This window comes from Muntiacus reevesi, chromosome 2 (genome assembly GCF_963930625.1).
Source record: "Muntiacus reevesi chromosome 2, mMunRee1.1, whole genome shotgun sequence".
NCBI classification, from domain to species: domain Eukaryota; kingdom Metazoa; phylum Chordata; class Mammalia; order Artiodactyla; family Cervidae; genus Muntiacus; species Muntiacus reevesi.
The window spans coordinates 30189462-30331453 of NC_089250.1; the positions used below are offsets into that span (position 1 = coordinate 30189462).

General features: G+C 40.1%; 2 protein-coding genes across 3 annotated transcripts; one reads left to right on the plus strand and one right to left on the minus strand.

Moving 5' to 3' along the window:
• Nucleotides 1-40280: 40280 nt before the first annotated feature.
• Nucleotides 40281-112257, plus strand: PTER (phosphotriesterase related). 2 transcript variants are annotated; one of them, XM_065921171.1, is made up of 5 exons: nucleotides 40281-40410; nucleotides 77839-78308; nucleotides 81003-81268; nucleotides 104117-104257; nucleotides 111421-112257. In XM_065921171.1, the coding sequence occupies exons 2-5, from the start codon at nucleotides 77877-77879 to the stop codon at nucleotides 111629-111631; spliced, it is 1050 nt and encodes a 349-aa protein (XP_065777243.1). In that variant the 5' UTR covers nucleotides 40281-40410; nucleotides 77839-77876; the 3' UTR covers nucleotides 111632-112257. The 2 variants fall into 2 exon arrangements, with proteins under 2 accessions (XP_065777243.1, XP_065777244.1); XM_065921172.1 differs by lacking the exon at nucleotides 40281-40410 and adding an exon at nucleotides 74257-74279.
• Nucleotides 112258-113786: 1529 nt separating this feature from the next.
• Nucleotides 113787-121473, minus strand: C1QL3 (complement C1q like 3). Its single transcript, XM_065921173.1, has 2 exons — nucleotides 120873-121473; nucleotides 113787-115049 (listed from the first exon to the last, which is right to left on the minus strand). The coding sequence occupies exons 1-2, from the start codon at nucleotides 121458-121460 to the stop codon at nucleotides 114870-114872; spliced, it is 768 nt and encodes a 255-aa protein (XP_065777245.1). The 5' UTR covers nucleotides 121461-121473; the 3' UTR covers nucleotides 113787-114869.
• Between the last annotated feature and the right edge of the window lie 20519 nt (nucleotides 121474-141992).

Genomic DNA, 141992 nt, shown 5'->3' on the forward strand with positions numbered 1-141992 from the left:
TACAGACATTCAGTAAGTATGTATAGAGCACATACTAAGTGCCATACCTTAGACCAGGCAATGGGGATACAGCAGGAGAAACAGTCCAACCTCAATTCCTGCCCTCATAGAGCTTATATTCTATTAAGAATAGAATATATGTATGAGATGTGTTCAGTAAATTCCTCCTGCTATGAGAACACAGAATACAGTAAAAAGGACTGGGAAGCATAACTGTGCTAAGAGGGACTTACCTGAATGAATGTTTTTCAGTCTAAATAAATCCCAACATTGCTTATCAATGAAATCTATCCCATATTAAGATTTTATTGACTTCTCTGAAGCACTGTAGCCTGTTCATTTAGAGAGGGCACACTGGCTGCCCGCACTCGCCTTTTAAACATCCCCAAATGACCATCTGACTCCATCAATATTGATTTCTTTACAGAAGGTCACCACCTACCAGATGTTACATCCATCACTACAAACAAGCTCCCTTTGACACATTGACTATTTCATTTTTCTTGTCTTTTGGTCAGAACCTCCCTAATTAATTAATGTATTCTTGGTTCCATCAGTGTGTACACATTTGATGTCCCCACGACCCTACTGGCTACCTGCATCACCAGCTGCTTCACTCTTGTAACTGCCATTTCTCTGTCTCTGGCTTAGTGATCTTCTTGAACCCCGGCTCTGTTTGCCTTGCATCTTATCTAATTCCAAATCCAGGACTGCTTCAGTGTACCTGCCTATCTTCTAGGGTAAAGTCTGTCTTCACGACCCACAGCCATCACTGGCAGTGAATACCTTGAATTCTCGGAGTCTTCCATGATCAGATTAAGCCCCTATTTGCTCTCTGCTTTGATCTCTGGTGTCTGCTCAGGTCTGTTCACCTTCAGGAACAGTGTTAGTTATTGGGCTATGGAGGTCAACGGTGAGGGTGTTTGAGTTAATAACCTCAGCAAGCCACGATGCATTGATCTGCAGCCTCCGAGTGCACTCATATTTCTCTCCCTGGAATTAGACACTCAGCTGTCTGCCAGGGTGCCTCTTGCCAGACGGTCTCAGATTTGAACTATCCGAAGACTCCTCATCAAGCTGTTCAGGGAGAGTAACAACCCACATAGCTCATGCTAGTGCTCCACTCCTAGGGAACTGCTGCAACCTGACCAACCAATCCACCCAATACCTCCATCATGGAAGATGAATGTGTCTTTGCTTCTATCCTTGAAGGGGGGGAAAGTAGCTAATGAGATTCTCTCCTTCCCGAAGGCTTCTATGCAATAAGTGGCCAGGATTAAATTATATAATCACGTCATCTATCTGTTCAAAAGCCTGTCACTCTTCTGCTGCATGTACCAGCTTGTCCCTTTAGCAGAGAGGCTCGATACTGTCAGCAGTGGAAAAGGGAGCATTATGATGCCGAGTAATATAATTCTAAATACCATCAAGGCCATAAAATGGGAAGTGATAAATAATTTATATTTATCAGAATGACTGAATCTTATTACAAGTTCAGCAATATGATATCCTCCCAGACAGCACAGACATGGATAAAGAGAGCAGAATTTCAATAGTGTGGGCCAGGGTCAGATGGAATTCTTGTTTAAAGCCCTATGAACCTGGTGTGAACCTGATTCATCTTGTTTTCACTGGTCCCTAGAAATGAGGGTGCTAGTCTTAAAACAAGGAAAAAAAGAAATCCAACTCAACAAGATAACCTGGAATAGATAAGAAAATATGGCACTAAGTATTAAGGCTAAGATGCCATAGTGGCTTCCATTCTTAATTCTGAGTTTACCTTTATTAATTCATTTCTTCACACATTCATTCACTTTCTTAAACACTTAAGCATGTGCAAGATACTGTAATATTAATAAGAATCATGGAAGAGGTAACAGTAAAGAATCGATACGATTCTCACCTTCAAGTACTTTAGACTCAAATACAACATTCTGGAACAACCCTTGTGGGAAGCAGAACCCCACCTTTATAAAGAAATGAGTGTATTTCTGAACTAAATGCTAATATATTATCTTTAGTCATCCTTCTATTTTGATGGTAACTGTCTAAACCAGGGACTCACCAGGTGGATGAATGGTAAAGAACCTGTCTGACCATGCAGGAGGTGTGGGTTCAATCCCTGGTTTGGGAAGATCCCCTGGAGAAGAAAATGACAACGCACTGCAGTATTCTTGCCTGGAAAATCCCGTGGACAGAGGAGCCTGGCGGGCTACAGTCCATAAGGTTGCAGAGTTGGACACACCTAAGTGACTGAGCACATGTGCCTAAATCAGAGCTGCTCACTCTTGAAAAGTTTTCTCCTGGAATCAGGTCCCTGGTTTGAAAAGCAAAAGTTCAAAGGCACTTGTATTTCCTAAATAGGATAATCAGAACAAAGCCATTTCTCAAATAATCAATCAGACTTTAGAACTTTTTTTTTTTTTTGGTGGGCTCTATCTCACCAATGAGCACAGTGTAAGGTACAGAGTGATTTCTGATCATGTGTTTGATTTAAAACACCTGTCCCTCTCACCTTTTCTGCTTGGAATGAGACTGGCAGTTCACCTGTGTGAATCCTCCTCCCCTGATATCTGGCTCTTCTCTCAAAGTTAGCTCCCAGGCTTCATTTTCTGGTCCAAAAGAGTTTATTAAATAAACTAACACTAATGTCAGAATACATTTCAGGGGCACTTCCCTGGCAGTCCAGGACTTAAGACTTCACCTTCCAATGAAGGGGGTGTGTGTTTGATCTCTGTTAGGAAGCTAAGATATCACATGCCTCCTGACCAAAAAAAAAAAAAAAAAGCAAAATATAAAATAGAAGCAACATTATAACAAATTCAATAAAGACTTTAAAGATGTGCTCAGTTGCTCAGTCACATTTGACTCTTTGCACCCTTTGGACTGTAGTCCTCCAGGCTCCTCTGTCCATGGGATTCTCCAGGCAAGCATACTGGAGTGGGTTGCCATTTCCTCCTCCAGGGGATCTTCCCAACCCTGGGATTGAGCCCGAGTCTCCTGCCTTGCAGGTAGAGTCTTTCACCACTGAGCCATGGTGAAAGTCATGGGGACCTTAATGGTCCATGTTAAAAAAAGATACATTTTTTGGCAACCTTTGTCTGAATCCCCGCTTTTCTGCAAGCCACACGTGAGAGACAACCAAGGTGGGAAAACCAAGGGACCCAGTGCTGCCATGAGCTACCAGATTTTGGCAACAGTGAGCAGAGGTGCTGGGCTAGTCTCCTCTTCTAGTGACAGTGAAAGAAAATGAAGTCGCTCAGTCGTGTCCGACTCTTTGCAACCCCATGAACTGTAGTCTACCAGGCTCCTCTGTCCATGGAATTTTCCAGGGAAGAGTACTGGAGTGGGTTGCCATTTCCTTCTCCAGGGGATCTTCCTGATCCAGGAATCGAACCAGGGTCTCCCACATTGCAGTCAGATGTTTTTACCGTCTGAACCATCAGGGAAGCCTTCTAGTGATGGTAGTGGATTACAAACATATCCTCTTCTCCTCCACACACATTCCACCCCATTTTCTCCATTACCCTACTTCAACAGAACCTCCACATTGGATTAACAAGTGAATCAGCAAATTCTCAACATTGCCCAAAACGCATCAAGCACTTCTGCGCCTCTGAGTCGGTTCCTGCACTCCTTTCTGCCTGGCCTGGGCCTTTCCTTCCCCAACCCTCTCCTGCCTTCAGAATACCAACTTCTCCTTCAACACCCAGTTCAGGGACTTTCCTGGTGGCACAGTGGATAAGACTCCAGCTGCCCATGCAGGAGATATGGGTTCAATCCCTGGTCCGGGAAGATCCCACGTGCCATGGAGCAACAAAGTCCGTTTGCCACAACTACTGAGTCCGTGCTCCACCACAAGACAAGCCACCGCAATGAGAAGCCCACACTCCACAACCAGTGATCCCTGCTCGCTACAGCTACAGAAAGCCCGCAGAGTGACGAGGACCCAGCACAACCAAAAGTAAGTAGACGAAACTGAAAAACCCAGTTCAGGAGCCCCTTCCTCAAGCTCCACTGTACCATCTTTCTAACCACAGAGGAATGAACAGTTGGTTACCAACTGTTGCTGAAACCAGTTACCATCAATGGAGGGACTTAATCCAAACTGGTGATCTTACCGTTCAGCAGGTCAGAAGTCCTAAACATCAAGGTGTCAGCCAGACTATCTTCCTTCTGCAGGCCGGAGGGGAGAATTCGTTTCTTCGCTTTCTCCATCTTCTAGAGTTGCTTGCACTTTCTGGCTCGTGGCCCCTCCCCCAAGCACTCTGCTCTCTGCTTCCCTCCTATCCCCCTCTCTCTCAGGAGAACTCTTAAGGCACCTGATTCTCATTAGGATCTAATTACATGCAACCCACCTAGATAAGCTAGTCTACCCTCCTCAGCTCAGGATCCTTAATAAAAAAAAAAAAAAATTTTTTTTTTAATTGTAGTTGATTTACAATGTTGTTCCTGGGTGTGTGGCATTAGCAGATGCAAACCAGTGTGGTATAGGCTGGATTAACAACAAGGTCCTTCTGTGTAGCACAAGTAGCTATATTCAATATCCTGAAATAAACCATAATGAAAAAGATCCTTAATGTAATCATGACTGCAAAGACCCTTTTGCGTATAAGGTAATGTACTCCCTTACATGCAAACAGAAGCTGAGATGGTTAGATGGCTTCACTGATTCAATGGACACAAGTTTGAGCAAGCTCCAGGAGTTGGTGATGGGCAGGGAAGCCTGGCATGCTGCAGTCCATGGGGTTGCAAAGAGTCGGACATGACTGAGAGAGTGAACAAAAACAACGTACTCCCAGGTTCTGGGAATCAGGACTTAGACGTCTTTGGGGGTGCAGTTATTCTGCTTACGGCACCTCCTTTCAAAGCCTCACTCTCCTGTTCAAAATGTCCACATTAGCTGCATTATATTCCAGCGTATCTTGTTGATAAAAGTCATCCTAACAGTCTCCTGGGAGTGCTTTGGGTCTTTTAAGTTGCTTCTCCAATGCCTAGAATTTTGCTTATTACTGAGCAGTTGTTCAATAAGTCGAATTGAATACTTGTAGAGAAGAAAACTCGGTGGAAAAAATAGTAAGGACAATTTAACTGTAAGGTTATTATTTGACAAGAAAATATAATAAGCAAATTTTTGCATTGACAGGATGCCAAAATAAATGGTTGGGAAAACAATCAATTCAGCATTTTGGCATAGCGTCTCATAGGTAATCACAGAACAAAACCCAAAAGGTCTCAATCAGGTGTAGGCAAACAGCAACTCATGGCTACCTTTTATTTGTAAATAAAGTTTTACTGGGACACAGCTGTGTCCACTTCTTTATATATGGGTTGAGGCTGATTTTGTGAGTCGGTGGCAGGGGTGAGCAGTTGCTGACACTATATGCCTGCAAGCTGAAAAGATTTAATATTTGGCCCTTTATTGAAAACGTTTGCTGATTTCTAAGCTAGATAATGAGAAAGGTTAAATCAGAATTTTGTTCCAGGCAGGCTGGAATTATGAAAGCCAGATTCACCCATTCAACTACCATGGCAGTTGAACATCCCACTATTTAGCTGGACTCCATCTTATTGCTTAGATTAGTAGGCTGACATTCTAATCCAGTCATGACATTATAAAGCTGGTCAGTTGATATATTTTGAATATCTTAATGATAGCCAAGTTAAGATAGTGTTATATCCAATTCTTTATCCAATGATCAAACTTCCATCCTTATATAAATGTGGATCAAACTGTCTTACCCATGCTTAACAGAGGCACCCTTAGAAAATTAAATATTTAATATACATCATTTCTGCTTACTACTTGCCTGTTTTGAATGCATTCACAGGCAATAAGGAAAAATAGCCACTCAGTTCTCTTTGATAAAAATTAACCTGTTTTAAAAGAAAAAGAATGAGGATGAGAAGAAAACTCAGGAAGCTAAAAAAATGTTTTTCTAAAATATTACCTTTTAACAAAGATGGCTTTGTAGTTTTAAACAAACAAATAAACAAGCCACTATTTGTGGTATTTGTATGAAATTAGAATTTTTCATATATCTAATCTGAGAAAATATATTTATTGGCCATTTTTGCTGTATCATTTTAAATGATAACCCTTTAATTAAAAAAAAAATTAAGATTGAACATCAGCAAGCACTATTATAAAACTACTAATATTTAACCTACTTTCTCATTCTCAGGAACTGAAATTGGGAGTCTTAGGTCATGATTTCAGTTTTGCCATTAACTTGCCATGCAAACTACAAGTCACATACATTTCCATGGCCTCAGCTTTCCTGTATGCAAAATCATTATAATATCTTCCTCACTTAATTCATAGCACTGCTGTTATGATAAAATGAGGTAATGTTGGTGAATTTGCACAAACTCTATACAAATGAAAGATATTATCATTATCTGATTATCACCTTAACATCTTCCCAAATTGTCTCTGATAGTAAAAATGTTGTGGTCATAAACATCTATAATGGTGCTCCACAGTTGACTATGAAATAATTCTCCTTGTGAATTTCATAGTTTAGATTTTATTTTGATGTAATAAACGAGCATAATTAACTTTTATTGTGCACATTATTTGTGGGAATGTTTTAACACGTTAAGTATAGCCATCTATCTCAGCATTACCCAAGGATTACCAAGCTGAGAAGTGCTATCTTTAAAAATGGGGTGATTTCATTTGGAGATTTGAGTTTGGTTTTATTGTTGAGATTAATAAAACGTTGTTATTTAAAATGAAACTGTTTTCTTTCCAGCACTTCATATTTTTGCTCGGTTAAAGAAACAGCAGTAACATGATTAGATGTCAGTAATTAAATATCTTTGCTGAACAGTATCTTAATAGCATATATTTAGAACGCAGCCATACCAAAAACATTCAATTACATAGATACAGCTTTAATATTTAACAGCTTGTTTCTTAACTACCAACCTTCTGGTAAGCTGATGTTGACTATGGATAAAGGCAAGGAAGCAGCTTAGTGTCAAATTATGGGAAGTGGAATATATTATAATGGTGCTTTTTATGTTTTGCTATTCTCACATTCAGCCAAGTATAATGTTTTTACTTAATACGTTTAACTATCAATTCATCTCTCTTATTTTTAGCAACAGAGGCCTTCAATTTTCTTTAAACACAATGAGGGCTTATCCAGGGACCAAAGAAGACAAAAAAGTCATTTAATTTAAGCACCATGGGGAAACTAACATGTAAAAAAAACAATAGGCGTTTCCAATAAAAGTCCTGGAAAATAACATGTTGAAACCACTGGAAGGCATCTTAGGGAGTAGGGAAGAAAGCTCTCTTGTATTCTTTCTTAGAGATGGGAATAGCAAAGGAGTTGGGTTTCTGTTAACTGCCTCTGTGTTCCTCTTTTACACCTAACATTAAATGTGAATTTGTAAATAAACGGAATCATCCCTAATTTATTAATGGTGGACTCTATTTTAGAAAAGAACCTCATGGGACCTCCTTGATTGTCCAGTGGCTTAGACTCCCACTCCCAATGCAGAGGACCTGGGTTCCACTCTTGGTCGGGGAACTAGATCCTGCATGCCGCAACTAAGATTTTGCATGCTACAGCTAAAGATCCCGTGTGCCACAACCACGATTGATGATCCCATGTGCTGCAACTAATACCTGGTGCAGTCAAAAAAATAAACTAAATAAAAGTAAATATTTAAAAAGAAGGAAGCTAGTGTTTTTCCTAACTTTTGACTCTGATTCAAGTTTCATGACTTCTTACTCTAAATCAGGGCTCAGTTCTTTTTTACTAAAAACCAAAGAACTAGCCATTGACTCTAATAGGTACGGTAATAGGTAGGGTAATAGGTCAACAATCCATGAAGGTAGGGATGTGGCTTACACTAAATTCTAGGTCCCCATAGCAAAAATGACCAGGATGGTTGGGGGAGCAAGATGTCCATCAAAGACTGACTCACGTCTCTGGTTGGGTAGCACATAAGCCAGGCTGCCAGTAGACACAACTGAGTCTGAAGTTAAACTACAGGGATTCAAAGTGGAGTACCACCTACCACCACTTATTCCCTGTGTGACCCTGTGCAAGTGGCTAACTGTCCAAATCACAGTCTCTTATCTGTGTGCATGTGTGGGTGCTAAGTAGCTTCAGTCCTGTCCGACTCTTGGTGACCCCATGGACTATAGCCTCCAAGGTTTCTCTGTCCATGGGATTCTCCACGCAAGAATAGTGGGGTGAGTTGCCATGCCTACTTCCAAAGGATCTACCTGACCCAGGGATCAAACCCGCATCTCTTACGTCTCCTGCATTGGCAGGTAGGTTCTTTACCATTAGCGCCATCTGATGAGAGCTGATCACAGTATCTACTCTCTGGAAATGTCAGAATGTTTAAGCCAGGTGTGCAATTAGTGTTCAATAAATAGAATAACAAAGGAGAAAAATAAACAAAGGGGAGACATTATATAGGAAGAGAGTGCCTGGGACTTCCTTGGTGTTCTAGTGGTTAAGACTTCACACTTCCACTGCCAGGGGCACGAGATTCAACCTGGGCCAGCAAAACTAAGATACCGCATGCTGCAAAGCATGCCTGCCCTGCCCCCCACCCCACAAAAAAAGCAAGAGGGGTTTGTTTGGATTAGAGCAAGTCTTTAGTCTTTGATGGAGGAGAGTGTAGAGAGAGGTGACTTTTCAGTATTTGAAAGGAAAAGCACACTTCATCAGTGAATTCTGGCTCCTTTTGTAAATTACCGTTCCTGGGGTTTGGTCTTGACTTAAATGCCTTGCACTTCCTCTTTGACCTTTGATCCTTAAAATATTGTTCACTGCTTCTGGCCTTTTGAACTTAATTACAATAACAATAACGATGGCTATATACCCAGAGCAGACCACACCCTTTGCATGTGAACCATCGGACACAATCCTTCAGTTCAGTTGCTCAGTCGTGTCCGACTCTTGGCCACCCTCTTACCACTCTCCTTACTCTGGTTATTAGTGAGCACTTGACATGTGTTTGTTGAGTAGGTGATTTTCCTGACAACCTTGTCACTGTTCTGCACTGTTACTACAGAGTATCAAGTACCTTATACGGAGATGGTGGGGGTCAGAGGGCGCCAAATGCTCTTTCTGGCAAATGAGGGCACTGAGCCCCCCGCCCCACTGTCCCGTGAGACGTGTGCCTTGTGAAGGCAGCTCCCCTCCATCCTTCTGCTCTATTTTCCATCCAAGATCATAATCAATATCCTTTAGCAGTGAATAGCCTACCCATGGCTGAAATGAAGAGGAAAAAAAAAAAAAAACTTTATTCCTGATTCATCTCTCAAGAACTGCAGCGGAGGGGATTTGGATAAAGAAGAGCGGTAAACATTCTCAACAAACACTGCTCTCCTTCAGTCTGTTAGGAAGGGAACTAAGACGCTGCCATAGAAGCAATATTTCTGTGAAATCCTCCCTGATTATTTCCACCAGGGTCTGCCCAGCTTCAAAGCCGCACTATTTAAAAAGAAAGAAGAGTGGGCATTGCTATGAATAATGGGGACACGTAAAGGGAAAAGCATGGGAGAATAGTCAGAGAGATAGCATTAAATGCCTTTTTATATTCGGCACAGAAGAAATCTTATCTTCCCCCCCAAAAAAGCCTGATGAATATGTAAGCTGCTAATACTTCACTATATCTGAGTTTCTATCTTGGAGGGAAGAAGAATGATTTCATTCTGGTGCTTTGAAAAGAAACATACAGAGAATGAAGAGGATGTGTCTCCACTCAAAGACTGAATGGTGCGTATCAGATTGTGAGATCTTGTCTCCTGTCACTAGCTAGAATAGAATCCCAGATTTCTATAGGGTTTGACGCAAATGGGAGGGGGTTTGCAGAGAAAGTACCCCCTCTTTTACCTCTGGTTTAAAAACAATGGAAAGTGTTTCCTCCATCACAAAGATGGAAAGAGTGTTTCCACCATCACATAGCCAAGGGCTATTTTTAAGTTACAGTTAGTTCAAAGTCATTAGAGTCGAAGGACATCCAGGGAAGAGAGATCACTAAAGACTTTGCACCTATAGCATAACAGTGAATCAGCTACCAACCCATCAGAAATGAACAAGCTGAAAATCGTTTCATTCAGTTTGAAATAATTGAAATCAAACTCACTGGAAGTAATTCAGGGAAAACTGTTGGCTTCACAAAGAAAAACCAGTGTAAGTGAAATGAGCTAGTAAAGCTGTATACTCTCACTCTGTTACCTTCAAAGTACCCCAGCCCAAGGTTCTCACTATTGAGATTTGGGACCAGATAATTCTTTGTTTTGGGGGGCTGCCCTGTGCACCATGGGATGCTCAGCTGCATGCCTGGCCTCTAATCAGTAAGTGCAAATAGGAAGCCCCTCCGCCACTCCATGTCTCTAAGACATTTGCCAAATGATCCCAGGGCAGGGGGAATAGAGCAAGGCAAATCATCCTAGCAGAAAACCACTGCCCTAAACCCAGCCTGTTTTTTAATTGATCCATAGTTTGCTCTCCACTCAGATATCCACATAAGACTCATCTGACATCATCACTAATTTCTCAAACATCACAGGTGAGAAGTGGAATATTCCCTGCCATATCAGTTAAAAAAAAAAAGAAAAGGATGTCACAGTCATCACCAATTGAGCCACCATGAATGCCTGGCAAGCTGGTAAGCCTGAGGGAATTCAGGAAGAAAGGAATACCTGCCATCTAGCTGCCTTCAGACTGCAGCCACTCCCTACAGTGAGCCCTGAGGAAACTCTGGATGTGAAAACACAGGATACTGGCCTCAGACAGCTGAAGTGCACATCAAAGGAATGATTTCAGTGAGTCCAGACTCTCGCATCTTCCTATACATAGAAAAGTGCTAAATTCCTAACTTGAGATATCTGATTTTCCTTTAATGAACAATAATCTTTTGATGTTCGGACTATCTGCTCTTTGTTGCAAAACTTCTATATAACCTGGCTCCCCACCCCAACCTCTCACCTCCTTGGAGCAGCTTTCTCAGGGTTACCTGAGATGTTGTCTTCCCGGCTTGAAGTCCTAAAAATTCTTGCTGAATAAACTCTCAACTTTAAGGCTGTGAATATTTTTCAAGTACACACAGGCCTCATTTCAAAATGTGCTAGCCCATTCTATTCTTAGCTCTCTACCCTTTATTTTCTGTTTAGAGGGCCCTTGTGCAGACCACATTGCTTTCTTAGGCACTGGGCTAAATTGTGTTAAGGCCTTTAAAGGCACTTGTTGCAAAGCTGGTGAGCACTGGGTTCAAAGTCTGCCTCTACCACTTAGAAGCTGTGAGACCTTCAGACAAGTCATTTTGTCTTCTGAATCTTGGCACTCTCTCTCTCTCTCTCTCTCTCTCTCTCTATCTACACACACACACACACACACACACACACACACACACACACACACACACATATACTCAGAACAAAATTATATCTACCTGATAGCAATGCTGCTGATTAAATGATATTATATCTGAAGCCCCCTTCAGCTTCTGGATGTACTTATCTTATGATAGCTTACAAAACTGAAATACATTGCTCAGACATAAAGAAATAATTTGAGGGTAACAATAGGAGGCCAGCTGGAGCCGACACAGTATTTGAACTTCCCAGGTGACGCAGTGGTAAAGAATCTGCCTACCAATGCAGGAGATTCCGAGTTGATCTTTGGGCCAGGAAGATGCCCTGGAGAAGGAAATGGCAACCCACTCCAGTGTTCTTGCCTGGGAAATCCCATAACAGGAGCCTGGCGGGCTACAGTCCATGGGGGCTACAATCCATGGGATAACAAAGTGTTGGACACAACTGAGCACACACACACAGCACAAGAATGAACACCAGTGTCTTGGGAATGAAGGCGTGGTCAGAATGATAGGCGGGAACACGGATAGGTACAGATCACCTGGGCGTCTGCAAGCAACTTAATGATTATGAAGGTCAGGGCCAGGAAATACAAAATCATGGGGTACAAACATGGAAATGAAAATAGCTGTTGTGGAGAGAAAACACTACATGTGCCTAAAATTGGTACAAACAAATCAAGGCATACATTGGTGGTTGGTCCCTTTTTTTTTGTTTCCTTGTGTTTCATTAGCCAACTATTTTCATCTCACTGACTTTCCAGCTCATTTGGAAGTTGTTACCTGTTTGTAAAAGAAATCCCTATTTCCCTCAGATTAATTTTTACCTGCTCAGTGGTTCTCTGATTGATTCATCACATCAATATCAAAACATGTTGTTCATGAAATATGACATTTCTATAGAACCTACTTTTCTAGTACATGCCAAAGAAGTGCCTGAAAATGTCTTACTTGCATATAAATTAATTCTAGTCTATATTTTTTTATTTAAAAAATATTTATTTATCTGGCTGCACCAGGTCTTAGTTGTGGCATGTGGGATCTTTCAGTTGTGCCTTGTGGGGTCTAGTTCCCCAATAGGGATTGAACCAGGGTCCTTAGCATTGGGAGTCTTAATTTTAAAAGGAAAGTAAGTTTCAAAAACCCAACTAGGCAAAAACCACTACAATATTGTAAAGTAATTAGCCTCCAACTAATAAAAATAAATGAAAAAAAAAAACCCCAACTATCTAAAAGAATTTCAGAAAAAAAACACAAAATGAATTGCACTGTAAACCTCATTTGTGGTTTCTTTATGTACCGAATAGTACACTAGCAATAATTAGGAAGGTTTGAAGATAAATGCATTCACAATCTTCCCTTTAAATCTACTTATATGTAGAAAATTTCACTGTTGTTCAATTAGAGGCTGAGCTGGTAGGCCAATATTTCCTTTTATGTAACAATAGTCATGAGAGAGATTATTTTATAGGATCAAAAAAAAAATACAGCAGTAGCTGACAATTGCATTTTTCTATCAGATACATTCCCAATAGCTCTGTATACAACCACTATTAGACCAAGCCCTAGCTAGCAGTGTCAGGAAAATTAAAACAGACAGGCACCTCTTTAAGGCACTTGGTACAATTTAGTGTGACTTAATAGGGTCTGTTGCAGGGAGTCTGAATAGAAACATAAACAGTTCCACCAAACTATTCAGATCTTATTTGTGCTAGAATCATCAGTTGCTTTTGACCATGTTGATCATGGGGTCCTTTAATTTGACTTGCACAGAGGTTGGGTTCCTACCAGGTATTATCTTGGAGCTCTACATACTTCAATGATTCTCCGCTTTTACTTCAGTCTAAACAAATACACATCTGACAAGAAACCAATGAAATAACAGGGTTCCTCAAGCTGGTATTCTGTGCACATCTTTTCAGGCATGTCTTTTCAGTTACTATGTATGTCTCTCTGGATCCATTTTTAGGTGTCATGTATGTTCTTGCTGTTGTTCTTGTTCAGTCACTCAGTCATGTCCAACTCTTTGCAACCCCATGGACTGCAGCATGCCAGGGTTCCCTGTCCTTCACCATCTCCTGGAGCTTGCTCAGACTCATGTCCATTGAGTCAATGATAACATCCAACAATTCTGTCCTCTCTTGTCCCCTTCTCCTCCTGCCTTCAACCTTTCACAGACTCAGGGTCTTTTCTAATGAGTTGGCTCTTTGCATCAGGTAGCCAAAGCATTGGAGTTTCAGCTTCAGCGTCAGTCCTTCCAGTGAATATTCAGGACTAATTTCCTTTAGGATTGACTGGTTGGATCTCCTTTCAGTCCAAGGGATTCTCAAGAGTCATCTCCAACTCCAAAGTTCAAAAGCATCAATTCTTCTGCACTCAGCTTTCTTTACAGTCCAACTCTCACATCCATACATGGCTACTGGAAAAACCATAGCTTTGGCTAGACAGACCTTTTCAAACAGCCCTGAAAGAAATTCTGCCTTTATAAAAATTACAAATGGAGACAACATATTTTCCATCTGAATAGAAGAAAAATCCTTTAACTTTTCCTATCATATGTTACCTCTGTTTTAAATGTTTAGAACAAAGATGAATTTCACTTTTATTGCACTGTCTCTTCAGCTGTTGAAAACAATTTAGGGTACATGTCCCAACTGGGAAGCTTTCCATAGCAACAAGATATAAGATAGGGCACAGCTTTCTTCTGCATTTTCCAGGCTAAATGGGTATGAGCTACTTGGATTCTGGCCTTTTAAATGCACCCCAACAACATTCACAGATGAGATAACACCCCAAATTTATTGTGTGCTTCTAAATCAACTGAGTCAATTATTTTTATTTTCAAACTATATTTTAATTATGACTGGTGTTAGACTGCAAGGAGATCTAACCAGTCAATCCTAAAGGAAATCAACCCTGAATATTCATTGGAAGGACTGATGCTGAAGCTGAAGCTCCAATACTTAGAGAAATGCAATGTGATTAAGGAAGCTAATCTCTCTCTCTCTCCCTGTCTCAGTTTCTCTGTCTCTCTCTCACATGAACACCTATATGACCACCAGGATTTGAATCATTCTATAATTTGGTGAGGTAGAGTGTATGTCAGGTAGAGTGTATGTCAGGGAAAACAGAGGCCACTGTTGATGAGCCAAGTTGATTTCCCACGCTGGGATAAAGGTCACAAGTTCTAAAATTTCAGACCTCACTGCTGTTGGGTTATTTTCCCTCCCTCATTAGACACTTTATCTCCTATGAACTGAGAAGCCTCACCAACTATAGAAAGAGGATAATGACTAATTAAGCATTTTCTAAAGGCTGAAAGGGCTTCTCTGGTGGCTCAGTGGTAAAGAATCCACCTGTGAATGCAGGAGACATGGGTTTGATCCATGGGTTGAGAAGATCCCCTGGAGAAGAAAATGGCAACCCACTCCAGTACTTTGGCCTGGGAAATCCCATGGACAGAGGAGCCTGGCAGGCTGTAGTGCATAAGGTAGCAAAAGAGTCAGACACAATTTAGCTACTAAACAACAACAACAAAAGTCTGAAAAGTTACCTATCAACTAGTTGTAGACTCCTGGGTTCAACAGTGTGGCCAAGAAATCCAGATTCAACGCTCATACAACCTGGGGTTCTTTGGAAGAGTAATTCTCAACAGGCAGGGCCTGGATAACGATATTTTTAAAATGAGTAATTGTACTTATTATCAAGGAGATGGGAAAGAATAAGCCCTAATTTTCAGTATTTGTGAGTCAAAGGAATGTGTTACTCCAAGGTAAAAAGCTAATAATATCTCTAGAGAGTGATGCTTTAGAAACCTGGCACCAAATTTCTGTGTTTGCAGAAATGCATACCTTCCACAATCCACGTTCATACAGTTCTGGTTTGGCCAAGGTGCCTATTACATATTTGTTGATGGTTTCTTACCTTGTGTTGTTGATGCTGTTTTGTTTTTATATGAAGGACTCCCAAAGTACAAGGTTCTGTTTCATGTTTCTCATGAAATATCTGTTTACTTAAACATGAAAGTCTGTTAAGAAATAGAGAAAGAACATGGAAACACCATACAATAGGGGAGAAAATTTTACTCTACACAGATATGCATGTTCTCAACTTAGTTTTAGCTGTTTTTATTAAATTCTGAATGGATATAGAAATTTAATTATAATATGTGCATTAGGTAGAGTGAATTACAACAAAACTGATCACCATGTGCCCACCGTTCAAAATAAGGAATATGGAGTGTTTGGGGCACTTTTAAGGGCATCTATGCGTCACCCCATGATGTCATACCACTCTTAGAGGGAACCACCTCCCTGAATTTTGGATTATCCTTACCGTGGTTTGACACACATGTTGATATTCTCACACAGTGGGTGATTTAGTCTCAAATGTTCTGAGTTGATATAAACGGAATCACTGTCTGAATTCTTCTGCAACTTGATTTTTTCACTCAATAATATCTTCTCAGATACATCCAACTTGATGTGTGCAGTGATATTTTATTCTTTCCACTGATGTATAGTACTGTTACATTACTAATATTTTTAAAAAAACATATAAGATGGAAAATCGGCTGTTAAAAAATATATCTTCAGTATCTGATGTTTGAGAGAACTGCTAGCTTTATTTCCATATAGCCATTGACTCAACTTTATACTTGCCCTAGAGAAAAAGGAAGGATACATTATTTATTACTGCTCACAGAGAATTAGAAATTATTTTGCTCAGCTATCTCACTCTTTATATGAGGTACCTGAACTCTAGGTAGATGAAGGGACCTGTGCAAGATTACAGAATACTTGGGGATTTGGGCATCTAACCTCAACCTCCATTTCATACCTCCTCAAAAGAAAAAAGGACTTACCCTCTGCCATTCTCTTTTACCTTCTCTTTTCTTCAGGAATAATTCTTCAAGATACTAAAAGGAAGATTGTATCGCAGTGACCACAAATCCTGATTTTCAGAAAAAAAACAATGGTTTTTCTATACTTGGCTAATCTTCACCGTGTGGAAATTAGTAGGACACAAAGCCCACTTGATACCATAGGCGCCCAAATATCAAATATTCACTTTCACCACTTCCCTTGCAGCCAAGCCTTGGTATTCAGGCATCTTTAACCTGTCAATACCTAAACTCTTAACTTTGAATTGGGAGAAAATGCCTTAAATCCTTTATCGTTGGTGGCAACAACATCTAATTTTCAGAAGTAGTAAGGGCAGATTTTTGTTGTTGTTGAGAATTTGCTGTTTTGTCTGACTCTTTGCAACCCCAAGGACTGTAGCCCACCAGGCTGCACTGTCCATGGGATTTCCCAGGCAAGAATACTGGAGTGGGTTGCCATTTCCTTCTCTGGGGATCTTCCCTACCCAGGGATGGAACCCACTTCTCCTACACTGGCAGGCAGGTTCTTTACTACTGAGCCACCTGGGAAGCCCAATGGGCAGATTAGCCCTACATATACACAAATAAAAGAGAAACATGAGTTAACATGGCAAAAATTTCCATATTAGCTGTCAGCTGTCATGTACAACTACTGCACGTTCCACATGAATTCATGAGTATCTTTAGGGCCACAGATTAGAACATGAAGAGCTGCAAGGAAAAGGATGCTCAGCATTACTGAGAAATGTTATTTCCTGATGTAACGCTATATTTCCCTGATAGTATCTGAGAACTCTTGGACATGTTAGTTTCTCTATTCTTACACCTAAGTTCTTTGACTTCCCCAACTGTCCTTGGGCTCTGAAGCAATGTCTCTCCTGTTGGCAGGGACGCAACACACAAACATTCACAGCCTTGGGAACCGGCACCTTTCGTTTCAAAGATGGGGAGCAAGAGACGTGAACAAGTGCTTTCCCAGGACCTAAAGAATGTCAGATTCAAGAATGGATGTTTATGACTCCTACACTGCCAACCCTGAGCACCAGATCCCATATATCAGGGATGCCTGGACATTCTTTAACGTGTGTGTGGGGGGTGGGGGGGAAGAAGCGGAGCCCTCTAAAGGGCAGGACCCGGGGCAGGGATTGCTCTGCTGCTCTGGCTTGGATGTGAAGGCAGCACTGTTCACGACACCACTGAGAGTGTGGCAGCAGTTATATGAAAGGCCGCTTGCCTGGGGCTTCCCTGGTGACTCAGTGGTAACGAACCTACCTGCCACGGCAGGGGACAAGGGTTCGACCCCTGGTGCAGGAAGACCCCACACGCCATGGAGCACCTAAGCCTGTGCACCACAACTATTAAGCCTGTGCTCTAGAGCCCGAGCTCCTCAACAAGAGAAGCCGCTGCAATGAGAGGCCTGGACACTGCAACTAGAGAGTAGCCTTCACGCCCTGCAACTAAGGCCTAGAAGCAGCCGTGACTGTGATGCCCTTCCCAGACGGGCTGTGTGGTCCTGCTCACAGCTTGGTCTCCCTTTGCCCTTTATTTATGGTCTTACACCCACCTTTCTTGTGGTTGGATATCCATTTCATAAACATGGAAACTTTTCTATGGGGTCGGCCAAAGTTCATTCGGGTTTTTCGGCACAGCTTATAGAAAACCCAAACAAACTTTCTGGCCAACCCAATACCGAAATCCACCAGGGTTTTGCACAGGTTCGATAAAATACGAATATTTTGCAGATGCTAGATGTACTTTTGAATTTCTAGATCACAAGGGCCAAGCAACAGGATTACTTGTATTGCAGGTTAGATTAGCTAGAAAGTTTCTTTTTCCTCCTGGTAAACAGGTGTGGAGAAAGAAAATTTCCCTGGAATTTTTCTGCATTTCCATAGTCTTTCAAGGCTCTTCAAGGGATTTTGAAACATAGCCATTTGTCTAGTTAATTTCCCTGATCTGAAAGAGTACTAACTTCTCTTACCTTCCCAGGTGGAACAAATAGTTACAACTCTAGCAGGTGTCCAGGCTAAGCCCAAGGTGTCTTTAAGACAGGAGTGCTAGGTCCCTAGATTTTTGCATTTCAAAGAGAAACGGCCCCCAGAAGGCATTTGGAAAGATACTCAACATGGCTAATTATTAGAGGAATCGAAAACAAAACTACAATGAGACACCGCCTCATACCAGTTAGAATGATCGTCATTAAAAAGTCTACAAATAACAAATGTTGGAGAGGGTGTGGAGAAAAGGGAACCCTCCTATCCTATTGGTGGGAATGTAAGTTGGTGCAGCCACTATGGAGAACAGTATGAAGGTTCCTCAGAAAACTAAAAATAGAGCTACCATATGATCCAGCAATCCCGCTCCTAGATATATACATACAGTTTCATATATCTGGATGAAACTGTAATTCAGAAAATATGCAGGCACCTCTACATTCAGAGCAGTACTACTCATAATAGCCAAGACATGGAAGCAGCCTAAATGTCCATCAACAGAAAGCGAAAGTGAAAGCCACTCAGTCCTGTCCGGCTCTTTGTGAATCCATGTTGTGGCCCGCCAGGCTCCTCTGTCCATGGAATTCTCCAGGCCAGAATACTGGAGTGAGTAGTTGTTCCCTTCTCCAGGGGATCTTCTCAACCCACAGATCAAACCCAGGTCTCCTGCATTGCTGGCAGATTCTTTACCATCGGAACAGGTGAATGGATATATAGATGTGGTACATATATATCACAAACAGAACTGCCATAAAAAAGAATAAAATTATGCCATTTTCAGCAATATGGATGCAACCAGAGATTATCATACTAAGTGAAATAAGTCAGAAAGAGAAAATGATATCATTTATATGTGCAATTTCAAATATGACACAAATGAACCTAACTACGAAACAGAAACAGAATCACAGACAAAGAGAACAGATTTGAGGTTACCAAGGAAGAGGGGGTTGGGTGAGGGCTGGCGTGGGAAGCTGGGATTAGCAGATGAAAGCTTTTATAATATAAAACAGATAAACAAGGTCCTACTGCACAACACAGAGAACTGTATTCAATATTTTGTGATAGGCCATGATGAAAAAGAACACACAAAAAAGAATGTATATATACTGAGTTACTTTGTTGTATAGCAGTAATTAACACATCACTGTAAATCAACTATACTTCAATTAAAGAAAAAAGAGGAATGGCCCCCAGAACATAGAGAATTCTCAGGGTCACAAAAGCCAGGACACCTAGTCTCTCAGGTTTCCGGAGAAATGTATCAACATACAAAAGGATGGAGTAGGTGCAGCGGGGATGGGGGTGGAGTGGGACCAGGGACCTCTCATCACTCCTCACCTCCCCTCACAGATGAGCCTGCATCAAGAAGGATGGATGAAGTTACTATTTACTATGAGGTATTTAATATGAAATTTCTCTCTGATTCAGAACACCCAATATGTTTATACAGGATAAATTAGATAAGGATGCATATTAACAACCGAACCACGAGATCCAGGCAGGGTCTGTCACATGCCTTTTCAGACCCCCTACATCAAAATCACAAGGAATAGGGGTGGCGGTGAAGGATAAGAGGAGTAGGAGTCATGATATTTAATTAGGAACATTTTGAACCTTATCTCAAATCAATCAGAATTTCTTGGTAGGGGGTCCCTGAAATATGCATTTCAACCAATACTCACCTGCTTTCCCAGCAATTCCTTTGCCTCCCCCCTACCCTCCCGCAAAATGCTAAAGGGACAAGACTTTTAAGAAAAAGTTTATATGAAGACAGTGGTTCTCAACCTGTGATCTGGGACACTTGGGGCTCCCCGGGTCCCTTTCTGAAAGTTCATGAGGTCAAAACTCTTCTGATAAAAATATTTAGATGCTATTGCCTTTCTACTCTTATTCTCTTACAAGACTACAGTGGAGCTTTGCAGGGACCACCTGCTGTGTGATGGCTTCACTGCTCTGACAACTCAACAGAAAATGTGTTAGGCATTCCTGTGTCCTAAAAAATCCCGTTTTAATTTCTCAAGTATGAGACAAATAGCTACATTAATAAAGGCACGTTGGAGCCCTCAGTAAGGTTTAAGAATGTAAATGAGTCCAAGACAAATAAACATCTAAGAACCACACTTCTAAGCTGTGTCCGACCTAGAGGTTCATCCTAGCCCGAAGGCGTTTGCACTCAGATTAGCTGAATACAGTGAGCTTTTAATTCATAAATATACTGGGGAAACACTCTGCAAATTAGAACTGTTTAATGCCAGTGGGGAACAGGCAGACCTCATTTTATTTCGCTTCATACATATTACATTTTTTATAAATTCATGGGTTGTGAGAACCTTGCAAGTCTATCACTGTCATTTTTCCAACAGTATTACATTTTAATTAAGGTAAGTACATTGTTTTTTTGGACCTAATGTTATTGTATACTTAATAGACCACAATACAGTGTAAACATCATAACTCTTTTATATACTGGGAAACCAAGAAATTCCTGTGACTTACTTGATTGCAATATTGACTTTATTATGACATTCTGGAACCAAACCCACAATATTTTCGAGGTCTGCCTGTACTCTGTCACCTCTTCACTTTCTATTGTCAAACAAAAGGATTAAAAACTTCTATACTCCTTTTCTGAAAGGTCACTATTTGCCTGGATCAGAGTGAATGTTCACTAAAAGTCATTGTGGTCAGTTTCAATGTGATAGGTAATTTTTAAAAATAAACCACTGATAACTTCTGTGTGTGTAACTCCAGGTTAAGCAGGAAACCTTTATATTTCAATCCTTATTTTTGGCCATTTTCCAAAATGTAGCAACTTCTTTTCTTAGAAGGTAAACAAAATATCCCTTAGTTCTTATTAATCCAAGTTCTGCCAGTGTTTCAGGACAGTTGGTTAGAACTCAGATTCCTCTTTTTTTTTTTTTTTTTGGCTGTAGCATGTGGCTTGTGGGATCTTAGTTCCCTGATCAGGGGTTGAAGCTATGCCCTGGCAGTGAAAGCGAGGAGTCCTAACCATTGCACCACAGGGAAGTCCCAGAACTCCAATTTTTAAGCTGGAACACGACTGTAGAAGACAAAGATGGGTTGGTGGTATACTGGCATGGAGCTGTGGTTTTATTCTGCTAAGTTTTTCTAAATAGAATAGCTTTCTCTCTCTCAGTTTTCCCCTAAAAGCAATTTGAATTAGAATAATAGTAACCTGACCCACCTTGTATTATTCCTATTTAAAATAATTTCACGATTACTTTGGCTATTCGAGGTTTTTTGTATTTCCATACAAATTGTGAAATTATTTGTTCTAGTTCTGTGAAAAATACCGTTGGTAGCTTGTTAGGGATTGCATTGAATCTACAGATTGCTTTGGGTAGAATAGCCATTTTGACAATATTGATTCTTCCAATCCATGAACATGGTATATTTCTCCATCTGTTTGTGTCCTCTTTGATTTCTTTCATCAGTGTTTTATAGTTTTCTATGTATAGGTCTTTTGTTTCTTTAGGTAGATATACTCCTAAGTATTTTATTCTTTTTGTTGCAATGGTGAATGGTATTGTTTCCTTAATTTCTCTTTCTGTTTTTTCATTGTTAGTATATAGGAATGCAAGGGATTTCTGTGTGTTAATTTTATATCCTGCAAGTTTACTATATTCATTGATTAGCTCTAGTAATTTTCTGGAAGAGTCTTTAGGGTTTTCTATGTAGAGGATCATGTCATCTGCAAACAGCGAGAGTTTCACTTCTTCTTTTCCTATCTGGATTCCTTTTACGTCTTTTTCTGCTCTGCCATATGACCCAGCAATACCACTTCTGGGCATACACACTGAGGAATCCAGATCTGAAAGAGACACGTGCAACCCAATGTTCATCGCAGCACTGTTTATAATAGCCAGGACATGGAAGCAACCTAGATGCCCATCAGCAGATGAATGGATAAGGAAGCTGTGGTACATATACACCATGGAATATTACTCAGCCGTTAAAAAGAATTCATTTGAATCAGTTCTAATGAGATGGATGAAACTGGAGCCCATTATACAGAGTGAGGTGAGCCAGAAAGATAAAGAACATTACAGTATACTAACACATATATACGGAATTTAGAAAGATGGTAACGATGGCCCTATATGCAGGGCAGAAGAAGAGACGCAGAAGTACAGAACAGACTTTTGAACTCTGTGGGAGAAGGGGAGGGTGGGATGTTTCGAAAGAACAGCATGTATATTATCTGTGGTGAAACAGACAACCAGCCCAGGTGGGAGGCATGAGTCAAGTGCTCGGGCCTGTTGGGCTGGGAAGATCCAGAGGAATCGGGTGGAGAGGGAGGTGGGATGGGAGACCGGGATGGGGAATTCGTGTAACTCTATGGCTGATTCATATCAATGTATGACAAAACCCACTGAAAAATAAAAATTAAAAAAAAAATAAAATAAAATAAAAATAAAAAAAAATAAAATAATTTCACATTCCCTTCCCTGGTGGCTCAGACGGTAAAGCATCTGCCTACAATGCAGGAGACTCGGGTTCAGTCCCTGAGTCAGGAAGATCTCCTGGAGAAGGAAATGGCAATCTACTCCAGTATTCTTGCTTGGAAAATCCCATGGCCAGAGGAGCCTGGCAGGCTACAGTCCATGGGGTCGCAAAGAGTTGAACACGACTAAGAGACTTCACTGTCACTTTCTTTCTTTTTTCATATTCTTATAATCCCTAAAACTTACTATATGCCTAGAATATATTCCCATCTGCATGCATGCTCAGTTGTGTCTGCTTCTTTACAACCCCGTGGACTGTAGCCCACAAGTCTCCTCTGTCCATGGGATTCTCCAGGCAAGAATACTGGAGTGGGCTGCCATTTCCTCCTTCAGAGGACCTTCCTGACCCAGGGATTGAACCCTCGTCTACTACATTGGCAGGCAGATCTTTTGCCACTGAGTCACTTGGGAGGGTAAAGTGAGATTCAGTGGAGTTCATTAAAACTTTTAACTGGGTTCTATACATATTAAAACTTGATTTTAATAGTTTTGAAAGTTAAGCTATTTCTCCAATCTACTTTTATCAGTAATATTTGAAATTTCTGAACAATATTTTTGTTAAAAATCATGCTAAAGGCTAAGGAAATACAAATAAATATACTTTTTCCATTGATTTAGGACAGCTACTAAGACTCTAACGTGTATCTCTTTCTCTAATTCTTGTTTGTTTTTCACTTGTTTTGGTTCTGGTTTGCTTTTGGAGGACAATATCTCTCCCCCCAAATTCTCAAATAATGTTCAAAACAAGCACTGTTGGATGGTGAATGCCTTTCTTCAGTAAATTATTATAGGATTATTCCATTTATAAGACAATGCATACTCACTTTTCAGTAGAAATGATACATCCTATAGTAACTTAAAGCATTTATGCTTCTATTAATGTTTCTCTATCCAACTTCTTTCCAACTTAACTTACAGAAGAATAAAATTACTGACACTACCTCAAGCAAGGTTCAGATTCACCAGGTGACACCAATTCCTTAGGTAAAGAGTTCCAGTGCATTCCAGACAGAGGGGGAAAAAATGGACCCTAGGTGACAAGTGGCTCTGTCCCTAATTTTCAAAAAGCATGGAAGAGAGATGTGATTTCCTGTGCACAGCCTCCATCCTAACCCTAGATAATTAAAGAAACTGCTCCAACCAAAAGCAAGCCATTTCATACCCACACAGACTTGGACAGTTTAGCTTTGAAATGAAACTCACTTCCTTGAGAAGTTATCACCCCACCACTTACACAGCTTCTCCAACAGACACGATGCATGGCAAGGAAAATACGTTACATACCTCAGTTTTCCATTTACAGCAATGATTGTTGGTTCTCAGAGTCTGACTGGGGGCGGGGGGGGGGGTAGTTTTATGCTCAAAGCAAGGATTCTTGCTATCACAGATTCCTTTAACCAAACGAACAGAAATGGTCAGTGTTCAGCAGGGGAAGGCTAGATGAAGCCTGTCTTCCTGGCTACACACTTGATCCATTCCAAGTCTTAGATGAGCTACTACAGAGGGTTTTGAAGATCTGTGATGACATAAAGGACATATGAATGATTCATTTGAATAGACTTAAACCAGTATTGGCCAGTTATTAAACTCAACTGGATAATAAAACCAACTACTACCTATGGGTGGAGAAGACAGAAATTCACACTGTGACTTTAGAAGTATTGAAAGACTCTAATTCCAAAACATTCATACAAGGTGCTGCCCTGGTATCTGAAATTTACACCATCAAATGAATCCCTACTTTGGTTTAAGGAAGTGTATCTCTAAGTGGGCTTCCCTGGTGGCTCAGATGGTGAAGAATCTTCCTGCAATGCAGGAGACCTAGGTTTGATCCTTGTGTTTTCCATGTGTTTTCCATGGAACATTAAGAGGTGTTATAGTGAGGGAAAAAATGCACATAGACTTATATGTTCATTAATGTTCATAAGTGTAGGAAAAAAATCTCAGGTTTAAATACATAGCTCTTTACTATAGAACTTACCCATGCTGGGAGAAACTACAAACTTCTGAATCTCCAATAATGGGACATAAATAAGTAGTATTTTCCAATTCTACTGACCATGGGACACTTTGGTTTTTTTTTTTTTTTTTTAACAATATATCTTTATTAGATTGCTTTTTTTCCCCCTTAGATTAGAAAATGCATCTTCCCTAGCTGACTGTTAATAGCATGTGAATGCCCTAACTAGATGGACAACATATGAACCCACACTATTCATGAATATCTGAGCCTGGATTTTTTTCCCATTAAAATAATTAGCTGCTCTGCTAATACAGGATCAAATATTCATGCATGGTATGGGTTCATAAGTTGTCCATCTAATTAGGACATTTGTTAACAGATATATGTAGAATCTAGAAAAATGGTACAAATGAATCTATTTGCAGGGCAGGAATAGAGATGCAGACATAGAGAATGGACTCATGGACACAGAAAGGCAGGGAAGAAGAGGGTGGGATGAACTCAGATACTGGGATTGACATATATACACTACCATATATAAAACAGCTACTGGGAACCTGCTGTATAGCACAGGGAGATCAGCTCGGTTCTCTGTGATGACCTAGAGAGGTGGGGGGAAGGCTCAAGAGGAAGGGGATGTATGTATACATATAGTTGATTCACACTGCCATACAGCAGAAACTAACACGACATTGTAAAGCAACTATATCCCAATAAAATAAAAAAAGAAGTGAGGATAATGTAAAACAATATTAATACTTGGATACAGAGAATAGTAACTTGCAGTAACAAGGAATTTCTATTTTGAAGTGATTGAAAAAGAACAGGTAGCACCCAGAGGTGCGGGCGGCAGGGGAGGGGTCTTGGCAGGCAGGTAATCTCAGGTACAGCAAGAATGATTCCAAATCCCAGAGTGAGCAAAGAAAGCGTAATGAGGAGTCCAGAGAGCATGAGCAAGAATTGCCAAACAGTAAAACAGAAGTGAACAGGGGAAACGGTGGGTGACATTAAAAGGGATTTTTGTTCATGGAAATCTTTTGCCTAACTACCCTTATTAGGAAACAAACATGTCACTATTTCTGATTTCCAGAAGCAGCCAGCTATGTGAGGTCCCCCTGCCTATAAGCCCTCTGAATGTAATTCTTCCTGCTGTCATCTATCAATAATTATAATTACAGTGAGCAGAGGAGTGGAGACCTTCAGGAATATAAAGTTAATGCCTAACAGTCAATATGCTGAGACCCTCCAGGCTCTGAAGTTTAGCATCACCTACACCTGAACGCCCCACTTCTACAGAAAATGGGTTAACTTACAATTTTAAAAGCATTCCTCAAAACCACATAATTTTAAATTGTGTATTTAGAAATTTTCTCCTATGATGAGAGTTGAAGATTCACCTCATACCAGAAGCATCTATCATGGCTCCCAGGGGGATGTTAATTTCTACTGTAAAGTTCTGTTCAAGACTCTGAATTAACACGTGAACATCATTCTAATATTAAAATTAAATTTCTCAAATATTTGAAATGATGAAGACTTTGCTTGTGCCTAAAAACTCTTCTATGTTGCCCCTTCTTATAACTGAAAATAGTTCCAAAGCCAGTGGTGATGGACGTTTTATTTAGGGAAATGAGTATATCATGTTAACACCACATTCAATGAAGACATGATTATCTGTTGGGACTGCTACTTTGAACTGCAGACTTTTCCTACTGAAGAAAAACTGTGTCTTGCCATAGCAAGTATTTTTCTTCCACCCACCTAATGTCATGTTTTCCATCTTAATACATTCAATGAAATATTTTTATGTGAGGTTTCTACTGCCTGTCAAAAGGTACAATCTGCCTGTTATATGATGTGCTAAGATACTTGTATCTTATCAACTGTTAATTAGTGTGACAGCCTGCAACTTTTTTTTTTTTTTAATTCAGTGCAGTTCTGCGGTGTCTAGGCTTAGGTTAAAAGAGCAGGCTGACATAACTGCTCTCCCTTCACACTTACTCTGTGTTCTCTGGAAACTGACAGAAATATTTTTTATACTGATAAGTCAGGCTGTCCTGTTATCTGAAAGAGGAAAGAAGGCAAGCAAAAAAGTTAGGGAAATGAACATTTCCATGACTTCACCCAGGCCAGAAGGAAAGTAATAATCTCATCTCTGAGAGGTCTAAGTGAAATCTCATTTCCATATGATTTATTTTATTTTATTATTTTTAAATTTACTTTAAAATATTAAATTTGCCTGATGTTCTTTTAAAACAGTATGTTGTTTTCTTTTTTAATTTATTTTTAATCGGAGGATAATTGCTTTACACTGTTGTGTTGGTTTCTGCCATACAACAACATGAATCAGTCACAAGTATACATATATCACCTCCCTCTTGAGCCTCCCTCCCTCCCCACCCCCCATCCCACCCCTCCAGGGCATCACAGAGCACCAAGCTGAGCTCCCTGTGTTTTCTATTACTACAGTAAAGGATGTGATGGAGAGTAGCTCACCTGGGTTTCCCTGATGGTCTAGTGGTTAAGCATCTGCCTGCCAGTGCAGGAGATACTGGTTCGATCCCTAACCCAGGAAGATGCTACATGCCGCAGGGCAACTAAGCCCATGTGCCCCAACTACTGAGACTACACTCTAGAGTCCACGAGCCACAACTACTGAAGCCCACGCACCCTAGAGCCCGTGCTCCACAACAACAACAGAAGCCCCCACAGTGAGAAACCAGCACACTGCGAAGAGGAGTAGCCCCCGCTAACACAACTAGAGAAAGCCCACACAGCAACAAAGACCAGGCACAGCCAAAAAAAAGAGAGAGTAGCTTGTCCTTTTAAGGAAGTCTCCAATTCCGTCTTTTCCACTTTTTCCCTCTTTGCCTGTCTCTCTATCCCTCACTGATTAGAATAATCAGATAAGGCTGGTTTAGGATCATGAATCTCAGCAGAACCACAGGGCCCCTGCATCTGCTAGGTCATGTGTGAACAGTGAAGAGCCAGACTAGGTTCTCAAGCAACCTGCGGGCAAGAAACAGCTCCAGAACAAAGCAAAGGAGTTCTGTACAACCTGCTGACCAGGCAGAGGGACAGCACATTCTCAGTAGCACTAGGCTACTTCTATGCAAAGCATGACTTAAACAACTATCTTAGGGCCACCGCATAGAAACCCCTGCATCTCCATTCTGAAGGCTTTGCCAGTGTCATCGCTGGAATATGGTTTCCAGGGCACACAATTGAAATCACATGGAAATGTACAAATGTGTGCTACAAAATAAGATATAACCAACATTACCTTTTTAGGCTTCCCTGGTGGCTCAATAGTAAAGAACCCACTTGCCAATGCTGGAGACACAAGTTTGATCCCCAGGTTAGGAAGATCCCCTGGAGAACGAAATGGCAATCCGCTCCAGTATTCTTGCCTGGAAATTCCATGGACAGAGGAGTCTGGTGGACTACAGTCCATGGGGTTGCAAAGAGTCAGACACAGCCACTAAACAACAACAACATTACCTTTCAGAGCACTGATACCAAAATACAGCTCCAGTCAAAATAATGAAACAAGCTCATCAACATTGCTGCCTTTTGAGTATGTGTGGTGACTTTATTTTAGAAAGTTCCTAGATACTGCCTTGTTTCCCAATCCTTTTTTCCCTCTCATCGCCTTTTTTTTTTTTTTTAACAAAAATCAAAGCCAGGAGCACTGTCTTACATGTCTTCTCACCTCTATTCCCACTCCATTCCTGACAAAGTCACAACCTTCTCATCTTATATCATCGAGTCCAGATCTCTGGTAACAAGCTCCTTTCTGTTGGATGATGCAGTTTAGGACATTTAATTGGGACAGTCCAGGCAGCATAGAGATGGAGCACCTACCATCTGTGCTATTCCTTGAGTACCACAGAATTAACTGGAGTCCAACGTGACCTGTGGTGGATCCGAAGTCCTTCCTGGTTGCCCCTCCAGCCTCTCCAGAGCTGTCCCTGCCCTAATATCAGCAGAACCGCTCTTATCAACTTTTCATCCTCTCTGTCCAACTTCCCTGCCACACTGCACCTACAAAAAGGGAGTCTGTGAGAACAACCATGTACACATTCACCAGGAAAAGCTTGGGACCTCTGATTTAAAGAGCAGAAAAGTAAGCCAGTACATCTTCACCCTCATCCAAAATCTGCCAAATACAATACAGTCCTTCTTGCAAATACCTGTTTTGTGACTCTGTTAAGCCTCTGTACACACTTGCTCTGAACATTAGAGAATTTTGAGTGTTACGGAGAAGAGGGAAACAGAGGATGAAACAGTTGGATGGCATCTCTGACTCAACGGACGTGAGTTCGGGCTTCCCTGGTGGCTCAGACTAAAGTAAAGAATCTGCCTGCAGTGCAGGAGACCCAGGTTCGATCTCTGGGTTGGGAGATCCCCTGGAGAAGGAGATGGCAACCCACTCCAGTATTCTTGCCTGGGAAATCCCAAGGATAGAGGAGCCTGGCAGGCTACAGTCCATGGGGGTGCAAAGATTCAGACATGACTTACTGACTGAATAACAACTATGTTAAAACAGTTCTCAATATGTAACTACTGTGGACATTATTTCTTGGGGAATTCTAATCCCCCTAAGACTGAGATCAAGTCAAGCTCATTAACGGGTAACAGAATTTGACTTGCAGACTGTGTGTTTAATTCTGCTGTTGGAGAGAATTTTTAAAGTCATGTCTGCCTGATTTTTTATGTCTGTGAGAAGCTAGCACCATTATTAATTAATTTTTAAAAACAAGTTAAATTTGGGCAAAACTGTGTTAAGAAATGTGGCATTTGTTGTCACTTCACAACTCTGATTTTTAACAGTAATACTTTTCCTACTCTTTGGAATCCTATATCCAGGAGATGGTGATGGTGGAGGTGCCAGAAATGCTGGGCATCTCTGACACTAGCAAGGGAGTAATTAACCTTAAATTCTGGAAAGTGGTTGCCTGTGGTTGGGTAATAATACCAAAGAAGAGATTGCAAGGGATATCTATGGTATTAGTAATGCTGGATGGTAGGTTCACAGATGTATATTTTATTACTACACTTTTTACTTGCCCTAATTTTTATTGAATATGTGAAGTGAAAGTTGCTCAGTCATGTCTGACTCTCTGTGAACCCTTACAGTCCATGGAATTCTCCAGTCAGAATACTGGAGTGGGTAGCCCTTTCCTTCTCCAGGGGTCTTCCCATCACAGGGATAGAACCCAGGTCTCCCACATTGCAGGCAGATACTTTACCAGCTGAGCCACCAGGGAAGTCCTTATTATCGTCTGTGTCAATTAAAAATACTGTGTGCCTGATATTCAAATAAGACTAATATGTTAAAGCTTCCACACAACTATGTGGCTGTTGTTCAGTCGCCCAGTTGTGTCTGACTGTTTGGGATCCCACGGACTGCAGCACGCCAAGCCTCCCTGTCCCTCACCATCTCCTGGAGTTTGCCCGAGTTCACGTTCATTGCATTGGTGATGCCGTCCAGCCATCTCATCCTCTGACGTCCTCTTCTGCGCTCAATCTTTCCCAGCATTAGGGACTTTTCCAATGAGTCATCTGTTTGTATCAGATGACCAAAATATCAGAGCTTCAGCTTCAGCATCAGTCCTTCCAGTGAATATTCAGGGTTGATCTCCTGAATACTCTATGTAACTTTTGTTTAAAAATAGTTTTTTTTTATTAAAATGAGTACACCATCCTCATATCCTGTTACCACCTAAACGTCAGAATAATGAAATGCTTGCCTGATGACTCAGCAGGTAAAGAATTCACCTGCAATACAGGAGACAGAGGAGATGTGGGTTCGATCCTTGGGTTAGGAGGATGCCCTAGAGAAGGAAATGGCAACCCACTCCAGTATTCTTGCCTGAAAAATCCCTTGGACAGAGGAGACTGGAGGACTATAGTCCAAAGGGTCACAAAGAGTTGGACACAACTGAGCAATTAAGCCTAGCACAGCAAGAATAAGAATGCCAGCACCTAAAATAGAAGTTTTCTGATGACATCTGTTACTATTAACCCATATTCTAACATTAATCTCACACATTTGCTGTGATTACAGAGTGTTTTCTGACTTGCTCTGCTTCTCTCAAGTTAAAACCTTCCTCTGGGACTTCAGGTTCTTGGAGTTCAAAGCCCTTTTGAGTTTGCATCTTTCTCAGCAGTGGGTGATTAAAAAAAAAAAAAAAAATCCCACTGAATGTCCCTTGTCTCCTTCCAAAAGAGAGGGGTGGATACTAGGCTTTTTTTTTTTTTTTTCATTAAAGGATAATTGCTTTACAGAATTTTGCTGTTTTCTGTCAAACCTCAGCATGAATCAGTCATCCGTATACATATATCCCCTCCCTTTCTCCTCTGACTCTAAACATCTCTGACTCTGGGACAATCAGGGGAAGCATTAGCTTTTCTTTTCCAGCTTCTCTCGAAGAATCAGGTTTCTTTCCCCATACGACTGAAGAAAACGAAGGTTGCTTGGAATTGGGAATTACTTTGCTTCCCGACTTCTCACTTCTTTACCTTCCATGTGATTTACCTACCGAATACCCTATAGGTTCTCCCACCTCCCCAGTGCTCTCTCCTACACATGCACACACACATGCAAACACACTGTACACAGGGCACCTAGACCCACAGTCTCTCCAGCTCACATCTAATCCTACTTCTGCTCATCTGTGCCAGTCTGTACTCATTTCCTTGTCTGAATGATAACAACTAACACTTATTGATCCCTTTGCTAAGCCCTGTGCTAAGGATCTGACTTGGATGACCAGGTAGTTAATTCTTAGCCTTTGGATTTTGGAGCCAGAGAGTCCTAGTTTTGAATCTCAGCATAGCCTTTCAATAGTTATGAGACCTTGAGCAAAAAGACATCACATTTATGAGCCTCAGTTTCCACATCTGTAAAATGGGGATGATGCAAATATAAAATCTTACAAATGGTTACCAATGGCTACTAGAGTAGAGACTGGCACACCAACTGTCAATAAATGATAGCAATTTTTGTAACTATTATTAGCTTTATTGCCAGGTCCACTGTTCCTATGTTCTTGCTCCTCAGCTTCTCACCCAAGGATCTGATGCTTGATTTTCCTGCTTTTAGCTTGGGTTTCAAATCCCCTCTCCTGACTCTTTGGTTCCTGAGCCTCTCTCTGATGCTCGTCACATGGTGGTTTCATAGAGGACTGTACCCTGAGGCCCGACCTACCTTCTTACCTGAAAACATACTATTAACTTCATTCTATTTACTGCTCCCCGAAACCCCGCTTTCTCCACTTTTATTGAGGTATAACTGACATACAGCATGGAATACGTCTAAGGTGTACAGCATAATGATTTGACTTACAAATATCATGAAATGATGATCACAAGAAGTTTAGTGAATATCTATCATCTCATACAGATACAAAATTAAAGAAATAGGAAAACATATTTCTCCTTGTGAAGAGAACTCAAGATTTAATCTTTTAACAACATTCATATATAACATGGAGAAGGAAATGGCAACCCACTCCAGTATTCTTGCCTAGAGAATTCCATGGACAGAGGAGCCTGGCGGGCCACAGTCTATGGGGTCGCAAAGAGTTGGACATGACTGAGCGACTATCATTCACGCATTCATATATAACATACAGCAATGTCCATTATGTTACCCATGTTATATATTCTATCTCTAGTACTTATCTATTTTATAACTGAAAGTTTGTACCTTTGGCTGCCTTCATCTGATTCTTCCTCTCCCCAACCCCTTGTCCCTGGTAACTACAATTCTGACCTCTTTTTCTATGACTTGGTTTGTTCTTGAAGTATCATTGACCTACAATACTACTTCTCTATTCTTAAACCATAATAACCTCTCTTGTCTGGCAAACCTCCCAGTCTTGCTGTGAAGCCTCCAGAAAAGACAACTTCATATAGTGCAGCACTTAATTCACACAGCAACCTATGAAGACACGAGGTCTCTGCCGTCCTCAACACAGAAATTCTATCTCTAGCCTCAAGACAGCTTCCTCGATTTCCATTTTCTCCCAGTGGGAGGGGTCACAAATCAAATCTCCTAAGTCACCTGGCCAAGCTTAGCTGCAAAAGAGGCAGTTAAAATCTTTAAAGATTTTAACTTTCATAAGTTACTTTAAATGGTGTCCATGAACCCTGCTAAAATATTAGTGTGAAAGCAAAGGAGAAAGGATCTTAAGGACAACCACCAGGCTGCCAGAGGGAGGTGATCATGTTTCCATTTCATATGAGGACAGACTGACTCAGGGATATGAAGAGGTCCCAGGAACTGAAGTCAGGTTTATCAGACTCCAGAGCTGCTTCTGAAGATACTGGTTGGTTCTACCTGGTTTTCTGTGTTGACGGAGGATAGAGCTGTCTCCAGCACACTCTGTCTGGAGATTCGTTCTAACAGAAGGCCTGACATCCCCCCACCCCTCTGATTTTATCTAGAAATGGAAGCAAACTCCTCTCTTCAGTTATTTTAGCTACAACATGATTTTTACATACCCCAGTATACCGTTACTTCTCTTAACAATATTTACTAAGTCAGACACAATTTTGCCAACCACTCACAGGAAAGAGTTCTTTAGCGTAAGGTTGCACAGGCTGTGTTCCTTACATAGCACAAAATATTTAAAACCAGTACTTAAACAAGGTTTCAGAAAAGCAATTTAAACTAAATCCATGGTAAAACACACACACATTTTAAAGCTCCTGAAATGAAAACAAAGAAATTATCCATATTACTTAAAAGGTAAAAATAGTCAAGTTATTTGAATTATATATTCAAGTCACCCTTCTAATGTTTGCTTCAGATCCACACTGTTTTGTTTTTCAACACTGAGAAAACTACCATTTGGCATTCTTAACAGACACACATGCTTGTACTTACAGTTAACGAATAACTTCCTTGCAGAGGTTTTTTTTTTGGAGGGGAGTTGTTTCACATCATTCTGTTTCTCATTCTGTATCTTTCAACATTGTATTTAATATTAGAGACCAATAATTACGTTATCATGTGCTAACAGATGCCTCTAACACTTAAGTAATTCTCTCAAGAATTCGGAAGCCATCACAAAAGGCATTTTGTATTAGTTGTTAACAACTGGTTAAAGAGGGTCATCTTTTTTGCATATGGAACCACCTCATTCTTCTATCTGGACAAATACTGTATTAATCAGGGTAGGCTCTCTGTCGTAACATACAATCCCATCTCAGTGGTTTAAGACATTAAAAGTACATTTTCCACTCATTTTCTGGTAGTTAAGGTTGGTAGGAGGGCTTTCCTTCACATGGCCATTCAGATACAGACTACTTCTCTCCTGTGGCTCCATGACCCACGTTCGAGGAATTGTCTCCCTCCTGTAAAGAGTGAAGAAGTGGAGGATGTTTGGGCCCGTGGGGAGGCTTTTTGATAGGTCAGTTCGCAGAGGCACTTCTTCCACTTCCTATTGGCTGGCACTCAGGGGCAGGACCATATCTAACTGCAAAGGAGCTTGGGAAATGTAGTGTCTTTATGTGCCCAGAAGGAGGCAGAGAAGAAAATAGGTTTAGTGAGCACCTAGGCTTCCCATGTAGGGCTTCCGCGGTGGCTCAGAGGTTAAAGCGTCTGCCCGCAATGCGGGAGACCCAGGCTCGATCCCTGAGTTGGGAAGATCCTCTGGGGAAGGAAATGACAACCCACTCCAGTATTCTTGCCTGGGTAATCCTATGGACGGAGGAGCCTGGTAGGCTTCAGTCCACGGGGTCGCTGTGGCTAAGTGGTAAAAAATTCACTTGCCGAGACAACAGACACGGGTTTGATACTTAGGTAAGATTCCATGGAGAAGGAAGTGGCAAACCCACTCCAGTATTCTTGCCTGGGAAATCCATGGGCAGAGGAGCCTGGCAGGTTACAGCCATAACTAGCCTCCAACTAATAAAAAAGAAAGAAAGAAAGTGTCAGACATGACTTAGCAATTAAATAAAAGCAACAACAAACCACAAATACCATTGAGTCTCTGTTGCAAATACCAAAAGAAATTGCTAGGCCAGGAAAAAAACAAAAATAAACAAACAAAACCCAGCCAATCAAACAAAAAAACCCAGACAATTCACTTTAAAAGTTGTTTCAAGTTAATGATGATATAAGCTTCCCTGGTGACTCGCAGGTTATAAGTGTCTGCCTGCAATGGGGGAGACCTGGGTTCGATACCTGGGTCAGGTAGATCCCCTGGAGAAGGAAGTGGCAACCCACTCCAGTATTCTGGCCTGGATCCCATGGACAGAGGAGCCTGGTGGTCCATGGGGTTGCAAAGAAGAGTTGCACATGACTGAGTGACTTAAATAACTAACTAATTAAAAATTATGACCTTTTACTTATACTAGCAAATCTAGTGTAATAGGTGTTTGAAATTCAAGTCAACTTTCATAAGTTATTTACAAACAGTTACCTAAAGTCAAATATTTTTTATTGTGTTAAAATATTCAAAACATACAATTTACCGTTTTAACTATTTTTAAGTGTCTAGTTCAGTGGCATCAAGTATGCTCACTATCCATCTTCATAATTTTTTCATCTTCTCCAAGTTGAAACCCAGCACTCATTAAACACTAACTCCCCATCCTCCTACCCCCAGCCTCTATTCTACTTCCTGTCTTTATGAATTAGACTATTCCCAGGCACCTCATGTAAGTGAAATCATACAATATTTGTCATTTTGTGTGTCTGGCTTATTTCACTTAGCATAATGTCTTCAAGGTTCATCCAAGCTGTAGCATTATCAGAATTTCATTCCTTTTCAATGCTAAATAATATTCCATTGTATATGCAGCCTATATTTTGTTTATCCATCCATCTATCAATGAACACGTGGGTTGTTTCCACCTTTTGGCTATTGTGAATAGCACTGCTATCAACACAGGCATACAAATATCTGTTTGGTTCTTTGCTTTCACTTCTTGGATCTATACCCAGTAGTGGAGTTGCTGGATCATTTGTTAACACTAGTTTTTGAGGAAATGCTCTACTTTTCCAAAGTTGTAAATCACAACAGTTTTTGAAGACAAATTTGTGACTGGCTTCTACAAATGGTTGTAATGACTCCATTGTAAAAGTATAGTCACTATCAAAAAGTTTTCTGATGTAAGTTGGTGTAGCCCCTATGGAAAACATTGTGGAATTTCCTCAGAAAACAAAAAATAGAATTACCATATGATCCAGCAATCCCATTACCACTCTTGGGCATATGCTGAGATAATGTCACACCATGCTAAGTCGCTTTAGTTGTGTCTGACTCTGTGTGACCCCCGTGGACTGTAGCACACCAGGATCCTCTGTCCAAGGGATTCTTCAGGCAAGAATACTGGAGTGGGTTTTCATTTTCTTTCTAGGGGATCTTCCTGACCCAGGGATCAAACCTGCATCTCTTAAGTCTCCTGCATTGGTAGGTGGGTTCTTTACCCCTAGCACCACCTGGGAAGCCCCACTGAGATAATACTACGATTCAAATAGATACATGTACCCCCATGTTCACAGCAGCAATATTCACAATAGCCAAGACACGGAAACAACCCAAATGTCCATCCATAGATGAATGGATAAAGAAGATGTGGTACCTATAAACAGTGGAATACTACTCAGCCATAAAAAGAACAAAACAATGTCATTTGCAGCGATATGGATTCAACTAGAGATTACCATACTACGTGAAGTCAGAAAGAGAAAGACAAATACCATACAGTTCCACTTCTATGTGTAATCTAAAATATGGCACAAATGAGCCTAACTACAAAACAGAAACAGACTCACAGACATAGAGAACAAACTCGTGGTTGCCAAGTGGGAGGGAAGGACTAGGCCTTTGGGATTAGCAGATATAAAGTTCATATATAGGATGGATAGACCCAAAGTCCTACTATATAGCACAGGGAACTATATTCAATATCCTGTGGTAAACCAAAGAATATTTTTAAAAATGTAAAAATAATTTCCTGGACTGGGGTGAGGGTGGGTTTATGTTACTCTAGTTCTTTAGGAACTAGAATAGCTCTAATTTCACTTTTTCTTTGCCTCTAAATAATGAAATACATTGAATAGTTAGTTGTATTCTCTGGGAGGTAAAAAGAATAGGAGTTTGATAGAAAAATTGTGTGGAAAGCTCTGTCCTATCTCTCTTGTGACATTGGCATCTAACAGATTTCCTAGAAATGATAGGACTAGTTTATCACACCATGACCAAAAATTAAACTGAGAAAAATTTCTGTAGCAGTGTAAGTTCTAACTTCTAATTACCAATTAAAACCTGACAGCAACACTCTTCAAGAATTGATATCATTAACTGTGCTTTTGCCCTGCCACTCATATGATAATTATCTGGATTACTTTATATTTTGTCTTCTCCAGACTTTTTTCCTATAGTCTATTTCTGCATAAATATTTAATACAGTTAACTAGGGTGATGAAAACCTGAGTGTCTTCTGGAAGTTGAACCCAAACAGCAAGGGGTACTGGCTGTTTGGGTTGGATTTTATTCTCTTTGCCAATTTAGTGTTTCTGAGTATAGGTACTGTCAAAATTCAAAGATACTACAAAAATAAAAAGCAGGTACTGTGCAAATGAAAGTGTATTTGAACTAAACCCTTAACAGAGAGATTGATTTGGGAAGCTTTGGTTCCTTAATAATATGATTTTTAACTCAACTATTTCATCACAGAGAGATGATAGTACAGTGATGTTCTAGGTTTCAAAAAATATCTCCAATTTAAGCTTTTCCAGGAAGAAAGGCTGGAACAAATGACATTGGGTACAAGGCTTGATGGCAGATTATGATTTGCCACAGGAGGACGTCATAAAAGACCTCTTTCATCCATTCTTGCCTACCAGTCATCAGGGCTAGTAGATCTGGGGTCCAGTTCTGGAGCACGTTTATTTTCATTATTGTTAAATAGGACCACACTTGGTGTTTCACTAACAACAGTGCTTACATCACATGTGACATGAAATGGAATTAGAGTCTATAAACTCAAATGCTACACGCTGTCAAGGTTTTTCACTGCTGTACACTGAATTTGCATGATTTCCCTCCCCGTGTTCAAACACACGTGTTCACAACAGTTTGAGAAATTTCCTGAAGAAATTTCCTGAAATTACCTATTAATATGAACTTTCTTTGAAGCTGCTTCTTTCAAAACAAAGAGAAATAAAATCTAGAGCAGTTTCTCTTTAACACTATCTTTTTAAGGCGTAAAGTCCTAGAAGGAAGAGCCTGCATGTGAAATCCATCACAAATCTTCCACCATGGGTGTAATGTGGGCAGTGGAGAATTTAGTAACTTCCATAAAGGAAAACTGGAGTCATTTTTTAAAACATGAATCTTGTGTATAATTTCACGTCTGGCAGCGTGGACTAGTGAAATACATAACATTATAAATAATGGACTTTTAGGCCTCTCCTTAACAACCACAGTCAGGTACACATTTATAGGGCTTCATGGCTGTGGTACAATCAGAGCGGCCGGCAGTACTGAAATCACTCCAGAAGCTTCCGCTGATCCATCTATTCATCATATAATCTTCATATGAGCCCCAGTCATTCCTGGCAATAGTCACCTCTCCGAGACTCACACCCCTGGAGTTCTTAACCTCAACATTTATTCCTTCTTCTGCCACCCCTGGGTGCTATTTTTACCCCCTTCTTGGTTCCTAGGATGCAAGAATCCCCCATCTTTAAAGACCACTGCTTTCCCAGTATTTTCTCTCTGCCTGTCCCTCATCAACCAACTTCTTATACTTTTACCCACTTGAGAAAACAAAAACACCCCTTGCCAAAACCCTTATTTTTTTCCTCCTCTTTTTCTCATTGTATATATTTTCCAAAAAATTTTTGGTTATTTATTTAGGATGCACCAGGTCTTAGTTGAAGAAGGCGGGATCTTCATTAATCATGCAGGCAGCATGTGTCAGATCCAGTTCCCTGACCAGGGATTGCACTTGGGCCCCCTGCATTGGGAGCATAGAGTCTTAGCCACTGGACCACCAGGGAAGTCCTTTCTCACTTAAATATATTAATGTATTTCCTAGCATCATATAGAAGTTCTCAGTCCTCTACTAAGAGGGCAGGTGCTAAGACATCACCAAACTGGGTTCTAGCCCTGACCTTGCACAAGGCACTTTTCTGTCTGCTTTCTTATCTGTAATCAGAGGAGAAATTGATCCTACCACGTAGAGTGTTCTAAAAGTTAAGATAATAGACAGTCCTTAGAGTAGCAGAAGTGGCCTCAGGAAACATCTATTACTATTAATATTATTATCATTATTAATGTTTGCCTTCATTTCAAATGACACTTGGAGCTTCTTCCTATCTGAGTACTCATCCTTTTTTCTTTTTTTCCCTCAGAATTCAGGATGAAGTTAAAGCAGTGCAAAGAACACAGAGTAATAGTATTACCACAGAGTACTACTTAAACTCTATCCAGTGGTAGCTGCTCTCGGCACTGTCTGTTTCCTAGACTGACTCACAAGTATTCACAAAGCCTATTTGTCATATCAAGTGCCTGGCCAGAGCTCATGTGAGTCGTTCAGTTGTGTCCGGCTCTTTGCCACTCCATGGACAGTAGCCTGCCAGGCAAGAATACTGTTCTCCAGGCAAGAATACTGGAGTGGGTTCTCATTTCCTTTTCCAGGGAATCTTCCCCACCCAGGGATCGAACCCTGGTCTCCTGCACTGCGGGAAGATTCTTTCCCATCTGAGCCACGAGGGAAGCCTATCTGGTCACATCAAGTGCCTGGGCCAGGGCTCACAGCATCACTCTCATTTTAAAGAAGAGATGCCTCAGGCCCATGAACATGAAACAGTGAAGGAATAAACTGATGTCAAACATCGTGAATTTACTAAATGCCACCTAAGTATGCTTTAAAGTAGTAAATGTTATGTATATTTTACCACAATTTTAAAAATCATTTGGGAGGGAAAAAGAAAAAAAGAAACTCAACGTTGTCCGTATTCAGGATGCTGATCCAAATTCTGTTCTTGCCATCAAACTGCCAGTGCACTCCCGCTGGTTTGCTGTCCTTGCAGGAAACTCAAAATAGCTTCTAGGGCCTCCCGTTCCAGACTTTGACACGGAGAACTGGGATCTGGGGTAAATGCAACTGCTTCCTTTCTCCCTGGGGGCTCTAGTTCCTAATCCTTCAGACTCAGCTGAACTAGAAAGAGAACCCTCTCCTTCCAGAATATCTGGCGGATACAACAGACTTGTGCAGAGGAAGTGGGTTCTTAGCTCAGCAGCTGAGCGGATTCTCAGACTGTAAGTCTTCTGACTGCTCAGGAGAAGGCCCAGCGTCCCGAACTTGAGCGCAAATAGCCTGGAGGCGGAAGGGGCGGGGGCGGGGCCTAAGGCGGGGCCTGGCAGAAACCTGCTGGGCGTGGCCGAGTCTGGAGCGTGGCCCAACATCATTGCGAGTAGTCTAAGGTCGGGGGCGGGGCCGACGGGCGCCTGGTGGGCGTGGCCGAGGGCAGGTGGGCGCGGTCAGGGCCGTAGGGCGGGGAGAAGACTAGACCGGAGGGTGAAGTGGGCGGGGATTGGAGACTAGTCAAAGACCCGGGAAGTTGGCCCTGCAGAGGGTCCCCAGGGAGAAGGCAGCGCGCAGCGAGTGGAGGGAAGGCGCCCGGGAACCGGAGCGGGCGCGGGAGCTGTGGGCCCGGTAGGAAGGGTGCGGTCGCTGAAGAGCTGGGCGTGTGAACTCCTGCAGGGACCGCGGCGGAGGTCCCGCCTGGGGCAGGAGTCCCTACGGCTTTGGCTTCTTGCTGCCTTTCTCCTAGCGCTCTCAGGGAAGCTGCAAAGTCGGGGATCTTGAGGCTGCGGGAGGCCTGGGAGGCTGGTCGAGGCTTGCCGGTGGCTTGTTGCCCCGAAGCCTGGTGGTGGTGGTTTACTCGCTAAGTCGTGTCCGACTCTTTGGATCCCATGGACTGTATGTAAAGTAGCCTGCCAGGCTTCTCTGTTCTTAGGACTCTCCAGGCAAGAATACTGGAGTTTCCATTTCCTTCTTCAGTCCCGAAGTTTAAAGTCCTGCAAAGTCGAGCTTGAAACCCGAGATGCAGAGTCCCGCGCAGAGCGAGGCCGAGGGCGCCTCGTGGCTCCAGCTCAGGGTTGGTGAGCAGAAGTGCTCTGGGGTCGTAGTTGGGCAGCTGTGCTGGCATCAGGGTCATCTATTCCACGCTTGTTCTCCTTTATAAGCTTTGAAATCATACCTCTAAGCCTTGGGCCTGCTTCAGCTTGCCGCTTTATTTTACTGTCATGGTCTTTCCATCGTAAAGATACTCCAGATACTCTTCAGTGCGGATATGATCATGTATTTACAGCCGCGATATGATATTTTGAAGACTCCTCAGGTGCAGTGACACCTGGGGTGGGGGGACGTTTAGAGAACTTCCTCCATATGTAGACACACGAGTCTATTCGTCCTTAAATCACTTCTCCAGTGGAGAAAACTGACAAGTACTGACTCCTGTCCTAAAGGATCTGTCACGTTCACTGTCATATAGAATGAATATCAGTAAGAAAAAACCCCTAAGAAATAGAACTCCTCCTTGGCCAGTTACATTTTATTTTACATTGGCAGGAGGGGTGTACAGCTCTTATCCTGAAGGCCTGATGTAATTCCAGAAATAACCAAGGCCCTTCAAAAAGAAATCTCAGTGCAAGAGGCAAAGAAAAAGAAATCAGACAGCTGACTGACTGTTGATAGCAAGATAGCAACTTAATTTTAAAAAGGATAAGAGTTCTACTTTATGAAATGCTGTGTTTATTTGTGAAGGCTAGATGCCGCTTTATTGTTATAAAAGTGACTAAACTATATGTAGTGTAGATTTTTTTAAAATAAATATTCTGTTGTTGTTCAGTCGCTAAGTCGTGTCCAACTCTGTGACCCCATGGATTGCAGCATGCCAGGCTTCCCTGTCCTCCATTATCTCCTGGAGTTTGCTCAGATTCATGTCCACTGAGCTATCCAACCGTCTCATCATCTGCTACCCTCTTCTTTGATCTTCAGTCTTTCCCAACATCAGGGTCTTTTCCAGTGAGTTGGCTCTTTGCCTCAGATGGCCAAAGTACTAGAGTGTCTGCTTCCACATCAGTCCTTCCATTGAATATTCAGGGTTGATTTCCTTTAGGATTGACTGGTTGATCTCCTTATACACTTTGCAGTGCGCACAGTTAAAATTTGACCCAGATCGGAGCAAAGAACAACAGATCATTTACAGTCTTGAAAAGTCTATCCCTATGTATTTAATGCCTTCTTAGTCTTGCGCTTGGCCCTAAGATACCTGGTATTGTAGTAGGCAGTGGACCCCTATGTAAGGCTTGTAGATGTTGCTCTCAGAATTAAGCCTGAAGACAAAATAATGAACTACAGAGAATGGGAGGAGCTTCTGATCTTGGAAAATATCCATTCTTGTTACTTTAAAGTGTTACCATATGAGGAATCTTTCTTCTACATGTCTTAAATACCCCAGTGAACCAAACAGTAACCCTGCTGAGAAGTCCTTAAGCTGTGTACTGCCCATGAACATCACTGTTAATAGGAAAACCTGAGATGGTTGTTGAATATGTTTTTCATATACTGAACATGGCATTATTCTGTTTCTTAATGGTTTCTGTTTTTCTAAAAATGTTTCATTTAAAAAAAGCCTTCTCATTCATAGACATTCCTCCCTCACTTAAAAAAAAAAAAGGAAGACGAAAAATAAAATATCTGCTCCCACTTAGTCATCTGGCATAAACTGGCTCTGTGGTTCTGACGACCTGTTTCGTGAAGCCATTATCTCTGAGTACAACTGTCTCTGCCTGCTCAGCATGGGAGTCCTAACTGTTATCTACTTCTCTGTCCCCTTCCAATGAGGCATGGCCATGGAGTTGCTTTGGTTAATTAAATAGAAGTGTAGTGACCTGTGTCACTCTCAGGTGGAAGCTTTAAAAGCCAATGAGAGGCATACCCCGCTCTCTTTCCCTCTGCCAGAGTGACCACTGGTTTTCTAGACAGTGGCTGTTCTGTCAGCCTGGAACATAGAATGAAGACAACCAGCAGAGTCCCCAACACTCTGTGTTAGACACAGTGTGAGCCAGAAATCAGCTTCAGTTGGGTTTAGGCCCCAGGCTTTGGGGATTTGTTTGTTAAATCAGCATAACCTAGCCTATTCTGACTAATACACTCAGGTAAGGGCTGAGCCACATGCCTCCAGGGATTACTGGTTTCCAGCTTATCAGATATCTTGGGAGCCTAAAAGAGGGAAGGTTCTGTAAGAAGTGTGCTATTGTGACCAGTGTTCCTTTAACTGTCACATGAGATAGCAGGTAGACTTGTTTCCACAACACTCAAGTCAACTTTGTGATTTTAATCAAAGGTGATAAAGACAGCATTTAGATGTTTAATCACATTCTCTAAGGGCAGCAGGTGTCAAAGTGTAAAGTACGTAAAGTTTCAATGACCATAAGGGATAGGAATTAAGGTTGTCATTTTCATTTTGAAAAATGCAGTTTATATATCTTTATATCTAGATACAGATATATTTATAAATATATAAAATATAACTATATTTTATATACTTAAAATATATAATATAAAATGTATATTTACAATATATAAATATATTTTATATATTTATAAAATATAAATGTATTTTTCTATATAAATACATTATTAAAATCTCAGCATTCTTCCCAAGTTTTCCAATATAGAGGATGGTTCACAGATTGATTGTTAAGAGACAGTTCTTTCCAAATGTAGTTATATCAATGGATGCAGTGCAGAAATTATTTTGTCACCAAGGGATACTTGAAATGAATCATCTATACTTACCATTAACTACTTTCTAATTTTTTTTAAAGCAGCCTCAGACAATACTTTAAATATCATCTCCTTGCTTCCTTATTTCGGATCTAACAGGATCAGACCTAGATTTTGCTCTCCCCATGCAGGAAGCAACGTGTTCCCTCTTTTCCTCTGACTTAAACAGAAGTAAAGCAGGGAGCATTTTGCTTAGGGCAGAGCCATGCTGCCTTCTTAGGGATGTTGGCTATAAATTCAGTCTCCCTAGAGGTTAACAATCAAAGTTCTCCCCCTCTCTTACTCAGACGAATGATATGATGATGATAAATTGCTTGGACATGACTGCCCTGAGCACTGGTGTGATGAATTATGTTGTTCAGGGCATGACCAAAGATCCCCCACTGTCAGTCGGCCACACTGAATATTGGCAGTTTTCATAAGTGGCTTTCTGCCAATTTTGGTCTCTGTTTTGCATATTAAATTCTCTGTTCTCAGTGGTCATGGTTTTTAGTTCTTAATTGTCTCTGTCTTCCTCTGAATTCACTTATCTAATCAACGTTTTGCTTTTTCTGTTCCCTGTTCACTAAAAGGCTGGTCTGTGTCTCACAGTTGTGTTCAGTAAACACCAAGTCTTTCTTCACAGAAACTGTTAAAATAATAATTATTAGTCCTTTCCACTAAATCTAGAGTAATGACAGCTTATCTCGCAATGGCTTAATTGGGTAATTATTTAGTATTTTAAAAACACTTTGAAGACTCTATTGGTAAATATTATTATGAATTTAATGCTCCATGTGTAATTGAAAGTCCACTGCAACCACAAAATCCTTAGTATTTTTGTGTACCAAAAAATATGTCTTTCTTAATATTGCTTACTATTTTCAAACTTGTATACTATTGATTTTTGGAATATTTAAAGTATTTTCTTTCCTACAGTCTCAAAGTTATCATGTTTATTCTGTCACCTTTCTAGGTCTCATCTACTACATTCCTTATGTCTCTGAAAAGTTAGATGTCATATTCTTGGTCTGTGAAGTTTATGGAAATATGAAGTGGATCCCCTGGTTCAGGGGTATTTCAAATTATACTGCTGCCGCATCTGTTGTGTGTGGTATCTGCTTAACTTTTCAGCAAGCTTTTCTATTAAGCCCTGACAAATAACTGCAATAATGATTTATTTACTCTCAGTCTATACACTGAGCTGTCACCTCATTGGCATCAACATTTGTCAAAAAGGATTAGATTATATTGCATATGCCTGGCCAGACTCTTGACAAATTTTCTACTCACTTGATAGACCCAGAGCCCCCTGGTGTAATTAAAGGCCACTTCCATGGCTTGGACTACACGACCTCTATTACTGACTGTATTGGTTTGTTAGGGCTGCATAACAAAATATCACAGGGTGACTTAAACAAAAGAAATTGATTTTTTCATTTTTCTGGAGGCTAGAAGTCCGAGATCACAGTTGTAGGTAGATTTGGTTTCTTTTGAAGTTTCTCTTTCCGGCTTGTTCATTACCCCCTCCTCCCTGTATCGTCACATGGTCTTCTCTCTGTGTCCTAATCTTTTCTTCCAACTACATGAAATAGTCTGTTAGAGTAGGACCTACCATAACAAACTCTTTTTGACATAGTTACCTTTTTTAAAGACCCTATGTCCAAATACTGTCACATCCTGAAACAGTGGGGGTTAGGACTTGAACCTAAGAATGTTTAGAGGGGGTACAATTCAGCCCATCAGGCCAGGCTACAGTAATAATGGTCTCTGTATGTGCGTGTGTGCTTAGTCACTCAGTTGTGTCCAACTCTTTGTGACCCCAAGGACTGTACAACCTGCAAGGCTCCTCTGTCCATGGATTTTCCAGGCAAGAATACTGGAGTGGGTAGCCATTCCCTTCTCCAGGGGGTCTTCTTGACCCAGGGATCAAACTTGGGTCTCTTGCATTGCAGGTGGATTCTTTACTGTTTGAACCTCCAGAGAAACCCAATGGTCTCTAGAAACTACCATTCTTGGAGGGTTTAAAAAAATTATCAAATTTGAGCAATCAAGTGATAACTACAAATTTTTGGAGAGTCTGCTCAGTTCAGGAACCTCTTAACATTACTTGGAGGAGAGCTTTATGTTTGTGACTTAAAAGATTGAACTGATGAAAATCAAAGCAACATGATTCGATGAATTCTACATAGTGTATTAAGCTGTTAACCATAAAATACATGTAAGCAAGTATATCTTGCCATCTGAACTATCACCATCCAGATATTTGTGATGACAACTAGCACATATTTTTAACCTAAAATATCCTCTCTGAATCAAAAACATGCCTTGACTAGTCTGCATACTTACGCCATCAAAAAGGGTAACAGGATATAAAATACACTTTGGTCCTATCACACATCTTTTCCCTAGAGGGTGACATCTTGTGCTTCTGCTGTAAGATGTGTTCTGAATCTCTGCCTCCTTATTATCAGCTGAAAATGTCCATGAAAGCAGAAGAGTCTCTGAAGAAAGATGATGAACCAAGAGGAAGTTAGATAAGCTCTTCTATTTGAAGAAACATTGGGAACATGAAAAGCTCAAAGATGTTGATGTGCCCTGTCTGCATCGACCATGCATACTAGAGTTGATACTGGAAAACCACCATGTTCAGCTTCAGAACAGAGTTGTAGTTTTTGTTGTTTTTTTTTAAAGCTCTTTTTAAAAATGTCTTTTGCAGTAAACGGATAGCCAGAAATCCTTAGAGGATTGTCATGTGGGTTTATAAAAGTATGTTAGTAATATTTGGGATAATTGGTTGAATGGTTTTGCATGAGCTGTGAAACATTATTTTTCTCTTCAAAAACTGCTTGTAGTTGGAATTACTGCTGAAGCTGCATGATGATACATAGGGGTTCATTACACTGCACTTTCTACATTTGTAAACTTTTAAAATGTCCATATTAATAAGTTCAAATAAGAGAATTATTTCTTCAAAGATGAAATGAATTATGTATGCAATTATATAATCATATAATCATGAATATATAATTCATTTCTTCTTTATATATAATTATATATACATAGATATATATCTCTTTCTCCTGTAATGCAAAATTTGATAGGATCACATTTAGAGGGAGAGATTAAATTTGAACAGTAAGGTATGCATGTTTACATAAGAGAATACACACATAGGTAGAATGTGGTTTTCATTACCAGTCGTTCCATAGAAAAGTATTCTAGAAACCTTTACCCAGGAAAGGCTACAAGGACGTCTTTGCTAGTTTTAGCCTAGATTATTTGACACATGTTCTTATTTATCACTCCCTGGTCTATGGCACGTCTATCGTTTCATGAGTCAGTGCTTTTCTATGAGTTGTAGTTTCCCAGGCTGTAGTTTCTCCAAGTTCAGTTTTTAAGCTCAGAGCCTCCATTTGCCATGGCACAAATTCACACAACACAGGAATTTCAGAAGGGGCCACTGGCCTCCAGTGCAGATCTAAGGCCTAACACTGATTCCCTTTGGCTTCTGTGTTCTTTTGAACTTGCCCCAGTATCAACCAGGAAAGAATAGTTTGCAAGTATTCTTCTTTCTCCTGTGGAACTAAATATCTGGGAGCAGCTGAGTGCATAAGTAGTGAAGATTCTGTTTTAAGTACAGACATGATGGAGACTTTGACCTTACAGCTGTATCTGCCCTGCTATGTGTCCAGGGAAATAGAGGATTTCAGCAGATCCAGTTGCGATGTTCCTTTCTGACCTTCTTCATTCCTCCCAGGTATTGTCTTTTTAACTTTTTGTCTATCAGAGTATTTCAGTGGAAAAATTAAAATATGTCAAGCTAAGAGATTCAAGTTTAAACAGTCTCTGTGCAGATTCTACATAGTTCTATATATTCTTGCCTACTGAATGTCATTTAATTGTTAGATTTAAAATATATACAAGAACATATACAGTTTCTAGCATTAGGGATATTTCACAGGCCTTTGCTGTTACGTATTCTTGCCACAGTGAGGTCAAAATGATTAGTTTCTAAATTATTTTGCTTTTAAAAATCAGAATTGCAATTTTTTTTTAATGTGGAGTTTTCATAAGGCATTATGTAAGGATACTGTGTTATCTGATGAAGCTGTTTCCACTTTCTTATTTTTATTTTTGTTTTTAGTAATACTTTGGCTAAAATAAGTTTTCGTTAAGAAAAGTGAAAGTGTTAGCGCTCAGTCATGTCTGACTCTTCACTACCCCATGCACTGTAGCTCGCCAGGCTCCTCTGTTCATGGGATTCTCCAGGCAAGGACACTGGAGTGGGTAGACATTCCCTTCTCCAAGGGATATTCCCAACCCAGGGATCAAACCCAGGTCTCCCGCATTGCAGGCAGATACTTTACTGTCTGAGCCACCAGGGAAGGGAAGCCCAAGTTTTCATGAATTATTCCTATATAATGTGATGATTTTACAACACTGTCACTAAAGGAGAGTTTATTTATATCTTGTTTCTCTAAAAAGAGTGATGCATTAAAACTTTAGAGTTTTATTCTATCAAAATTGGAAGCTTACTAAGTAGTTGTACTATGTCTGACCACAATGTCTCGATCTATATTTTTTTACACCATATAATATCACATTTATATTTTTATATCCACATCATTTAAAATAATGTCAATTACAGGATCAATGAAAAGGTCTGAGAATTAAAACTGGATAATAACTTTCTCTGACTAATTAGAAGTCAAGATTATATTTCTGATGTGTTGTGGGGATGTTACCTCCAGAACAGGAGTTATTTCCTTATTGACCAGAAAAATTAAATGTGTTACAAGACATTGCAGAGATGTTAAATGTCATTTTAAAAATTCATTCATTTTCAATTGGAGGATAATTGCTTTACAGTGTTGTTCTGGTCTCTACCATACCTCAACAGGAATCGGCCATAGGTATACATATGTCCCCTCCCTCTAGAACCTCCCTTCCACCCCATCCCACACATCTAGGTTATCACAGAGTACCTGGTTTGAACTCTCTGTGTATCATGTTCATCAGAGTGAATGAGTAAATTCATCATTCATTGGTATTCATCAAATTTGATTCACTCTCATATCATCTTTAAAAGTGTTTGCCCAACATGGACCTAAAGTACAACACAGGGAACTCGGCCTAATGTTATGTGGCAGCCGGGATGGGAGGGGGTTTGGGGGAGGTGGATCCATGTATCTGTGTGGCTGAATCCCTTCACTGTCCACCTGAAACCATCACAACATTGTTAATTGGCTATACTCCAAAATAAAATAAAAGGTTTAATTAAAAATAAGCTAAAAAAATAAGAGTGTTTGCTATGCCTATGTACTACCTTCCCTACTACTGACAATATTTTTCTTTAAACCAACCCGTTGATTTTCTTTGGCCTCATCCTAAGCAAACATGTCTGAAATCACAGGCTTGCAGTGTTTATTACTTTTCCCCCTAACATACATTAAAATAAGTAAATACTTTTTTTAAACATTTTAAAATGTCCATATATCACCTAAAATCAATTTGAACACCAGTGGAGTATATATCTGGAGAAGGAAATGGCAACCCACTCCAGTATTCTTGCCTGGAAGATCCCATGGACTGAGGATCCTGCTAGGCTACAGTCCATGGGGTCACAAAGAGTCGGACACGACTGAGTGACTACACTTGACACTTTCTGAAAACAGTGACAAAAAACAAGTAAGTTGACTTTTTATACTTATCTCACTGCCCACTAAAAAGTAAAATAATTCTTAGTTGAAAAGTTGGCACACAGTCATTTTCAGAATAGTTTCTGCACCTGTACTGTGATGATTAGAAACTCTGAAAACAATATAAAATGTAATTACCTATGTATGCATATGTATCATTGTACACATATACTTAGGTAATGGATCATTTTAGCTGGTACTTGGAAAAGAGCCAAAAGTTTTCAGTTGCTTAGACCAGTAGTCCCAACCTTTTTGGCACCAGGGACTGGTTTCATGGAAGACAATTCTTCCATAGACCCAGGGTGGAGGTGGGGTGGGGTGAGGTGGGAGATGGTTTCAGTATGATTCACATAGAGTAGGGCTCATGCTCCTATGAGAGTCTAATGCTATCCCTGATCTAACAGGTGGCAGAGCTCAGGAGGTAATGTGAATGATGGAAAATGGCTGTAAATACAGATGAAGCTTTGCTTGCTCACCTGCCTCTCACCTCCTACTGTGCAGCCTAGTTCTTAACTGAGGGTCCCAGTTTAGACAGTCAGCATCATTTATCTGAGGGCTAATCACCACCATTATTTTATACTAGTGCCTTTATCTTACTCTTAGTCATAAGCAATATAAAGGGTGACCATAGAAAAGTAATCATCTGGGTAGCAAAATATTTTTCTTTCATTTGCTAGTAATAATCTGAAGTTAACAGTGAATACTATAATATAGTTTGTTATAGGATGGTTTGCCTTGGTGGGAAATCAGAAAAAGAACTAGAAAGATCAATACTTTTTATGTTCCTTGCACAGCAGTGTTTTACCTGATTTTCTCCTACATTTATATCCCCATTTGTTTAACATCTAAACACAGTGAACTCTTGGACGGGCGGCTACAAAACCAGTTTACAGTTCTTTGAATGCTACTTCACATAGAATCATAGAAGTTGTATCTGAAAGGAATGTTAGAAATCACTTTGCTTATTCCTTTGTCTTATTAATGAGAAAACAGGCCCACAGACTAAGTGATTTACCCAAAGACACACTCAGAGCAAGTCAACTTTTTTTTTGTAACATGGATGTAGTTGGTAAATTTCTAGCTTTTCTTTCTTTTTGGGAAGTAGTGATATTTTCATAAAGTAGTATGCTGTCCCATCTGTGTGTATTCTTCCATTTTTGGAATACAGCACGTTAGCATTAACTTTTGATGGCACTTAAGATATTATATAGCTTCTAGCTTTTTAAAAAATCAATGTATAGTTGATTTACAATGTTGTGTTACTTTCTGCTGTACCGCCAAGTGAATCAGTCATACATACATATATATAAATTCTTTCTCATATTCTCTCCTATTATGGTTTACCCCAGGACATTGAATATAGTTTTCTGTGCTCTACAGTAGGATCTTATTATCTACCCATTCTATTGTAATAGTTTGCATCTGTTAATCCGAAAGTCCTAGTCCATCCACCTGCTACACCCCCTCCCCCTTGGCTCCCACAAGGCTGTTCTCTGTGTCTGTGAGTCTGTTTTGCTTCACAGATATGTTCATATTTTAGATTCCACATATAAGTGATATCATATAGCTTCTAACTTTTGTTTGTATCAAAAGATTAACCAACTGCATATTATCATGAATGATGTCTGTTACCTTCAATACATTTGAACAAGAGAGGGAAACTGGTATTTTTTAAGCAGCATCAAGATGTCAGTATATGCCCCGTGATAAATAAAATTTCTGTTCTTATGGTTAGTGCTCTTGGATTCAAATCTCCCTGAGTTCCTGATTTTTTAATCTCAGTATGTCTAATAATAAAATAATAGAAAACTGATAACCAAAGGTAATCAGTAATTTTTGATATGAATTCATAATGAAAAGTATATGACAAGAGTTACTCTGAAGAACAGCCTGAGAAAGAGTTGAATGTCATGTGATGCCCATGTAAGAATTCAAGGAACATTAGGGTATCGAGGGCCATAGACTTCACCTATGAAATTAAAAATCACTTCTAAAGGAAGGATAGCTAATTTCGTTTATGTAATAATATTGCTCCACAGCCTGTCAGGAAAAGCAGCTTTGAGCACCTAGAAAGCACATCTGTATCTCATTGCGCTCCAATTTTAAGAGTGTCATTAGTTCTTTTGGGAAACTGAGCCATGGCATAGTTCTGAGATTTCCCAGGCACATATAACTCAAAAAAGGCAAAATGAGTGACCATGAGCCCTCTGAATGCTGATATTTGCTATCATTAAGAAATGGGCAATCTTTAATAATGTAAGAGACATGGCCAGTTGGTAATTCCTCAGCCGTTAATGCGACCAGCGAGTCCGTATTCTACATCTGCCCCCTGCGTTTTCAGACCCGCAGCAGCCGTGAAGCCTGCGTACTCTCTGCAGCCACGATAATGAACTCCTCCATCCGTCAGCATCTCTAGAAGGCCTGCCACAGGCCTGTCACCGCGCTCAATGCTGGCTGTGAGCTGACTCTCACTGAACATTGAGCAGAGAGGAGGATTCCTTGCGAGTTAGGATAACCCGTTTGCAATCCCCCCCAGCGTCTCCAGAGAAGATCAGAGGCTCCTCCAGTGAACACAGTGCCCTGCCAGGCTCTGCATCACATGCCATTTGTCACTGACACACACAGTCAGTTTACCCTGTGGCTTCAAACCAAGGAGAGGGTCGGGGCCTGGGAGGTGCTTTTCTGAGCCTTGATGCGGTGCTTAGGCAGACCATCTCTGCTCATCCCTCTGTTAATGAGAAAGATCAAGGTCCAGCTTCCATGCTCTCCTCAGATCCCAGCAGAGGAGCGCTTTCATGCCCACAGCCTCTTTTTGCTTCATCCTTGGGTGGGGCTGTGGCCGTGAAACCTACTAGTGTCTCGGGTGGCTTTCCTTCTTCCTGGGGTTAAGGGCTTCAAAGATGCCAGCTGGACTGTGGGGAAGGCTGATAACCTGGGCTCCAGCCCTGCCGCACAGTCTTTGTCTGACCCTTTAATAACTGGCAAACCTTTTCTTTTCAGGAGCACCTTGTGTGGTTGTTCTCATAGGTATGTAACACCAGTGACTTCAAAATTTAGCATACGGGGCTTTCCCTGATGGTCCAGTAGTTAAGACTTCACCTTCCAATGTAGGGGGTGTGTGTTAGATCCCTGGTTGGGGAGCTAAGATCCGACTTGCCTCATGGCCAAAAAAAAACCAAAACATAAAACAGAAGCAATATTGTAACATTGGGTTTCCCTGGTGGCTCAGCTGGTAAAGACACTGTAACAAATTCAATAAAGATGTTAAAATGGGCCACATTAAAAAAAAAATTCTTTTAAAAATTAGCATGAGAGTATTAATACTGCATGTAATTGGCCATAAACCTGACTAAATCACAAAGTCCTTAAAGACAGGGACACCGTCTGCTTTTCCTTTCTGTAGCACAGAGAGGGAACTGACCTCCTTTCTTACTGTTGTATGAATCCTGAACAAACACAAAGAAACAACGAAAACTAAAGCCTCACCTCCTGTGAAAGGAAATTTCTTCAATTAAAGGTCTCAAGGCCAACCTTCCTGTAAAATGCACTGACCTTTTGAGAAGTAAAATGCTTTACTGCTAAGCGTCACTTTTTTAAAAAATATTTTTTAAACTCTCATATCACAATGACAGGGCTCCATCACAATTAATCTTAAATGGCAATGTAGTGACAATGAGATGATTTCTCTGGAGAATCTATGCTAATACTATTAAAATGCTCTTACAATGTCAAAATGATTGCAGTGGAAGCATGTGGGGACTGTGCTTATGTGATTATGATATTCTAGTGATGGGTGATTACCATAGGAAACTAGTAATTCAACTCTGCAGGGACTTGCATTATGAAGCCATTATAACATGAGATTATAATGACACAATAACTTGGATGCACATTCGTGTTGTGAAAACGAAAAGCTAATTTGAATGCAAGTAGTGTTTCCATTAAGTTGTAATTAAACACTGAAAGCAACGCTTGTTTAAATTTAAGACGGAGACATACAAGCCAGAAATGAAAATGGTGGGAAGGAATGCATGCCACGCAGAGGTTTAGGAATGGTTAGAACCATTTCCAGTTCTGCCCTTTAGCACTTACTCAGGGGGAAAGCTCACCTTGAAGTGGCCTCCCGAGACTTTCTCCCCCTTGCTGGCCCCCTAAAGTAATGAAGAACCACATGAGGACCCAAGAACCCTGAAGGCAGCTCCCATTTCTATCACTGCCATCAAGTAACATTTGAAGCCTTCTGGTTTTATTTTGAAGTGGGCATGAGAGTACCTTACCTCCCTCAACACAAGAAACTAAAGCAATTTGTTTTTGCCATTAAAAGTAATCTTTTAAAAAATATGGTACAATTAATCCACATTCAAAATCCAACAAAACAGATAAGCACAAAGGAAGAAAAAGAAAACGACAAAAAATTCTACCCTCATAGCAGCTACGAGTGAGTGAAGTCGCTCAGTCGTGTCTGACTCTGTGCGACCCCATGGACTGTAGCCCACCAGGCTCCTCCCTCCATGGGATTCTCCAGGCAAGATTACTGGAGTGGGTTGCCATTTCCTTCTCCAGGGGATCTTCCTGACCCAGGGATCGAACCCAGGTCTCCTGCACTGCAGGCAGACGCTTTAACCTCTGAGCCACCAGGCAAGCATAGCAGCTATACTCCAATAAAAATTAAAAAAAAAAAAGCAACCTACTGTAGAGCTCAGGGACCTCTACTCAATATTCTGTAATGACCTGTATGGGGACAGAGTCTAAAAAGGAGTGGATATATGTATATGTATGCCTGACTCACCTGCTGTACACCTGAAATGAATACAACATTGTAAATCAACTATACTCCAACAGAAATTTAACTAAAAAAATTCTACCCATAGAAATAACCTCTATTAGCACCTCTGGGTATTTTCTTTCTTTCAGACTATTTCCTATGCATAGTATATGCAATTTATCCCTCAAAATATGTTTCTTTTTTTTTACAATACTGTAAAAACCTACTTATTCATTCTTCCCATCCCTTGAAGTTGCGAGATTTATTTCTTATCCAGGAGAATCTAGTTGATAAGTTTTTGTTTTCTAAAGGTCAGCTCAAACTGGACGATTTTACATGTCACCCAGGAAACTATATTTTGCTGTTAGAGAATAGTATTTGGCAGGGTTTATGCTCTGCATATATCAGTTGCAGGATAGTTCTATAGTAAAATTTTCAGATTCTTTGCAACACTACAAATGCTTCATTAACATTTATCTCTGTTTAGTAATGAGTAGTGCATTTGATAAGTCACAGAGTTCTAATTTGTTCTTAATTGATAATTTCTATATGGCTTAGGTCAACATAAAGACAGATTATGAAAAACTAGGAAAATTCAGGAGGTACTGAACTTGTTAGATAAACCCCCGCATTAGCTTGTTCAGATGGCATAAGGACACGCAACAGCTAATATATACTCCCTCCTAGTGATGACTCAAAGAGGTCATCCTTGGTTGACCTTGGATGACTCCTTGGTTTAAATATAGTTGAGTTTTTTGTTATTAAGTATTTTGTTTGCACTTAGAGATGCTGGATGCTTTATCGTCATTTTTTATTACCACTACTTGCAACAACCAATTTAGGTAGATACCTGTAAATTACTCTAGTCCTTATTTTTATAACTCGCACTTAATGGCTTGCTTCGTGCCATCCAGGCCACAGCTGAGTTGGGATTAGATTTTTCTGGTCCTGGGTAATTGTAGCTTCATCCTGAGGCCAGTGAGTGATGTTCCCTCTGAATGGTATTTCCACATTAATGGACACCAGGATAACTTAATGTGGTGTCTACAGTAAATATCTATGTGGTTGAATAAAGGCAGCACCGGACTAACGAGTTGGGAGACTGGGTTCTGGTCAAAGTTACCAGGAAAAAAAAAAGGTTCAGTTTTTGCATCTGAAAATGAAGCCTCTGCTGGGACTTCCCTGGTGGTCCAGGGGCTAAGACTCAATTCTCCCAATGCGGAGGGGCCTGGGTTCAATCCCTGGTCAGGGAACTAGATCCCATATGCCTCAACTAAGAGTTTACATATCACAACTAAAGATCTTGCATGCCACAATTAAGGCCCAGCACAGCCAAATAAATCAATAAATATTTAAAATACAATAAAAATAAAAATGAAGCCTTTGAGTTAAGTAATCTCTGTAGTCCCTTCCAGCTCAAAAATTTCAAGATCAAATAGTATGTAACATTAATTGAAGCTTTCACATTTTAATTATAAATACTATGCATTTTAACATTTAATCTTAATGTTTATTTTACCTGCTTCAAAGCCATTCATCTAAAAGCAAAACCCTACCTTATTTAGATGCAGCTAATAATTTGTCATGTTTTAGCAGACTTGTAATTTTGGTTCAAAAGTCTTTTATATTTAGGAAATGGAAGGAAATGATTAAAGTTGCAGATGTAAATCTAATGCAAAGAAGAGATTAAAATTATAGTGCTTTGGCATACACATACTTGTTAAAGTACAGTTAGAACTCGATGAAAGGAAATAGTGTGTTGAATAATACTTAAAATATATAATTTTCTGTGAATTCTTAGAAAGCAAGTAACAGCAATGATTTGAGGTACCAAATTAAATTATAATACTAGACCAACTTTCTAAATTTTTTAGGGTATCTTACTTTTAGGAGGAAAATAAATAAATAATACATTTCCTTTACATTTAAATGCATATACATGACTAGGGATCAGTTAAGTTTGTTAGTTGGTTATAGGGAACTTTTCTAATTTTTTGAGACATTATCTAGAGAACTTAGAATTCCATTAGAGCACTTTTTCTGCCATCTCAAAGATTGAGAAAGAGTGATTGTTGCTCTAAGACACACATAGTTATTACAGACTTGCCCTGGCTCCCATTGTAGTAAATCAGTTTTCAGGAGTAGAAATAAGCTGTGTTACTTTATTTTTAGTACATCAAATACCAGTCTTTCCCCAAAAGAGGTTTCTGTGTCAGATGCCACCCTCTCTTAGGACCAGGCAAAATTCGTTATCTCGCCTTCTTTCCTAGATCCATCAGTAAAGATTATCTCTAACACTACTTTTCTCAAACTTGAGGATTTATAGATTCTCAACAAAATTTTTGATTTTTGTCTTTCCATTTTTATGACAACCTAAATAACTGTAAGCATAGTCTTGATCATTATAGCATCTTACAACTGATCATTGCTATAAGATTTCATTATTTGTATCTCCATTTGTTTTCCAGACTTCAGTGATAAGAAATTATTACTGAAAACCACAGGCAGCATCTATCTTTTTTTCTGATTCCTCCCACAAACTGTCTTTGTTTCCTTGGGAGCCATGACTATGGTTTCTAGGATGCTAGGAGTTGGTAAGATCAAAACAATGTTGACATAGTCTGATGAAGTGGTTTTGGCCCTCTAATTTCCTTCATAAGAAGTGGATTTAGTTTATAAACTAGATAATATATGATAACTGCATGTCTGTTTTTTAGAGTCTGACTATAGAATCCATACTACTATCCTAACTCTTCATTTAGGACTCTTCATTTTTCCTAGTTTTGCCATTTTAACAGTGTCTTTAACATAACCAACCTCCTTAAGACTGGTACCCAATTTCTGTGTTGCTAAGGGAAGGATGGGTATATGGGGAAGGCAGCCAAGCCTGTCAATCAAAGCTAAGAGATTGGATATCATGATACATTTGGATTCTTGTCCTGTGTTCTTTTGCAAGAAAAGGGTGATGTCTATTTTCTTTGGTGCACATTTTAAGTGTTCATTAATAAGTGCAGGTTGACTATGTGGGAATTGAATCTAAGAGTAGCTATATGTATATTGATAACTGACTCTACTGTACAGCGGAGACTAACACAACATTGTAAATAAACTATACTACAATTTAAAAATAGATAAGTAAAAAAGAAAAGAAAAGTGCCAGTTGAATCGCAAAGGAGAAACCTGAGAGATTTCTCTTATACTATTTTTAAAGGCCTCCTAGGGGATGCTTCCAGGGACTAGAGCAGTACATTCTGCCTTCAGTGAAAATGGAAGATAGCCCATCATTCTTATCTGAATAAACCCTATTTCCTCCTTGGTGAAATGGGAATAATAACAATAAAAGTGGATTTCAGCTAAAAGTATGTCCAATGGTCCAGTCTTCTTGTCTTCTCGGTGGCTCACCTTCTGGTCATCCCTTGTTAATGTCACAAAGACATTAGGAGATTTAATTAAAGTGCAGGGAGACCCCAGAGCTTTTCAGAGAAATGCATGACGTTATCATTGTAGATCATACTTTTGATATTTCATAATCTCTTGAAGGTAATGAAACCAGCAATATAGAAAGTTGGGGCTGCACGACAGTCACAGTTTTAGGGAAACACATTCATACCACGTGGTATTCATAGTGGTCATCGTCGTTTGAGAGTTCAGAGCTCAGTTACTGGGAATGTTCTAATTGTTTGAAGTATTTTGATTTCATTTTTCCCATCAATAAGTTTGAGAGGTCAGTGAGTATTCAAGTCATGCTGTATTCAAGTCATGCTGTGTTCAGTCAGGGTTTAAGACTTTTCCAATCGTATTTTCAAATCTCCAATCGTGTTTTCAAACTATGATTGGGAAAGGAATTTTATGCAGCTAGCATTTTAACACTTTTGCAAGTTAGAGGAGAAAAAAAAGCCCGTGTTCATCCAGGATTCCTTTCCTCTGAAATGTACTCCTGCTCTTAAAGTCTCTGTGGAAGAATGAAAATTCCCTTTTGTTTCCTAACTCATCCTAGCCTTCAGTCTCCAGCATTCAGCCTATACTTGCACTGCCCGTTTAATTACCATCCTAATACAAGTCTCATCCTCTGGGGCTAGCCCATGCTGTAGTGTTTTCTGCTACAGACCTGCTGTTCAATCCTTGTATGAGCCTCTAAAGATTGCTTATAAACTCCTAAACATGCCTTTCATTGCTCATGCTACTCGAATGCCTTTTTGCTAAAATCTTAATGTTCTGCAGGCTTCTAAATGCCACCTCCTCCAGGAAGCCCTCCCAGTCCCTCTAGAACTGGTGAACATTGTCCAGACAGCAGGGCACTTGCTCTGTACCTCTTTTCTAACATTTACTGCACCATAGCTGTGTTACTAATACACAGAAAATAGCAATCTTGCATTGGAAGCTCACCCTGTATCACGCACTTACGTTGGAATGCTTCAGCTTCCTAAGGCACAAGTGTTCCTTTTTCATCTTTGGGTGCCATAGTATCCTCATCCTTTGGACATAGTAGATCCTCAGCAAACATCTTCAGCAGACATTGAATTGAAATGTACGCAGGTGAAACTTGTGGATGTCTGGTGAGCAGGCTCTTTTATGCCACCTTTCAATGCTCTGAGAACTGAAGGCTCAAATTATCCCTTCAAACCTACAAATCAGAGTTGCTTCTCTTACTATTTCAAGACAAATAACAGTAGCTGATCACAAGCTGATAAAGAGGCCACAGTGCTGATGAGAGCATCAGATTGTTTTTGGCTGAGATTATGGTCCATCAGTGTGGAACTGAAGGGTGGGTGGAGCTCAGACTGTTCGTGGGTTGAACAGACACTTAAAAAAAAAAATTGGGGGCCACACTCTGGGGCATATGGGATCTTAGTTTCCTGATCAGGGATCAAACCCATGCCCTCAGCATTGGAAACATGGATTCCTAACCACTGGGCTGCCAGAGAAGTTCCCGTATAGACACTTTTGGGGCATCTGCTTCTTGCCTATAACTAATACTGCTCAGAGGTGGTATCTACTTCTCCATGTGTGGGGATGGAATTAAAGTGGTTATCAAAACCAAGGTAGTTATGTGTACAACACACTCCAGTATTCTTGCCTGGAAAATTCCATGGACAAAAACCTGGCAGGCTACAGTCCACGGGGTTGCAAAGAGTCAGCCATGACTGAGCACATCGGCACCTCTTCCTCAAGCATGGGTGGCCTGTCTCATACAGGTATCCAGGCAGACAACAAATCGTGTGTTGGAAGTCTCTAGAATAAGCCAAGGAGGGCTAGATTCAGGTGAAGAATCCTCTGGCTCTCCTTGGCCTTTTTCTGCAAGACTACTTTTTGACACCCAACAGACTAAGCCTGACAATCTAAAAGCACGTACCTGGCACTGAGTCTGTAAGTCTGAACTAGCTAAGCAGGATAGTGAAACTCAAGACTCTTCTGTGTCTAAGACACAGAAACTAAGACAGTCTACTGTGTGGTCGTCAAAATACACGGCCTGAGATGATCTTGTGGGCCATACCTTTTAGATAGATAGGTATTTGTGCAACAGAAAGACTTTCTGGGATTCCAGGAAAATTATTTTGAAGTTCAGCTGTCCTAAAGAGAAAGTAGTGTGGATAGCCTATGTATTAAAAAAAGAAAATTAGTTGTAAGAGATGTTATCCAGTTTTAGTCCTTACAAAGGAGTGGTTACTACTATGAATCACTCGTAGCTATTTTACTAAGTATTTTTAGTTGCCTGACTTATATTTGGTGTCTACTAATTCAGGCAGGGACATCCTTGAAGATAAAGCCACTTGGTTTTTTTCTTGTATGTTTAAGAGTCTTGCTTTTATTTCATAAGGGAAAGTTTTTTTTTCTTTTAAGTACATGTATTCCTATGTAGTATTGCATGGGGTACAGAAGGATTAAGCTACAATGGCATATTTGCTATGTTCTGAGAACTTGGAAGGCAAAGATATGGGAAAGTTAGAAAAACAAACATGGCATCAAAATCCATAGCTCCCAAACTTTGGGAAAAACATTTCCTATGCTTTTAAATAAATTTCAATGGTTTTAATTTAGGAAAATAATGTGATTTGTCATAAAAGGGGCATGCTATGATCTCAGAATTACCTATATGACATATATATTTATAAATATTCTAGGGAGAAAATTTTTAGCCATTTTCTAACAACCACAAACCTGCTGTTCTCTTCTGGTCCTAATTCTACTTCTGCTTATTATTTCCTTGCTTTGGCTTTAATATTTGTTTTCTTTATGTTATGTGTCTTTTGTGTAAGTTACCTCAAATCCTTAATGGAAAAAGGCTGGATTAAAACCAGCAAGCATATAGTTATTAATTAAGTACCTCTATGTGCCAGACACTGCCAGGGGCTGAAAACTGAGAGATAAGACATGGACGGTGTCCTCAAGAAGCTCAAAGTCTGATGGAGAGACACTGAGACAAGAAGTGAGTTTCAAGGGTAACCTCAGACATGAGAGCACCTCAAGTGGGCATCTTACCCAGATTGCTTGAGCAACAAGGAGGAACATCAGGAAAAGCTTCCAGTTAGAAATGATGGGAAAACTGCCTCCTGAAGGCCTTGTACAAGTTAGTCAGGGGAGGAAAAGGATTGAGGAAGTGGAGGGGGAGTAGGCTGGGTTTGTTATCTCAGGAAAAAACAGGCAGACACACAATCAAAGACTTTGAGATAGGTGCAAGCATGTTGAGTATTTCTCACAGGCTCTACCTGCCAAGCACCAGGTCTTGCACTTTAAGGATACACAATAAATATTAATGGAATCTGATAACCGGCTTCTTTTTTTTTTTAAAGACTGGAGAAACTGGGTGTGAAAGGGTTAATTTGTGGAGGTTTCTGGAGAGAGGTGGATGATAGGAGAAGGTACCTGAAGTGCACTGTGGCAAGGGAGCAGTGAGGAGAATACACTTCAGACCAATTCTCAGGTGCCCTCAGGACCACGCGAACTTGAAAATAGAGAAGGCATCTAAGAAAACGACACTGGGTTGAGAATTATGTCACAAAATCAGTGAGGGAGAAAACTACACAAATTTTAGAGTTTGTAGGAAGATCTTGAGTTGAAGAGTTTGGTCTTTTTGAGTAACTGAAAGGCCACGGGGAAGAATGGTTAGAGTGAATGGGTGGAGTAGAATGAAATGATTGGAGAGGTCAACAGGAACTAAATCATACCATGTTTTACAGATCATGCCAAGTATTTTGAATTTTTATCTTAAGGGCAGTGGGAAACTTTTAGGGGATTTTTAAAGGAGGAAGAAACATGATCAAATTTGTTTTCCATTTGCAGCGACATGGATGGACCTAGAGAATGTCATACTGAGTGAAATAAGCCGGAGAAAGACAAATATTATATGATATTGCTCGTATGTGAAATCTAAAAAAAGGGAAAGATGAACTTAACAAAAGAGATAAGCTTTTTATTTTCATAGCTTGAAAAAAACATTAAATTTCAACAAAGAAAAAATTTTTCTTCACTATCTACAGCCCAAAGATACACAATACACATTAGTATTTCTAGTTAAACTCTACATATATGTGGCTATATACACTTGCCATAAATTTACAGTTTTGCATTTTTTTCACGTGTTAAAAGAGCATTTTATTCTATCACTAAATATTCCTAGATTATAGGGAAACATTCCTGTGTTATTAGATATTTTGGCCACTCTTTAAAACAATGCCATAAAGAAACCTTTGGGCATAAATATTTTTTACAGGTATCTAAATATTTCCTGAAGACAGATCTCCAGGAACAGTGTAACATTTAAAAACCATAGCAGCATATTGCTAAACTGCTTTTCAGAAGAGTCAGGCAAATGTGCACTCCGCCAGGGTTATAGAAAGGAGGGCCACGTGCACCATGTTCACTATGATATTACTCATTTTTCACAAACCGTTTCATTTGTTTTAGCCATCTTTTTTTAACCATCTTTGTTTTAACCATCTCCCAGCTGATGCTTTCTGCTGGGTCCCCCAAAATGTGGCCACTTCTGTTAACTTTTAGGATTCAGTTGTTATTTATAGCAAAAAGCTTTTCCTTTTTTAATGTGATGCTAGATTTCTATGAAAATTTTCAAATGGTTATCTGTGTTTCCTGTGTTACAGATGGAAGTTATGTTCCTTAAATGTGGTATATATTTTAAATACTTTAAAAAATATTTTTATTTAGTCATTTGTTGCATCAGGTCTTAGTTGTATCATGTGAGATCTTTCATTGCAGTGTGAGGACTCTCTAGTTGGGGCATGCAGACTTGGTTGCCCCGTGACATGTGAGATCTTAGGTCACTGACTAGGGATCGAACCTGCATCCCATGCATTGCAAGGTGGATTCTTAACCACTGAACCACCAGAAAAGTCCCTAAATACTTTTATTATTAAGCACTGTTTGCACAAAATTGAAATCAAGCTCCCCTCTCTGCCACCACATTTTGGGGATTATCTGGCAGCAGTCATTTCAAATAAATATCTTAGCTTTGATATTTGGACAGCTATTTGAAATTTGGACAGTTTTCCATTATGCTGTATTTGCTGGAAATTATTTTTAAAAAATACATCATTCTTGAGGTTTAGTTTGTAGGCTTGAGAATTTTATGTATGTAGCCACTGCTCTCTTCATTTCTCACTAAGAAGGCGTAATTGAAACTAGACTGTCACATTTGTTTGTATATAAAAGAAAAGTAATTATTTGTGGGATAACCCATTGGGATTTGGGGTATAGTTCTATGTATTATGTGCCCTTTCCATTGCAAACTAAAACGAAAAGTGGAGGAGGGGGGAATGTTATTGGAATCATAGAGTTGAGCAAATTTTTCTTTATTCATGAACCTTTTTCCTCTTTCACTCATTCTTTAATGCACAAACAAATTACTTTCTCTCTATTCAGTTCAGTCCACTTTCACAGGTGCAAACTAAATCCTAGATACTATGTAAGTCTAGGGGATAAAAGAGAGATCCCCTGTGCTATACGCAGCTTCCCACTAACTGCCCACTAACCCACTAACTTCACACATGCTAGTCTGTATGTCTGTCAGTTGGACTCTCTCAGTTCATCCCGCCCTCTCCTTCCCCCTCTGTGTCCACAAGTCCGTTCTCTATGTCTGTGTCTCTGTTCCTGCCCTACAAATAGGTTCCTGTGTACCATTTGTCTAGATTCCCTATATACACGTGTGTGTGTATGTGTGTGTGTGAATATACAATATTTGTTTTTCTGACTCATTTGTGTAACACAGGGAGCTGAGCTCCATGCTCTGTGATGACCTAGAGGGGTGGGAGAGAGGTTAACAGGGAGGGGCTGTATGTATACATACATCTGATTCAGTTTGTTGTACAAGAGAAACTAACACAACACTGTCAGGCAATTATACTCCAAAAAAAGGAAGACAGAAACAGATTTTTAGGGAAGTTTACACTATGATGAAGCACAAGCTGGAATCAAGATTGCTGGAAGAAATATCAATAATCTCAGATATGCAGATGACACCAACATTATGGCAGAAAGTGAAGAAGAACTAAAGAGCCTCTTGATGAAAGTGAAAGAGGAGAGTGAAAAAGTTGACTTAAAGCTCAACATTCAGAAAACTAAGATCATGGCATCTGGTCCCATCACTTCATGGCAAATAGATGGGGAAACAGTGACAGACTATTTTGGGGGGCTTCAAAATCACTACAGATGGTAACTGCAGCCATGAAATTAAAAGACACTTAGTCCTTGGAAGGAAAGTCATGACCAACCTAGACAGCATATTAAAAAGCAGAGACATTACTTTGCCAACAAAGGTCCATCTAGTGGAAGCTATGGTTTTTCCAGTGGTCATGTATGGATGTGAGAGTTGGACTGTGAAGACAGCTGAGTGCCGAAGAATTGATGCTTTTGAATTGTGGTGTTGGAGAAGACTCTTGAGAGTCCCTTGGACTGCAAGAAGATCCACCCAACCCATCCTAAAGGAGATCAGTCCTGGGTGTTCATTGGAAGGACCGATGTTGAAGCTGAAACTCCAATACTTTGGCCACCTAATGCGAAGAGCTGATTCATTGGAAAAGACCCTGAAGGTGGGAGGAGAAGGGGACGACAGAGGATGAGATGGTTGGATGGCATCACTGCCTCAATGGACATGAATTTGAGTAAACTCCAGGAGTTGGTGATGGACAGGGAGGCCTGGCGTGCTGCAGTCCAGGGGGTTGCAAAGAGTGGGACACGACTGAGCGCCTGAACTGAACTGACACCTTTAAGAAAAAGAGATTTCCTCCTTTCCCCTACTACTACTGCTACTACTCCTACTACAAACACACACACAGTACATAGTCAAATACAGACACACACCTTCATAGGTCAATTCAGTGCAATGTGACATTTGCTAGGATCTACTTTTGAATTTCATTCTGTGATACATTCACTATGAGTACCCCTCCCCTCCGACATTATCAGATTTAGATAAACCAAATCTATACACTAATGAACTGACCATTCAAGAACTAGTTCCCATTTAAGCATTCCTGTTTCCATCATCCCAATTTCTGTTCCTTCCTAGCATCTGAATATCTTTTTCTTCATCTCTGTGGATTGGCACAAATAGTCAAAAATATCAAGGGATAAAATGCAAATTGATTGCAAACTGAAATTGAAAGTTTAAAAAAAAGATGCAGTTGATTATCATGAAGGTGAGGAAAGTGATACTGGAGAAATCCTACAATATATACCCATGCAAATCTTATGATATATACAAGCCCATGCAAATGAGGATGTGACAGAATTAGACCTTTAACAGTATCAGGATCACTGCTTCAAAAGAGAATATGAAACATAAAACTGGTTAATAGAGGACTGTGGTAAAAAAAGAAAATGAAAACATCTTCAGAAATATTTTTGCAAAATTAACCTTTCTTATTACTGGGGTGCAAAAGTAAAGAATATCATCATATCCCCTTATGATTATGCAGTGGAAGTGACAAATAGATTCAAGGGATTAAATCTGATACAATGCCTAAAGGACTATGGACGGAGGTTTGTGACATTGTACAGGAGGCAGTGATCAAGACCATCTCGAAGAAAAATAAATGCAAAAAGGCAAAATGGTTGTCTGAGGAGGCCTTACAAATAGCTGTGAAAAGAAGAGAAGCAAAAGGCAAAGGAAAATAGGAAAGATATACCCATCTGAATGCACAATTCCAAAGAATAGCAAGGAAAGAAAAGAAAGCCTTCCAAAAACAACAGGATGGGAAAGACTAGAGATCTCTTCAAGAAAATTAGAGATATACCAAGGGAACATTTCATGCAAAGATGGGCACAATAAAGGACAGAAATGGTATGGAGAATGGTATAACAGAAGTAGAAGATATTAAGAAGAAGTGGCAAGAATACACAGAAGAATTATATGAAAAAGATCTTCATGACCCAGAAAACCACAATGGTGTGATCACTCACCTAGAGCCAGCCATCCTGGAATGCAAAGTCAAGTGGACCTTAGGAAGCATCACTATGAACAAAACGAGTGGAAGTGATGGAATGCCAGTTGAGCTATTCCAAATCCTAAAAGATGATGCTGTGAAAGTGCCACACTCAATAATGTCAGCAAATTTGGAAAACTCAGCTGTGGCTATAGGACTGGAAAAGGTCAGTTTTCATTCCAGTCCCTAAGAAAGGAGATGCCAAAGAATGTTCAAACTACCACACAATTGCACTCATCTCACACGCCTGGAAAGTAATGCTCAAAATTCTCCAAGCCAGGCTTCAACTGTACATGAACCATGAACTTCCAGATGTTCAAGCTGGATTTAGAAAAAGGCAGAGGAACCAGAGATCAAATTGCCAGCATCCTTTGGATCACTGAAAAAGCAAGAGAGTTCCAGAAAAACATCTACTTCTGCTTTATTGACTATGTCAAAGCCTTTGTCTATGTGGATCACAACAGACTGTGGAAAATTCTTAAAGAGATGAGAATACCAGATCACCTGACCTGCCTCTTGAGAAATCTGTATGAAGGTCAAGAAGCAACAGTCAGAAGTGGACATGGAACAACAGACTGGTTCCAAATTGGGAAAGGAGTACATCAAGCCTGTATATCATCACCCTGCTTATTTAACTTATATGATATATGCAGAGTACATCCTGAGAAATGCTGGGCTGTATGACACACAAGCTGGAATCAAGATTGCCAGGAGAAACATAAGTGACCTCAGATATGCAGATAACACCACTCTTAATGGCAGAAAGTGAAGAAGAACTAAAGAGCCTCTTGATGAAAGTGAAAGAGGAGAGTGAAAAAATTGACTTAAAGCTCAACATTCAGAAAACTAAGATCACAGCACCTAGTCCCATCACTTCAAGGCAAATAGGTGGGGAGCAATGGAAACCATGACAGACTTTATTTTGGGGGGCTCCAAAATCACTGCAGATGGTAACTGCAGCCATGAAATTAAAAGATTCTTGCTCCTTGGAAGAAAAGTTATGACCAACCTAGACAGCATATTTAAAAGAAGAGACATTACTTTGCTGACAAAGGTCCATCTAGTCAAAGCTATGGTTTTTCCAGTAGTCATGTATGGATGTGAGATTTGGACTATAAAGAAAGCTGAGCACCAAAGAATTGATGCTTTTGAACTGTGGTGTTGGAGTAGACTCTTGAGAGTCCTTGGACAACAAGGAAGTCCAACCAGTCCATCCTAGAGGAAATCAGTCCTGAATATTCATTGGAAGGACTGATACTGAAGCTGAAACTGCAATATTTTGGTCACTTGATGAAAAGAACTGATTGATTTGAAAAGACCCTGATGCTGGGGAAAATTGAAGGCGGGAAGAGAAGGGGACAACAGAGGATGAGATGGTTGGATGGCATCACTGACTCAAGGAACATGAGTTGGAGTAAGCTCTGGGAGTTGGTGATGGACAGGGAAGCCGGGTGTGCTGCAGTCCATTGGGTCACAGAGAGTCGGACACTGAGTGCATGAACTGAACTGAATTTCATCAAAAATATTACACCCTTTCTTTCCCCAAATCCAACATTTGATTAATTTTTTCATTCTAAGAATTAGGACCTATCTATAATATTGACTTGTTTTTATAATATTTTATGTTTCTAATTTGAAATTTTAATCAAGTCCTTTAAATATGACTCATTATTCAATGTTGGTCTCTGTGTATTTTGATTACCCACTGCTGTGTAACAAACTATCCCTGCAAAACACAAGTTTTAAATAACAGCCGTTTGATTATCTGCCATAATCATAACCCTGTGGGTTAGCCAAACTGTGCTGGGTTGGCTGTAGCTGGGCCAGCAGTCAGGTGGGATCTTAGCTGGGTTAGAAGTTTCAAGACAACTCATTTATCTGGTACCTTCCAGAGACAGCCACAAGGCTGAGCTCAGTGGAATGATGGGGTGGGGGGAAGCCTCTTGCACTATACATGTAGCCTTAGGGGCTCTCCTTCTCCACATGAGAGGGTAGCCAGACTTCTTACACTGTAGCTCAAGATTTCCCAAATCACAAAAACAGAAGCTACTTCCAAAAATGTGAGTCCCCAGCTGACATAGCATCATTACTGTCGCATTCTGTTGGTTAAAGCCAGTCTCAGACCAGCTCAGGTTGAGCCTAGAAACAGACTGAACAAGTGTATGAATATTGGAAAACACAGTTCACTGAAAGCTAGCCATGGAGACCAGCTAACACACAGTGTGAAGTGCCTTCATTTAAAGAGGCATTTCTAGGACCAGTTATCCGTGGATAATGAGGACCTCCTGTAGCTGTAATCACTTCAGTCAGTCATTTCCAAGAGCCCAGTGAGTTGTGATGTCAATTCTAACAGTCAATCTGCTTTTAACAATCATGGGCCTCAAGTGAAGGAATTCCTTTCTAAGCAAATTAGTCTCAGTTTGATTCATCAACTCCAATCTCTTATTGTTAGGGTTTGTTTTTTTTTTAAGAGAGCAAGTTTAGGTTCATTTGCCTAAGGATACTCAGCCACTATTTGGAAAAGATACAGTTGGGCAAATAATAATTAAGGACATTTGTCTGGTGCTTTATATTTTACATAATGCTTTTGGGTACCATCTTATTTGCTTTTCATTTCAAATATTAAGCAGTAGATCAGGCAGATCTACCACAGTTTTCAAGTGAGGAGACCAACATATTAGGTCACTGTAAGCTTTAAAATTTTTCACACTTACACAGGTAGGAAACACTGGAGCCAGAACTTCAGGTTCGGGGTCCTTTCAAATCATCCATCCCTCCTAGCATCCAGGAGAGTCCTCTTTTAAGTTGAACAGTAGCTGAAACTGAAATTAATTAATTAATTCTCTGTCTCTGACTCTCTCTCATGTATGTAAGTATTCACATGTATATAAAATATACATTTTTTGGTTTTGGCAACAAGGTTTGTGGGATCTTACTTCCCCAACCAGGGCCTGAGCCCAGGCCCACGTCAGTGCCAAGTCCTAACCTCTGGACTTCCAGGGAACTCCCTAAAATGTACATTTTAAAAATCATTCTTAAAGTACAGCCTTTATTCATAATGAATGAATAGCACTGATATTTAATGAAGTTCATTCTTTCACTTTCTTATTATATGTATGAATGTATGCATATCTATCCATTCCAGTATTCTTGCCTGGAGAATCCCATAGACAGAGGAGCCTGGCGGGCTACAGTCCATGGGGTAGTAAAAAGTTGGACATGGCTGAGTGGCTTAGCACTTGCATATCTATATAAAGCATACATTTTTTAAAATGTTACAAAATGTTTAAAAAAGTACTATCTTCATGGATAATGATCTCTAGAAAGTCAGCAATATATGTTTCAACTTCAAGGCTATCACCAAAACATGGATGTCATCTAGAGGTCATCTGGTCAACCCTTTCATTGCACAAATGGGGAAGCAGACTCAAGAGTGTGAACTTATCTGCCCAAAGCCACACAGCTGTTTAGTGGCAGAGCCAAGAGCTTTGACACTAACCCAACTGTTCTTCCATTTAAACCAAGCCACCTCAAAAACAGCCTCCCAGATGAAATTGTGTGAGGAATAGAGATGTTTTGTGGTTAGGACATTAATTTAATCTGCCAGGAATTAAAAGTAACACAAATTTTAAGACTCTTAGTGACTAAATACAGTTAAGGACCAGCTGTGCAATTTGTTCAAAATATTGCTGTTTCCAAGAGACAACCTAGTGCTGGGAATCCATAGAAGAAGAAAAAAATCCTCTATAATAAGCTGAGCACCGACTTCACTTCAGAGAGTTCGTTACAAAGAAAAAGAAGTTCTAACTATCGCATCCAGTACCTTGTCCTAGGTTTCATTTCCGAGAGTATATGTTAGCAAAATCAAAAAGTTTGCATCAGACATTCTCAGCACTGAGTGTGGAAACTTCTTCTGAGAAGAAGAAGGGCTAAGATGAGTTAAGATCTTAGTTTTTCAAATGAAGAAAAACACAAAGATCCATTCAGTTCTGCAAACAGCATTTTGCCAGCATTGCACAACTATTACTTATAACACAACAATAAGTAGTAAGCAATATTGTGTTTTGGCCTCAGTAGAAAGAAATATTTTTTTCCTCTCATCCACCCTCTCCCATACACCCCTCCTCTCTCCCTTTCTTTTATTGTTGTTGTTGTTCAGTCGCTAAGTTGTGGCTGACTTGTTGTGACCCCATGGACTGCAGGACACCAGGCTTCCCTGTCCTTCACTATCTCCTGGAGTTTGCTCAGACTCCTGTCCCTTGAGTTGGTGATAGCATCCAACTGTCTCATCCTCTGTTGCCCCCTTCTCCTGCTGCTTCAGTCTTTCCCAGCATCAGGGTCTTTTCCAGTTGAGGGGAATATATTTTCTGTTTGTTGCCTAAACAGGTAATAGATTCAAGAAGCCAGTGGTATGATTTATCATAGCTATAGTGTGTGTGACTTGAAGAGGTGACTAGTTAGCACATGTCTGACTAAATTAGAATCAATGAAGCTACAGGCTCTATCCCTTTAGTCGAGAGCCCTGTGCAATTTCTGAGTTTAATAATCACGTGAATGATTAAGGAGCCCAGGACCACATTAAGGAGCCCAGAACCAGGAAGGGCAGAGCTGACCTAGAGGAGGGTCTGTTTGCCAAGCACCCCTGTCTGTGACCAAATTTTTCTAGGAATGTCACACCTTGGGTACATCTCTGCTGCCATCTTCATATTTCTTGTTTGAGATTTGGAAATATCGCCACTTTGTCTCCTTTACTGTCTTGGTCAAATAGAAGAAAGAAATTGGGGGATGAAACCCACCATTTTCCTCTGAATTCCAGATACAAGTTGCTCATTTGTATCCCTGAGTGTTTTTTGTGTTTTTTTTTTTTCATTTCTACTTTTTGGCCTCACTGCACAGCATGTAGAATTGAACCTGTGCCGCCTGCAGGGGAAGCCCAGAGTCCCAACCCCTGGACCACCGAAGGAAGTCTGTGGCTCCGTTTCATTTATGTCACAGTTTGAAGGGCTTGCTGGGTCCCATGACTGCTCTGCGTACTGAGGTTGTTGGGTTTCATTTTCTTTAATCAGGCATGGCTATTGATCTTTGGACAGCATTTAATAGGAAAACTTATAAATCTCCACACAGTAGAGCCACTTAACCATAAATATTTGGGTGAGTGGACCTGTGGTGACATGTGTGAAGAGAGATTCCTTGTGTCACTGTTGGTCAGCCACCCGACCGATGCTATCTGAGAGGAGGCGTGTCAAAGGCTTGAACCTGCACATGATGGAAGTATTCAAACAAGCTTGAAAAAGTATTAGGTGGTGTTTAAAATATCTTAGTCACAAATCAAATGTCAGCTGTAAGTGCAGCTTTTATGGAGCACCGCTGCTCTGTATGATGTCACCCATAAAAAATAGAAGTGCCCACACATTTCCATCAGACGACACTTTTCTCTAAGGAGCTCATTTATTTGCGGGATTCTTTTATTGCGTCAGCAAGGCCAGTCAGAAACTTCCATCTGCTGTACTTCTTTCTGCTTCTGCTGTCTCACCATCTCCACTGGCATCAAGCTCAGACAAAGCCACCACCTCATTTTGTCCAGATTCTACCAACACCCTGCTGGTCTCCGCAGGCACACTGGCCCTTCTGTCCATTCTCTAAACAGTTGCCAGGTTATTCAGATCATATCTTCTCCTGCACAAAACTCTGAAATGCTTTCCCATTTTTAAAAAAAATATGTTAGGGTTTGATTAGGGAAAGGAAACAACTCGAAGTGACATAGACCAAGTCAGTTCAGTTCAGTCACTCAGTCATGTATGACTGTTTGTGACCCCATGGACTGTAGCATGCCAGGCTTCCCTGTCTATCACCAATTCCCGGAGCTTATTCAAACTCATGTCCACTGAGTCGGTGATGCCATCCAACTATTTCAACCTTTATCATCCCCTTCTTCTCCCGCCTTCAATCTTCCCTAGCATCAGGGTCTTTTCAAATGAGTCAGTTCTTTGCATCAGGTGGCCAAATATTGCAGTTTCAGCTTCAGGCTTTCCAATGAATATTCAGGACTGATTTCTTTAGGATGAACTGGTTGGATCTCCTTGCTGTGCAAGGGACTCTCAAGAGTCTTCTCCAACACCACAGTTCAAAAGCATCAATTCTTTGGTGCTCAGCTTTCTTTATAGTCCAAATCTCACATCCATACGTGACTACTGGAAAAACCATAGCTTTGACTAGATGGACATTTGTTGGCAAAGTAATGTCTCTGCTTTTTAATATGCTGTCTAAGTTGGTCATAGCTTTTCTTTCAAGAAGCATGCGTCTTTTAATTTCAGGGCTGCAGGCATCATCTGCAGTGATTTTGGAGCCCCCAAAAATAAAGTCTACCACTATTTCCATTGTTTCCCCATCTATTTGCCATGAAGTGATGGGACCAGATGCCATGATCTTAGTTTTCTGAATGTTGAGTTTTAAGCCAACGTTTTCACTCTCCTCTTTCACTTTCATCAAGAGGCTCTTTAGTTCTTCTTCACTTTCTGCCATAAGAGTTGTGTCATCTGCATATCTGAGGTTATTGATATTTCTCCCAGCAATCTTGATTCCAGTTTGTGCTTCATCCAGCCCAGAATTTCACATGATGTACTCTGCATATAAGTTAAATAAGCAGGGTGACAATATACAGCCTTGACATACTCCTTTCCTGATTTGAAACCAGTCTATTGTTCCATGTCCTGTTCTGACTGTTGCTTCTTGACCTGCATACAGATTTCTCAGGAGGCAGGTAGGGTGGTCTGGTATTCTCATCTCCTTAAGAATTTTCCACAGTTTGTTGTGATCCACATAGACAAAGACTTTGACATAGTCAATAAAGCAGAAGTAGATGTTTTTCTGAAACTCTCTTGCTTTTTCTATGATCCAAAGGATGTTGGCAATTTGATCTCTGATTCCTCTGCCTTTTCTAAATCTAGCTTGAACATCTGGAAGTTCATGGTTCACGTACTGTTGAACCCTGTCTTGGAGAATTCTGAGCATTACTTTGCTAGCATGTTAGATTAGTGCAGCTGTGCAGTAGTTTGAACATTTTTTGGAATTGCCTTTCTTAGGGATTGGAATGAAAACTGACCTTTCCCAGTCCTGTGGCCATGGCTGAGTTTTCCAAATTTGCTGGCATATTGAGTGCAGCACTTTCACAGCATCATCTTTTAGGATTTGAAATAGCTCAATTGGAATTCCATTACTTCCACTAGCTTTGTTCATAGTGATGCTTCCTAAGGTCCACTTGACTTTGCATTCCAGGATATCTGTATCTAGGTGAGTGATCACACAATCATGGTTTTCTGGGTCATAAAGATTTTTTTTTGCGTAGTTCTTCTGTGTATTCTTGCCACCTCTTCTTAATATCTTCTGCTTCTGTTAGGACCATACAATTTCTGTCCTTTATTGTGCCCATCTTTGCATGAAATGTTCCCTTGGTATCTCTAATTTTCTTGAAGAGATCTCTAGTCTTTCCCATTCTGTTGTTTTACTCTATTTCTTTGCATTGATCACTGAGGAAGGCAGAGCTTAGAACTTAAAAAGTTGTTGAAGAATTGAACTGAAAATCAGTTCACCAAACATCCACTTGCCAATTTCACCATTGCTTCTAGAATTATAATTATGTATCTCCAATCTAGTCTAGTACCCGGCATGAAAGACATAAGGGGAGAAAGAGGGCTTATGTCTGTGGAATAGGACAGTGCATTGGCATTAAAGAAATTCCATTCAGGCATATGTAAAATATTCAGAGTTCTAGAAGTCCTGCTCTGAAATATGAAATATAACTGAAATGGATCTCACTCTAGGAAGACAGAAAAATCTTAAGCATACTGACAAGGGTGAAAGCATGTGGCACAATTTCAATGAAAGGAAACTAAATTGCTCCCAAACTGCCCACTCACTTCCCAACTCTAATAGTTAGGCCAATTTACTCTATATTTTATGAAAGTTCATTGACGCATATATTTTCAAAAAAGACCGAGCCTACATATTGCCTCTAGTTTCCAGTTCAGTGGTGTGGTGCTGTTCTCTGAGTCTGTTCTTTTCTTTTCTTTAATGTTCTATGCTCTTTTTATCTCTCTCTCTCTCTCTCTCTCTCGACTTCATACCCATTGGGATTGGCAGTGCTGGTTCCTCTGACTGGGCTCTAATAGTAATTGCAGACTTTCCTCAGTCTCTCTGACTGTTCAGATTTCATATGTGAAGTACAAACATCTTGTGGCAATTGTCTTTATAGCTGTGGCTAACCCTTTCCACTCCTGGAGAAGGAAATGGCAACCCACTTCAGTATTCTTGCCTGGAGAATTCCATGGACAGAGGAGCCTGGCGGGCTACAATCCATGGGGTCGCAAGAGTTGAACACGACTTATCAACTAAACCACCACCACCACCACCAACCCTTTCCCCAGTACCTTCTGGGCAGGTGCATGCAGTGCTGAAGTTTGCAAGTCTTCCGTAAAATGCCGGAAGCCTCCTCTTTGTGTTGGGGCTGGGGTTGGGGCTGCAGGGGTGCGGGGTGGGGGCGGGCAGGTCACTCCTATTTGCATAGTTGTGCACTGCAGTTTCTATTGTGCACTTATTGTCCTCTGTGTTCTGTGCGCTCTCTCTATGGCAGAAGGCCATTAATAGCCTCTTGCCTGCCGATTAAGAAGAGAACAAGTTTCAGGCTGAAAATAGACCCCAAAGGGCTGCCTCATAGAAACCCCACAGTTACTGCACAGAAACTATGAAATCTACCTGCATACTTTAATCTCACTAAAACAGGGGTCCTCAACCTCTGGGCCATGGACCAGTGCCGGCTGGGTTAGGAACCGGGCCACATATCAGGAGGTGAGCAGTGGGTGAGAAAGCGAAGTTTCTCTGCATTTACAGCCACTCCCCGTTGCTTGCATTACCACTTGAGCTCCACCTCCTGTCAGATTAGCCTCAGCATTAGATTCTGGTAGGAGATCAAACCTTTGTGTGAACTGTGCATGTGAGGGATCTAGGCTCATGAGGGCTCCTTTGAGAATCTAAGGCCTGATGATCTGATTCTGTGTTATGGTGAGTTGTATAATTATTTCATTATGTATCACAGTGTATTAGTAACAGAAATAAAGTGCCCAATAAGTGTAATGCACTTGAATCATCCCCAAACCATCCCTTCCACCTCACCACCCCACCCCTTCGTCCGTGGAAGAATTGTCTTCTGCAAAACCAGTCCCCAGTGCCAACAAGGATGGGGGTCACTGCACTGAAAGACACATTCTAGCTTAGAGTGGTGTTGGGTCTACTTTGTTCTTTACTCTTCTTATCTTTTAAGCATGGTCTACATTGTATGTGATCATAGGAAGCACCAACTAGTTCTGCCTGAGAGTGTTAGAGGAATTTCTTGGAGGAGATGACATTTGTTAAGTGATATTTTTTCACGAAGACTCACAGCTTGTGAGCTTGAAACTCACCAACATTGCTCTTTCAAATCTATATCAATTAAATATGTGGTTTGGCACTTTTCTAGTAAAAGCAATAGTGTTTTGTCAATTTATCCAAGTTTCTGGCCCCTGGAGATACTCCAGGAACACATCTGTAAGACCACCAGCCAGAAGGAGGGAAAGAGTCAGTGAACCCATATGGAACGTTGAGTCTATTACTAAATGATACTTTGATTCCATCAACTGAAGGAACTAGCTACAGTCACAAGGAATAAGGCATTGAACAGTGGGTTCTTGGACATCATCAATGGAAAATATTGCCCTCTGTAGTAACTGGCACAGAGTGATTTATAGAATCACAGTGATTCTATAAATAGACAAACATCTTCTGTTATGACCGCCAGTGAAATATTTAGCTGTTGGAAGCCTGACTTGCAGAAGAGCACTCTCAAGCAAAAATTAATGGCCATGCTAGCCACAAGTCCTAAAGTTCTCTGTCAAACAGTCTAAATCAATTCTTTATGCATTGCACACCAATATATGTCAAACACTTGGGTTCCAGATGATTGCAGTGGCTTGATATAAAGTGGCCCCATAACTCAGTATTCCTCTTTCTCTATCTTTATTTTCACCTTGTCTTACAAATGTGCTGTACCCATTATAAATTTGTCCTATACCCACTGCACCCCCAAATGACTTTTTTAATCAGTCACTTCCTCTAAAAATGAATAATGCAGGACATATATAAGAGTTTCCAAAGTCAGCATAACAAAGGTGTGTGCTGGGTGCCAGACACTTGGACAGGTCATTTTACCTGTGCTATATAATTTAATTTCATTCTTATGACAGCCTATGAAATGTGCACGTTGCTCTAATTTACAGATGGGAAAACTGATGCTCAGAAAGTCAAAAAGGACCATCCTCAAAGGGATGTGGTTCCCTGGCAACGGGGGAAACGGTTTCAGAATTTCATTTGAAGGAACAAAGTGAAATAACACATATTTAATGAAATATTTAAAAGAGTTAAACTTACTGGGACACAAGATCAGTTAGTAGTTATCAGAGTCTTGGGGAAAGAGGAAATGGGGGATTATTGCTTAATGCTTACAGAGGTTTTGTCTGGAGTGATGAAAAAGTTTTGGAAATACATGCTGATGATGACTGCAAAACATTGTGAATGTAATTAATGTCATTGAACTTTGCATTCAAAAATTATGGTCCAGTGGTTAAGAATCCACCTTCCAATGCTGGGGACGTGGGCTCAGTCCCTGTTTGGGGAGCTAAGATTGCAACTAAAGAGCTGCAACTAGAGAAGCTTGAGTGCACCGCAACTAGAGAAAAAGCTGACACGCCACAATGAAGAGTCGACACAGACAAATTAAAAAAAAAAAACCACAAAACTGTTACAATGGCAAATTGTATGCTATGTATATTTTGTGCTTCCCAGGTGACTCAAATGGTAAATAATCTGCCTGCAATTCGGGAGACCTGGGTTCGATCCCTGGGTTGGGAAGATCCCCTGGAGGAGGGCTTGGCAACCCACTCCAGTATTCCTGCCAGGAGAATCCCTATGGACAGAGGAGCCTGGCGGGCTGCAGTCCACGGGGTCGCAAAGAGTCAGACATGACTGAGCGACTAAGCATAGGACAGGTGGTGAAGAATCTGCCTGCCAGTGTAGGAGACTGGAATTCGATCCCTGGATTGGGAAGATCCCCTGGAGAAAGAAATGGCAACCCACTCCAGTATTCTTGCCTAGGAAATCCCATGGACAGAGGGGCCTGGTGGGCTGTGGTCCATGTGATCACAAAAGAGTCAGACATGACTTAGCAACTAAACAACAACATATATATTTTACTATAATAGAAAAAGATGGGAGAGGAGAAGAAAAAAAAAAGCAGCAATGTGAGAGCTTCAAAGGATGCTCCGTTTTACTCAGTTCCCGGTAGATTTTTTCTGCCGTCCCTTGGATGTGTCTGGTTGGTGCTCCAATAGGACACTGTCTCTGGCCGTGGTTTTGTCCTTGACTGTGTACCTTCCTCACTTTCAGGATCTCCTTTCTTTCTTTCCAAGGGAAACCCCTTCCTTTATGAAATGAAAAGCTGTGGAATTGGGATCTTTGCTGTCACCGATAGAAACTTGGTGCAGACTTATTTGTGTTACAAATGAAAGTAAACAGAGGATAAACAGAGTGGCATTTGTTCTTTTTACAGACAATAGAGTTCTGTTTTAGAATGCACAGTCACTTTCATTAAGCCTAAGAATTTTTGCATTTAAGTATTTTTGAAGTATATTTCTGACTGTGTGCTGTAGACAGGATAAAACACGTAGAATGAAGAGGTTTGTTTGTTTTTGTTTTTCCATTATTAGGCCTAGACATGCTCCTCCTAGCTGTTTTTTGGGGAATAATCTGTGAAATCGTCATAGTCGATTTTGTTGTATTCCTTTTTGTATCCCCAGTTTTGACACGGTGGACCTTGTACCATGTGGCTAGTAAATGAGTCATGGAGTGACTAGTCATCACAGTATATTTAATTTAGCTGAAAAATGACAAATGAAACAGTTCTGATATATGGCTACTTCTGATACAAGTTATTGATTATGAAGTTTTTTAAATGGACATTATTGTTGAATTATCCAAGGAAGCATAGCTCTGACTAATGAGATAAAATTAAGCAAAAGAAAAATGTGAACTGAATATCAAGAAATACTTCCAGTAGATGAGCTTGGGATTAAATCAGACAGAGAAGTCCCAGTGGAAGAGGTTGGGGGACATTTAACACCATGCATGTCACTCTGAGCTGCAGTGAACTTAAACAATTTACAAGCGACAGACTCTGACTTTGGCAGGATGATGAGTGAGATCATAGCTCTAGTTTCATTGATTCTCTTATCCTGGTATACATTCACAGCCTCACATCCCCTATGGACAGAATTTCTGTGTGTGTTAAATTTTCTGATTATCGTTTTCTTTTTTCCAGGAAACACTCTTTTTAGAGCATCATCCGGTCCATCAGAAATGTCTTCCTTAAGTGGGAAAGTTCAAACGGTCCTGGGCCATGTGGAGCCCGGCACACTGGGTCGCACCCTGACCCACGAACATTTGACAATGACCTTCGACTGCTGTTACTACCCACCTCCTCCAAGTCATGAAGTTATCTCCAAGGAGCCTATTATAATGAAAAATTTATTTTGGATCCAGAAAAACCCTTATTCCCATAAAGAGAATCTGCAGCTGAATCAGGAGACTGAAGCCGTCAAAGAAGAACTGTTGGATTTTAAAGCCAAAGGTGGAGGAGCTTTGGTGGAAAACACAACCACTGGTCTCAGCCGGGACGTGCGGACCTTGAAGCGGCTTTCGGAAGAGACGGGTGTCCACATCATTGCTGGCGCTGGCTTTTACGTGGATGCGACTCACTCCTCAGAGACCAGAGCCATGTCAGTGGAGCAGGTATCAATAAAAGCCCTAGTTTCTTGGACAGTTGTTGTTGTTGTTCTTTAGTCTCTAAGTCATGTCCAATTCTTTTGCAACCCCATAGACTATAGCCCACCAGGCTTCTCTGTCCATGGGATCTCCCAGGCAAGGATACTGGAGTGGGTTGCCATTTCCTTCTCCAGGGCATCTTCCTGATTCAGGGATCGAACCCTTGTCTCCGGCTTGGCAGATGGATTCTTTACCACTGAGTCACCAGGGAAGCCCTTCTTGGACAATATTTGGTGTAAATTCAGAACAGTCACCCCTTCAGGCCTTGGATTATCCCTACACGTCATCTACATTTGGAAATGTCATTGACTCAGAGACATGCTATGGAAATTTGCCAGCTAGCAAAGACATCTGTCACTGGGACCTAAATTAGAAACATTTTATTTTATAAAGAAACAGCATCCTGGAAGAAGATCTTAATGCATGGGTCACTGAAAAACCTGATATGTTCATACTTAGATTCACGTATATGATATCTGCTCGGTAGTGGTGGCACAGGCTTTGTGTAAACCTCAACTTTCCATTGTAAGCTACAGTTATGCAACCTCAGTTTTCTTTCTGAATTTTATCATGTAACCAGCAATAAAAATTCACTGTAGGGTGAAACTTGGCAGGCAGAGACTTGGCACTTTTGCAAATATGTTTCCTTCTCCTTTTACAAAAAGGAGTAGAAGAAAATCCACTTTCCTGTTTTTGTTTAAATAGGATCTTAAGCAAGAATGGGCAGAAGGAAAAGTAAATCTTTCAGGGATTAGAGAGAAAGAATAAGCCACAAAGCTTTTTTGCATGTGGATGTGTGCTCTTTCTATATATACACATAGTACAAATATATATGTATTTACATGTATATGTATATATTCATTTGTATCTTCCATTATCTGTTTCATAGGCATAGAATGTCAGCTGCAGCCTTTGCAAAGAACCAGTTAATTTTTAAAATACTTTATATTTCAGATTTTTATCTGCATTTTCTCCAATCAGGCCTTTCTCTTTTTGATTGGTGTCTTATGTATTTATTTATTTTTGACCACACCGTGCAGCATGCAGGATCCTAGTTCCTTGACCAGGGATTGAATCCAGGCCCCCTGCACTGGGAACATGGACTGCCAATCTGTGTATGTGCTCAGTCGTGTCCAACTCTTTGCCGACCCATGAACTATAGCCCACCAGGCTCCTCTGTCCATGGGATTCTCCAGGCAAGGATATTGGAGTGGGTTGTCATTTTCTATTCCAGGGGATTTTCCCAGGAATCGAACCCGAGTTTCTTGTGTCTCCTGCATTGGCAGATGGATTCTTTACCACTGAACCACCAGGGGAGCCCAGGGACGTACTCAAATATATATATATATATATATATATTTTTTTTTTTAATTGGTCCCTTTTTATACATTGATATTATTTGAAGACTATCCTGACATCAGGGATTACACATTCTTCTAACTACACTTAGCAGTAAAGATAAATAGGAACTCCCCCAAAATGTCATGTTAGAATTGTATGCTGTGAATTTGCTTTGCTGCATAGTGTAGCTTCCCTGGTGGCTCAGACGGTAAAGAATCTGCCTGACCCAGGTTCGATCACTGGGTCGGGAAGATTTTCTGAAGAAGGAAATGGCAATCCACTCCAGTATTCTTGCCTGGAGAACTCCATGAACAGAGGAACCTGGAGGACTATAGTCCATGGGGTTGCAAGAGTCGGACATGACTGAGTGACTACACTTTCTCTTTCATAGGACTTCCCAGGAGACTCAGTGGTAAAGAATCCACTTGCCAATGCAGGAGACACGAGTTCAATCCCTGGGTCAGGAAGATCTCCTGGAGAAGGAAATGGCAATCCACTCCAGTATTTTCACCTGAGAAATCCCATGGATAGAGAAGTCTGACAGGCTACAGTCCATGAAGTCACAATGAGTCAGATACAACTTAGCAACTAAACAACAAAAACAGTAGGGCAAAGGACAGAATAAATAATAGAGAATTAAAGAATTACTTGCCACAGTTGACACAGACTCAAAGATAGCCTTTTTACATTCTACATGCCCCTGAGATTAAATTATGGATTTTTATCTCAATGAGTGAATGAATGTACAATGTATGTACTCTTCTTAAGTCACTTTTCCCCATGTAGCTTCCTAAATCCATGAATTTCTTGTTAAATAGTCACAGTAAGATAACGATTAAATCTTTAGAGTAACTTGTGCTTTTTGTGTTTCTTTTTAATTAAAAATTTTTTAAAATTTTCTTCGGAGTATATTCGATTACCAATGTTATGTTAGTTTCAGGTGTCCTGCAAAATGATTCAGTTATACATATACATGTATCTATTCTTATCAATTTTTTTTTTTTTTTTTTTTTTTTGCCACACTGTGCAGCATGCGTCATCTTAATTCCCCAGCGAGGGACTGAACCTGGAACCCCACATTGGGAGCACAGAGTCTTAACCACTGGACTATTCTAAAATTCTTTTAGAGTAACTTGTTGAATTAGAGATTTTGCCAGTAAAATGCCTTTCTCATTCACCAGTATTAACTGAATGAATGTTGAATACATTTATACATTTTTAAAAGAATGAGTGACTCAATGAATAAATTCATTCACATACTGTATTGACTCTCTGTTGATAAAATCCAGTTTATAAATTTTCATTCTCACTCTTCCTTAGCTTACTGATGTCCTTGTTAATGAAATTCTCTGTGGAGCCGATGGAACCAGTATCAAGTGTGGCGTTATTGGGGAAATTGGTTGCTCCTGGCCTCTGACTGACAGTGAAAGAAAGGTTCTGCAGGCAACAGCTCACGCCCAGACTCAGCTTGGCTGTCCTGTTATTATTCATCCCGGAAGGAATCAAAGTGCACCATTTCAGATTATCCGAGTGTTGCAAGAAGCTGGAGCAGACATCTCCAAAACAGTTATGTCACACATCGATAGGTAAGCAGAACATCTACCAGTTAATGTCAACTATCACATGATTCATGGATGATCAAATAAATAGAATCATCAGATCAATGAAACACTAGAGAAAACTACTAACTCTATGTTAGATAGTATTTAGAAAGTTTTACCATAAACATTAATAAAAGTCACTGATGCCATTTTTGTGTCCCTAGACTGTGTCAGTACCCTAGGTACTTTGCATAAGTCATTTCTTTTAGTTTAGTTAATCCTTCATAACCCTTCATGGGAGGTATCACTGCTTTGCCTCAAGGTATGATGTCACAGTTGGTGTCAATTCCAACTGCTTAGTATTTACCAGTAGTTAGAGTGATAAATTTATCTGCAAATATAAAGGGAAGGCAAACTGGTTTCATTCTGAGAATGAAAACACACATATAAATGTTGCTGTTGTGACTGATGGTTTGAATCATCTGAATTTTGGAAAATGCAATGCTAAAAAAATAATAGTAATATGTATATTATTTGTTTGGTGGTATTATATCTTAGTTTCCTATGGTTCTGTAACAAATTATAAGAAACTGGGAGGCTTCAAATAGTAGAAATGTATTCTCTGACAGCTCTGGAGGCCAGCAGTCTGAAATTAAGGTGTTGGCAAGGCTGTGCTTCCTCCAAGGACCTACAAGGAGGAGCCTTCTTTGCTGTTTTCACCATCTGGTGGTTCCAGGCTTTCTTTGGCTTGTAGCCACCTATATTCAATTTCTGCTCCGTCTTCAGATGGCCTCCTCAAGCCTGTCTGTGTCTCTTCTCTTGTTTCTTATGAGGACACCCGTCATTAGATTTAGTGCCCACCCAGATCATCCAGAATGACCTCATCTCAAAATTGTTAACTTAATTACATCTGAAAAGACCCTCTTTCCAAATAGGGTCACTTTCAAAGATTCAGAGTTGAAACATGGACATGTCTTTTTGAGGTCCACCACTCAGCCTCCTTATATTAGATGTGCAGGGTCAGTAAAATAACTGACTATATAAACAGACATTGGCTACAGTTACTGAAATGAAAAAGCCCAACAATGTTGCAAAGGCTAGACCCTGGTCCTTACACTGAATTGATGAAGGAATTAACATAGTACCAATGAGACTAACAATACATTACTTCTATCTTGCAAAGTGGAATAAAGCCATGTTAGCAGACTGATAAATCCTGATGATGAGACCTGACAGTCTGCTATTTAATAAATTAATGTTCCTATGGAATGTATTGGCAAAATGCTTCATCTTGATAAAAACACTGTAAAATCTTGTGCAGAGAAAATATTAAACATGTTACAGTTGTGGCAGAACAGAGAAACCAGTGTTAATGGGAAAACTGAGGGACATCGAGGCAAAGGCAGTTGTTGTGGCAGCTGGTACCCAGATCAATACTTGGCAATCTTCAGGAATCTTCTGGTTGTACTGATAAAATACAAGGATGCTTCTCGATAATGATCATTGAGGTAGTACATCACAGTGTGAAGAATAGAATCTTTGGACCCAGAGACACCTTTAAAATCTTGCCTCTACCATTTGCTCTGAGGTCCTGGGTAGTTTCATTTGAATTTAAAATAATGTATTTTTATCACATTTTGTATGATATGGAATATATGTAGCACCTTTAATCAATAAGATGATTTTTAATTCTTTTTAAACAGTGTGAAATAGACATGCAAAAGTGTATAGATAATATATATTTTTAAATTTTAAAAATATTTATTAGGTTCCTGTAAACATTGTGTTCTGCTGTTTTCATATAAATGCTCTCTATATGTCCATTAGACTACAGTTGTTAATGGTGTTGTTCAAATATTCTATATTTCTACTGATTTTTTGATTTCTCAATCTATTGGTTACCATGAGAAGTATGTTAAAATCCATCATGGTGGATTTTTAGTTTCTGATTGTACATATTTCAATTTTTGCATCATATATTTTGAAGCTATGTTATCACATGCATACAAATTATTATTTTTCCTGGTGAATTGAAATATATCAACATATATTGAGCTGCTTTACATTGTAATGTGAATACTAGAGGGGTTTTTTGGTTTTAAAAGCTGTGGAGGGATTGGGGGCAGGAGGAGAAGGGGACAACAGAGGATGAGATGGCTGGATGGCATCACCGACTCGATGGGCATGAGTTTGAGTAAACTCCGGGAGTTGGTGATGGACAGGGAGGCCTGGCGTGCTGCGATTCTTGGGGTCGCAAAGAGCCGGACACAACTGAGCGACTGAACTGAACTGAACTGAATGTGCCTATACCAATCTTTACATATTTGTCTTTATAGTTTACTTGTGTCTTATATAGAAAGCATATGGCTGGGTTTGGAGTTTTACCCAGCCATATTCTTCTTATATGGTAAACCCAATTTTTTACATTCACTGTGTTTACTGATTTTTTGTCGTAGTTACTGTTAAAATTTCTTGATTTATTTTTATTGTTTCATTTTCATTTCCATATTCTATTTTTTCCCTTCTTTGGAAGGTATGTATATCCTTTATATTCTATTAGTGGTTACAGTAGAAAAATCAACATGTATATTTAATGCATAGAATTTTTAAAGTTTTGAATACAGTAAATATTTTTACCTTCCTTCCTTCCTAGTAATATAAGGACTTTAAAATCCTTCAGCCTCAATTATAATCTAAGTTATATGCTAAATTTTTCAGGATGTGGGGTCTACTTGATTTTTTAAAACCCAGTGATTAGATATTATTTTGTTGTTAAAAACATGGTCAATGTATATTTAGATTAGTGTTTTTGCTTTTTTCCTTTGCTTACCATTTTTTCCTCACATATCAGACCTTTATCCTTGAAATATTACTTATTTCCTGAGGTACATCATTTGAAGTTCCTTTACTGAGGGTCTGTTTTGGTAATAAATACTTAGGTTTCATGTGTCTGAAAATGACTTTATTCATTCATAAGGAATAATTTAATATAATATATAATTTATAATAATGAATTAGAATGGATAATTCTATTTAAAAGTTATTCTCCCTAAGTCCTCTAAAGATATTCCATTTTCAACTGATAAGTATTGTTGCTGTTATATCAGCTTTAAGTAATTGTGTTTCCTTTTAAGTTATCTGTCCTTTTTTCAGATTACTTGTAGCATCTTTGTCACCTGTTCTGTATTTTCCCCTATAAGCTACCTCAGTGTGAATTTCTGTTTTATTTTGTTGCTTGGGATTCCTGGGTAGGAAGGTATTTTCCATTGTTTCTGAAAAACTTCAGCCATTGTCTCTTCAAATATTGCTTCCTATTTCCCTATTATTTGCATTGTAAACTGTGAGTTGATACATGTAGGATCCAAATACCTGTACTTCATTATCCATTTGTGTCTTTGAGCTGTAATTTCTTCAGTCTCATCTTCCTATTTACTACTTCTCTCTCCAGTGGGATCAATCTGCTGCTTAGTCCATCAGTTTGCTTTATAATATTAAGAACTATAGATTTTTTCTTCTATAAGTTCCATTTGGTTACTTTTCAATTCTCCTTGGTTAATTTTGATCATTTATTTTTCCTTCATCATATTTTCAGCTTCATCTTTTAAAAATTATCAAAAGTACAATCTTAACTTTGTAGTTAATAAACCTAATTTCCACTGTCTTTTTACTCTGACTTTATAGTTCATTGGTTCTTCTGGCCCTCATTCATTATTTCCTTGTAAAATATTACTGTGATCTTAGATTGCTTGGAAATTATTATGAGTCCCAGGTTGGAGGGTATTTTCCTGTTTTTTTTTTGTTTTGTTTTGTTTGAATAGGTAGTTAGGGGGCATTACTAACTTGAGACTACTTTAAACTAAATTTTTTAAAATTATAAACCAATTTTTACTGTAGTAAAATACATACTGCTGAAGAATTGATGCTTCTGAACTGTGGTGTTGGAGAAGACTCTTGAGAGTCCCTTGGACTGCAAAGAGATCCCACGAGTCCATCCTAAAGGAAATCAGTCCTGAATATTCATTGGAAGGACTGATGCTGAAGCTGAAACTCCAATACTTTGGCCACCTGATAGGAAAAACTGACTCATGAGAAAAGACCCTGATGCTGGGAAAGATTGAAGGCAGGAGGAGAAGGGGATGACAGAGGATGAGATGATTGGATGGCATCACCAACTCAGTGGACATAAGTTTCAGTAAACTCCGGAAGTTGGCAATGGACAGGGAGGCCTGGCATGCTGCAGTCCTTGGGGTTGCAAAGAGTTGGACATGACTGAGCGACTGAACTGAACTGAAAATACATATAACATAAAATTTACCACCTCAAGCATTTTGTCAAGTTTGGTTGTTTTCAGTACATTCACATTGTTGGGCAGCTAATCTCTAGAACTCTCTTCATCTTGCACAACCTTAACTCTATGCCTGTGAAACAACAACATCCCCTCTCCCCTCCTGCTCCCCACCCCAGTCCACGGCAGCCACCATTCTACTGTCTCTACAAATGTGACTACCACAGGTCTCATATATGTAGAATTGTACTGTATTTGTCTTTGTGAAAGCGTAAATGTTTGAGGGTTTTAGAACCACACAGATGCTATGAATTTTGGCCCCTAAATTCAGTAAGTACAGGTTTGTCGTTATTGATTCTCATGGAAGACTCTTTTCCTTACTACCTCCATTCCACCAGAAGACAAGACTGAGGAAGAAATAAAATCTCTAAAGACTCCTTCTGTGGGCCAGGTTTTACTGAGTCCACCCACATGCGTGTTTTTTGGGGGAGTGAAAGGAGTACTCCCTTTATGTGCTGGTGGAGGCTATATCTCTGATTTATCTCTGTTCAGCCCAGCACTTTCTCACTTCATCCTTTAAAACCCTCCAGGTAACAGAAAAACAGCAATCTGATTAAAAAATGGGCAGAAGATCTGAATATATATTTTTCCAAAGAAGACAGAGAGATGATGAGCAGGCACATGAAAAGATGCTCAATATCATTAATCATCAGGCAAATTAAACCACAGTGAGATATCATCTCACACATGTCAGAATGGCCATCATCAAAAAGAACACAAATAACAAATGTTGGCAAGGATGTGGAGATGAGGAAAGCTTTGTACAGTGTTGGTGGTAGTGTAAGTTGGTACAGTCACATGGAAGACAGTATGGAGGTTTCTCAGAAAACTAAAGATGTAGTATGTTACTCAGAAATTTCACTCCTGGATATAAAGCCCCAAAAGCCAAAAACAATGATTTGAAAAGATATGTGCACCCCCAGTGCTCACAGTAGCATCATCGACAATTGCTAAGATATGGAAGTAACCTCAGTGCCCATCAACAGATGACTGGATAAAGAAGAAGTGATATACAGTACTCCATTATATATAATAGAATACTACTCAGCCATAAAAAGGAATGAAATTTTGCCATTTGCAACTACATGGATAGATAGTGTACTACTAGAGAAAGACAAACACTATATGATATCACTTATATGTGGATTCTAAAAAAATACAACAAACCAATGAACATAACAAAAAAGAAGCTCACAGATAAAGAAAACAATCTAGTGGTTACCAGTGGGGAGAGGGTAGGGGGAGGGACAAGGTAGCAGAAGGGGATTAAGAGGTATAAGCTACTATGTATAAAATAAATAAGCCACAATGACATTCTATACAACACAGGGAATATAGTCAATATTTTATAACTAGTAAATGGAATACAAGCTTTAAAAGTTGTGAATCACTATGTTGTACACTAAAAAGTTACATATTATACATCAATTACACCTCAATAAAAAAACAGGTGGGCAAATGGCAGCTCTGGGTCACTCCTACACCTCATTTCTCTGCTCTCTCTCTTGTTTCTGCACCCCGCCCCCGCCCCACACCCCGAGCAAGTCCTTTGCTTTCCTATCAGCTTAGACAGGCATTTTAAAATATGATCTTTTGTCCCCTTTCATTTTATTCGTTATTTGACATGTACTCTGCTTGGAAGTTTTCCTTTGAATGTTCAGCCTGCCCTACTGCTTAAACTAGCTCCAGCTAATTCTTAAAGAATCTTTAAGTTTCTTAAAGAATCTATCTGTTTATAGCCAGACATGTAAGAAAGTTAGAAAATGATGCTTGCTCACTTGCTCAGTCATGCCTGACTCTTTGCAATGCCATGGACTATAGCCCACCAGGTTCTTCTGTCCATGGGATTGCCCAGGTAAGAATACTAGACTCGGTTGCCATTTCCTTCTCCAAGCCAGAAATTCAACTCGCGTTTCCTACATTGGCAGACAGATTCTTTACCACTGAGCCATCAGGGAAGCCCTAGAAAACGATGCTTGACTTTAATAGAACATAACCTTTCACTGGAAATTGTGAGATAAACCTTAACTTCTAAAACAGTAGGACTTTTATGTTCAGAAAATCAAACTATACCCCTGATCAGGGAACTAAGATCCTACATGGCCATGCAGCCAAAAGATTTAAAAAATAATTAAATAAAATAAAATTGAGTCTTTAAAAATATTTTAATAAATCAAAAAATATATAAATATATATATGCATACATATATATGTCTGTATATATATCTGTTTATTCTTTGCTCATAAAATCAACATATATAGGTACACATATATGTGTACACACACTTGTATATGTATTTTCTTTTGAATGATAAAGCTATACTATCTCAGTTTCATTGACTGCCATTTCATTGCCTCTTTTTAAAATGGCCTGGGAAGGGAAGTCGAGCTTGACCTGACATCAGCCAAACTCACAGCATCCTAGAAAATCCTGAGACCAATCCTAGAACAGTCACCCATTCTGTACCCACACAGGGGTGACTCAGGGTTCCAGTGTCTTAAAAAAACAGTACTGTACCTATAAGTATGAATATTTCAGAGCACAGGCAAATTAGGGAAAATGGCCTCACAAAAAGGAGTACACTGGGAAAAACAAACCAAATAAAGTAACAGAAGAAAAAATTCAGGGGGGCAGAGGCGGGCAACTTTAGCTTTTTGATGTGAGTGTTCACAGCAAGACAGTTCCCAGGCTAACGTTTGACTAGGTCATCTTTTCACAGACTCTCTGAGGTCCACTGGGCTGCACACACAGTCTGATCTGTATTGAAAGGGCAAAGACTTCAGCTTCTATAATGGGGACACATCACAAAAGAACATGTATTTTGTGTAACAAAATGCAGAGACAACACACACAAAAAGAAGAGAATCCTGAAAACAAGGCTTCCAGGAAAATAACATCAGAAATTTGGGGGCATAAAGGAGAAGATTCTGAACCCACAGGCTGTTGTGGTTGCCAGTAGCAAGTTAAGATGCTGGCTCTGTCCTGTGACCCTTTTTTAGGACACAGGGCTTTCTAGCTTTTTACAGGCTTTCAATCCCTGTAAAACTGTTCATTCCTCTCTTTAAAGGTAGGATTTCTATCATTTGAGAATACAAAATACAGTTACTTCAGAGTCAGAGTGCTTAATGATAGGGAAATATAAGTAAATAAATGATATATGATAAAAAATAAAATACTTCAGGGTGTCCATAATCCATTAAAGCAATAAATATTTTTGAAGATATGTAACTCTTCACTTGCATTCAGACATAGGGCATTTTATCTTAAAATACATGCACATACACATAAAACAACAACAACAACAGAACTGTGATAGGCCTAGCCAAAAGCAGCAGTTGGGACCCTGAGAGGGAAGGGTTAATGAATGGCCATCACCTTAGGACACTAAGCCACATTGTTGTCACGTGACCATTTGTGACCTGCTCCAGGTCATTTGCCTGGAGACAGCAGCCTGACAAGATAAATCTGCTTCTGTGTCTAGTCCCCTCCCCTAACCATCTGTTCTCTTTAGGAAATGCAGGCCGGTGGAAGTGCCCGGGAATGCAGCGGGTGTAACCCCAGGGAACATCGCAGGGGGGTGCCCTTGACAGTTACAGCCACCCAAAGTCAACATTTGTCAGAAAATAACACCAGCACTTCTGTGTTGCTGTCTGGGCTTTTAATCCACAAAGGCTTTGTGCCTTTTAATCACTTACTAAAACTTGACTATCTGTTAAAACTCCAGCCACATTTTCAGGTGGCATGTCATCATAGCCCTGCCTCTGGACTCGGTCTAATACAGGGTATATGGGATGGAAGAAGACAACCCAGGAAGAGTCTTGTTGCTATCTGCCTCCAAGGAAGTTTTATCTGCAATGAACTGTAGAGTAGCTGTGAGTATTTTTATGATAACAAAATTCTTTCATTACCAAGGAAGGTGGGGTAGAAAGACATGGTTGGAAGGTATTTGGGTACTAGCTATTTATTGATCAAACTCCAAGCCCCTGGGAGGGCAACAGACAGGTGCTGTGCCTCAGTCTTTTTCTACTTAGTTATGTATTTAACAAAACAGAGGGCTTTGATGGAAACCCAGGGCCTAGAGTTTGATTAGGGGCACAATGATAATTAAGTGCAGGAACACGGCACATCTCTCTGAAAATTTCTCCCCATGGAAGGCAGAGGAATTTTACCTGAGGGTTTCTGAAAGAGAAGACAGGGCATAGGGGATGGATGATCAACATGTGTTATTCTCTTTAGTTGTGATTATTCATGCCAAATTTGCCCACCTCTTCAAAGGATGCAATTTTGATACATTTTTTCATGCTCTTAATTAGATGAAGTAATGGAGTGAAAAAATGATTTCATTTTTTCTTTCACTCACCAAATATTTGTTAAGTGTCTAAAAGTACCATATATCAGACACTAGGATGTAGCAAGGAGCAAGACCCACTTTCTGACTTCAACATGAATATTCCATTATAATTATGGTGGCTTAACCATAAGGGTGCTTTTGTAAAGCCACCCCAAAATAATCATTTGGTATCCCTGGAACTGTATCCTTTTAATTCCTGTGAATACTACTGAATTAATGTGAAACCATTCAAAAACAATTCCAGGCAGAAATTTAGCAAACTTAAACTTGACCAAAATATTTTAATATATGTAAATAGAATGGAAATACTTAAAAAAATTAGCATGTTTTGCACGTGAAATGGTTTATAACATGTAGAATTCTCTGCATTTCTGTATTTCTTAATAATTTATTGTTAGGACTGTGCTTTTGCATGCATTATGTATGAAATGTATGTGGGGACAGGAATGAATATGCATTGTAGAGTATATACATTATACACAGTATATATAGTAAAGACAACTTATTTAGTCAAATTGACTCAGATCTAACTACTGAGTGAGAAATGCAGGCACTTTCCTGGTGGTCCAGTGGTTAAGAATCCACCTTGTAATGCAGAGGACATAGGCTCAATCCCTCATCAGGGAACTGAGATCCCACATGCTGCAGGGCAACTAAGCCCGTGGGCCACAACTAGAGAATCAATCCATGCACTACAATGAAAGATCCCAAAGATGCAACAAAGATCCCATGTGCCAAAACTAAGACCTGATGCAGTCAAATAAAGAAATATTTTTAAAAAGCCAAAAACAAACAAGCAAAAAAAGAAATTAATCAGGAACAAAGTAAGGGCCTGATAAGCACATGAGAATTTTTAAAAGCAAATATTTACTAATGACACTGCTCCTTTCCTATTTCCTAATGTCCACTGAGATTTCTTCTGTCACCACTATTGCAGACGATAGGAAAATATAAGAAAAACTAGATGCCTTTAAACATGTCACCATGTATATACACACATATATACACATATACACACACACACACACACATACACACACACACATATACACACACACACATATATACACACACACATATATACACACACATATATATACACACATATATACACACACAAATATATATACACACACACATACACACACACACATATATACACACACACATATATACACACATACACATATATATACTCACATATATACGCACACACACATATACACACACATATATACACACACACATATATATACACATATATATATGCACACACACATATATACACACACATATACACACACATATACACACACACACATATATACACACACACACACACAAATATATATGACTGATTTGCATTGTTGTACAGCAGAAGCCAACACAACATTGTAAAGCAATTATCCTCCAATTAAAAAAGAAAAGGAAAAAAAAAAACTTCAAACAATAAATGCTGGAAAGGGTGTGGAGAAAGGGGAAATCTCCTACACTGTTGATGGGAATATAAATGGATACAACCATTACAGAGAAAAATATGGAGGTTCCTTAAAAAACTAAAACTACAGCTACCATATGATCCAGAAATTCCAATCCTGGGCATATATATGAAAAAAATCATAATTCAAAAAGGTACATGTGTTCCAGTGTTCATTGCAGCACTATTTACAATAGCCAGGACATGGAAGCGACCTAGATGCCCACTACAGAGGAATGGATAAAGAAGATGTGGTACATATTTACAATAGAATACTACTCAGCCATAAAAATGAACAAAATAATGCCATTTGCAGCAACATGGATGGACCTAGAGACTGTCATACACAGAGACAATCTCTGTCTCAGAGAAAGACAAATATCATGTGCTATCACTTATAGGTGGACTCTTAAAAAAATGGTAAAAATGAACTTATTACTAGAAGTGGTCATAGACATAGCAAATTTATGGTTATCAGGGGCGAAAGGAGGCAAGGGATAAATTGGGAGATTGGGATTGACATATACACACTAACATATAACTATATATAAAATAGATAACTGAAAAGAACCTAGTGTATAGTACAGGGAACTCTACTCAATACCTATATGGGAAATGACCTATATGGGAAAATAATCTAAAAAAAAAGTAGATATATTTATATGTATAACTGATTCACCTTGGTGTACAGCAGAAACTAACGCAATATTATAAATCAACTATACTCCTGGAAAATTTCTGTAAGAAATCTACATTGGTCTGTAGAGCGTACTCAGTGAGACAGAAACACACACAAGCATGAGCGCATTTCAGTGTGGTGTTGTGAGTGACACTGGCCACAGCTACCCCTTCACGAACGCAGTGCATACTCTAATGCCTGTCTGGGACAATGGAGAGAGAGAGGGTGCTGGGGACACAGTGTCTGATCCTGCCTCTGACAACAGCACCTACGTTCTGAGCGACCTTGAGAAAGTCACTGAAGCCTCCAAGTCTTTTTTGCTCATCTGTCGAAAGGGGTTAAGAAAAATTAGTTTTTAACCTTTAAAGTGTTAGGCAAATTTCCCCAATTATTGCTTGTCATAGTTTTCCTTTTACTATTTAAAAGAAGTAAAGTAAAAGTAAAGTAAAAAGACCTGTTTAGAAAGAAATAGAAAATCCAGACAAATATTGGACAGACTGAAATGGAGCAAAACTACTTCGTATACCTAAAAGTGCTGAATAAAATGCAGTTAATTAACTTATGCTGGTAATTGGTATGTGTTAATTATCCCAAATTGCACTCTTTAACACAGACACTTGGGCAATTCAGCCCAATGTCAACAGCAAATGAAGACACTGGTCCTGTCTTCTCTCTAACGTATTATAGCCACCAAAACCTCCCACAAGTAATTTTTTCCTCTAAAGCCATTTTTCATGACTCTGACACCATTCCCAAGAAATGTGACATTTTAACAAATAGGATTGCCATGTCTATGAGATTTATCTTCACTCTCCTCAATACCATCATTCCATGAACTATGTATCGCTTTACATGAAAAACGCAACCTCTTTTGTGCTCTGTGGCAGCTGCAAAGTTCATATGGTAAAAAGCTCTTCCTAGGGTGGATAAACTGTGAAATGCATTTTAAAATGAAGTTTTAATTACATTTTGCAATTCAGAGCCAACTTCTGGTTTTAGTGTAATTTAAACAAGGGTTTTTCTCTCTTGCAGCCATCTGTTCCTTTTCCTTAAGCTTACACTTATGTCATAATATTGAAAATGTGACGTCATTCTCTCCTATGACGTCATTAAACATCTCTGTAGGATAATGGGCCCAAGCAGACAGTTGAATCATGTTTGTTCAAATATATAGATAATGGGGAATATGCAAAATAAATACATGGCAATCTAAATTATTTCTCTATGACTTTTTATTCACAGTTACTCTCTACAGTTGAGAAGCATAAAAGTAATCCTTTATCACAAAAAGAATCCTTTAAAGAAAGACAAAAGAATCTTTAAAATACCTACATATATGTGAATAAACTAGTATATTAATGTGAATGCACTGTGTGAATTGATGGTTTTGTGTTTGTGTGAAACCAAAATTCCCGGTAAATATTTACTTGAAGTAATAAATTATACTTTCTGGCTATATACAATGTTTAGGCATTGTTGAGGGAATAGTCTTACATTTAAAACTTATTCCATTCTATTCAGTTTCTATTTTTGACATTAAAAATAAATTAATTGAAATTCATCAATTAAGAACTTTTCAGATTTTGTAATTAAGCTGTAACTGCCACTAGTAATATAGGAGTATATGTGACTAATGTTTTAGAATTATATTAACAGTAAATTTATCAGTGTATAGTAATTTATATAATTTATTTTAGACATATTATAAATATTTTAAAAATTATTTTAGTTATTAAATCAATAGTTCTAGGTGAGTTTAATAATTCTTTTAAGTAGCTGTTGAAGAACTCTCATAAAATTGTAAAGAATCCCACACAATACTATCTCCACAAATATTCATTGGTTTTAAATTAAGAAATTCAGTGACAAGGGAGACAGAATTTTGGGGGGAGTTTCTTTCGTGGTGAACAATTTTTATAATAATCAGTCATTGAAATTCAACATTGTTCTAAATAAATCAGTTGTCTATAAGCATCCCTGTATTATTGTATTTTTAAATTAAAGAAAATTTTAATTACTTGGTCAAGTTCATAAGTTTTGGCACTGAATATATTCTGTGTTTCTGGATGTATCAGGCTCTGAACTCGTCTCAAAATAGATCAAGACTCATAGTGCTTACCCTCCAGACCCAGAAAGTCACAGGTTGGATGGCTGATGAATTCCAAAAAAGTCACTGCACAATAATAATGGAAAGTGCACTAGCCTAGGAGCTAGAATTCCTGGATTGCTGAGCAGTTAAGAGACCCAAGCTTTAGTTTCTTCATTTCTGCATTCGTGTTAATACGCAGCATCTGTATTTCACCAGTTCATTATGAATTTCAGAACCTGCCCTTTTCATGCTCTTGGTAGCATTTAATGATGCCAACATCTAGTGAACTGCTCACAGCAGGCCCTGGTTTCTCCTTCTCCACTTCTGTCATGATGGGGAACAAGTCCCATCACTTTACTCTTCCTTCTTGCCCTGTTCTGGTCTATGACAGCATGATTCTCCCAGATGCTAGCCTAAATTCCCCTTCCCTTTGCACCCCCACAAAATAATAACCATCTACCCCACTAAGATCTCCAAATACAGCCCCTCCTATCCATTCTTCTGTTGTTAACTTAATTCAGATCCTCATTTGTCCCCTAAACCACTGTAATTATCTCCAAACAGGAAATCACTCTCAGTTTTGCTCCCTAATCTAGCGTCCATGTTGCTACCATTTGGATCTTTCTGAACAGAAATCTGCTTTACATATCTCCATCCTGATTTACAACTCTTCAGAGGTTCTACATCACCTGCAGCACAAAATCCAAACATCCTGGTCATTTGGTCCCTACCAGTCTTTCCAACTCATCTCCCATCCTTTCTAGATGCACAGGCAGAAGCTGGGCAAAAGCCACACTGATCATGATTTTGAGTAACCTATGCTGAGTGTTCCTACATGCTTCTCACATGACCTCATCCCTCTGATGTGAATACAGTATTCTCTGATCTACTACTAGGCAGAGCCTTTCTTCAATATACATCTTATCAGAGATGTTTTTCTCTATGAAGCCTTTCTTGAATGAGCCAAGCAGTGTTTGGTATCTCCTCTGTGTCAACCCAGATCCTAGGAGTACGTTTTTAGACTCGGTAAGGTCTGAAAAGCAATGATCTGTTTCCATGTCTATTTTCCCTATTGGACAGTGATTTTCTTGAAGGACGGGATTCCATATTATTTGTCTTTGTTTTCCCAGCTTGTACATCATAGTAAATAAATGATCAACAATATCTTATTAGATGGATGAATGGATGGACAGATGGATGCATCTCCCTCATGCACATTAGCGCTAATAAATTCAGCCTTATCTTCCAGAAACAACAAGCTCTTTTACCTCTCAATAGGTGTTCTTCTGGATTATCCATCCTTCATCTGACACTTGAACCCCACCAACCTACATCTGAATAGTTTTCTTCAAGACTCAACTCAAATGAGTTGCCTCTTTCATTATTCTTTCACAATATTTTGTATGTATTGTACTATAAAAAGCTTTCAACACCTTTAACTGTAATTATTAATTTAAATATGTATTTCCTCCCCTGACTTTCAGTTCTTTGAGATTGCTGCTTAAATTTCTTATTCATAGGTGTACTCCCAACACAAAAGCTAGCACAGGGTAGGTAGCAGTACAAGACAGTCAATGTTTGCTAAATTAATTCATGAAGGTGAGCTTGAATGTATGAGATGAAATCATATATTTGCAAGTTCTTTGAAACCGGAAAAGCCCAAGACAAATGTTAGGTAATGTTATCATCTGGATCACACCCACGTATCATACCCTTTCCTCTGCTTCTTAGTTCTTTCTTCCCAGCGAGCTCACAGGCCCTTGTCTAAATTATCATTTCACACAGATTTCCTTGCTCCCACTCAGAGTGCATTTTGACATTAAACTAAACCCCTCAGCTCTTGGATAAAGATCTAGAATATAAAGAGGTTTGAAAAACAGAATCAGTCGTCTTGGCGTTTCAGTACTGGCCTTAAAAACGTACGTACGTGATAACCGTATTCTGAAAACGAAGACAGCCAGATGGTGTCAGAGAACTGTTTTCTTAGCTAATAGCGATATATTTGTCATCAATGTATGCCTGTTCCTTATAAAGAGAGAGTCTGTTTACTGGTTGAGGAGCAAACAGAAGAAATGATATAATATAAGTAACAAGAATAAATACTTGATACGAACGTCTCATCTTCCTCTTGGGAAATTCCAGGATATTTTACAGATAACATTGTGACCAACATTATTGACCTTGAAGAAGGGACTTTCTCCAGTGTGAAGCACAGCAGCTCTTCTGCATCTCGCAATCACCACACTGTTTAGGGCAAGAGGTGAAAGATATTTACCTCAAAGGCGGGGGAAGAGTGGAATAAGAAAGAATGTTATTATTCATGGAAATAGAATATACGGCAACCCACTCCAGTATTCTTGCCTGGAGAATCCCACGGACAGAGGAGCCTGGCGGGCTACAGTCCATGGGGTCGCAAAGAGTCGGACACGACTGAGCGACTAACACACATAGAATATGGAATGAGGAAAACTGGCTGAGGTTGACACCTTCGCTCTTATAAGAAGTGCTATGAGATCACTGATGACTGGGAGGGGCAGGACCTCTGTTTAAGCCTCATCTGAAAGATGTCAAGCAGAGTATATTTTTCCCCAGTACCATTTTGACATCTGGGGTCAATCCTTTCTCCAAGCGGAAAAAAAAGTCACATGCATAAATGCAACTTCAGTAGCATCTTGACAGTCCCTGGAAGTCATCCAGCTGATTGTCAGTTGAGTGTAGTTAAGTCACCTTGTTAGACATTCTGTATGCTGGGTGAGATGCTTTTGTGATGGGGTGTATTTCTCCATAGGGAAGTGCTGTCCTAGGGAATGTGGCGGTGAAAGTGGGTGGATGCTATCATCACAAAAGGAGCAATGGGGTGTAAGACCAGGACATCTGAAGACGAATACAAATTGTTCTTATTCACCAGCTCTTCATTTCAGAAGTTAAGGACTCCCAAACTTTTCTGAGACTTAGTTTCTTCATCTATAAAATGAGGACAATCATTGAGGGTGGGGCCCTCATGATGGGATTAATGCTCTTCTAAGAAGTGACACCAGAAAACTTGTGAGAATGTGACTGCCTGCAAGCCAGAAAGATACCTCTCACCAGACCTGACCATGCTGGTACCCTGATCTTGGATTTCCAGCCTCCAAACTATAAAAAAACAGTATATGTCTATTGTGCAAGCCAAAAAATAATAAAAAATAAAATGGAATGCTCATACTTTTCTCATGTAGTTTTTGTAAGAATTAAATGATATGGGGCCATTTAAAATGCCTGAGGATTATTAAGTGTTTTATCTTCTTGCTTCACCTGCTTCTCCATCCTACCACCTCATTAATATCTAATCCCAAACTTTTTTTTTTTTTGCAAGGCTCTCTTCTGAAAAGTATGTATGACCACTGACACTATTTTTCCCCATAGATTTTATACTGTGTTCCCTTCTTTAATAGGGAGAATTTAAGTGCACTCATTTCTTGGTTGCCTTCACACTAATGTTCAGTTACCTAGGCTGTGTCACATCACCAGATATCACTAATAATAATACTGGGTTGGCCAAAAACTTCGTTTGTGGTTTTCTTCCATAACATCTTATGGAATGAACTTTTTGGCCAACTCAATATATGCGTGTGTATGTATGTGCAAGACTTCTCCAGTGGCTCAGTGGCAAAGAACCCATCTGCCAATGCAGGAGAATCAGGTTAGATCCCTGGGTCGGGAAGACCCCCTGGAGGAGGAAATGCCAATCCACTCCAGTATTCTTGCCTGGGAAATCCCATGGACGGAAGAGTCTGGTGGGCTACAGTCCAGGGTTTGCAAGAGAGTCGGACGCAACTTGGCGACTAGACTAAACTAGAGACATATGTGTGTGTATGTGTGTATATATATATATATATATGTATATCTCCTGGCTTTTTAATGACAGCAAATTTGTCTGTCTCCTTTTTTAACTTCATTTACCCAAAGTCTAAAACATGAGCCTAATTGCTTCTTTTCTGAAGTCTTCTCCCTATACATTACTGTGAAATTTGTAACAGTGTTTTACAGAAGGACCATTTCCCTCAAGTGGCACTCCTTTCTAATTCCCAGGGGTTACATTTGACACTTACACGTGTAGATGAATCTTACTGAACATGTTCATCTTCCTCTAGAAACTTACCATGCCATATTTCAGATGACATTTACCATCCAGGCAGGATTTATATGTAACTGATGTCTGGAGGTCTGGATGCCTGCATTCCCCATCCCTCCCTGAGATAAAGCTTTTGGAAGACCACATACAGGAGGATCACGCAGTGTCTCATGGGCCACTGTAAGGCCTTGGCTCTTTCTCGAGGAAAATGAGGAGCTGTTGGTGGGTTGTGAGCAGACCTGATTTGACTTCATCGTGAAGACAGACTTTGGTGGTTGTAACTGAATAGACAGTAGCAGAGCAAAGGAAGAGAAACAAGGAATGTTTGAGCATCTATTGCAGAGATCCTTCAAAAGATGATGGAGTTTTGCACCAGGAGGGCAGCAGGGGAGGTTGTGACGTATCTGGATTCTGGTCATATTTTGAAAGTCAAGCCATAAGTCTATTTGATGGGCTAAATGTAGAGGGTTTTACAGGAAGAAAGAGGAGAAAACCCCAAGGTTGTTGGTCCGAGCAGTGGATGGATGCAGTTGCTATCAACTTAGACAGGGAGGGTGCTGCAGCAGCTGGTTTGGGGTGGGACATGAGGGGTTTAGTTCAAGGCATGTTAAACTTGAGTTGTCTATTAGACATCCAAGTAGAGATGGCAAGCAGGCAATTAGACATGCGAGTCTGAACTTTGGAAGAAAGGACCTCACCATAGAAGACCGTTAATATGTGACCCTTAATATTTGTGAGAGGTTTAGAACAACCTCAGGTTCTAAGATAGTAAGCAACAGTCATGATTAATAGAGCTCCTTCTTCTCTGACCATATCACTGGAAATATCCAGAATGACATAATGGTCAAATCCTGTCTATGATATGCAGTGATTGAAGGCCTCCACAAAATAATCCCTTCTTATTTGGGGAGTAAATTTCTCATTTTTCAAGTGCAGTTTGAAGGTACAGTGGGGAGGGAATTACATTTCAAAATAAAAATTAAAAAACATGATGCACATACAAAGTCAATGCAACTCTGGAAAATGTCCTTTGAGGATAAACTATTTAGCCATAGGAGATGTCACATAGTATGATGATTAAGGAAGTAGATTCTAGCCTCGAAATGAATTTACATTCCAGCACATCACCTTGCATATCTAATCTCTATGCCCCAGTTTCCTCATCTATAAACCTGAGACCAGATGGGATTATACAGAATATTAAGTGAGATAATAAATAAAAAGCACATAGCACAATGCCAGAAGCACAGTAAGTTCTTATACTTGTTGGCTATGACGATGATAAGCAAATTTATTTTTGTTTTCAGTTGGAACTAAGACTGAAAGATTTTCTTATAGTTTTTCCTTTACCATGGATATAGACTCACTATATCACTTAAATACTGAGAAAACTGAGTCTCAAGGAATTTAGGCCTAAAGAAGCAAAAAGACATTGCAATCAGAAATAAGAGTCTGATCCAACCTGTTATGGGCAACTCCATTGCTTTTCTTGACTCCCCACTCAGACCCACCCTGGTATTTTGCCCATATTGGTAATTAACAATTGGTAGTTAACAAACCAAATGAACTGCCTCAAAAGGAAAAAAAAATACTAAACTTATCTCTTCCCCCTTATGTTAATTGTGTATATTTCATTTTTAAGCATGATTCTTTGGGGAAAACAGAATATGTTTACTATAGAAAAACACATATTCTTTTAGCTGAGTAATTTTGGAAGCAAAAATGATCTCCATGGTAAGAAGAAAGAAAAGGAGTAGTATTAATAGAAGGTGGCACCGAGCTAATGTGCATTTTATAGTATAAAGGAAAGAGTTTTTTTAGCCTCCCTGCCTAAAACAACATCATGAACTAGAAGTTATGCTAAATTGGTGAAGAGAATAAAAAGGAACCAGCTACAATATGATTGCTCAGAATCAGAGTCAAGAGCCAGCTCCCAGGAAGCAGCCCGGGACAGCAGAATCCTCTCACTCATGGACACAGAGGCTTAACTGGTCCTTCTAGGGTTTGGAAGAGAGGCTCTGAAAATACTTCTGATCTCTTAGAAGCAGATTTATAGGTAAATAATAGTGCTTTAATCCTGGCATCCTGATGTTGCCAAAGTAATAGAATATCATAATGGAAAAAAGTCTAATAAGACAATGGTTATCTGATGTTCCATTTCTTTTCCAGGCCAGCTTTGGATCCTGAACAATCTCTTCTTTTCTCTTAACTCCCTTCATACAATATTTAATGAGGCTTATTTTCCCTTATTTTTTTCCATATCGTCTCCTGGTAGGATCCTTCCTTTCTTCATCCTTCTTCCCTCCCTCCCTTCTTTTCTCCCTTCCTTTCTCTCTCCCTTTTTCTCTTTCTTTCTTCTTTCTGTTTTTGAATCTCTATAGTGATGCTTTAGGGGTTAACTTTCAGCTCAGTTCAGTCGCTCCCTTGTGTCCAACTCTTTGAAACCATATGGACTGCAGCATGCCAGGTCTCCCTGTCCATCACCAATTCCCAGAGCTTACTCAAACTCATGTCCATTGAGTCGGTGATGCCATCCAACCATTTCAACCTTTGTCGTCCCCTTCTCCTCTCACCTTCAATCTTTCCCAGCATCAGGGTCTTTTCCAATGAGTCAGTTATTCACATCAGGTGGTCAAAGTATTGCAGTTTCAGCTTCAGCATCAGTCCTTCCAATGAATATTCAGGACTGGTTTCCTTTAGGGTGAACTGGATGGATCTCCTTGCTGTCCAAGGGACTCACAAGAGTCTTCTCCAACACCATGGTTCAAAAAGATCAATTCTTCATCACTCAGTTTTCTTTAGGATCTAACTCTCACATCCATACATGACTACTGGAAAAACCATAGCTTTCATTAGCTAGACCTTTGTCGCAGAAGTAATGTTTCTGCTTTTTAATATGCTGTCTAGATTGGTCATAGATTTTCTTCCAAGGAGCAAGCATCTTCTAATTTCATGGGTACAGTCACCATCTGCAGTGATTTTGGAGCCCAAAAAGATAAAGTCTCTCACTGTTTCCATCATTTCCCCATCAGTTTGCCATGAAGTAATGGGACCAGATGCCATGATCTTAGTTTTCTGAATGTTGAGTTTTAAGCCAACTTTTTCACTCGCCTCTTTTCAGTTTCATCAAGAGGCTCTTTAGTTCTTCTTCACTTTCTGCCATAAGGGTGGTGATATCTGCATATCTGAGGTTGATATTTCTCCTGGCAATCTTGACTCCAGCTTGTGCTTCATCCAGCCTGGCATTTTGCATGATGTACTCTGCTTATAAGTTAAATAAGCAGGGTGATAATATGCAGCCTTGACCTACTCCTTTCCCAATTTGAAACCAGTCTGTTGTTCTATGTCCAGTTCTAACTGTTGCTTCTTGACCTGCATACAGATTTCTCAGGAGGCAGGTCAGGGGTCTGGTATTCCTATCTCTTGAAGAATTTTCTATAGTTTGTTGTGATCCACATAGTCAAAGGCTTTGACATAGTCAATAAAGCAGAAGTAGATGTTTTTCTGGAATTCTCTATCTTTTTTGATGATCCAAAGGGTGTTGGCAATTTGATCTCTGGTTCTTCTGCCTTTTCTAAATCCAGCTTGAATATCTGGAAGTTCATGGTTCACATACTGTTGAAGCCTGGCTTGCAGAATTTTGAGCATTACACTCCTAGCATGTGAGATGAGTGCAATTGTACGGTAGTTTGAACACTCTTTGGCATTGTCTTTCTTTGGGATTGGAATGAAAACTGACCTTTTCCAGTTCTGTGGCCACTGCTGAGTTTTCCAAATTTGTTGGCATATTGAGTGCAGTACTTTCACAGCATCATCTTTTAGGATTTGAAATAGCTCAACTGGCATTCTGTCACATCCACTAGCTTTGTTCATAGTGATGCTTCCTAAGGCCCACTTGACTTCGCATTCCAGGATGTCTGGCTCTAGGTGAGTGAGCACACCTTCGTGGTTATCTGGGTCATAAAAATCTTTTTTGTATAGTTCTGTGTATTCTTGCTACCTCTTCTTAATATCTTCTGCTTCTGTTAGGTCCATACCATTTTTGTCCTTTATTGAGTCCATCTTTGCATGAAATGTTCCTTTGGTATCTCTAATTTTCTTGAAGAGATCTCTAGTTTTTCCCATTGTATTGTTTTCCTCTGTTTCTTTGCATTGATCACTGAGGAAGGCATCCTTTTCTCTCCTTGCTGTTCTTTGGAATTCTGCGTTCAGATGGGTATGTCTTTTCTTTTCTCCTTTGCCTTTAGCTTCTCTTCTTTTCTCAGCTATTTGTAAGACCTCCTCAGACAACCACTTTACCTTTTAGCATTTCTTTTTCTTGGGGATCATCTTGATCGCTGCCTCCTATACAATGTCATGAACTTCTGTCCATAGCTCTTCAGGCACTCTGTCTATCAGATCTAATCTCTTGAATCTGTTTGTCACTTCCACTGTATAATCATAAGGGATTTGATTTAGGTCATACCTGAATGGTCTAGTGGTTTTCCCTACTTTCTTCAATTGAAGTCTGAATTTGTCAATAAAGAGTTCATGATCTGAGCCACAGTTCAGCTGCTACAGTCTTGTTTTTGCTGACTGTATAGAGCTTCTCCATATCTGGCCGCAAAGAATATAATCAATCTGATTTCGGTATTGACCATCTGGTGATGTCCATGTGTAGAGTCTTCTCTTGTGTTGTTGGAAGAGGGTGTTTGCTATGACCAGTGCATTCTCTTGGCAAAACTCTATTAGCCTTTGCCCTGCTTAATTTTGTACTCCAAGGCCAAATTTGCCTGTTACTCCAGGTAACTCTTGACTTCCTACTTTTGCATTCCAGGGGTTAACTTTATGTATCCTTTTCATCTGTTAGAGTTTAAATTTCTTAAGATAATCTACTCCTGTTCCAGACTTGACTCTTCTGTCTGAAGCCTGCACTTATCCTATATTTTTCTCCTTTTCCATTCATTTACATAGTCTTACAAAGAGTGATATTTTTGCTATGATCTCTACTGAAGTGAGAAGATACCCATAAAATTAGCATAAAATAATAAATTCTATTTAAAAAATAAACACACCAGAACATAAATATCTATAGGAGCATTGCCCCTTCAAAAAAAATTACACTGATATTCACATAGGCTTTGGGATTAATTTTAGAACCACTTTATGATCGATCGTCACAAACATCATGTGATGTTGCCTTACCTTGGCTTTATGTTTTATGCAGATTAGTATTACTCACCTAATTCTCCAGTCCTGGCCAATTTTCCTTTTTGATAGTTTCCATAGTTCACATCAGTCCCCTTTTCAAACAAATATAGAGCCTACCCTGAAGACAGTTCTGGAAAAGAATTACAAACATTGTTTCTGAGATGGCAGCATAATTAAAATTTCTATAGTTTTGAAGTCCTTGAGATGAGAAAACTCCCTTTTGGATGATAATGTTCCCTAATTTCTGGGCTTCCCTGGTGGCTCAGACAGTGGGAAAAAAACTGCCTGCAATGCAGGAGACCCAGATTCAATCCCTGGGTTGGGAAGACCCCTGGAGAAGGGAATGGCAACCCACTCCAGTATTCTTGCCTGGAGAATTTCATTGACAGAGGAGCCTGGTGGTCATATTCCATTGAGTTGCAAAGGGTTGGACACAACTGAGCAACCTAGCACTTTTACTTCACTTTTCCTAATTTCTAGTAACAACTGAACTGAATATCTTATAGTCACATCCTAAAAGCCAACTCCAAAATTCTTTTACTTGATTTCAACTATATTCCAGTACATAGTGTGCTTAACACTTTTAATCTGTATGTGTGGAAAACATGGTCTTGACAGTAACAATATGTCTGTCTTCTTGTCTCTAGGACTATCCTTGATAAGAAGGAACTACTGGAGTTTGCTCAACTTGGCTGTTACTTGGAATACGATCTCTTTGGTACTGAACTTTTTCATTATCAGTTCAACCCAGATATTGACATGCCCAATGATAATAAAAGAATTAAAAGGTAAATATGATGAAAACTCTCACAGCATTTCCTCTTACCATTTCTTCCGGATTTTCATATCTGGGTGGGAATTAGTAAAGATTCAGAAAACAATAAGCAGGCGGAACCAGAGACTTGCAAGGGAAAATATATCAATGCTGTTTCAGGAAGGCAAATCTCTATATATTATTTCAAGGAGAAAATGAGTCAACCTAAGTAGGTAAAAGCTTAGCAGAGCCTTAGAAGTTCAGTGCAGATGGGCAGCTGATAAGAAACACAGATAATACTCAATCTCTGCTCTGACAGTAAAATAACAAAAGACATTTCCCCGTTTCTATTCCTAATGAAGTAAGCTGTTTCTTTCTCAGGTTGATCACACCAAAGTCCTAACCTCCTGCAATGAATTTTTGAAATGTTTATTAAAAATATTCACTAAAGAGGTAATTGCAACTGAAAGACTATAACGTCAAACATTATATAAAATCCAACCTCTCAAAATTGTTCAATATTTGTGAGGAAAAACAAATAATTGTAGAAGTCATTCTCTGCACTCAAGTGGAAATTTTTGAGAGTCAAGACTAGATGGTTACCTGGTTTGTCTTAGTTACCTGGTGATATGAAGAATGAATGCACCAAGTTAGGGAACCTGAGAGGTGAAATAGATTTGGAATCGGCAGGATGACTTTAGTTTGGGAATATAGTGTTGCTACCCATGGGGCCATAAGAAAAGGGTGTGAAGCTCAGGACAGACTTGGACATGCAGCTAGACATTGTTGGTTTGCATGTGACAGTCGGTAGCATGGGAATGAATGAGATCACTCCAAGAAGCAAACAAGGACAGAACCCTGGTGACCACCCACATTTAAGGGATGAACTCAGAAACAGTCCCTCAAGAGAAATCTTCAAAGCATTAAGAATATCAGGGAAATGCATTGTTATGGAAGTTGGTGGAGAAGGATACTTAAGGCAGAAGGACTTGAACCCTTGTACTAAGTGGCAGATACTAAGAGAGATAAAGATGGAAAAGTATCCATTTGATTTCACCATCAGTAAGTTTTCATTTCACAGTCAGTAAGTACAGCCTTGGCAGAAAAGGCTTGAGGAAAGACTAGAAAGTGAGGAAGTAAACAGAGAATATGGAAGCTACTCTTTCAAGAAACTTGGTAGTAAAGTGAAGGAGGGTTGCAGGGCTAGAGCTAGAAGACCAGACAGGGGACTTTCCTACTGGTCCAGGGTCTAAGACCTGCATGCTATCAATGCAGAGCCCAGTTCAATTCCTGGTCAGTGAACTAGATCCCACATGTTGCAACTAAGAATTTGCATGCCACAACTAAGACCCGGCACAGTCAAATAGATAAGTAAATAAATATGAAAAAAAAAGAAGACCAGAAAGGGCCAAAGAAAGGTTTTGTTAGGAGACCAAGAGAATGAATCCAGGGACTTGGTGTCTATTCTATAGGGTTATTATAGAATTTATATGAAATAAAGCATGCACCTTTTAGCTGAGTATCTGGGGTATACTATGGAAATGATCAGTCAATGTTAACTTAAAAAAATCCAGACAGATAAGAGATATAGAGCAAGACTCCTGAGGAGACAAAGAGATGGAATTTGGGCAGCAAATAGCAATGGCTGATTCATGTTGATGTATGGCAGAAACCAACACAACATTGTAAAGCAATTATCCTTCAATTAAAAATAAACCATTTTTTTTTTTAAAAAGGAGGTATGCTATTTCCATAGAAATGAGAGGAGGCGAGGCAGGTAACGGAGTGAGTGCAGATCAATGTCTTGGTGAAAGGAACAGAACACTGAGGACAGATGGTCCTACTTGATCTGAAAGTGCCTGTGAAAGAGACATGGTCATCTCCTGTGAAGGAAGGAATAGATTCAGGGCAGGACCTTGTATAGGAGGATGAAGGCTGGGAGTGGATGGAGAGGGACTGACAGATACTTACTCAGGACATGTGTGGAAGACCCAGCGGAGGCCAGAGATCATTACTGCTTGACTGTCTATTAGCACCAAGCTGCATGATTTGGTGGTTATTTTCCTAAAAAAAATGTTTTGTGTTTTGGTAGTAGGGCCAAAAAGGTTTTGTGAGTAGAAGTAATAGATGTAGACAGAGAGAAGGTAGGGATTCTGTCTGAAGAACATGCTTGATATCCAAAGGGGACAATGGCAGGGTTGAGATGAGTGTCATGAGGTCCAAGCTGGAGGGAAGAAAGTATAGAGAGAGATGGAGAGATATCTAGCAGTAACAGACAGGGGTAAATCCCTGGATGCTTTAATGAAGTGAGTGAATACAGAACGTGGAAGAGGGTGAGCCAAAAACTAGAAAGATGCAACTCGTGGTCAGGGTGGAAAACAGAAGGTTGAGCAGAGAAGTAGTTCTCCATGATGACAAAAGCAGAATAGCGTTTGGGGTGTAGAAAACTCGTTGGAATAAGAGTAAGCCAAATTGGAGTAAAGAAGTGATGTCCAGAAAACGTGAGGCTTGAGTAGCACATGTACTACTATGCCCCTGTACACATGTACACTGGGGTATGGGGAAGGTCTAACAGCTTTAGGGTCTTTCCCCTGGGCAGTTGATCTTTACATGCATGTCTTCTGCTGTCCCGTGAACTGACATACCTCCTTGATGAACTCATTAATTAAAATACCTTCCAGTTTAATATCATTAGAGAAAGATAGTTGAGCAATGTCACGGTAGTTACAAAAATATGAGACACTTACTCTACATCTTTAAACTGCCTTGACTGCCCTGACTAGTATCACTAGGTCTTTTTTTTTTTTTTAACTACTCAAACCAATCCTTTGATTAACAGATTTATTGTTTGTTTGTTTTATAATTTAAATTTACTTGCCCAGAAGTACCATTCAGTATTGGCAAACTGTACTAGCTTGAACCATACTCAGAGGTGAATATTCTCTGGAATTTAAGATGAGCCCGTGTGGTAGATCTTTCTCATCTTTCATGATCTCAAAATCATGACTTCCTGATGAATGCCCTAAACACATATTTTACAATTCATCTTGGAAATAGGAAGCTTGCTCCCAGGGTTCGCTTCCTTTCTCTAAGCCCCCTTGTGGCAGTGAGGTGTATCTTTTCTACCCCTATGCTTTGCATAAGGCTCCTAGACTTTCTGGAATGAAAGAGGGGATCCATAGAGGGATATCGATGGAGATATGAGCTTTCACTGTGCCAAATGTAAACATTCTAGATGTATGGAACTACATAAAAATTTTATGTATATATACACATCTGTGTTTGTATATATCTATGTGTCTGTATATGTAAGTATCTTTAATCTTCTGTAAATTATAAGTCATACAGAGTGAAGTAAGTTAGAAAAACAAACATCATGTATTAACACATACATGTGAAATCTAGAAAAATGGTATAGATAATCTTATTTGTAAAGCAGAAATAGAGACATACTATGCATAAAATATATAAATAACGAGACCCTACTGTATAGCACATGGAATTCTACCCAATGCTCTGTGGTAACCTAAGTGGGAAGGAAGTCCAAAAAGAGGAGATGAATGTACAAGTATGGCTGATTTGCTTTGCTGTACAGTAGAAATTAATACATTGTAAAGCAATTATACTCCACCAAAAATTAATTTTTAAAAAGCCACGCATTAAGTCACTGGACTCCAGTTCAGCTCATGGTGATTATTAAATGACCCTTTGGGTTGTGTGTGCCGTAGTTTATTCCCTTGTCCCCATCTCTTGGGTGCTTGGTTTTCAGCCCTCATCAGCAGTCCTTCTCTGAGCTTCAGGAATCGTAAAGCTTTGAAGTGAACAGAGAAGCATGCTTCTGCCTACCTCTGGTTTTCAGCACCAGAAATTCTGTGTCTAACACCTGTTTTCAATCTTCTGCTCCATTTCTCAAATCTTATTATATCTCTGCCTTTTCACACTTTGTAGTCTCTCTCTAATATTTGTTTGCAAAACACTAACTCATTTGTATTTCTATAATTACTGTGATTTTTTGTCTTCTCATCTGTAGTGGTTCCTTCCTTCTGGCAGCCTCTCTCTAGCTACTGTTCTTCTACACAATGGCACAGCATGTGAGATGATCCCTTATTTTAGGAGCAACCAGGCAGCTTTCTTGATAGTCAAGATAAAATTATGTTTCTAGAACCAGAACATTCTCTTTCTCATGAGATAACTAGTCTTCAGTTTCTTGACTTACTGAGTTCTAACAGTTCCCATTTTCAAATGAGTATCTTTCCTTGCTACTGCGAAATTTAGTAACTTTGTGTTCCAGGATATGACTCAGGCCTCTTACAGGTATCTGTTTATCTATATGATATGCCTCTGTAAGTAATAAGATATCATTTTTTCACAGACAAGGAAAAGAGACAAAAATGTTGAGAAACGCTCAGAAAATACATGGGGAAAAGTATACCTTAAAATTTCCTGTAATGGGAAATTCCTTTTTAATCAGGGTTTGTCACCCTAAGTTTCAGCATTATGCATGCATCTGTGAAATATTTCTCTTCCTTCATAAATGGTGATATTGCTGTCTTAGATAATTCCCTTAAAGAGAGGTTGTTCCAAAAGCAACTTTAGATCAGAACTTTTGGACATTATACAAATTTTAAAGACCAACAAACCAATGTCCAACCCCTATATGGGGGGGGTGGTGAGGGTACATGGAATACAGAGGTGGGGGATTAAGAGGTACAAATATTAGCTATAAAATAAGCTACAAGGATATATTGTACAATGAAGGGAATATAGTCAATATTTTCTAGTAACTATACTCAGAGTATAAACTTTAAAACTTGTGAATCACTGTACTGTATACCTGTAACTTACATACCATTGTACATCAACTATCCTTCAATAAAAAATAAAGAAGCCAATAATGATGGTGGCACAGATAACACTCTCAAGTATTTTTAGGACACACTTGGGATACATGTGGTATGACTGAAGATTTCTAGACGAAACACCCAGGTTGGCTCTTTTCTGGCATCCCTTTAAGTATAATTTATTTTAAAATGTATGTTCTCATATAGAATAGGTAACTAATGAGAACCTACAGTATAGCTCAGGGAACTGTACTGAAAGCTCTGTGGCGACCTAACTGGGAAGGAAGTCCAAAAAAGAGGGGAGATATGTATACACGAGACTGGTTCACTTTTCTGTACAACAGAAACTAACACAGCATTATAAAGCTACTATACTCCAGTAAGAATTAATAAGAATAAAATAAAATGCACTTTCGCAGAAGGCAAAGCTTTGTGTTCAAGTGTGTTGTCGTGGCGACCCACATTTTGCTTACCGTTGTTGTTGTTTAGTTTTTAAGTCATGTCTGACTCTTTTGAGACCCAGTGGACTCTAGCCTGCCAGGCTCCTGGCATGGAGCCATGGGATTTTCCAAGCAAGAATACTAAAGTGGGTTGCCATCTCCTTCTCCAGGGGATCTTCTGAGACCAGGGATCAAACCCCCATCTCCTGTACTAGTAGGCAGATTCTTTACCACTGAGCCACCAGGGAAACCCTTTGCTTACTGTGGTATTCATTAAACATGACTCATGCACTAGAATGCCAAGAAGTACTATTGAAGCAAAAAGGATACCTTTCAAATAATTAGCCCTTGGAGGAAAGTGCTGCCCGTCTATCTAGATCCATTGGGGAATTTAGGGGCCAACAAGATAATATAGAAAAGGTCAGAGAACAGCCAGGGTCTCCAAGCTGCATGCCCTGCCATCAGAGACCCATGGAAGTCACGGCAGACACTGCCCAGCGTCCAGACATCCACAGATGGTGGCTGTCACGAGGGGACTGACTCACACTACGGATTACAGCACTTAAAGCAAACAGGATTAGATGTTTAGACAATAGGCAGGAAGCCTTCTATAGTTCACTGACTATAAATTTAAAGGAACAGTCCATTATTTATAGCAATCTCATCGACATAGAAGGAAGACAGAGTAAATTTTTATTGGTCAATTTAATCCAATGCTCCCACACTACTACTAAGCCAAAATACCCATCAGCTTCAAAAGGACTAACGCGGAGGGACTGAAACTGACCTTTTAAAAATGACGATTGATCTAAAATATGACACAAATGAAGTATAGCTCCAAAACAGAAACAGACTCACAGACATAGAGAACAGACTTGTGGCTGCCAAGGGGAGGGGAGTTGGGGCAGGGGAGGACTAGGAGTTTGGGATTAGCAGAGATGCAAGCTTTTAGAAACAGGATGGATAAACAACAAGGCCTGCTGTGTAACACAGGGAACTATACTCAATATCCTGTGATAAACCATCATGGAAAAGAATGTGAAAAAGAATATATATGTATAACGGATTCACTTTGCTATACAGCAGAAATGAACACAAATTGTAACACAAATTGTAAATCAACTCTACTTCAATAAAATTAATTTAGAAAAATGACAACCAAGGGATTTCCCTGGTCCAGGGGCTAAGACTCCGTGTTCCCAATGCAGGAGGCCCAGGTTTGATCCCTGGTCAGGAGTCTAGATTCCCCCATGCCACAACTAAAGATCCTACATGCTACAATTAAGACCCAGTGCAGCCAAATAAATAATAAATAACTATTTTTTAAAGATGTCTACTGCATCACATGCCCTTCATTTTCAAACCAACTAATTTTAGTTTCAGAACATTTTACTTGTATGAAGATTCCTATCGTTTTGCTATTTTAATCCCAAATAGTCATTGATTTTACTTGTTAGAAAACAAAAATAGGAGAGACAGAGAGACTGAGATCTGAATAATGGGTTCACTAAGTGAGGTATTTTAGAATGGAGAGCTGGATACAAATTCAGGATAAGTTATTTAAGTTATTTATAAGTTATTTTAAGTTATTATAAGTTATTTAATGAAATGCTAAAGTGGCCATTTATTCAAACTAGCACATCTGATTAGAAGCTATCTTTAATGCAGGCTTGCCAGGCATCATCATAAATATCACAGGCTAGGAATTTCTGTGTGCATGGAATAAAGATCCTCTTCCTAGTACGACAGGATAATATCTTTAGCATCACCACACAATATTTATTAAGGGTGTCTTCACAATGGAAGATGGTATCTTTACAACACAATAGGTTTATGAGTAGGAAAAAGTTTAAAGCATTCTGAATGTTGTAAACGTGAAACCAGTGCCATATAATGAATTACCATTTTTTTCACAGGGTGAGACTTCTGGTGGATGAGGGCTACGAGGATCGAATTCTGATGGCACACGACATACATACAAAGAATCGGCTGACGAAATATGGAGGTCACGGCTATTCCCATATCCTCACCAACATTGTTCCTAAAATGTTGCTGAGGGGGATAACTGAGGGTGCACTTGATAAGATACTGATCGAGAACCCCAAGCAATGGCTAACTTTCAAATAGGATGGTTGTTACGAATTCACACCTTGAGTGTAAAGCTTGCCAGGGAAGAGAGAGTGATTTCAAACCCACTGTGAGATATTAATCAGAGCCACAGAGGACTAATGACAGAATATTTCCTTTTTATGGGAAGTAGAAGACTTTTGCCTTCTCAGAAACTGGCTATTACATCTGTACCTTTAGGGAGTTGCAGAGCCTAATTAAGCCCTATTGTTTTTCCTTCACAAAATAAATACAAAAGTAGCCATTTCCAAATGATGATTTACAGTTTAGATCCCCTGAGTGGAGTTTTGCTTCCTTTTGTTTTGTTTTCTTAATCCATCAGCAGCACTCCTTGAGAAAATTTAAACTGTTTTTAGTTAAATTACCCCCTTCTGGAGCAATCTAATGTTTCTTGTAATATTGATGATTCTACTAATTATCCTGCTGTTCTTTAATTAATGCTTAATGAATAATATCCCACTTTAAAATAGCTTCTGCAGCAAAGGAAGCTAAATTTTGAGACATTTATTTTAAGGATACTGTAATACAATAACCAATTCACAACAGTAAAAATATTGTGGAAGGTTAATTATATCTGTTCACCTATCTTCATATACTTAAAATAAATCACTTTTGTTGCCTGTGCCTTTCTGGTATCCAGTTTTCCTATATTTTCTTGTGATTTGAAAAATTTATATAAGGGGATATGAACACACAGCATAGTATTCTATTATAAAAATTCAATCATAAAAGTCAAAATATATTACATAATATAGTTTAATGAATCATTACATTTATAATAACAAAGGCCACAATTTAATTAATTAATAATATAGAATGCAAAAAAAGAGAAATGTTTGCCTTATATATATATATATATATTCCCTTTATTTTGTTTACCTTTCATTTGTCTTTCCTTGGGCCTGAACAGAAAATAATGCTTATTTATCTGAAGAAAAGGTCAGATCTATTAGAAATGACAGTCTGATTCTAGAGTCAAATTTTAAAAAGGTACCCAGACCTGATGTTTAGTGTAAGTAAACATTTTTTGAAACTCTTAGTTGATGTATACTGCTGTTTATAAACTAATCTTTTGGTTGAATCCTTCACTATACTATTTGCTACCTAAAAAAGGAAAAGTCTCCAGACCCTTACTGCTAATTCCTCTTCGATAAATACAAATTGTTAAATGGAAACAAAATCCACTGCAACTCCTTTATGATTTATCTTACATATTAGAAAGGCCAAATAGAGTTAGTCATTAGTCTTGATAAAGGGGCTAAGTGTTGCTAATCATGTAAATCATGAGAGTTACTCAGACCAAGGCATTTAAACCAAGCAAACAGCACCTTCAGATGGGAACACCAGGCGTAACTCAGTCAGAAAGTTGAGGTTCGTGAAATAAAAGATATTTCTGTGGATCAAGGATGATCAAGCTTTCTGTGTATTAGAACAGAAAGCACCCAAGAGGAAGGAGCCAGGAGAACAAACTAATTCCTTTAAATGAAAAAATGCAAATGCCCTTCACCAGTAAGAGACAGATTTTTCAGTCTCTGTTTTTGAAATCTAGTTGTCAAAGAGTCTTCAAAGGCAACTGAGAGTGGAACAGATTTTTCATTGTAATAGTGGAAGTAGTCTGATAGTTAGGATATATCAACATGCATTTCAAATCTTTTTCTTAGAATAAAGAGATGACTTTTGGCAGTGTATTTTAAACAGAGAGGAAGGATTTGCACTACTCTCAAAATCTACCTTACTGTCAGCTTCAGGCCACCTGAGAAAAAAGAAAAAAATTGATCATTCAAATGCATATGATTCATAAACATTGCAAAGGACAGCTACTTCATCTCTGCAGTCCTAACAGTAACAGTCACAGAATGCAGTGAAAGTATTGATTGGCATATGGTAATAAAGAAGCCACAGGCTTAATTTACAGATGTGATTTCTGGGGCATTTTAACCTGATAAAATTTAATTTTCTGGATCACTCTTAGAAGTCATCTGAATGATTTTGCTACTCCATATATTTTTGTCTTCCAAAATATATTTCAATCCAAAATAAGTCAAGTAATTTATGCACGTTTGTGTTTGTGCCTACATGTACATATTTTTTAATTAAATTTTTGGGTCTATACAGCCACGGTACCTATGGTCTGAAGCCATATATATATTATATTTCATCTAACATATATATATATACATACACATATATATATGTAGCAGGTATTTGTATAAAATATATACACTTTGTTGTCATATTGGTTATATGTGAAATGGTTTGTTTTGAAATAACCTCAGGCCATGACCTGTTGTAACTATTTGAAGGCCTTATTTAGTGTCCCCTCGGTGAGGCATGCAGCAGTGCAAATTAAACCTATGTGCATTGGGTTATGAATAATCTTTTGTTTCAGAGAAGGCGAAAGCCTCTGTCTGATTTAACACCGAAGAATAAATTTCTCTGACTTGTCCAAGTAAACCTAAACACATTCTACTGACAAACCGGACACAGGGGATTTTTCTAAATACCCATACATAATTACACGTTTACACACTTAGAGGGTAATCCTATGATACAAGTTCAATCTCTATTTTTAAGGACTATCACCCAAAAAGAAAAGAAGATTCCTAAGTTAAAGGAAATGTGGAAAAGGACCACAGGCTTGGGAATTCCCTCAAATCCAGAAAATTCCAGGTTAAGGCTTGAAGTTGAATCATTCCCAGGTCTAAGCTAAAGTTAACAAGAATACAAGGCAAACGATTTCTTTGGGGACAAAGCAGCATTGTGTCAATGAGACCCTCTCCTGCAGGGTTAAAGTCATTCTTCCCCACACTGTAAATGGACCCCGAGTTTCATAATTAGCAGATAAACTCACAGGAACCAAAGCCGACATATGGATAAAAGCAGCGAGATCACAGTACACCAAAGTATCATATATATCGAAGAAATAATTCAGTGTCTTAGATTTTTCTATAAAAATTTGTGATCTATATATAGGACTTCATTCACACGGACACTAACAATAAGGAGTATTTGCTTTGGCGGTAGTGGATCACACATCTGCTTATCTTGATTTTAATATATTTTTTTTACATCATGTTCTGAGTACACAGATGTGAGTCAGGTAGCATTTGAATCCCCCACATCATATACACAGCTGAGGTGCCCCGCATCCGGCATCCCCCGGGGTCCTCGGTTCACTGACGTTAGCCACATGAATCCAAGGTCTGAACTCAGAGCAAGAAGCTTCGTTTTTGCACGATCAGTCAGCATAAATAATAAATCCAGAAAATGTGCTGTATTTGTTGTTGTTGCCTCCGTGGGCTTTCCCGCCATCTAACTTGATGTAGACTTCGTCCCCTGGCTCCAGGTGAAGAACCACGCTGTTACTAGCGTAGTCATAATTCTGATCCGCGTCTTGGGCAATAGCGCTAGCGCGCACCTGTGTGAAACAGCCAAGAATTAGAATCTGCAAAAGAGATCTTCTTTTCTTTGTCTTTTCTTTTCTTTCTTTCTTTCTTTTTTTTTTTTTTGCCATTCACACAGCACCATAAATAGACTGGCCGTCAGGGCCCTGAATTTAGCACAGCCAAGTCCACCTTGGCCTTGGGGCTTTATGAGGATATCTTTCCAACGGTTTCAACTACGCTACTGGAAAACAGAAAATAGCGCTTTTCTGAGGGTCATTGTAGCAGTCTTTTTAAAAAAAAAAACTATATGTGGTAAATAATGCATACCAATCTCTTTTCTTCCTAAATCAGGACTTTTCTAATTCCTTGTATCTCTATGCCCAATCACTTCCTGAAATGACCATGTTTTTTGCATTTTAATTTAAACCAAGCAGCAGTATTCTAACCAGTTGTCTATGAGTGCAGAAGTTCAAACCAAACTTCAGTTGGTCCCTCTGATTATTAGAAAATTGAGATCCATGGTATGTACAGACTCAGAGAAATCTGACTCCTCTAACTCTACTATAGAGAAAGAAAAAAAAGAAGAAATCTTTTTGATTTGGGGCTTTCAAAATCTAATTCAAGGAAAAGCCCCTGTACCCGAATCAAACATCTTTGGTTTCAAAGTTTTCATAGCTCTTACTTCTATTTGTGCCTTTTTATCACTTAGTTGTGTGTACTTAAAACTATTTAATTTTAATACATCTAAAACTTACAGAAGGAACAACATTTCTATGATTTGATGTCTCTAAAATTTCTAGAATTTTTTAATGATCTCATGGAATACCCTTTTATATTTAGGTGATTCTAAATGTGTGGTTTGCTCTGAGGATGGAGCTTTGCTTATAATCCACTCAGGCTGAGCCTGTGATCTCATTAGAGAGCTGACAGACACTTGCAAACAGTCCAATTCCCCATCATATCAAGTAATATGGACATTCTGTCACATTCTCAACTCCAATTAGGCTTCACATTCATTTAGTTGTATTTTGAGTCTACCTTACAAAAAAAAAATTTTCAATAGGCAGACTTGTACTTGATTTATTTCAGTAAAACATCTACTTTGTGGCTTGTTTCTATTCCACTGTAATGATATTTCCCCAAATAACACAGTGAGTGATTTAGTGGTTTTGTAAACCTGTACTATGTAATAATGCATGACTTGGGGTGCAATTTGTGGGATTTTATCACTTGGCAAAATGAGAGAAATGAGACATAAGTCAAGCATTTCCATTCCTTTCTTTCAAAATTTAAATGATAGGTTTTCAAATTAAATTTTCATGTGGTATGTTCTCACAGTAATGCTGAAATGTTAAAAAAGGAGAAGGCTCTTTGACACTGCTGAACTTGTAATTCGAGTAGTATTTTAAGCATTTTTTTCTGGATATCATATGGCAAAAGGAGAAAGGGGCTTAAAGATATAGAATCATTTAACACTGTGCTAATTGACACTAATATAATGAAAGCAATATATAATTATGCTGAGAAGCACTGATTCAAATGTATACACCAGTTTAGTGAAGTGATCTATTTTGAACATTAATAAAAATACAACTTAATGTCATAATATTTCTTAGGAATTAATCCATTAAATTATAGGAGTTGGATGCTTTGATTCACTAATTTCATCTAGTCATTACATTCCCAGGGGAAAATAATCTACAAGGAGGACAGCATTCTTAGGGACTTGATTTTTTTTTTTTAATGTGTAGATTTTTAATGAGTGAGAAAAATTAAAATACAAAACAATTGCTAGTCATATTAGTAATATGTGAGTTATCAATCTATAATAGGTTTCTCACCTAATAATCAGTCACACATTTTTATTTAGTGCTTTAGGTATTTAGTATGAAATTCTATGGGTATTGTGCTTTAACACTGTTTTCTACATGAGGGCATTTGAGAACTGGGATTATCAAAATCAGTTGATTTAGAGATAACAGTCCTAAACACATATATAATGCAATTTTTATTCTATTGCATTATGGGGGTCTAACCATAAACCCATGTAAATGTTACCATTTTTATTCAGTAGGTGTTACCATGAAAATCTGCAAATGCATTAGGGTGATTCCACAGACTGGAAGGTTACCCTTACAGTTTTCACTTCCTTTGTTGGATAAAGCCAGTGTGATTGCTTTTTAATGAAAGTGATTCTCAAAGATTTTAACCTGTACTGTACCATAATACTCTCCCAATTAAATACGTGCCATATTCTCGTGTACTTTGCATGATTTTTGTATGCCTGCTCACCTGACCATACTATAAATGTATAATGGAACTTGAAATTTCAAGCTCTGGTATCCAGCCCAGTAACTTCCAACAATTCTTCCTTTAAGCCATCAAATTATTGAGGAAAGTAATGTATCTACCTTGAAGACTATTTTCAGGTTCCAAAATGTACACTGATTTCAGCATTTTCTCTGAAAGGCTGGTGCATTCTTTTCTTTGCCCCATATACCCATTTCTACCTAAATGCACTCTAATATCTTTTCATCTTATAAGTTAACTATTTAGACTCTGCTGATCTTCAGTGCATGTTACACAGCCCCTAAAAAAATAATTTGATATTTTCATGAATCTTGCTAATAAATTAATACCAGCCCACAACTGTCCATTATTTCCAATATATCTCATATATACTGGTGCCATGACTAATAAATTCTTAAAAATGGATCTTTAATTATTTTATAGTTCTAATCTTAAGCCAGTTTTATTTTTTATTACAGTAGCTTTTTTTTTTCTTTCTAGAAAATTAGAGTAGCTTATTATAGTGGTATTAAAGTGACTGGATTCAAATAGTTACATTTTTTATTCAGGTTTCCTGCTAAAAGTATACAAACTTAAAAAATTCTTGTCTCTGTTAAAGCTATTTGAGTCCAACTTTTGCCTTTAATATGCACTGTCATGGGCTTTTAACACATGGTAAGATTAAATTTAGGTTGATGGTTTCATGGGGAATATGAGAATCATGGTCCTTTTAGTTCTCTGTTTGTGAGGATATGATAGGTTATGTTGCCTTAGCATTATCTTATTAGTGAGGGTTTATCATTAGAAACGATATTTATGGTAACATTTGCTAATTTAATTAATCGCTACTGATGCTCTCATAATTTCATTTTCATTGTACTTCTGTGGAATCATAAACAAAAGGTTAAGTGGTGCATCAGGTTAATTTACTGGCCCTTGATGTTTCCATCTGTGATTCTGCATTCAAACACAAAGCATAAATAAAATGGTTCTCATATAGTTACAGTCCAGAGGCATTCCTCTATCCTAGACTGAACTGCTTTTTTAGTTTAATTTTTTGTGCTTCTCAAATCTACTTAATCCATAGAACATTACGCTGACATGGATCTCTTGAGTTTCTGTTTTATGAAAACAAATTAGGTCAGCTCAGAAGAGGGAACTGCTGTCTAAGAAGTGATCAGACAAGAGTAAAATTGAAAATCAAGGATCAACTCTTTCTTTAATGTTAATTAAAAAAAAGATTTTGTAAGATTTGTCATTTGTAATGCCTGTAGACCAGACTTTACAAAATAGTTCTATTCTGTAGATAGAATTTCTTAACACTAATATTGTAATAACCATTTTGCAAAACAGTCCTTGCTGAACTCGAAAATATATTGTTTGCTACGGTATTTGTTTTCCTGAATAACTTGTTGCTCACTTTTTATAGAAGCAGCAGCTTAACAATGACCATGAAAAACATTATACATTATCAGATCAGCTGTTTTGCCCTTTTTTTTTTCCTGATCCTCACAGAATGCAAATCGTAGGATGATACAAAGAACCCTTCTACACTCCAAACAATGAAATAATTTTAAAAAACAAAATGCACATGGAACACATATATGGCATGATTTTCCTGGAATCTAAATCTGGCCTCAGCGTCAACATTTAAGCTAATTTAAATGTATTGCTCCCTGGCTTTTCATGCAATTGCAATTTCCAGAGACTTAGAGATGTGTGTTTTTATACTCTGGCTGAAACAACTTGAATCTTTTTTTTTTTAATTTGAATTAATACCTCTAAAAACAATCTCTTCAGCCTAACAGTATTTGCTAGACTTAATCTTTGAGTCAGAAGGCAGCCAAATTGTAAATAAATGGGTGCCTCATCACTGCCTACTGAGGGGCTGTTCACAAATCATTTTGTTAGGGTGACACAATAGCTCTATTTTGGTACAATGAGTCATGCCCTTTTTAGCCATTTACCTATAAGGAAGCCACTGCTCTGTGAATAATTTTTATTTATCTTAATATTATTTTCATGCATAATAACTATAATAAACAACCCTGTCAGTGCCTCCTGGTGGCCATTTTTCCTCTTTTTTGTTCTATCTGACCTTAGGGTCCCTTAAGCCATTTACTTCTGAATTCATTTACAAGTGAGGGGTGATAGGAAAGAGAATGGACAGGATATTTTGCCCTTTCTCTTATTTATTTAGAGCATTTGTGTTTCACTTTGGAAGAATTCTGACACTGTGAATTGGGTGTTTGGAATAAATTCTGCTTTAATGTGGCTTAATAGAAACCAGGATGATAGCTAGGAAGGTCTCAATTCAAGGGACAAGCGACCTGAAGCCTGAGAATCCTTGTTACATCACAGTTGGCCCTCGCAGGGTCATGCGGAGCGGGGTGGAGGGGGACTCTGTGCCACCCGAGAAGCAAAGTTAAACCCAAGAACTCAGCCCAGACTGCAGGCTCCAAGGCCTCCCCCAGCGGCTGCTGATTTACCGTGTGCAGAGGGTCTGATTACACTTTGAGGTAGATACAAATATGATTTTCCTCCCCTGACTAAGAGATCAGACACACTTCGGTTTTGCAATGACCGCGAATTTCTCAAGGCAACGAGAAAGTGGCCCCAGCCTAACACCGCAGACCAGTGGCCCTTGGAGCAGCGCAAGGCTTGGCTCAGGGGAGCAAGTCGCCTAGCCGGGGGCTAACCTGAGGCTATTTCATAGTCCAGACCAAGGCCACCGCTGCTTGTGAGGGAAAGGCTGGGGGCGAGACCCTCACGAAGGTGCCCTGGGGCTCCCTGGCAGGGAGGCTCATCGCCCCGGGGTTGGGTTTGGCCGCCAGATTCCCGACCACCCGCCTGTGCGTCCTCCGGCTCCAGCCAGTGGAGTTTGGGCTGTGTTTGGGAGCGTGTTTTATGGAACAAACCCAGGATTCTCAACTTTTCCTTTTGTTAGCAGCACTCATTGTCTCTGCCCCTTCTTCAGCTGAAATCTAAACCAGAGTTTTTGCATCTCGAATTTGACTACTTGTGAGTTTATCCGGGCCTGGCGACCGCGGATCCCGTGGTCCTGCCTTGGCCCCGGGTGCGCCCTCCGCTCGGACTCACTCCTCCGCGCCCCTTCTATTTTTCCCTTTGGGCCCAGGTCTTTCTCCCTCGCGTTTGTCACGCTGGCACGCCCACTTCTGGCTCCCCCAGCCCTCCCAATTCCTGGCAAAATCTGACAATGACCCCACGCTGGTGAGCATCCCACAGCGGGGGGTCGCTTTCTCCTCCGGGACTGCCCGAGGTGCACGAACTGTCCCGGACCGCAACCTGCTTCCCGTTTCTCAGGGGCGCGCGCACCGAGCGCAGGTGCCCGGGCTCGGGAGCCACCCTCGGCAGGCCGCCGGGCGCTCTTCGGCGTACGACCCCCGCCTCCCCAGGGTGGGGACAGCGTCCCCCCTCGCTCGCTGCTCCCAGGAGCGGCAGCTGCCGCGCCCTTCCTCCGCGGGCTCCCACCCCCCATTTCCGGGGTCTCCTCCCTCTCGCCTGCACCTTCCCGCGCGCCCTCCCCGCCCTCCGCCTGCTCTCACCTGGTTGTTTTTGCAGAGATCAGCCCACATGCTGGTGCCATCCCCTCCTCGCATCAGGACGTGATAGGTGAAGAAGTAGATACCCGGGATGGAGCAGGTGAACTTGCCCGTGGTGGGATCGTAGTGGTTCCCGAGGTTGGTGACCACGTCGTCGAACTTGAGCACCTCGTAGCCTTCATGCTGCCGCTTGAGGCCGGCGTAGAAGGCGATCTTGGGCACCGTGCTGTAGGTGGCGGCGCTGATGGCCCCGGCCGCGTTCAGGCCCGGCGCCCCCGGCGGGCCCGGCAGGCCTTGGCGGCCGGGCTCGCCCTTCTCGCCCGGGGGGCCCACGGGGCCCGGCGGCCCGGGCTCACCCGGGGGCCCCCGCGGGCCCGCCTTCCCCGGCCTGCCGGCCTCGCCTTTGGGGCCCTGGATGAAGGTGGGCAGGGACTGCATGAGGCCGCGGTCGGGCGTGGCGGCCGTGCTGGGCGCCTTGGTGCCCCCGTAGGGGTCGCAGACCATGCGGCAGGTGCCCAGCATCTCGTAGTGCGCCGACGTGCCGGCCGAGCTCACCAGCACCGGGATGAGGATCACCAGCAGCAGCACCATCACCACCCCCAGCGCCCCGGCTGCAATCAGGCGCCTCCTGCTGCCCACCAGCCGGCTCAGCGCGGGGCGATCCTCTTGTCTGCTTTTGGACAAAATTTTGAAGGTTGGGCGGGGACCTCCTCAGAGCCGAAAACAACCCCCTGCGAACCCCAAGTCCCCTGGGCGGGCGCGCGCCGGCCGCTCCTCGCGGGCTCTTGCTCTCCCCCCAGCTGAGGCTGCGGCTGGGGAGGGAGCTCGGACGCCAAGTGACTTGAGCTGAAGTCCCGAGCTGGGGGTGCGGGTGGGGGTGGGGGCAGGGGGAGGGGTGCGCAGGGCGCCCTCTCGCCTCCCGCGAGCCCCTCGCACCTGTGGCTGCCTGGGCGCCGGCGCGGCCGCCCTGAGCGCAGAGCAGCCGCCGCCTCCCGCGCTCGCCCGGGCCGCTCACACTTTTATGCCGCCGCCTGCGATCGACTTTTCCGTTTTTGCCGACTGCGCCAGTTCGCACCAACTTTCCGTCTGAAGTTGCCTTTTTCTGCCTCCTTCTCTTCTTTCGCTCGCTGGGATCGCCCTTCTCCTGCCTTTTCTCTTTTTTTTTTCCCCCTCCTCGGCAACCACCAGAACTCTAATAGATGCGCATCCCCAAAACCCCACGCACCGGCCGCACGAGCTCGGGCCCGGCGCCCTCCGTGTGAGCGGAGCAGCGGCGCTGGGCACCGGCAGCGGCTCCGAGAGGCTCCGGGCTGGATCGGAGGAGCTGGCGAGCAGTGGCGAGCGCCTCACGGCCGGGAGCGGAGCGAGAGAGAGACTGAACGCAGAATTCTGCCTGGGTACCACCTGCCAGGAGAAGAGGAGGCTGACAAACGCGCGCCGGAGCAATTTATAGGCACCCAAGGCGCAGAGGAAGGGGAGCCGCTTTGGCATCTCATTGCGGCATCTGCTCTGCTCATCCCACTCAAAGAGAGTTTGGCATTACTCTGACAATGTGGGATTTTTTCCCCCCCTGGGCCTCTCTCTCTCTCTCTCTCTTTTTTTTTTTTCCTTCTCTGCACATGGATGAACAGTGAGATCCTGAATACTCCCTTGCTGAACTCAGGCGATGGCAGCGCTCTCCCTGGACATATGGGGTGGGGGGGGGGGTGGGGAGGTGAGACAGATGTACAGGAGGAGCCTTCAGAACTCAAGGGTCACACCTAAGTCCTCTATTTCCCCACTGCTTGCAGCCCCAGTTGGAGGGTGCAGTTGAAGGTTGAATGGAGGGTGGCTGGGTTGACAGCATTTCTCTAATGGCTCACCCCACAATTGGCGCTTCAGGTGTTTTTTTTTTTTTTTTTTTTTTTTCTTTTTCTCAAAATGCCACTTTTAACATAAGGAGGGCCCTTTAGAATTTTCCAGATGGTAGATGTGATTTTTTTTAACCTTATGATTTTCCTCACCAGCCTTCCAAACTGAAATAAGATGTTACCCAAAAAACAGTAAGGTGTGTTGAAAAGCCAAGGGAACTTTCTCAAGGACTTCAGATGAACATGCCCACCACATAAAAGCAGGGAGGGGGGACTCTTGACAAATGCTGCAAATGGTGAGAGTACAGATAGGTATTCTGATTATAGGCTTACAGTTCTAGCAACCTTTCAGGAGATTCAGCCACAGACCTAAGTTGCATTTACTTAAAGGCAGTACATGCATGAGAAATAATCACTTGTCAGGATGCCTTCAGAAGTCTTAAGAGAGAGCAGACAGTGTTCACAAAAGTACTGGACAAGATCTTTTCTTAAGACACAGAAAGAGCCCTGCAAGCTTCAAGCACATTTCCTGCATGTGTCTTGGGGGAGGGGAAAAATGGGCAAAATATGAGAAAGAAGAGCTCCCATTTGTGATGGCGAGCAGAAGGAACAACCTGAATTTATAATATTAATGGAAAGCCCCTCGGCAGTAGATATTAGGCAAGTTATCCCACCAACAAATACATAAGACACACAAGAACGACTTTAAATAAACAAGTAGAATTGATTCGTAAATCATACTTCTGCATTCAGGAGCAACGAATGTCAATCAAATGCGGGTGACATTTGCTTGTCAATACAGGGATGATGGCTGGGAAGACGGTGACTTATTACATCGGGGTGAGAATTGAAATGAGAAGCAGGAACAAGTAAGATTGCACAACCAGCAAACAATAGCATTCCGGGTGCCCATCAGGGGCCTGTGATCTGGTCTGTGGGTTCCACAGCACGAATGGATATCCTCTCCTCTCTGCTTTCTGCCTACCCCCATCCCACCCCACCAGTTCAGTTCTTTCTCTCCTCCTCCTCTGTTTTGGAACAAAATAAGGTCAAATGAGGAGGCAGAAGGAAACAAAGATTCATTGATTCTTTTAAGAGAAATGTCAGCGGCTCCTCAGGTCTTTCCTGGGAGAATCAACACTAACGCATTGGGCAGTGGGGGGCATCCTAGCCCAGGTCTCCCTACTCCCCAGGATCACTGCCTCTGGCTACTGACATGGCCCCTGCTCCTGCTACTGGAACTCAGTCCTCCTCACTTCTCAAACCTTTCACTTTTATTTGAAGAGCTTGGTTTTATAAACATCAGTCTTTACCTTGGACACAGCTACACATACATTTCACACTGTTTTTGTTCACACATACATGTCACACTATTTTTGTTCACATGAGCTGCCTTATTTTTTCATATGTTTAAGCAACAAACACATAGTTTTGTTTGTCCAGGCAACAGTATCTATTTTCCTAACATTTCTGGGTTGCTTCTCAAAGTTACCTTTCTTTGTGGGGGGGTGGGGGAGCGAGGGACAAAATGTGGTGTCAGCAGTAGCAGGTAATGTATTAATGAAATAAGTTCTTCCCTGATACACCAAATTATCAGATGTCATCCAAGTTCTTTATTGCAAAGAAGAATTGAGCAGAGGAATAAAAGCAAAGTTTTTTTTTTTTTTTTAAGGGAGAATTGCATAAATAAATTCTCATCAAAAACCTCAAGATATTGGGTTTGGTCAAGAAGTTTGTGTGGGTTTTTCTGTAACACCTTATGGACCTGAACGAACTTTTTGGCCAACCCAATACATGGATGAATACTTATCCCATAGAGGAACCCATCAAGGATGAAACAGTAGAGTTGAAAGGGACCCTGGAAAGCTGTTTTCTACTTGCTCACTTGGCAGATGGTGAGACTGACCCATAGAAATCCATCCAGTGTTTGCTGGTATACTTTCCTCTGCACGGTAGTATGGATACATTCTGGCCCAGCCCAAGACCTGCGGTACTGTCTCTAGTAATTCAGGCTTTCCTCCTACTTTCTCTAATGCCAAGGCAGAGCTTGATTTTTTGCAAATGAGGGCTTTAACATCTCAAAGTTCTGCTGAGATGTGGACTGGTGCTCAATTGTCATGTCATCCTTCGTAAGAAGTACACCTTCTCTGAGTTCACATGGCTGACCCTAGTCTTTCCCTTGAGTGCACACATCTGGGCAGTGCATGGACATTTGCTTTTTAATGAAGGAAGTTTAAAGGCTCCTTCTCTTTCCTCTCCTTTATAAATCATATATCAATACTTAGGAAGAAGCTTCTTTTCTCAAGATTTTCAGGGATACCTGTGTGGTAGATGAATTCTTGGCTGATTTCTGCCACTTAGCACTCCTTGAATTTTTCAGAAGGTTCTCTGGAAAGTTACTCACGCTTCAGCCTTTATTCTGACAGTTTGAATAAACCATCTGATATGGCATATTACTCATCATCTTTATATGTTTATAATAATAGAAAATGTGTCAATTAAAAAAAAAATTTTTGCTTCTTTTCAGTCCTCATCAGATAATTAAGTTGTATCTCATAATCGATACTAGTTTTGGAAGCAGGCCCTAGAATCTCATTTTCACAGGACTTCCCAGTCATTTCTCAAGAAAACACTAGGCTCCATCTTCCCATTCCTTCTGCACCTGAGCCTTTGGAGCCATTAAATAATAAAGTCAAATGCCTATGATCTGGACTGGTGATAATCCTGTGATTTTCACCTTTCCCACATCATTTCTGTCTCTTTCGCAGAACTGAGCAGATCCTCAACCCACGACTCCCACACGACTGTGTGTGGCCATCCATTAATCTTTATTGAACACTCACTGCCAGCATAGCCCTGCACCAGGCTCATCTGAGGCAGATAAATATTTAGTCATGAGAATGATTTTCAAATCCAGCAACACTTCAGCAGAAATAGCATTTCTTGTAACAGTGGGGAAAAAAATAATGAATTCACAAACCCAAGGGCTAGCTAAAGAAATAGACATTAAAATATTAAAAAAATTAATAATAATTGGGGCTGGATGAGCTGTTGATCTTTAATTTCTGGGTCTTCATATTGTATTTCAGGACACACACTCCTCTGATTGAAGAATTGGAGGTTTCCAGCCAGATAGAGTCTGCTGCAAGTTATATAGGGAAGCTCCAGAAGCAGAAAGGTCTTAACTTGAATCTTGTGCTGGGCTCAGTCACTTCAGTCGTGTCCCACTCTTTGCAACCCTGTGGACTATAGCCCATCAGGCTCCTTCGTCCATAGAATTTTCCAGGTAAGAATACTAGAGCAGGCTGCCATTTCTTACTCCAGGGGGTCTTCCCAACCCAGGGATCGAACCCACGTCTTCTGCACTGGCAGGCAGATTCTTTACCACTGAGCCACCTGGGAAGCCCAATTTGAATCTTAGCTTCCTCATTTAGTAGCTAGGGAAGTTACTCGTAGTCTTCCTGAGGCTTAATTTCCTTTTCTATGAAATACCTAAATCAGAATTGTGGTGAAGATAGAGTTAACGTATCTAATTACAATGATACTCAATGCCCAGTGAGAAGCCAGTAAATGTCAATTTTTATCTTAGTATTGGATTGGCCAGAAAGTTCATCTGGGTTTTTCTGTTTCATCTTAGGGAAAAATCCAAATGAACATTTTGGCCAACCCAATATATTGTAGGTCTACTGAGGAGTTTGTGTATGTCTATGAATTGGATGTAGAATACAAGGCTCTCAAGGGAGTTAAAGCTAAAGAACCACACTTCAGAAGAATTGTATCCAACAAGCAATGAGTAATACAGACCTAGATAAAATGAGAAAGAATACAGAAGTTGTCCAGGAGAGCAGCCTTCTATAATATAAAACAAAGCAAGGCAAAACTCAAAACAAGTATCACTTTACTCTTCAAAGGAAGAAAAAACCTCATAGCAGTTTGTATTCACTGCAGTTTGCCAGGCCAAGTTTTTACATTTAAAACCTAGGACTTCCCAAGGTGGCTCCAGTGGTAAAGAACCTGCCTGCCAGTGCAGGAGACCTAAGAGATGCAGATTCGATCTCTGGTCAGGAAGATTCCCTGGAGGAGGGCATGGCAATCCATTCCAGTATTCTTGCCTGGAGAATTCCATGGACAGAGGAGCCTGGCGGATTATGGTCTACAGAGTTGCAAAAGAGTCAGGCATGACTGAAGGGACTTAGCCCAGCACAAAACAGCAAGCAAGCATCAGAATATGCTTTTTGTCCCCTGGAAAGTTCTTCAAATCTGAAGTAGCAAGTGTATTTAAAAATCACTGAGGTAGTTATTTAGGACCTGAGCCTCTGGATGGTGACTCTCAACAATGCAGACAAACCAGAGAGGGTGGCTTTAAACAGCCAGCCAGAAGAGCCATCCCTCTGCTGCAGACCTAAATCAGAACCACATGCAGGAGAGGATTTCCAACACTCACCCTCCATAGAAGATAGTGAGCTGAACAGCTAGCTTGGCAGATCTACTGTCAAAAAATGATCGAATAGCCAGATGAAGCTCGTAGCTAGCACATTATCTAAGACTCTGTTACAACACATGGTTTCAAGTTGGTCTTGAATTCTTGCTCTGTCCATCTAGAGAAGGATGAAATCTCTAGTATGGACATGATATTTTCTACTTTCTTGCCATGGGTCAAAGTTTTGGTCCCTATGACTCTACTTCATGTAGAAATTAAGGGAAATATTACAAAGACTGAGATCTAGGAAATTGGCAAGTCCTCTTAAGCTGTGCCCAGGATAACTCAGTCATACAAGATAGATGGATGAATTCAAGAAACTAAAGGCACTTATTTACAAAACAGAAACAGACTTATAGATATTGAAACCAAACTTATGGTTACCAAAAGGGAAACATGGTGGGGGGCATAAATCAGGAACTTGGGATGAACATACACACACTGCTATATATATAAGATAGATAACTAACCAAGACCTACTGTGTAGCACAGAGAACTCTACTCAATATTCTGGGATGACCTATATGAGGAAAGAATCTAGGAAAGAATGAATAGATATATATGTACAACTGAATCACTCTTCTATACACCTGAAACTAACAAAACACTGTAAATCAACTATATGCTAAAATATTTAAAATAATAAACAAAAAGCGGGAAGCTTCTAGCAGAAGATGTATTTTAGGGACACAGTTGAGAAGCTGTGCAACAGACAGATGAACTGACAGACAGCAATAAGAATTGGGGTGGTCTTAATGTTTTGTTATAAAAAATCTAAAGCATTAGGCATTCTGAGAAGAGAGGTTACAGAGAGCTCCCAAGGGAACCAGACCCAGGCAAGAGCAGCCAATATTTTAGAAACTAGCTCAGAGAGTAATTAGGCTGCAGGAGACATGAGAATCAAGTGAGGTGAACTTGGTCCCACTCCCCACTCCCACTCCTCCCAGGGTAACTGACCTTCAAAAGGGAACAATATGTATGTGCTATGAAGAAACACTGTGTCCCTTGGGTATTTGTACATCAACAGACATATCAGCTTTTCCCTAATGCAGGCAATCTCCTGGGAATAGTCTTAAACAGTGTAAAAATAGATTTAATTTGAAACCATAATCCCCAAAATAAATTGTGAAGGTAGTTTAGATTTGTAATAAGCTCAAAGGAAGAAAATCCAAAATAAACCCATCAGGGGTAGTAGTATATTCAATATAAGTGACAGCATATGCCGATACTTCCCATTGAAAGAACTTGTCACAATTCATAATTCAGTGAATTACTTTATCTTTGGCTCTGGAAAGTGGAAAAGGTGAGTCAAAGTTGATCCTATATAGACCAGGGTTTTGTGATTTTCTTTTTCCTAGATAGTTCAGGATAGAAGTCATCATCCTTCCACTTGTCAGTATCCACAAAGGTTCTCGGGTTTCACTCCGGGCCCTTCTGACATACACCAGCAGGCAGGAAGATTCTGAGTGTGATGTTAATCATTCTGGGTGTTTTAGCCTTTTATTGCTGCTGCCTGGCTGGGACCATTCCAGCAAGCCGGCAACTTCACAGAGGCGGGAACAGAGACAAGACTGTTCATTTTATTACCAATGGCTGCTGTTGTGAATTTGCAGTAAATTTTCATGACAGAAAAATTTTAAATTATTGGCTAACTTTGAAGGATCAACTGAACATGTCTATTATCCAGTACCTGTATCTTGTACTTGTATATATACATATAATCCCAATTATATATATTAAATATGGCACATATAGTATGTCACCATAACACATGTATGTATATTATATATGATTGCTATATTGATATGTGTATATCATATATATGATCACTCTTACATCAGTTCAGTCGCTCAGTCATGTCCAATTCGTTGCGACCCCGTGGACTGCAGCATACCAGGCCTCACTGTCTATCACCAACTCCCAGAGCTTACCCAAACTCATGTCCATTGAGTCGATGATGCCATCCAACCATCTCATCCTCTGTCATCCCCTTCTCCTCCTGCCTTCAATCTTTCCCAGAATCCGGGTCTTTTCAAATGAGTGAGTTCTTCACATCACAGGTGGCCAAAGTATTGGAGTTTCAGCTTCAGCATCAGTCCTTCCAGTGAATATTCAGGACTGATTTCCTTTAGGATGGACTGGTTGGATCTCCTTGCAGTCCAAGGGACTCTCAAGAGTCTTCTCCGACACCACAGTTCAAAAGTGCCAGTTCTTTGGTGCTCAGCTTTCTTTATAGTCCAACTCTCACATCCATACATGCTGCTGCTGCTGCTAAGTCACTTCAGTCATGTCACATGGTTACTGGAAAAACCATGGCCTTGACTAGAAGAACCTTTGTTGGCAAAGTAATGTCTCTGCTTTTTAATATGCTGTCTAGGTTGGTCATAACTTTCCTTCTAAGGAGCAAGCATCTTTTAATTTCATGGGTGCAGTCACCAAGTGCAGTCATTTTGGAGCCCCCCAAAATAAAGTATGTCACTGTTTCCACTGTTTCCCCATCTATTTGCCATGAAGTGATGGGACCGGATGCCATGATCTTAGTTTTCTGAATGTTGAGTTTTAAGCCAACTTTTTCACTCTCCTCTTTCACTTTCATCAAGAGGCTCTTTAGTTCTTCTTCGCTTTCTGGCATAAGGGTGGTGTCATCTGCATATCTGAGGTTACTGATATTTCTCCCGGCAATCTTGATTCCAGTTTGTGCTTCTTCCAGCCCAGAGTTTCTCATGGTGTACTCTGCATATACGTTAAATAAGCAGGGGGACAATATACTGCTTTGACGTACTCCTTTCCCTATTTGGAACCAGTCTGTTGTTCCATGTCCAGTTCTAACTGTTGCTTCCTGACCTGCATACAAATTTCTCAAGAGGCAAGTCAGGTGATCTGGTATTCCCATCTCTTGAAGAATTTTCCAGTTTGTTGTTCTTTTACATATATATATATATATATATATACACACACACACACATAAATTATATATATATGATTATTTATATTTAGATATAATTTCTTTTACATAAACTTGTGAGAATTGTTTTTGTGGGTGGGCAGAAAGTCTTCATGCTCAGATAATGAAAGCCAGCTATGGACCACCCATGGTGCCTTCTCTTTCTCAAAAGCCCCAGACCATGACCTTGGCACCCCAGGACATGTGAACATTTGTCCTTGCACTACACAGACCACCGCTTGGTGCTCTTTGCCCATTTCCCTCAGGCTTGAGAGAGGCCTCCACATGGTCCCTTTTCTATAAAGGTCTTGGACAAAAAAGAGAAGAAAAAAAAATAGGAGCTAATCAGAAGAAATTTTAAGAGAAGTGTGGTTTTCAGAGGAAAAATCATGCATTAGGCCCAAACTACATAATTAACTTTTTCCTCAGAAATTCACAACAAGCTCAGAAGGCCCTAATCTAATGTTTTATCTGGTGTTTGACGGCACTAGTTAGAATGAATTCTCTGGATAAGTCGCTTCTATTATCTTCTCATTAATGTGTTCAATGTAATTCAATTTAATTGAATTGAAAACGGGTAAGAAGAGAGCTGCACTTGGCTGTCTTTTCCTCTGCCTGCAGTCTCTCCCGTCTGCAAACTGTGGCTCTGACAGCATTTGCAGGCACCCTCCTTCAGCGCCTGTGGAGGTCACCTCTGTCACCCTGCTTCTCAGCAGCTGCCCTCCCCCACCTCCCACCTCACTGCCTCTTTCTTCTCCGGGCCTCCCAAGCCCCGGTGAGTTCCCTCTCTTCCAGCACTGGCAACCCTGGTGGCTCAGATGGTAAAGAATCTGCCTGCCATGCAGGAGACTCAGGTTCGATCCCTGGGTCGGGAAGATCCCCTGGAGAAGAGAATGGCTACCCACTCTAGTATTCTTGCCTGGAGAATTCCATGGACAGAGGAGCTTGGCAGGTTACGGTCCATGGGGTCGCAAAGAGACACAGCTGAGTGAATGACACTTTCACTTTATAGCACTAACCTCATTCTGCTTTCCTAAAGGCTCCTGTCCTTTCTCCTGTGACAGAGAAAAATCCCAAGTCTTTCATCTTTAGACCCCCACCTACTCCTTCCCCCACCCACACACACTATAGACACATTTACTAGGGACTAAATATGTGTTTGTGGATATGAATCGCTGAACTGGGAGTCAGCAGCAGCATTTTCAAAAGAACCTTAAAAAAAAACTGAAGAAATCCAGATGTACTGAACAAAGCTGGACTGGAAATGAGGCATTTCCAAGGACTGCTCATTCACTCAATCATGTCCGACTCTTTGTGACCCCATGGACTGCACAGCCCGCTAGGCTTCTCTGTCCATGGAATTTTCCAGGCAAGAATACTGGAGTGGGTTGCCATTTCCTACTCCAGGGGATCTGTCCAACCCAGGGATCGAACCCGAATCTTCTGTGTCTCCTGCACTGGCAGGTGGATTCTTTACCACTGAGCCACCTGGGAAACCCATTTCCAAGGAATGAAAACTCTTTAAACTGCCCAAGGACTTCCCTGGTGGTTACGGGACATGGGTTAAATTCCTGGTCCAGGAAGATCCACATGTCGTGGAGCAACTAAGCCCATGTGCCCCAACTACTGAGCCTCTGCTCTAGAGTCAAAGAACCACAAGTACTGAGCCCGCACGCCCTAGAGCCCACGTTCTGCAACAAGAGAAGCCACTGCCATGAGAAGACAGTGCACCACAGCTTGAGAGTAGCCTCCACTCACCGCGACTAGAGAAAGCCCACACGCAGCAACAAAGATCCAGCAAGCCCAAAATAAATAAATTAATAAAATTATCTTAAAAATAGTTTCTTGAAAATAAAAATATGAGACCTTGAACTATGTGATTGAAAGAAAGGCTGGACAAGGGAGAGAAAAAATGCATCAGAAGTATTATAGCAAACATGGTAGCTGCTTTATTGAAAATCAAATACTTCTGAGCTCCCCAGGAGCCAAGGCAAAAAGGGAAACATCATGAGTGAACTTTAGCTCATGACTCATTGAAAGAAATATATCCGTCTTTCAGGAGAAAGAGAATTTTTCCTCACACAGAATTGTAAGAAAAGTTTATCAAGTGAGGGGGTATGAACCAATATGGATAGCAGTCAAAGATGGTTTGCAGGAAATACAAGTATATCCCCCACAGAGGAACTAAAGTAGCCCAAGTCTAATTCAGCTTCCTAACCCTAGAATGTCTTGAAATTCATTCAAAGAAAGCTGACATACTGAATAACAGGCAAATACAGCTCTCAGAAAATATATACTTAGTAAGAACAGAATGATGGAGGAAAAAATAAGAGTGGAGTTCAAAGCAAAAGAGGTGATGGCTTATTTTCAAATAAAAATCAAAAGTGCAGTAAATGATATCCCTGGAGTGACAAAACTCAGTGAAAACAAATGCAAATAAATTTTGCATTTCTGTTTCCTTTTCATGTGTAATTTGAAAAGATCAGTCAAATGTGATTAGCTACAGGAAAAAAATAAAAGTTAAGCCATTTGGCAGATTTGTTCCCAAGTCATGACTACCATATTTTGACCTGTGAATTATGACTGAGATAAAAACGTTACTTGTATTATAAAAACAACTTTGAGCTTATCGGAAGTTAACTGAACCCCACCTAAATCTCCAAGTTTGTAAACAGGAAACAAGGCATATACTATTTGACACAGATATTCATCAGCACCAGGAACTATCCATATAGGAAATTAATGACTGTATGCGCCCCTGTGAATTACGAGCACTGGTCTACTTACTGCAAATAAAAAAAAAAAATCACTTTTCTCCCTTCATTCAACTGGTCAGTTTTAAGTAAGTATAATGATTTCAACCCCAACAACTCTTTACTTTAGCCTAGAGTAACTCATTGGATATTTACTCGCAATCTCTAAAATATGGACAAGTGTATGCAAACTTAAAGCATCCCAGTACTCCTGAGACAGCCAATGAATTTTCTGAAGATTTTTGAGCAGGAAGCATTGTGTGAATTTTAATGATTTTTCAGCTCCTCTTAGATCCACACACAAATATTGAAATATGTATTGGCTAATGCAAATGAAATTGAAATGGGTTCAGTGGATGGTAAAGCCATCTCTGTGCTGAGTGCTTTAATACCCGGGGTTCAGAAACCACTCAGAAAGTAACACTCTCCGCATCAGCAAAAGATAAAAGGCAAACTGCTCTTACAAACCGATAAACAGCGCATAACACAAAGGGGGGAAAATAAATGCTTTTGCACAACACAAAAGGGAATGGAGCCAGGGAGATAAAAATGCAAGAATAAATACAGGTGGTTTAAACTAGTAAGGAGAATCTGAATGAGGGAGAAAAACGACTTGCTGGTTTTCTTTCTTGGAGGGCTTTACAAACTGAGCTTTCTTAGAATAACTCAAGTTTCAAATATGGCTGCACATTAAGTTCTGTGTTTACCTCTTGTCATGGAGAGCTTTGAAGCAGTGTGAGTATTTCTAAAGAATGGAGCCCCTTGGAAGTGCAATTACAGTATTTATCAGTGAAATTGGAAATGAGGAATAGGAAAGAATCAGAGGGACAGTGAAGATTTGCCACACAAGTGCTGCCATTTCCCTTGACAAACCCCAAATCTGTTGAAGTGCTAACCCTCTGGTCTCATGATAAACTGTGATCCCCCATATTCATCAGGGACTTGATAGCTGGGAGTGGGCAACTCCAAATTAAAATCTCCCCTGTTTTGTTGGCCCGGAGATTCATTTTTGCTGTCATCCACTCCACATACTCCTCCCTTTGTTTGCTGATTATTAATTTTGGACTCATTAGTGATTTAATTTTTCAACTCCAAATGCAATCATTTTTAATGATTCATTCGTGGAAAGTTTTTCAATTTAAAGTAGGAGAGAGTTCAATCTCTACTGAGTTCTCTGAAATGAAGTGGCCTCTTGATGGTAGAGAGCATATTTTGAAGGGGTTTGAAGTCTTTGTGTGGAATTTAGCTGCCGTGATAAAGCTCAGCGTTGCAGGATGATTGGGGGCTATATATATGCCGACTTAAATAAAACGTACAGGATTCGAGTCAGAAAACTCTTTTTGAGTGAACTATTCATGAAAATGGAAAATTACAGGATTTTTCTCACTCACATGAAATGTTGGGCTCTGGCAAGATGTCACTACAGCTGATCTTGGCAATAAGAGCTAGTGAAAGTAAACGAGGTGGCTGCTTTGGAAAGGAGGGCCTCTGATTTGAAGGCTGTTTCTTTTGTGTAATGTTTTATACTGATGAAGCCACAAAAGCATAAAAGTACTTCTTCAGGTTGTTAAAGTAAGGGGCCAAAGAAGCCAGAGAAACCAGCCTCTTTTCAGTTCTCAGATGATTCAGTTTTGTACAGAATGAGGTGTATGAAGGAACTAGATATATTTTTAACAAAATATATCCTATTCCCTTTTAGATCTCCCAGAGCATCCATACCAGCACCTGGGCACCAAGTGAGTCTTCAATAATTGTTTGTCAAAATGGGTAAAGAGAAACATCTTTTTTTATTTTTTATTTTTAAATCAGAGGATAATTGCTTTACAGTGTTGTGTTGGTTTCTGCCAGCAACAACATACAACAACGTGAATCAGCTATGTGTATACATATATTCCCTCTCCCTTCAAGCTCCGTCCCACCCACCCCATATGCTACCCCTCTATGTCACCACAGAGTACCGAGCAGGGCTCCCTGTGCTATACGGCAGGTTTCTACTACTATTTTACATACAGTACTATATATTTATTGCAATGCAACTGTCTCAGTTCATCCCACCCTCTCTTGCCTCAGCTGTGTCCACAAGTCCCTAAAGAGAACCATTCTATTTGCTGCTTGTGACTTATAAAAAGATCAAAACATATGCAATGGATGGTTCTAGATCAACCACTAAAGAAATACCTTTATCCAGAGCACTGAACCCTAATTGAGGTGGTGGCTCCACTTACACTGACTCCAGGCTCCCTGAGATAAAGAGGAAGAAACATGGATGGACATCACATGACCATTTTGTCCTTAAGGGGCCATCTCTTGACCACCCATGTTTGGCTGAGTAGACCTTCATCTCAGAATGGGTCATTCAGATTCTTCTCTTTCCTGATTTTTGAGATGTGGAATAGAAAGACATGGACATTGACAGTTCCATGAAAGAAAGGCTCACAAATGCCAATTGCGAAACTCGTTAGGGATTTCCCTGGTGGTCCAGGGGCCAAGACTACCTGCTCCTGATGCATGGGGCTTAAGTTTGATGTCTGTTCGGGGAACTAGATCCCACATGCCACAACTAAGAGCCCACATGCCATAACAAAGACCAGTCGCAGCCAAATAAATAAATACATAAATATTGAGAACAACGACAAGTTGTTTGAGCTGTCCTTGGCTCTTTTATCTGTTCTTCTAATCCTGTGGGGTATTTTATATCTTCCAAAGAAGCCAACCATCCTTTTTGGGTGGCTTAAACAATAGACATTTATTGTCTCCCAGTTCTGGAGGCTGGAAGTCCAAGACTGAGGTGTCAGCAAGGTTGGTTTCTTCTGAGGCCTCTCTCCTCAGCTTGTAGACGGCTGTCTTCTCCCTGTGTCTCCATATGGTCTTCCCTCTGTGTGTGTCTGTGCCCTAATCTCCTCTACAGAACACCAAGCCCATTGGACCAGGGCCCAATCACAGCCTTATTTTATCTTCGTGACCTCTTAAAGGCTTTATCTCCAAATACAGTTATATTCTGAGATATTGGAGGTTAGGACTTGGACATGTGGATTCTGCAGAGGGGACACAATTTAGTCCATAACTAATGTCTAGTGTGGATATGCCCGAGAGACAAAGGCATCATTGAAAATTCCAATCATTAGCATGGCTGGGAAACTGGTATCCCTTGAGACTAGAGACCTATTAAGCATTTCCAATCCAAGTGTGGCTGCATTTTCTGCATTTTAATTGTGGCAACAGATGAATTACAGACATGGGCATCGCTTGACGCTAGGTTACCATTTCCTGGGAGTTTAATGAGTGTGACTTCTTTCATATAACTATGAGGTTTGAATGTCAATTGTGACTCAGTCGAGTTCTCTTTTGAAATCATCTCTAATTTTGAACTTTCTTCCTCCAACTGCTATCAAAAGCATATCTTTATGACCAACACCAGGACCCTCATAATAGCTTCCTGTACCACCCTGGGCTCGAGTTTGCTCGGTTCTTGTTTGCTGTACATACTGAGCTTAGATTTTTCTTCCCAAGAGACATTGTTCATTGTTCTTTCCATTTCTTCAAAGGAGACTTTCTCAGCTTAATCATCTCAAGATTAATCCTACATTCATAATGTCATGCTAAGTACATGCTTAGGACTTTAATTTCTATTGCTACCAAAAATACCCCCAAAAGCCTCTCTTCTGAATCCCTGTAGATCAAGTTCCTCAACTTTCTGCTCACACATTTCATACACATTTCCAAGCCCAAGTCCTTGCTTATATCATTCCATCTGGAATATCTCAAAAGGTCTCAGCTCTCAGGAAACTTATCATTCTTTAAAAGAAAACGTGTCAGATGGAGAAAGACAAATATCATAAGATATTGTTTATATGCAAAATCTAAAAAATGGTACAAGTGAACTTTTTACAAAACAGAAATAGAGTCACAGATGTAGAAAATAAACTTATGGTTACCAGTGGGGAAGAGGGGGAGGGATAAATTAGGAGATTGGGATTAATATGTACACACTACTTTATATAAAATAGATAACTAATAAGACCTACTGTATAGCACAGGAACTCTATTCAATACTCTGTAACGGGCTATATGGGAAAAGAATCTGAAAAACAGAGGATATATGTATTTATAACTGGAGAAGGGCATGGCAACCCACTCCAGTATTCTTGCCTGGAGAATTCCATGGACAAGAGGAGACTGGTAGGCTACAGTCCAAAGGGTTATAAAGAGCTGGACACGACTAAAGCAACTAAGCATGCATGCATGTGTATGTATAACTGATTCACTTTGCTGTATACCTAAACTAACACAACCTTGTAAACCAAGTATACTGCAATACAAATTTTTAAAAAAGAAAACTTGTATTCAAGTTTTACTTCCTCAGAAATGTTTTCCCTGACCATTTTGTCTACAATGGCGCCTCATCCACGGACATCCTATCACCCTGCTTTGCTTTTTTTAATGGTGCTATTGTTGGCTGAATTATGTTCCCCTCAAAAATTCAAAAATTCCTACTTGAAGTCTTAACCTCCACTACCTCCAGATGTAGCTGTATTTGGGGATAGGAACTTTAGAGGAGAGATAAAGCTAAAATGAGGTCACTAGCGTGAGCCCTAATCCAACGTGACTGATGTCCTTGTAAGAGGAAAGTGTCAGACGCAACTGAAGTGACTTAGCATACCCTCTACTAGAAAGTCAAGTTCAAAAGTGCAGAAACTTAATTTTGTTCACTGCGGTATCTTCATTTTCTAGACCTTAGTGCCCGGTGGATAGTAGGTGTTCCAAGAAATGAAGTTTGGAGCCCTTTCTATATGCCCAGCCGCAGCCATCTCTACCTAATTCTGGGGAAGTCCACTGGCCAGCAGATACCAACTACCCCTCCTCAAAACATAGCTTTTTTTGGTAATAAAGGTGGTACTTTGGTCTCTGTTTGCTTTATACTATTTCTCAATTGGTCTTAAACTTGGGCAGGGAGGACAGGGTGCTAGGTTTCAGTACCCTTGCTCCCTAACATTCTGTAGCATCTTATAAATGCAGGTACTTCATGAATTTTTATTCCTATGTCCCCTTTACATGGTTCCTGACAACTTCCACATATATATTTTTATTTCTGGTTAAATTATCAGCTTCTAGAGGGCAGAGATTGTTCTCAGTGCCTGCATGTGCCCTTTTATTACAGGAGAAGCTCAGTAAACTGGTAATGACCGAACGACTAATACGCATGTGGTGTGGAACCTTGGGGGAGTTATTAGTCCAGTCCCAACGACTCTCCTTCGCATAAGATGTTCTCACTTCTCCACCTCTCATCTCTCCTCCACAATCAGTGTACACAGCACAGAGATGGATGGAGGTGAGTGTGCACCATGAGTCTCTGTCTTGTTCCCTTGGCCACAGACACTGGACCAGAGACGGATGCTGTTCCACCAGGGTAACTTCTTGGATTGAGACAGAGAGACTCATGCTGGCCTCTCGCAGCTGCCGGGCTTATTTTTGTCCATTTAGGTGACCGAAAGAGGGCAACTGAGGCCCACCTTGTGACCCAGAAGAGAAACTGAAGGCGCAGGCAGCCAGGCAGAGAGGAAGGGAGACTGGGAGCCACCTGGAGTCATCATTTCCAGGAGACACCCTTGTGTCTTTGTTACCAATTTCTCCCTCTCCTGTCCCATCTTTACTTAAACTGGTTTGCTCCTGTTGTGTGCAGAAGAAAGCAAAATACACAAGGATAAAACAGAACCAACCAAAACCATCAATGCATTCACCCCATGAGAGCTTTTTGAGGTATAGGTGTAATTCCCTTCAGAGAATGAGGAATAAAAATCCCCAAGCCCCTCCTGAACCTCTCAAATCATCCATTAAAGTCCGTTTACCTCCAGGTAATTGAGAAGCTGCTGCCATGCGTCAGTTAGTGTACAGTGCTGGACAGTATTTCTTTGCAATTCTTTCCAAATAGAAGAAAGTACACCTGTGCTCCGAAGTCTACCAGGAACACTCAATGTTTTTAAATCTATCTTTTGCTAAATTGCCTCATAAATTCTGGCTGGTCTCAGGATCACCTTTCTCAACTCTGCCAGCTGAGATCAACTCAGGTGGTTACCTGAAGAGTTCCAAGGTGTTAAATTTGAAATGCTAAACAAAGATCTTTTATGGGAGGAAGGCTGTTCATTTTTTTTCTTCATGTGTTTACAGCTATACTGTTCAAGTGAGAAAGCTGGTGGGGGGAATCCTTGTATATGACATTAAATCCAGATTGAACTGAGAGGAAAAAATTGTTGGACTCACCTTCAAGGACTCCCACCCATCTTCATTTGCATCTTATTGATAACCAGTTAGAAGGTTGCTATAATAGATCAGGTCAGGGGGAGGCATGGACCAGGAGGTCTCACTTATCCAAGGAGACGGTGATAAGTGGTCAGTGAGGGCTCGGTGAGAATAAGAACCTGGGGGCAGAAAAAGAAGAGATAGTTCATAGACACAAGAATATAATGAACCAAGCAAGGATACATTTTGTAAAGAAAATAAAAACAGGGTGATGGGACAGTGCCCTGTGGGCTACCTTAGTAGGAGTCACCCAGGACGTCTCTGAGAAATTAATAGGTAAACTGAGTCCTGGAATATATGGGAAGGAAAAAAATAACCCAGGTTAAGGAACCCGCTAGCAAAACGCCCTCTCTTGTGAACAAGGCTGACTGACTTGAGAACCACAAGAAAGGTCAGTGTGGCTGCAGCAGAGTAAAATGAGGGGAAGAAGAGGTGGGGGGAGAGGACAGCACCTCAAGATATCTGGCAATTTAAAAACTCTTTTTTGTGTGTGTGGTCTATATAGAATTTCTCTTTTAAAAAAAAAATCGGTATTTTAAAGAGAAGTTTTAGTTGTGCAGAGAAACAGGGCAGAAAGTACAGGGTTCCTATATCCCACATCTGCCCTCCATGCATGGTTTTCCCTCTTATTAATATCTTTGCATTTGTGTGGTGCATTCGTTATAATTGATGAACCAATACTGATACACTATTATTAACAGAAGTCTGAGGTTTATATTAGGATTCACTGTTTCATTAAAGGGGTCTTACCATAGGCAGGGGGATGGGATCGGCATGGTCTGACTTACAATTTTGAAAGAATCGGGTTCACAAAATTCTTGATACTGGTTGTACTGTTTCTCCCCAAAATTCATATGTTGAAGTCCCAAACCCCAGTCCATCATGATGTGACTATACTTGGAAATTGGCTCTTCAGAGATAATAAAGGTGAAATGAGGTCACTGGAGTGGGTTTCAATGCAATATAACTAGTGTCCTTAGGCTCTCCGGTGGCTCGGTGGTAAAGAATCTGTTTGCTAGTGCAGGAGATGCACACCCAATCCCTGTGTTGGGAAGATCCCCTGGTGAAGGAAATGGCAACCTACTTCCATATTCTTGCCAGGAGAATCCCATGGACAGAGGAGCCTATAGGGCTCCAGTCAGAAAACTGTAAGCTGGACATGACTTAGTGACTAACCAACAACTAGTGTCCTTATCAGAAGAGGAGATGACGACACTGATAAAAAGGGAAAACCATGTGAAGACGGGGGGAGAAGACGGCCGTCTACAAGCCAAGGAGAAAGACTGAAGAAGAAATAATCCTACCCGAACCTTCATTTTGGACTTCCAGCCTCCTGGCCTGAGAGACTATAAATTTCTATCATTTAAGCTTCCTAGTCTGTGGAACTTTCCCTAAAAACCAATATAGTTGTGAGGACCTGCTGTAAGAAAATCGACTTGATTTCATTCAGCCAAGTATTTTCCAACATTTAAAATCAGAGGACCCCCTTTCCACTACAGACTATTGACACTCCACAGACTAGCGGTTTGTAGAGGATGCCCTGAACTAGAATATAAGCTCCATGAGGGAGGGGGCTTGGTTCTGGTCACTGCTATGTCCCCAATCCCTGAAATAATGTTTGGAATTCTTATATATTTGTTGAATAAGTGAACGACGCACATGGCTTTATGCCATTCATGTATACCTACTTCTTGTCCATCCTGTCCATCTATTCCCAGTCCCTTTACAAATCTCAGTATCACTTTTCCTCAGGTAAAGGGAAGGATTACCTCACAGCCTTCCTTTATTTACTATGAACAATTCACAGGGAATGGGGGTCAACACCATCCAGAAACAGTCCTATCTACACGCCCATATCTTCCACAGTTTGGAAAAATGCCACACGCTCCCTGATGTTTCCTTCTCATCGAAATTTTATAATTTTTCTATTTTCTCTGATGTTATTTTTAAAACACCTAAGCAAAAGGAACAGCCATAAGAAAACAGATATTCACCTTTTTTTCCCTCATCATTTGAACCAGGGAAGTCTCTAGGAGCAGCTGGTTAACTAGGTAGTGTGTACCAGGAAACTATATTCTCTGGAGAACTGTTCCATTGTCTACAGAGGGCTGGTATGCAGTAAGATTCTCCAAATAGTCACTGAATCTACATGGGACTTCCTGGTGGTCTGCTGGTTAAGACTCTGTGCTCCCAATGCAGGGGGTTGGGGTTTGATCCCTGGTCAGAGAACTAGATCCCACATGCTGCAACTAAGAGTTCTCATGAAGCAGTTAAAGACCCGGTACAGCCAAAGAAATAAATAAAATAAATATTAAAGAAGGAAATCAAGACTACACAGTACCATGTGAAAGTGAAAAGTGGTCATCTTTGTTCTACATAGGCTTAAGAGTACCTTTATAAGATATTTGATAATAATAGCAATATCTGTTCTAGGAATTAAACTAGACTATTACAAATAGTAATGAGTCTACGGTGGTAGACTCATTGACTCATTGGAAAAGACTCTGATGCTGGGAAAGATTGAAGGCAGGAGGAAAAGGGGACGGCAGAGGATGAGATGGTTGGATGGCATCACTGACTCGATGGACATGAGTTTGAGTAAGCTCCAGGAGTTGGTGATGGACAGGGAAGCCTGGTGTGCTGCAGTCCCTGGGGTTGCAAAGAGTCGGACACGACTGAGTGACTGAACAGATGGTAGTAATAGGGCTTCCCTGGTAGCTCAGCTGGTAAGGAATCCTCCTGCAATGCAGGAGGTCTCAGTCTGATCCCTGTGTTGGAAGGATCCCCTGGAGAAGAGAC

What these genes read in the sequence shown, in the direction of transcription:
- PTER (XM_065921171.1), top strand. Translation starts at nt 77,877, where the DNA reads ATGTCTTCCTTAAGTGGGAAAGTTCAAACGGTCCTGGGCCATGTGGAG. An exon ending in GAGCCATGTCAGTGGAGCAG is followed by an intron (nt 78,309 to 81,002) that starts GTATCAATAAAA and finishes ACTCTTCCTTAG; the next exon opens with CTTACTGATGTCCTTGTTAA. An exon ending in GATAATAAAAGAATTAAAAG is followed by an intron (nt 104,258 to 111,420) that starts GTAAATATGATG and finishes TTTTTTTCACAG; the next exon opens with GGTGAGACTTCTGGTGGATG.
- C1QL3 (XM_065921173.1), bottom strand. Translation starts at nt 121,460, where the DNA reads ATGGTGCTGCTGCTGGTGATCCTCATCCCGGTGCTGGTGAGCTCGGCC. An exon ending in ATCTCTGCAAAAACAACCAG is followed by an intron (nt 115,050 to 120,872) that starts GTGAGAGCAGGC and finishes TGTTTCACACAG; the next exon opens with GTGCGCGCTAGCGCTATTGC.